Below are 130,229 nucleotides of genomic sequence, written 5' to 3' on the forward strand. Positions count from 1 at the left end.
TCTTTCTAGTTTGAAAATTGATTTCAGTGGAGTTTTAAACTTGTATTCTGTCCCGCCTACAATCTTCAGTCAGTCAGTTTCAATAATCTTGATAAAACAGATATCCGTTTGCATAACACGCTGTCTTTCAACTAATTGGTTGTTCCTTTTACCCTTTCTTTTTTACATATTGCATAGAGTTTGCGTTATTCACATGTGATTGTCAAATAGAAAAGTGACGTCACCATTTTAGCTTATTTTCTTCTTGTTTTCTTAAGCGAATGAACACAACATCCACACTAGTCAGGAAAACTATGATTTTCCTTACACTCTCCCCTGATCTCATGATCACAAACAGGACCGGGAGGTAGTATCCGTCTTTGTTGGGTACTTCTTCGAAGAGGAATGACGTGGGCCTAACTCTCATGCGTACTCTCGTCTGTAGGTTGACTTTCAATAGACACCTCATTAGTTGAGAGGCTACTAGCATCAGAATCACTGTTATGCGCATTTTTAACCCGATCACTTCTCCAATCACTTGTGTTTTGGCAGTGAGTTAGCTTAAATACCTGTGATTCGAACATGATATCTATGTAACACGTCAGCTGGTGTGGTGGAAGGTGAAACATCAACCTTTGGGGTGACGTTGTGCCAGTAGACCACCTCCAACATTGAACAATTCTCTGGCTGCAATGGTATTAACGGTCCTATGACTTCGTTCTATAATCCCAGTTTCCACTCAGTGAGTTTCCACATTGAAACCGCAGATGTATGTCTCAATTTTTTGCAAATTCTCCAAACTTTTACTGGTGAAAGCAGTGGCGTTGTCAGTCAGTATTTCCATCGATGGGCCTCGCTCAAGGACAATATTCTTCAAATTTCGAATAACAGTGGTCATATCTGTCCAATGCAGTGGCTACCATGTTGCAAATTTAGAGAGGCCACAGTCGAGGATAATTAGAAAATTCTCACCATTGCGGTGGGTTATGTCCAGTTGTTCTTCATGCTGGGTTTTCCTTATTTTCCAGTGAACAGGTGCTGGATATATTGATCAACAGGTTTTGCAGGCTTTCACAATGGATTTAGCAGTCTATTTGGAAACTTGTGAGTCAACTGACCTGACAAAATATAAAGTTTGCTTCACACCTGGATGTTCACTTTGAAGACGAATGTCAGTATTGTGGTCCTCATCCAGTTATCATACTGTTGCACAACTCCCAAACACCAGCTCTCTTCCTTTCTTGAGTAGATCCATCAATCTGTGTAATACTTTGGTGAGATTATCTACATGGTTCTGACAAGACTCCACGAGTTTTACATCGATGGTCAATCCATATTCTTTCGCCAGCGATTGCAGGATTCCTAACCCTCGCCTGATGAGCATCTCACCAATTGCTCTCATGTTCACATGTGCTTTTCCAGTTAAAGTATCAGAAATCCACCGGTGCATGCATGCTGAATCAGTGATCAAGTGTAACACAGTAACCAAGTGTAACACTGCTGAATCAGTGACCAAGTGTAACACAGTGACCAAGTGTAACACTACTGAATCAGTGACCAAGTGTAATACAGTGACCAAGTGTAACACTGTGGCTTTGAGTGCTGCGTCGAGTTCAGCTAGATTGATGTGTTGAGCATCGTTAGTTGGACATAATCAACATACATCCTCAATGACTATTCCATTCATTTTCAGTGCAACTCTTATGGCTATGCAACTTGCATCAACCCAGACTGTAATTTCTTTACCGTCCACACACCAGTCTCTTCCAACAGGATCTGCTCAAAGTTTCTGCCAATATGTGACAGAGAGACGCATTTTTAATTTAAATTCGTCTGGTGGTCAATTCTGCAGGCCTTTTGTTGTCAGTCATGATCACTCTCATTTGTGTCAACAGGTGTTCCGCATTCATTGTTTCCATCCTGGATGAAGCACATAATATATGTCTGACATGTTGTGGTAATTCAGAAATGAATGCGCACGTTAACCAACATTCAGACAATGGTCTCCCAACCCACCCGGGTCAGTCGTCACAGCTCAGCAAAAACCTCATCCACTGTCTAATCAGGGCAAAGTTGATCTGTTCTGTATCTGCTTTCTGTTTCATACTAAGTTGTCTGTAAATGGCCAGAGCTTCACCTCTCAATCTCAATGGCAGGACACACTCAACATTTTTTATAGTGCAAAATTCACACACAAGTTTCACATTTTCTATCCATTTGATAATAGACATATAAGCTGCAGCACCACTAAATTCTGGAATCAACCGGACATCAAAAATCTTGACCTCCATCGTCGAAAGGTAACATAATGCCGAAATAGCTTCTAGTTTGAAAATAGCTTCTAGTTTGAAAATTGAAATTTTAGTGGAGTCTTAAACTTGTGTTCTATCCCGCCTACAATCTTTTGAGTCAGCTTCAATGATAATACAGACATCCGTTCACATAAAACGTGGTTCCTTTCACTCCACCTTTTATACATCTTATATAATCTAATTTGCATAGAATTTCCATTATTCACTCGTAATCATCAAATACAAAAGCGATTTCAACCTTTTTTTCTTCTTATTTTCTTAAGCGAGTGAACACGACATCCAAACTAGTCCGGTAAGCTACGATTTTTCCTACAATCTTCACAACATTTCAACCATTTGCCTTTAATTCTATCTAGAGATTCTAAGTTCAATCTCTGGTGAAGGAACCAAAGAAAAATTAACTTAGACTAGATATCTCAAAAACATGGACTATAAAAAAGCTGTTCATTTCAATGGATTAAATAAATAATTCAGTTCGAAATCCATGAAAATTACCAAATATGTTAAAAGGCATTCCCTGAGTTATGATTGTTTTACAAATATACGTTTATAAAAATAGTTGATGTCTATTCTAATGGATTAAGTAAGTCTCAACGGTTATAAAAATAGAACTTTATGAGATGTCATTTGTTAGATTATAATAAGTAAAAATTGGGCAATATTCTTGTTAACAATTTGAATAATTTCTAAAACTCGTAGAAAGGAAGAAATGCATATGTTTTTTTGCTTTGATCTTAATTTATCGACGATATACACCTTCCACAGTGTTTCACGTGTTCTTTAGTCATTTTTGGATCAGTTTTTATTTGTTGAGATCTATTTGTGTAATATCATTTTAATGTCTAACAAATCAACTTTAACAAAATAGCAAGTAAAAAATATTATTAAAAATTACTTCAGACAAGATAATGATTCAGTTTGAAATTCATGAATGTTACCAAATATGATAAAAGACATCTGAAGAAAGTCAAAGAGTACAATGACAGATATTTTAAACATAACAAACCAGATGGGGACAACAACCTGAAATATATTTTTTACTTATATAAAAAAGGCACTTTGTGTGTGTGTGTGTGTGTGTGTGTGTGTGTGTGTGTGTGTGTGTGTGTGTGTGTGTGTGTGTGAGAGAGAGAGAGAGAGAGAGAGAGAGAGAGAGAAAGAGAGAGAGAGGGGAAGAGAGAGGGGGGAGAGTGAGACAGACAGGCAGAGACAGAAACAATAAGTAAGTCAAAGACCTTACTTGAAAACAAAAAAGTGAAGTAGAGGGAATATGGTGAAGAAAAAGGTGATTACACATGAATGGATAGTCTGGTGGAAGATAAATAATCCAAGCTCTATTTCCTATTTGGTTTTATCGAGCTTTTACATCTGGCTGAGATAACTTTATAAATATTAATTCTTTAATATTTATAATATACTTTAATTTTACCATCTTGGATCATTTTAGTAAATTTAATTGTAATTTTCATTTTATATAAATATATATATATATATATATATATATATATATATATATATATATATATGGGTACAAAATTTTATAACGGATTTAAATAGCATTTTTTTTCATACGTTTTTTCCCCTTCATTCAGTTCAAATAATTTTGAACTACATGTTTTGGAGATTGATTTTAGACTTTGTAGTGTTTCTTGATTAAACGTCAAAAAAAAAAAAAAAAGTCCTCAATTTTAATAATGGCATTTGCCCCAGTGCTATTTAAATCCGTTATATATATATATATATATATATATATATATATATATATATATATATATATATATATATATATATATATATATATACCATTTTTGAAGTAGTATTCTAATCTTAAAATTGTTTCTGAAAAATGTGTTAAATAAAATAAAAAATTCTCAATGACTGGTCATTATTTACATGAAATAACATTCTATGTATATATTTTATTTCTCTAACAATTATTCTCATCAATTTAACAACTTTATGAACTACATTTCACGCCCAATAAACACAGTTCAATTGATCAGATTTGTTGAAAGAAATCCCATAACAAATGAGGCTTTAACAAAAATTAAAACAAATAAAAACTATCCTTACCTTTCTTGTTGGAACTCTTCTTTATTCTGTGTGAGAAAAAAACTTCAGTGAAAGACACTTCAATCTACTAACAGTTGTTAATGCATATGTGTATGTGCATACGATTTAAAGTTTTAACAAACATGCAGATGTGCAATGGTGGTTCTGTTGTATTTCGGTTAGTGACATAATTCCCAGACTGCAATAAATATTTGAAGCCAAATTCTTAGGAAAAAAAGGCTAAAACAGCTGAATTCTAAAGTGATGCCACACTTTTTAGTGTAAAAATGGCCAAAAATAAAATTCAAATGCCACACTTTTTAAGGTTAAAAATACTAAGAATAAATTGTCTATATTGAATTTTTTAACACATAAATATTTGTACGTTACATTATTTTTTCTATATTAGTTTCATGTGTTTTTAGAGTGATGAAGCAAAGATGTTACCCATAAAATTGAAATGCTCTGAACCAGCTCCAAGCATATTTCTTTTAATATTCAGATAAACAAACTTATCATATTCTACAATTTACATATTTTAAAAAATTATATTAAATAATTTAAGAAAAAGTTGGTAAATTTGTAGAAGAGAATCTATAGAGGAATATCTTGAAAAAATTTTGAAAACAATATATATTAGAATTCAGAGTAAGGGATCAGTTTTGCTAACAGGTTAGCGATTTAAGGATACATGACCAGAATTTCTTCTGCCAAAAGAGATAAATTGTGTGTGTTAAATATAATATTTTCAAATGTTATTCTTTCTTTAAAGTCCTCCAGTATGATTTAAAATATGCAAATTATAGATAATTATTTATGTTTCTTAGCACAAATTTATTTATCTAAATATATTTCTACCCCCTCCCCCACAACCACCACAAAAATACAGTCCACAATTACAATTTCATAGTGGATGATTTTACATCACTGTTAAGAAAGCAAGAAGTTTATATTTTCAATATAGCTTAAAAATGTGTTCAAAATACTTTTCATTGATTCCGATTCCATCTGCCAATATATATATATATATATATATATATATATATATATATTAAAATTTTTAAATTATAAATCACATTACTTAATATATATATATATATATATATATATATATATATATATATATATATATATATATATATATATATATATATATATATATATATATATACGTTTTATTTTTTATTACCGCATCTTTCTGTTGAGATACATTATTGTTTCAGCTACCCGGCTGTTTTTTTTGGCCGTCCGTAGCTTCCTCAGACTTTTACAGAAATGTTCGTTATGATGGGATGAAAGAGTGAATGATGTCAGGGGAGGGGTGCGAGAAGAGCGGAAAAAAGAGGAAGGGAACAAGGGGGAAAGGTAGGAGGGGGTGCTTGGTATGTCGGTAATGTTTTAGTTTTGGAGTTTAAGGAACTTGTGGGGAAGGGTCTGGGAAGTTCATTTCTGGTGTGGCTGAGGGCATACGGATACATGGAGAGGGAAGGGGAATATGTGGGGGTAGGAGGAGGGGGGTTACTTTGAAATTCGAGTCTTAATGTTAAAGTTTTTGGCGTCTCGTTGGTGAGATGATTTCTTGATAAGTATGTCTTGACCTGTTGGGTGTTCGCTTAGGTTCGGAGGCGGGGGTGCTATGATTCGGTTTATTTATTAGGTTTTTATTTGCTGTTAATTGTTTGGAGAAGGTTAGCTAGCGGCCGCGTGCGCGAGCACACACATGCGCATATACACACATATATACTTAAAGAACACGTTCACATGTACACATACATCTCCACCCTGGCGTGCAAATATATGCATGGACACCTGCGCCGCTCACGCTTAATTTTCCTTAAGGTGCTAAATTGGGTACATGTGCGCAAGCATGGATGCGCTCATACACAGATACATACACACATCGAAATCCATACCCCCGTGGAGGCGCATACACGGGCCTATATGTGCATATTGATTCAGACATACCTGCATCCTCACGCATACATGCAAGCGCATGCGCACATACAGATACCAATACTTGTGAACACATACATCGACATATATACACAGCTGCACGCTCTCACACACGTATGTGGACAGCAGGTAGCAGACATATATACTCTCACATCCACACACATATACATAGGTACGTGCACATATACATCGGTACCCCATGTACACACGGACGCACATGTGGATGTACATGTGCGTGTATACACACACATACACACCCAGATACATAGACAGTTATTGGTATAAACATATTCGTCTACATAGATGTAAATCTGAGTTCATTTGTGGGTATATAGGTGCAATACTTTCGTTCGATGTAGACATGATTATACATAGATACGAGCATAAACTCATTCCCAGGGTCATATACATAATATTTTCATTTTCATTAGTGGGTTTTTTTTTGGTTAGATGTGGGTGCACATGGGAGCACTGGCGTACACCTCCGCATACATATACATACCCACAGATGCACGTCCCCACACGCATACATGTACACAGATATACATGCATACACGCATACACATATGCACACACATATGCTCTCGTTATATACATCTGCAAACACCTACACTCCCTTAAGCACCGATATGTGCGCACGCATATACATACAGATATATAGCGTGACATGCCGTAAATATGGGCACAGGTTTCATCCACATATACTTACATACGCATTGATAAACGCCCACGTACCTGGGATAGTGGTCCTAGGTAGCCATGTTTATAGATTTTGGGGAGGAGTTTGAGGTGGTTTATATGGGGATTGAGTGCTGTAGTTATTGTTCTAAGTTGGGGTATTTGGTTTTTTAGGGTATGATCGATCAGTTTAGGCGGAAGGCTATATTGGGGTGTCATACTCTAAGGTATGCGTCTATGCACATAAGGCATCGGTCAGTTGTACATTTCCATGCGTACTTACCTGTTCAGGTATAAATCCACATAGTTATATGTAAACAATTTCCGTGTTAAGTCATGGAGGTTGCATGTAGGGTGTGTTGGGGTTGGGCAGGAGGGAGGGGAATTGATGCCGATTATTGGGTGGTTATGTGGGATGAGGTTATGTGGTGTTTAGAGTTGGTGGTGATTGGGGGTATGTGTTATTTTGTTGGATTTATGGGGATTCCTAGGGGGAAGGGGTAAGGTGGTGTGGGGTGTGAGGGGATTGGTTAAGGGGGTTTGGTTGAGTGTATGCCATGGTAGTTGTGGTGGGTGGTTGTATTGGATATATAATTTGGGGGATTTAAGGTGGTGTTGTCTAAGGGATGTTTTAGAAAGATGTATAGTTGCTAAGGAGGTGGGATTTGTAATGCCTACAGTTTATGGTGGTTTCCTGTTTTTTGTTTAGTAATTTGTCTCTGTCTTTAAAATTGGAGATAAGGAGTTTCTCGTTTAGGCAGAGGAGACGTGGGGAGTTTAGGGATTTACATGTGCTAGATTTTCTAAGGATTTCCCATTTAATGGTTGGTGTAAGTTTGTTTTGGGTTAGATGTAGATAGTGGGTAGTTAGTGAGGTTTTGTTAGGGTGGTTAGGGTTTGTGAAGGAGCATTTATGTACTCTGAATCTATCCTTAAATGAGGTGCCGGCCAGGCCAATATAATATTTTTTGTCGTTTGGGTTTTCTTTATGTGCGATTGTGGCTTTATATACTACTTCTGTTTGTAGGCATTGTTAATTAAGTGGGCATTCCGATTTGTTGTTGCAATTGCACTTGTTCTTGTTGGTGTTGTTTGTATTTTCATCTTTGTTAAGTATTTTTCTGTTATGTTTTTTGATTACGTGCTCTAGGTTATCCGTGCAACTGTAGCTGAGTTTAATTGTGTTTTTGTTGAAGATTTTGTGTAGTACGTGGCTGGGCGGGAAGTGGTTGTTTATTAGTTGGAAGAATTTAGTGCCAAGCTTTGTTTTAACCATTGTATTGAAGGGGGGGGGTTAAACTAAATTATTTTCCTAGTTCTATTTCTCTTGTTTGAGGTATTGGGTGGATTAGGTTTAATGTAATTGAAGGTAGTGTTTGGGTGACCACTTTCCTTAAGTGCATTTTCATAGAAGGGTTGGTGTTTGTTAAAAATTTCGAGTTTGGAAGACTTAGTGCTAAGTCTTTTTTCGATAGATGTGGGGATGTGTTTAATTATATGTTTTGGGTGGTTTGATAGTGGGTGTATATAGAGTGGGTAAGTATTGTCTTTGGTGTAGGGTTCGTATGTGTTGCTTGAGAGGTTGAGAGTTACATTAAGAAAGTTGACGGTTTTTATGTTGGATTTGATGTCTAGTTTTAGGCCTATTCTGTTCATTTCTTTAGTTAAGGTTTTCTTTATTTTTTCACATTTGGGGCCATTTGAGTTTTCAACTATTATGAGGCTATCGTCTCTATATAGTCCTATGTTTTTGTTATTTATAGTGTTATATATATAGGTTTCATAGAATAGAGACCAACAAAATCAGTTGCTTCTGCTGAGTCTGCCGCTCCCATTGAGAGGTCGAATGATCCGCATTGGTTCTTCTTAGTCCATTGGGTGCCTTGGCTAATTAAGCCTGTTTGTCTGGACTTTTTTATAATGCCCATTTCGGATGGTTGTAGGTCGGAGAGTAGAGAGGCAAATTCCAAGGCTTCGTCGAACAGTTCCTTTGATATGAAAGGATAGTAGCTTTCAATATCGAACTGAATGAAGGTGGCCTTCTTTTTATTTTGGATGTTGTTGAACCATTTTATGGTGTCTTTAGCATTTATCCACTGGTTTAGTTCGTATTTGGTTTTAATTTGTAAGTTAATTCTTTTCAGTATTCTTTTGCTAATTTTTCCTATTTCGGGCTTAGTGGGGTTTATGAGTCTAGTTTGAGGTTTTACCTCGAAGTTGGGTTTGTGGTCCTTAAGCATTATGTAGGCTTCTTTGTTTGCTAGTTTTCCGACTCTGTTGCTGATGTTAAGTGTGTCAGTTATGTTTTTGCTATCTAAATTGATGTCTTTGATTAGATCTATATCCGATTTTTTATAGTTGGTGATGATGTTTTCTTTAAGCAGTTTTAGGTATTTTTGTTTTTGGATTTTGTAGAAGTTATGTGTCTTGTCAGCTTTGACATACAGTAATTTGGAGGAGTTAATGTTTTTGACTAGTTTGTCTAGGTGGTGTTGGAATGGGTTTTTTCTGTGGTGAAAGGATACTTTGTTGGTAAGTTCCGTGAGATCTGTTTTAAAGTTGTGGAGTAGGTCGATAATTGGGGCTGTATCCTTATTGGTGAATCCGTGGTAGTCCTTGTGGTTGTTCCCTTCGTCATTTCCCTTTAGAAAGAAATATGCTTTCCATCGCATCCTTTTGATTAGCTCTTCCATTCTTAGGGTGAAGTTTAACAGGTAGTTTGTTTTGCTTGTCGTTGGTATGTTTTTGAGAGACAAGTTTAAGTTCACCTTTTCCATAGCGTAGGGTAATAGTCCAAGTTTTTAGGGTATAGTGCTCAACCGGGTAGGAGCAAATATTTAGTAGAAATGGTAATTAATAAAAACTGAAGAAAGTGCTCAATACTGTTGTAGAGCAAATATGCGTTTTATTTTTTATTACCGTATCTTTCTGTTAAGTTACATTATTGTTTCAGCTACCCGGCCGTTTTTTTGGCCGTCTGTAGCTTCCTCAATCGGCCCAACACTATATATATATATATATATATATATATATATATATATATATATATATATATATATTATCACATGTGACAGTACGACTGCGACAACCATTAAATCAATGGAACAACAAACATAAACCAACACTTCCATCTACAAGATTCAACATGAACAATACTGTTGATGCGACCCAACATGGTACAACAAGTCAGAACTCACAGGAGTTTGACAAGCATTCTTCCACCGTCCCTCCCTCGACACAGAAAACGCTGGCATTGTCAGCTAAAAATAGTTGTAGCAGACCATTACAGACCACTCCGCTTGGTCGGAATAGTTCCATATAGATGTCAGCAACTCCTGCCTTACCTATGACACCATCCCCAATGATGCTGGGAGCAGCTTGGAAGCCCCAGTCTCAGTTGTCACCTGACGTCTGTAGGTGCCTCTGTGCCTCCACCTTCAAAGATCTAACAAATGGCAATGTGTTAAAAACTGCTTCTGGATCAGTGAAGACCCTGTCTAAAAGAATAATTTCTCAAGAAAAAAAATATTAACTTAGGTCACTAAAGAAGTAATTACAGAGCTTCTGAAGGATCTATATATATTTGCCGTAGAAGTTTTGCAATGTGTGTTCTGCTGCTCCCAATAGTGGAAGAGGCGACAAGATCATCGTCCAACTTGAGGTGAAAATGCTTACCCCTCAAGCTAGAATACCTGAGTAGGAAACAAACCAAAGTCTCAATCCTCGGCGTCTCCTGTTACATCAGCTTCAAACAGTTAAGAACAGTATGGGGATGTCGAAGCCATTATCCCAGTCCGTGGTCCCCATAATTGAATGGTAAAGAACTCCCAATTAACAATGTGTTTGGACTGTAACATTCCAGCCCTACTCGGTATGAGTCATGGACAATGCCAATAATTGGAGGCGCCATTCTGGCATTGTAGGCAGCTGGGGGTATATGGTAAAATGGTGCCAAAAGAGCACCCCGTAGACTGTTCCAGCTGCTCCAGTCAAAAAAGAGGCTGCCACTGTAGTACCAGCAGCTCCTTCTTCCCACCCAACGGCAGCAAAACGTTGAAGCAGCACCGGTGAAAGTAAGGGTGCAATCTCTTACAGGGTCGACCGTCGGGTTAGGGTTAGGGTTAGGGTTAGGTTATGAAAATGCACACAAAGAAGCTCCAACCTGCACCAACCATGCTATCAATATGAACAAACCTCCAGAGAAAGCTTCTGGCGCCCCTCTTATTGTCATAATCAAATTCAAAAGGGAAATATATAATCAACATAGAAAAAATGTTAACAAACTCTCCCAGGGAATCCATGAAAGAAGAGAAGTCGAAGAAAAGTAAGAACCCCTAATCCCCAACCTCAAAGTCTACAGAGGTGACCATCTCTTCTGTTCAGTCCCCACAACCCTAGTCCTCACCTGCTTCCACTGAACAGAGTACTCTCTCCCGTTTTAATCCTCTCAATCTCTTCACACTCTCAGTCCCAGGAAAGGGAAGAGCTGGGACAGTTAACTCCTGCAGACAGTAGGTCTGTATCTCCTTCTCCATTGATGAGAAATTAAAGAACTCTTAAAATCCCCTTTCCTTCCAAGGGAACAGATTTATGAGATAGAACCTCATCTTGCTGTGGCAACTAAAACTAATAAGATCCCTGCAGCTTCTGACTTGGGCTGATATCTTTATATCGATCAACCAAGGGACTGCCATGAAAGTCCCCTTACTTACAACATTCATGCGGCAACATAGATGAGGACAGAGCCAGGGTCTCCGCATATATCAATCATGTCACAATGTTTATGTCAAGCTTTTCAGACATTCACTCAAACAGCACAAGTAACAGAGGGCATTGTCAATTTCAGCAAATCCAATGAATTGGGATTGCCAGCCTGGAACAGCACGGCTGCACTGCTGGGTACTTTCAACTGGACAGATGGCCTGGTCTAGAGCCTTGGCGTGTGATTTGATTCAGGTCTCCAGCTAAGGTCAAAGTGTCTGTTAGGATTTAGCTTCAAAGTGAACTTTCCCTTAAAGATAAAGTGAAGATGGGTGCTGTATTCATATTTCCCTGATTTCATCCTTTACTGATTGGCTGCACCACCTCTACACCAGGATCACCTAAGGGTTCTTATACATCGGCTTTTTTCACTTTTATAGCAAGGTCAGAGTCCGGTCATTTGAAGACAGATCTGTAGTCAACGCATGTGTTATAGGGACTTAGTCGAATGTCAGCATATCGCGAGGGGTGATCTGCAGTTCTTCACCAAATACAGAGCAACGCTCAGACTAACAGGATCCAATGATCTTGCACGGTCTATAAAGATGCTATATAGGGATTTACTGGTAGGGGCTACTTCAGATCCACTGAGTGAGTGGCTGGGATAGTCAGAGGGGGAGATCCTCTCTCAATGGAGCTGAGTGCCAGGCTGGAGTCGCCACAATAACTCTGAGGTTTTTCTGACCTGGCGATTGGTTCAGAATGACAGGTTCTACAAGGTCAAAGCATTTGCCAGCCCATATTGTTTGTGCTGTGAAGAAAATGAAGAAGAAACGGCTGGGCAGAAGGCTTTGTGAGTTTGGGAAATATATCAATAAGGTGACAGCTTGCATCATACCTGATCGTCTGTATGTAGCATATGTAATCGAAAATGTGGATCCTTTGTAACCCAGGGAAAAACAAATGGTGTTTCTCATGATCCTAGTTATAGCTATACTTGTAATGTGGACTTCACGCGTAGAAGTAGAAAGAGGTGAATTTACTTCTGATTACAACCTGATTTTGTATTTTAAACACCAGCTTAAAATCAAAATTATATGTGATAGAAGGAAATTAACCTTTTCTCTATTTAGAAGTGTGTGAATCTATATATCTATAAAAGTGAAAGTGTCTGTCTGTGTGTGTGTCTGTGTGTCTGTCTGTGTGCATTTCCCTACACAATATAAATGTCTATTTCTGCATATGTTCTTAAAGAAATCCTCACCCAGCAGCCAAAACAATTTAATAACAACATTGACACAAAAATTTCAGCTTGAAGAGCCAGTAAATCAGTTTGTGTTGATTAATATTAGAATTTACCTAATAACAGATGCACCTTCAGTTCATGATTTTCTCGATGAAAGGACACTTTTTAGCATAAATTTCCCAACAAAGATGATGATTGGAAAAACCATTTAACTTATTTGGAAATTAGGCATAAAAGAAAATGAAAGGTTTTTAATTTTATTTTGCCTATACGACTTTCTGATTTGATTTTAATTGAAACCATTAAGATTTTAATGGATATTTTCAGTGAACTTGAATCTCTGTTCCATATACGCTATAATTGTTTCAAACTAGCGAAAAATCAGTCAAACGATTTTGTCTCTTATGCCGCATGTGTGAATTATGAGTGTGAAATATTTAATCTTCAAATGCTCACAGAAGACCAATTTAATTAATCTTCATAGCAAGTTTTCAATCACCAAATGATTCTGAAATACGTTTCCGACTGCTAGTAAAACTTGAAACTGACAAATATGTAAGAGGCTGTTGAATTTAAGAAAGGACACCATACTAGTCCAACAAGAATCCAGATCATCTGAAGTTAGTCGCATTCGTTCAAACTATAAACCTAAAAGTTTCAAAGAAAACTCCACTGTCTACATGCTAGTCTTGCGGCAAATAGCACTATGCACGCTTTTGTTCAATCAAAAACCAAAAGTGCCAGGTGTGTCCGAAATGTAGAATCCTCCAAGGAGCCAAATCTGCCGATCATCAAATTGATAGTAAATTTGCTCACAAAACTTATACAAAAATGAACCAGCAGAGAAAATCAAATTCAAGGTTCATTTCAAATCCCCCAGAAAATATATCAACGTCAGTTTAAACGAAATATCAGTTCGTTTTCAATTTGATACAGCATCTGATATCACCCTTATTTCTCGGAACACATGCACAAAAATTGTCAAACCTGATCTACTAAAAGCAAAACATATTGCCTAGAGCACATCTCTAAATGACATTCGCCTCAATGCTGAGCCGTGTGTGAAGTGGCGTTATGGCAAGGAAGAAAGGAAAAAAATATAAAAAGAACATGTGCGCAGATCGAGAATCACGTAAGAGAGAGGGACAGAAAGAGAGCATCATGTTTGAGAGGATCATGATCACAGTCGGAAGGACAGAAATCACGATCACATTCAACAGGATCACAATCATGTTAGAGACGTGGGTGACGCCACAGCCATAACATGTGGTGGGAGAATGAGGAATAAAGATATCTTCTTAAAATCTGAAACATCGATTTGAATTTCTCTCCTATTTCTTGTCTTTGTCTCATTTGCGACAGAGTCTACAATGTGTTGGGGTTTCTACATGTTAACAAGTGTGTAATTGTGTGTAACGTTACATTTCATCATGAACTTTTTTCATCCTTTCATACACACATACAATAATAATAACATTCGATAACATCTGGGAATTTTTTTAGGTAGTTTAGGTCCATAGAGTGAATGAGGTTAGGGTTAGGGTTAGTGGTGCATGAGACTAGTTTAAAGAATAGACAAAGTTGACGACCCCCGGCCCCATCCCTTCCCCACTTTGTTGGCCTTGTGCCTAATTTATTTCAGTTGATGTAATATTCTTTATGAAATACACAAATTTTACAAAAGGTAGTATCTGTTCCTATTCTGTCTTCAGTCAATGAAGAAGGGATGATGCAATTTTATTTTGGTTCCAATCCAGAGATCCCCTTTTTTGGGAAGCTGGAGTTTCCCCCGACATAAAAATCGATCTTGTGAATAACTCTGGCCTAGTTGTTAAGAAGTAATTAAATAGGAACAATGGAGAAAATTTTAAAAGTTCAGAATAGTTTGTAAAAATGTGTTAAACTACAATGAGCATTTTTCCTGCTACTTATATATTCTTGTAATGACTAATTATTTAAAAGCAGTTGTTCACTTCAAAACCAAATCGTTGTTCACGACACCCGTTTTTGAAACAAAACAAATCCAGCATACACGCTTCAAAAACTTATCTCCCTTAATGTACAATCCCTTTGTTTTATTTTAGGTGAAAAATTTGTCAGTACGTATAAAAAAATTTTAATCTGAGGATTACAGTCCTTATGGAGTCGGTCCAAGATGCTGACAACTGAAAAAGAACACTGAATCATTTCCGGAAATGGCCTAAGCCGTTTACGCTTTGGAAGCTATCTTCTTATCTTTTTTAGGAAGTTTTACAACATTTTGGGGGGAGGGGATAAAATGTTTTTAACTATAATCCTAATGTTATGGTATAATGATGATCTACCCTATGCATGATTAAATGGATTCTCCTCGGAGCAGTCTTTCTGTAACATGTTACTCTGTACTTTGCTAAATACCCTTTCTTGTAAATATATCACCGTGTTATCTTATTTATTAACAACCCTTCAAGATTACAACACTGGTGACGAGGAACATGGACTTATGTCGCACACAACACAGCCAACACAAACTAGAATTTATGTTGTGTAAAACATAATCATTACTACACCTGAAATGTTAGATCTAAAAAAAAAAACTAGGTGATATACTAAAAAAAAAATTGTTAATTACAACAATAGAGTGACAAGTCGAAGCCATTTTCCAACATCAGAAAATAGAAATGAAAAAAAAAACAAAACAATTATTCTGAAGAAGGATGAATAAGATTTTAAGTTGTAGTTTTAAAATTTACATCATGAAAGACAAAAGAAGAGAAAACATAACAAAATGTCTGTCGGCTTTTTTGTTTTCTTTATTATTTAATCAGTTTAAGTAAAAAATAATGCATGCATGAAATAGATTTTTACTTTTTGTTAATTTCAATTTAATGAATACGTATCAACGTTTTATCTGAATGTATTCAAATGAAATCACAGTAATATAATCAATATAAAATTTATATATCTACTTCATTGATTATTTTATTGGAAGTTTCACAAGCTATGTTACGAATAGATCAATATATATTTGTTTTATATAGTGTTCCTATTTACAATGCCTCTCCACGGGACAGATTTAGACACCAGGGTCGTTTTTAATGTGGAGAAAAGGAACAAAATTAAAAATTGTCTCAGTCGTGAAGGATTTCTCCTCCACTGACAGAGAACAAGAAATTGAAGTGTAGCATCTGAAGAACAGATACTACACTTTGATGGTGTTTATTTGCTCCCCCACTGAGCAAATTAGGCACAAGGCCGTTTTTAATGTGAGGTAAAAACCAGCTCCCCTAAAAGGGGTCACTCTGGTTACCAAAAATAATAATTGTTCCAGTATAGAGGGTTTCCCCTCCATTGACTGGTACAAATTATCTTAAGTGCAGTATCTGCCGGAACAGATACTACACTTTGATCTTGGCCCGAAGGCCAAGTGTTAAGTATGTGTACATGTTTATATATTTTATTCACACCAAAATAAGTAATCGAACATGAATTTTGAAACACATAAAGGGTTAAAATGTGAGATATATTTACTTTCATTTAGTTTCAGGCAAACGGGGTAAAAAGAGAATGGAACCCTTATAAAAATTCAGATAACATCGATTTTAAGAGTGGCTCATAAATGAATAAATCTACAAATTCCAGTATAATTGTGCTATTTTAAAGGTTTTTTTGTAATATAGGAACAATCAGTTGAAAATTAAAATAATTCAGATTTGTATTGAATTTAATTCATGATTCGTTAGACACTAATTAAGAAAGATTCCAAAAATTTCGATTTTTTCCTTTCAACCTCTTAAAGTTATGCCATCAGTTTTAAACATCTTTTTGAATCAAAATCAAGAAATTTTAATCAAACTTATAATAAAGAGTATACATATATATATACACTCACATGAGCTCTGTGTTTGCTTATGTGAGTATCTATTTTCTAACGAAAAATCTTCATCGTTTCCTATTTATTCTGATATTTATATATTTTTGTGTGGTACAGGGAACAGGGGTCCAGTTTTAGAAATCTGCAGTGTAGTTTTTGAATTTGGATATTATCCTGAAACTTTGATTTTCCATTCATCTTCTAAAGATTCTCAGCAAAGAAGATCTGGAAAAGGAAAAGAGGAAAAGAATTATTTTATAAAAATTATTTTATAAAAATTATTTTATAAAATACAGACCATTCATAAAAGTCCTATAACATAAGAAAAATATAATCAATGTACCATACTTTGGGGTAATTGCGCCAAGTCCGAGGTAATTGTGCCATCTAAAAAAAGTGCTCATTTGGTAACCAAACATTTTTGTCAGTTAGCACAATTACCCCTGGATTTGGCACAATTACCTCAAAGTACGGTATCTGTTATGCAATTTTTAGTATTTTCTGTCTCTGGTCAGCGAAGGAGAAGTCCATCTAAACTGATGCAATTTAAAATTTTTGTTCCAATACCGATTGCCTCTTTTTGAAGATATAGGTTTGCCTCACATTTAAAACAGATCTTGTGTCTAACTCTGTCCTCGTGGGTAGATAAGTAAATAGGCACTACATGATGAAAGTTACAGTTCTCATGTTTTCTTTTGAAGAAAAATTAAATAAAGAGGAAATGAGAACCAACATATACGTGTTATCATGTCTATTTTAGAAAAATATTTAAACATTTAAATAAAAGACAAACACGATAGAGAAGATACTATCCAAGTAGCAGTATGGACGGATAAATTAATAGCTGTAAAGTCAGGATGTCATAGTGTAGATGAACATCTATTGATCATATCAAGTTTTTGCCTCATTCTAATGTGATTTTCATCTTAAATATTTCGAAAGTACAGATATGATAACGATACTTTGATATTTGTACATCTTTATTTTATATTCATTAATTACTTATTTCCTCAGATGCATAAGCTAGATCATTTTCCAAATTCTGTCCAGTGTTAAAGAAAGAGAAATCATTAGATCTCCATGTGAAATAATTTTGGGACAGAGATACTAGATTGAGGATATGTGTTGCATGAAGAGAAATAATATCAGAATGATATGTGAAATGTGTGTTTCAAAGACAGGCTTTGATCTTCTGACCTCAGTTAATTCTTGATGGTGTACAAAACAGAAAACTGTTATTCACATTGGAAGGAAAAATTAAATTTACTGAATTAGTATATGTAGAACAGTTGAGGTAAAAGGATTTGTTGGCAGGGCTAAAATAATAAGGATGGACTTAGGAAGAGATATAAATAAAGACTTGCCCAGGAATAGGTTAGTTTGGAAGTCAATTTCTAAAATTATCTTAAATATGTTAACACCTAAAACCCACTTTCCATGATTTATTTTTTGCTAAAGACAAGTAAATTCTATGATTTCTTCTGCAAAGAATGTAATGTTTCCTCGATTAATATGAAAAAATAAAAAAAATTCAAATAATGTTGAAACAACTTGCATCATGTTTTTGATAATAAATAGTGTGCATGCGTCTTCAAAAATGATGGCATTCTTTCATTCCTTCCAAACTGATTAAAATATTAATAATATGATTAAAGCAATCACCATTTTGTTTTTAAGCAACAAAAATAATTTAGTCAATTGCTGCTGATTGATGCTTACCTTTGCTTTAATATATATTTGATTATCTCCCTTAGAGTTACAAACAAAGAAATAGCTATTCATAGAAATATTGAAACAGAAAAAATGCATATTTATTATATAAAAATAGTAATGGTAAGTCATTTTCACAAAAAAGTTTTTTTAAATTAAGTGTCCTTAGTTATTGATTTAAACATTTTATTGTATTATTTTGTTCGAATTTTTTTACATATGTCGAATTAATTTTCAATGAAGTTTATTTCTAATATAAAAATAGAATTTATGCAAATAAAAGGAAATGTTTTTTTTTTTCTTTCTTTGAAGAATGTGATGCTGGATATGAGGCAGCCAAACCAGTTGCCAACATTGCCCTGCTTTTTATTGAAACCAACCGAGAGCTCTTTTTAGTATCCTCGTTGTTCCCTCAAGTGCAATTGTCTGAATCTCTCTTGCACTTGGTTCACCAGGAATATTAGTTAAGTAGTATTTCAAGTTCCTCTTCATAAGCCCTGTGGCACCTATAATAACTGGTATAGTTGATATCTCCCTAAGATTTCAGTTTCTTTTCATATCATACATGAGACCTTGATATTTGGTCTGTTTCTCCCTTTTAGCTCTGTTCAGTCCTCCATCATTAGGGACATTCACTTCAACCAAGGTTGCCACTCTTTCTGACTTATTCCATATAACTATATCAGGTTATATAGCAGGATTTTCAAGGTGGGTGGCTGTAGGGATTATATGGTTGTAATGTATGGTATATAAGTCATTTCCAACTGTTATTTCAGGTTGATGTATCTGCATGTATGTGTTTATGTGTCTTTACGTTCATCAAAATATTCTGACAAATCTGCTTGAGTTTAGCTGAAAATTTGTTGAAAAATTAAATAAGAGATGGGGAGAGTATTTTACATTAATATAAAACTGAACCCTCTGCAAAACAATTTGATAAAATGTATGTATGTATACATGTGTTTATGTGGTTGCATGTCCACTAAAATATTGCTTGAATTTGATTAAAAATTAGTTGAAGAATCAATAAAAGTAAGGGGGAAAAACAATTTCCAAATACACCACGAGATAACACCTAGTTATTTGTATCTATTATTTCTTGTAGTATTATTTGAATTCTGCAATAGCACACTTTGTAATCCAATGGCTAGTCATGCTAATGTCAGTGAAATTTTTTATTCGATAGTAGCATCTTAAAAATTTATTATTCGATAGTAGCATCTTAAAAAACAGTAGTAGAATAATCATTCATTCCCATGATGCAATCAGTATCAAAAGTGTTCTTTATGCCAAATTTGGTGAAGATTTTACCCACAATTGCAGAACCTATATGTGTTTAATGCTTTTAGTAGTAGTAGTAGTAGTAGTAGTAGTAGTAGAACAACAACATGTTTTTGTTTCTGGACGATTCATGATGAAGTTAGTGCAATTCTGTTTTAGAACCTATAACTCATTTTCCCTGATTTTTTTTTTATTAAAGGGAAGTAAATCACATGATTTTTCCTGCAGTGAATTTGCTCATTCATTTTTCCTTCATGCACTTCAATGATGCTTTATGAAACATTTTGTGCAATTCTGTCAAGTAGTTTTAAAGCTTGTAAGTAACTAAGAAATTGACAAAGGAATGTTAAAATCAATACATAACTTCTGAAAAAATGTAATTAATTATTCTTTTGGTACACATATAAGTCATATCGTTCATATTATGATGGCATAAGCTGGGAGAACTTAATTTGACAGAAGTTCCCAGTGCAGAATCTTATGACTCTATAAGAGTGGCAGTGTCGTCCCTACATTCTCATAACGTCTGAATGAAAAAAAAATGAGAAATAATATGTTAGCTGTAATTATATGACACGTTGTCTTAGATTCAGATCAGACAATTGCACTTAAGGGAACAACGAGGACACTAAAAGAGCTCTCAGTTGGTTTCAATAAAAAGCAGGGCAATGTTAGCAGTTGGTTTGGCTGCCCCATATGCAGCGTTATAACCTTCAAAGGAAGAAAATTAAAAAAAAACAAAAAACAAAACAAAAAAAACAGTATCGTTATGGTATAACCAAATGAGGCACACGGGTGACAAAAATAATAGAAAACAATCACGAAGGGTTTATATATATATATATATATATATATATATATATATATATATATATATATATATATATATATATATATATATATATATAAAATGTTTATATTACATAATATTATTTTATCTCCCCAAAAGAATCTCCATACAATGGTCCAAGAATAAGGCGAACAAAAAAGAAGTCAGCAAAAGAAAACGATATCTTTCTCATTTTTTTTATGCCATTCAAAATGAGTACTGACCCACAACCAATATGTGAATGTCACAAGAAATTAACGCGACTGTATATTGGAGATGGAGAGGGTTTGAGTATAGGATAGGAATAATGAACACAAGATACTTAACTGTTAGAAATAAAATACGAATAAAATGTCTACATTTTCAGTTCTGAAGTTCTAAGAAACCTTGGTATATGGATGGCATGGAGAGAGAGAGAAAGAGAGAGAGAGATAGACAGACAGACAGATAGGCAGACAGACAGACAGACAGACAGACAGATAGCGAATACACTGTGACAACGGTGTGAGGGGAAACGTATGTCTAGGTTACTTCTGTTTAGGTGTTACCATTCCAGGGAGGTGGAAGGTTTCCAGCTGTCTGATAATTATAAGAGAGTGGAGGGAATGTCTACCCCCTTTCCATATTATATCCCCACCATGAGTTCTCGCTACAATATTAAGTCCATTTAAGTATTTCCAAATTAGATTCTATATCAAACATTATGATTACAATTTAAAACAAGTTATCTGTTAAGATATTTACAATTTGTTTCAGAAAAGTCTGCTAAGTTATTCATTTTATGAAATTACTGGCAGATTTTCGAGGCATTGTGGAGAAGGAACTTGCGTTTACAAAATTATAATATTTTGATTAAAAACATTACAATAAAAATAATTACAAACTTTGAAAATAAGAACAAAAATTTGGATTCACATGTAATTTACTTACCTGAGTAGAAATTTCTGGTAGAGCTTTCTGTTCAAAATTTACTTCTTTTTTTTTTTGATGCATGAAAACTATTTTCTGTAGTTTAATTTTTAGTCAAAAGGAGTCCCTAATCACTAGAATAATTTTTAGAAGGATCAACTGCTTAAGTATAGGCCCTATTTGACTGTTTGTTACATTGAATGATGCAGATTGATAATGAAGCCATAATAAAGTCAGCTATTGTGACTGCTATAATAATGACGAGATTAAGATGCACCTTCTCTTCAATGTGAAGCTGAACAACATTTTACATTTCTGATGTGTTGTTGCTGATAGTGAGTGTTAAATTGAGAGTAGTTGTTGCTGATAGAACTGGCCTACCACTATCCTTGACAAGAATGTCAAGCTGATAGGAGCCAGCGTTTTGTTGGCTGAGTTGTCTATTGAAAGCTAAGAAACCAGTGTACTGGTTGATGGTGAACATCTGTTTGTCATTGCCTCTGATTATTTGATATTTTAGAAATGCATTCTCTTGACTATCACTGTCGGCTGCCTTTATCTGTGTGATGTTCTTGTTTCTGGCATCAGGGTAATATGTGATATGTAGATTGTAAGGTTTAACACTGGGAAATGTAAAATATGGAGCATTATCATTTTTATCAGTGACCTCAACAATCACATTGACTGTGTTATTGAGAGATGGTGTTCCATTGTCTTTCACAAACACCTTGAAGTGATAAGTATGTTGAAACTCATGATCAAGAGACATAATTGCTGATAGTAATCCATTTGTGGTTATTTTGAAAGGTAAGAAGTGTTTTTTGTTATTGGTGATGAGAGAATATGTGAGTTTTCCTCCATCTCCCAAGTCTGGATCAGTGGCATTGATGTAGCCAAGAGTAATTCTCGAGTTTTGATTCTCATCAATGAAGAATTTAAATGTGTCTTTTGTAAATTGTGGCCTTACATCATTGATGTCCATCACTTGAATGGAGAATATCTTCTCAGTATACAAAAGAGGAGAGCCTTTATCTTGACAACTGATCAGAACATCATAGTGCTCTTCTTTCTCTCTGTCGAGAGGATTTTTTAGCATCAATTGATATTTTCTTATACGTAACTTCTGAAGTTGAAATTTGTTATGATAAAGATAACAAGTGACATCTCCGTTTAGTCCTCGATCTTTGTCTATGACTTCACCATAAGCAATAAAACTGCCAACATTCACGTCTTCCCTGATGGGATATCTGTTATCTATAGGAGAATGCATAAATTTCAATCGTAAGTAAGGAGGATTATTTGCTATGGTTACAACAACAACAACTAATACAATGTTGCTGAGAGGAGGTTGTCCTTGATCAGTTGCATTTATAATGAAAATATCACCTGTATATGTTCCGAATCTCTTGGTCAGAAAGATCTCACCAGTTTCTTCATTAATTCTGAAATGGTTTTTAAAACTCTGACTTGTTGGTGGGTTAAAATGATAAGAAATCTTCCCATGTTTTCCAAGGTCAGCATCATTAGCCAACACAGTAAGAATAGGAAACGTTTCATTGGGTTCATCCTTTATATAAACCCTATAAATATCTTTAGAAAATACAGGAGTATTGTCATTGACATCTATCACAGAGACAAGAATATCTAAAACACTTTGTCTGGATGGAGATCCACCATCTTTGGCAATTAATTGTAACTTGTACGTATCTTGTTTTTCTCTGTCGAGCATTTCTTTTAATACCAAGGCTAGTTTTGAAGCACCGGTAACATCTTTAGAAACCATTAATTCAAACGGTTTATCTTGACTGTTTTTTAACTCATAGCTAATCTGAGAGTTATTCTTACTGATATCTTTGTCTATGGCATTTGGTATCGACATTTTCATGCCCTTTTCCTGTCCTTCTTCAAATTCAATATTAATCTGCTTACGAGGAAATATAGGAGAATTGTCATTGATATCTTTCATGTTCACTTTAATTGTCAATATTTTGATAGAAGAAGATCCTCTATGGATCACAACATCCAGCAGTTGGAAACATTCCTTGTCACGTTTGCATATGGATTCAGCATCCAAGATTTGTGAAGTGTAGAGTTTACCAGTTTTCCGGGCGACTCGGAAGAAAATGGAGTCTTTTTGCTGAAGTAAGGTAAACCAGATGGAACTCTGGTCTTCTGGTTGAATAGATTCCATGATGTTAGAATCGGTTGCAATGTCCCCAATGTAAGTTCCCGGTCTCTTTCCTTCCTCTATTGTATATACGAAATCAGCACAAATATACATTTGACAAATAGAAAAAAGCAAAATTATTTTAAATAGAATCTTCGTTTCTGGTTTGGTTCTCGTATTAAAGTAAATCAAATCCATTTTGCTAAGTAATCAATCCACGAATGCTTTTTTTCTGAAAGTAAAAAAAAAATAAAGTTTTATAAATTAATTCTGATCAATGTTTTCAATTGAAAAGTTAAGTAGTATCAAAAATAATGATTACAGACATTTTAGATTTGCATTTATTGATGAATTACTGAAATCTATAAGTATACTAAATGTGATTTGAATCAACGTCTGTTGCCTTAAGGCTTTGTTCTACATACTTTAATAACACAAAATTCATACTAGAATATAACTTAGATATAGAAGTAAATTATGTTTTAAAAGAATCTGTTAATTGTTCTAAATAGCCACATTTTATAAGTAACTGCACAACTCCCCATTCTCTCCTTTCTGTTCACTCATTCTCTAACATTTTTAAATGTCTTTGTGAACATTTAGAGAAAGAGGCAAAATAATGAGGTTGTTTACATATCTATAAGTATGAGAAAGAACTTCTTTATATTATAATAATAATAATAATAATAATAATAATAATAATAATAATAAGAAGAAGAAGAAGAAGAAGAAGAAGAAGAAGAAGAAGAAGAATGTTGGATAGCGGGGTATCAAATTATCGATGAATAAATGTTGGTGCATCTAAACCAACAGACAGGGTATATATAAGTTGTACAATGAACAACGTTTTACTTGAACTGGACTGAAACGATGACGTGAACATATCGAGGTGTTATTTTCAGAGGAGATAACAAATACTTGCAACTGATGGGTTTTAAACGACGATAGGAGACAATGTTCTATTGATGGAGAGTTAGACAAATGTTCTTTGCTGAAGAAGAAGAAGAAGAAGAAGAAGAAGAAGAAGAAGAAGAAGAAGAAGAAGAAGAAGAAGAAGAAGAAGAAGAAGAAGAAGAAGAAGATGAGTGCATATAATAACAACAGTCTACATAATAGACAGAGTCTGTAAATATTTAAGAGTTCGATAAACATTTTACATGACAGTAACAACCGGGACGAATTCACATACCTGTTTCCTCGAAAGATGACACTACACAAAGTTATATTTCATATAACATTTATTCACACACCGTGTAACGTTTCGGAGATTACAATGCTTTGACTTCACATTTTGATCTTAACCACCGGTTTCCATGGTGTCTTCTTCCCAACTTCTCGTCTGGCTTCTCTGATTGACTTCTTCAACTGCGTTTTTTCTACTACTAACGTCCATGTATATATTAAACTATGTCTTTGTGATTACGTCATTTGCATTCCATAAAGAACCCTATCAGTCAACATCTGTATCACATATCTAGGTGTATTATCATTGTTAATGCACATTCCTTTTTCTGAAAACATTTGTTTTTATTTATCTAAAATTCCTTCTTGTTATTGTTTATAGAATCCAGTCAAGTTAAATTCCTAAAACGTCACTTAACTATATTTGTCTTCGAATTGCATATTCGGCTAATATGCAAAAAGAAGAATATAGAAGTAAAGAGAGTTATTATTTTTAGTTATACAAGAAAAATGTCTGAAAAGATATGCCACAGTTTATAAATTTGGAAAAAAAAAAAATAGTAGTAGTGAGTGTGACCAAACGGGTCATGAGTATGTCTAGTGACTTCATAATTGTATCAATTTAGAAACCATGAATAGTCATAATTGTATCAGTTTAAATTATTTTCTACATTCATGATTACTGAGAAACGATAAATAGTCTAATTTTCTTGATATATTTTATAAAATATGGTAGACATCTTTATAATTTGCTTATAGTTTGTATCTTTATCAAATTTGACAACATTTCTTCGAGGATGTATTTCTGTCATTTGCATGTTTTTGATTGTTGTCCTTATCTTGGTTGTTATCTTCACAACATTTCAATCATTTAAGGAAAACACAAAAACCAATATCCACCCAAGTTGCAAGTAGGATTGACAATTATGAAAATGGTTTCACTATACCAACTTCTAACATTTCAGTTTCTTTGTACAAACATACTATGGATCTGGAGTTCGTGGAAACCATTAAGTTACTATCAGAACTTTTCAGTCCTAATACATTACTCTTTCATGGGAGATGGAGACATTTTAATTTGGCTATGCGGGATGATGAAGATTATTTAATGTTCACTTCGGTCATAAACAAGCACTGTAACGACTTTAGACTAGCAAAATTATCGGCAGATGATTTTAAATGTCTCATTTTTTCTCAAGGGTTAGTGTCGGCAAAAAGAATGCTGAGATTAGATGGAAACTGTTAGCGAAACTTGAAAGCGAACCTAATTTCACAGACAGACAAACTCCAACAATAAGTCAGACGAAAATTTAAGAACATAACGAAACAATAATTAAATTAATTACAAACTTTTATCGGTTGCGTTTTGGCGAACGGCATAATTACTTGCTTTTCGAGGGCTAATTAAGCTGTATTTTGTACAAACAAGGTGTTTTTTTTTAAATTTAATTCAATATCTTAGGACTTTACTTTACTAATTATCTTTGAAATAGACCCAGAAAACTAATATTTATCTTTTATAGGATTTTTACAATGAATTTATTTAACTTAAAAATTTAGCTGAATTGGTTAGCTCGCCGTGAAAACATTTTTGATAACTTTTTTTTTTTTTCACGTGTACAAATATTTTTTTCCTTTAGGAAATTAACTTTAGTCTCTAATCTTTCAAATACAATGAAAAAGTAATCGGAAACCTACAAAAAATTATAATAAATTGGCTTTTAAAACTAGGTCCCCTATTTTTACCCGCCTATTTTTGCTCGTACCTATACTAAAAGTTTGTGAAAAACAAGTTACCTTTTCTTGGCCTTAGCCCGTATTTGCATTTGGTCATTTGGATTCCTTCGAAGATACACATGTGACATTAGTGGCATGTACCCTCCCCCTACGCAGTTGTATATTTAAACTCTCTTCCCACTTTTTTCCTAGGTTGCATTTCAGTGAGGATATTATTACAAAGAGTCTTAAACGTTCTCCCTCTTTTTCCAATCAATTAACTTCTATACGGCAGTTTAAATTAGTTTTAAGTCTACTTAATTTTAATTTTGAGTCATAGTGACCCTTTTAATTAGTAACTGGGGATTGTATCCCTTGATATTTTCACTACTCACTGTACTGTATTGGTCTTGTTTTGTTTGTGCTATGAGGAAGGAATTTTATGCATATACTTTGTAACCTTTGTGTGTGCATTTTTTTGTGTATAATATTTGAACGCCTGTTTTTTGTATTTTTTGGGAGTTAGTCAATATTTTGGAAAAACAAACGCTACACAATGTTGGTCACTCGTTCTTCCGGATTTCTTGTAAAGAAACGAAAGTTTTATTTAGGGAAGATAATCGTTGTTTTAGATTTATTGCGGTTGCAGAGGGAATTACCAAAACCTTACTTTATGCCCATGAAGGCCGATGTTGATGAATCATCGGTAGATAACATAACTGAGTTGTTAGGTGATCGTTCCTTGCATGAGGACGTGGACTGTTCGCTTGTAAAACCGGATTCTGTTAATGTTGTGGTATTCTCGTCCCAGGTTCGATTAATTCTCTCAAGGTTGGCAGATGGTATGGAGTGTGATTCCTTGTGCAACCCTGTGATATTCAAAACCCCTAAGGAGATGCTTGGCGAGTTATCAACTCCTAAGCTCAAATGTCCAAACTCTGAAGACTGTTTGCTACATGCTGGCAAGTTTGGCTTGAGAAATACTGCATCACAGTCTGAAGACTGTGTTGCAAATGCCACTTCAGAGGCTCTGCGTAGCCAGGCGCTAAAGTTTGATTTTTCTGGTTGGCAGTTTGCCAGTGATATTGTAAAGAAAAATGTATTGGAAGTGAGCTTCCCAGGTATCATGAATGATACCACTCGTGTCCCCAACTTGTTAAGTGTGGCCATGAATCACATGAATTTTGTGAAATTCTTGGAAGGATTTCCATGGAATGTTAGGAGTGTTTTACTCTCTAACAATGTGAGTTCGAAAACTCGCATATGTGGTTATTTACTACAATTTTGTCAGAATACTGAGAGACTTAGTCATGATGGTGACAGATAGGGTAGAAAGTTCTATATCCACCTGTCAACTTGTAGAAATCACGAGGAGAATGGTTTTTGAATAGTTACGTGAACTCAAGTTGGACTGGGGCATCCAGATTCATGTTGAGTGTAACTGTATAAAGAATCCCATGATAGATCTTGTCAAATCTGCTGACTACATGGTGTGTAGTTCAGCTTCTCCGCGTTCCTATGAGAGTGTAGGTTATGTTGTGCAGAGATCACTTGCAGAACTTTCGTTGTATGAAGTTGCCCCTTTAAGTAGAACACTTTCTGCTTTGGAATCACATGCAGGTGTTATTGTTTTTAAATGTATTTTGAAGATCTGCCTTGACGTAGCTTCCTGCAGTATTGCAAGAGTTATCGAAGTCAAGATCGATTTGCCCTGGGATGTTTCTGAGACGCTCAGGACCATCTTATACTTGGTTAGAAGTGGGTTTTCTGATGCTGAGATGTTTGTTTCAATGCTGAACACCAGAAGATTGGTTCTCTCCTTGATAGGGGTCTTACATCTCCGGATACCTGGGTGTTTCTGACACCTTTACCCAACTTTGTTTGTGTTGTTTTATGTATATAGCTAAACAAACGTTTAAAACTGTGATGACCTTGCATGATTTGTGCATGATTTGGGTTTCAGCTTTATTTAATTCCTCCAAGCATAGGATTGATTGGATTGGTCCCTCTTGTAGCACCGGTGTTGATCTCACTGGGTTCTTGTGGTTACGAGGGAGCTGAGATATTTTGGTGTTCGCCAGAGATTCTTTAAGAATGAGGAAGTTGGGTGGTAAATTGTGTGAACTTCTCATTTATACTCTTTTATATGTAAATAGTCAATTAGCTGACGGAATATTCTCTGTTCAAACTTCTGTGACTTTGCATCTGATCATTAATTTTTAAATTTGTGAATCAGGTTAGGTACTCCTCTGTAGCTCTGGTTTGCATGTATTTTGAAGGAGAGTAATTTTAAAAGACTTTAAATTGAGAAAAAAATGTACATGAGTTGTCTGCCATCAATTTGTGAGTACTTTCATTAAAATTATTGAATTTGAGTTATTATTAGGAAGTACGCCTATTTGAATTATAATACTGTATTCGTTCATTGATACAACATTATCAATATAAGAACCAGCATTTTTTTTTTGTTTTCTTTTTGCATTATATTTTGTTACTTTGGCGTTCTTTGTTTTTGTATTTAATGCCTGCAAAGGGAAAAATTTGCAACTGTAATGTAAATAAAGTCTCTTCTTCGTTTTAAAGACAAGACCTTTCTACTTTATTCTTTATCCCTCCCTTTTTTATTTCATCCTTTTATTTTTTTTTTCTGCAGGCTGTTAGTTTCGTGTCAAATTTATCTAAAAGAGGATAAATTTCCCACAATGTCGACTTCTTTCTTTGACACATTAATTTAAACACTCGTAAACTTATTACATTAACAAATAAACCTACCAACATATGGATTTGTCTTGTCTATTATTAATTTTAAGCTCCACCATACCTTTTTGAGCTTCACACATTTTGATAGGTCGACATTTAAAGAATTCTTCAATACTTTTTTTTATATTACATAGAAAAATGCGAGTCTCTGTCTCCCTCCAGTCTATTACATATATATATATATATATATATATATATATATATATAATTATTTCCACAGCCAAACAATATTGCAGCTCACAAGAGCCATGACAGTCAACAAATCGGAAGTCTAAGACTGGAGGGAGACAGAGACAGAGAGAAAAAAAAAGAACTATTTATGGGAAAAATATGCTTAATTAATTATATTTCAGCCTTTATTTATACTGCATTGGAGTACTGCGTCCTTTGAGATGAAGTGAAGCTCTGGTTTCGAATCCCGAGTTCAGATATGTCTAACTGATGAGCCCAAATGAGGGCAAAACTTTAGTCTTGGAATTCCAGTTTGTTGACTATCACGGTTCTTATGAGCTGCGACGTTGTTTGGTTGTGGAAATAATTACATAATATCTCACATTCTGAATATATATATGTGACAAAATATCTATATTTCAAATTTCAAGATGTTGTACTCTTACAGTTTATTTCTTTCAGCATGTTAAAATTGTCAATTCTATTTCGTAGTGCAGTAGTATAATTGTTTCTGTACATCTACTTGCCATTAGTATATTTTTATACTACTCCTAAGCTCTGCTCACATATTGAGCACTCACGTACATCTTGAAAAAATATATGTATATGCATATCATTATTTCAAGTAGGATTTTAATCTTAAGATTGTTTCTTAAAAATGGGTTAATTTATTAAAATTAAATTGTCAATAATTGATCATTATTTACATGAAATAACATCCTTTTATTTCTCTAACAATTATTCTTATCAGTTTGACAGCTTTATGAACTGCATTTCACATCCAATAAACAAAGTTTAATTGATCAGATTTGTTGAAGGCAATCTCATAACAAGTGAGATTTTAATAAAAGTTAAAACAAATAAAATATTTTCTTACCTTTCTTGTTGGAACTCTTCTTTACTCTGAGTTAAGAAAAACTTCAATGAAAGACACTTCAATCTATTAACAATTGTTAATGCATATGTGTATATGCATACGATTTAAAATTTTAACAAACATGCAGCCGTGCAACGGTGGTTCTGCAAATAATTCGGTTAGTGACACAATTCCCAAACTGCAATAAATGTTTGTAACCAAAAAAAAAAAAAGGTTAAACAGGCGAAATTTAAAACTAATGCGACACATTTTTAGTGTAAAAAAGGCCACAAATAAAATCCAAATTGAAAAACAAAGAATAATTGTCAGTATGTTAACCACTAAGTATTTTCATGTTATGTTTTTTTTTTACTCTATTAGTTTCAGTGATGAAGAAAAGAGGTTAGATATTAAATTGAAATTGAAAAATACGTTGCGCACTTTATCCCCAAGTATATTTTTTTATTTCAATTTTATAGAGAACTTCTTTTTTTTTAATATTCAAATAAGCACATTACATTCTACAGATTACATATTTTAAAAAATCGTATTTGAGAACTTTAAAGAATAATATTTGAATATTAAATAATTTAAAGAAAAATAGGTAAATTTGGAGATGAGAACTTATGGGGGAATATCTTTGAAAAACTTGTAAAAAAAAAAAAAAATTTAGTATTTAAAGTAAGAGAAGTAAGAGATGATTTCCACATATAAATTTAATGTAAAATGATCACTCATTTCCGAATCATTGTCTAACAGGATAGCATTTAAAGAACATGTTAAGTGCTGAGACATTATGTTGAACATAGATGGCGGCAGTAAATCAAATCAGTGAAGAATCAATGTAGTCACGATTTCGAGTGTTGAGTAATTCTTAATAACAAAGATAGTAGTAAAGAATCAATGCAGTCCTGATCTTTTTCAAGACAGAGACCGACGGCGAACTGATTGAATCCAAAATTCGACATTTTTTTTAAATAACTTTTGAAGCTTCTGATTGGTTGATTGTTATAACTGTCGTTATAAAAACGATCGTCGAAATCATTGGAGTCATACCCCCATCACAAGTCTTCTTTAGGGGAGCCTGCGGGGTTCCCACTTTTTGGCCTTGTGCCACATATTGCTGATGTGGGCAACAATTAAATATATACCCCCATCAGAAGTCTGATGGGGATGGTCTCCTAGCGGCTTCGGCTGCAGGGAGACAGGGTAGTACTCGTCAAGGATTTGTCACTTGACACTCAGCTCAACAGGTGAGGGGCCGGAAACCGACCCAGCAACTGTTGGACTGAGGTACGCCGCCTGGGTAATACCTAGGAGGTCCACCCTCCCAGGGCTTGTCACTGGGCTTTCCGGTGGAGTAAATTAATTGCTTACTGCCTGAGGCGCCCCTACCGGGGAATGCCAACAGGGTTACTCAAGCAATTGTTAAAAATTGCAGGAGTGCCCCTCCTTTAGGGGAACCTTCTGGATCCCCACTTTCCGACCTTGTGCCACATTTTGCCGAGGTGGGCAGCAAATTAATAACAACCTCTATCACTTGTCTGATGGGGAAAGTCTCCTAGCGGCTTCGGCTGCGGGGAGACAGGGTAGTGGTACTCGTCAAGGATTCGTCACTTTACACTCAGCCCGACAGGTGAGGGGCCATGAACCGGCCCAGCACCTGTCGGACTGAGGTACGCTGCCTGGGTAATACCTAAGAGGTCTACCCTCCCAGGCCTTGCCACTGGGCTTTCCGGTGGAGTAAGTTCATTGCTTACTGCCTGAGGTGCCCCTACCAGGGAATGTTGGCGTGGTTACTCAGGCAATTTTTACAATTGCAGGAGTGCCCCTCCTTTAGGGGAGCCTGCTGGTTTCCCACTTTCCGGCTTTGTGCCACATTTTGCTGAGGTGGGCAGCAAATAAATCTCTACCCTTATTATTCGTGATGGGGATGAGTCTCCTAGCGGCTTCAGCTGTAGGGAGACTGGGTAGAGTACTCATCAAGGATCCGTACTTGACACTCAGCCCAACAGGTGTGGGACCGGGAACTGGCCCAGTACCTGTCGGACTAAAATACACCGCCTGGGCATTACTCAGGAGGTCCACCCTCCCAGGCCTTGCCACCCAGCTTTTGGGTGGGGCAAGTTTATTGCTTGTTGCCTGAGGCGCCCGGACCTGGGAATGTCAACGGGGATACTCAGGCAAATTTTTAAATCCTTTAGGGGAGTTTGCTTAGATCCCCACTTTCTGACCTTGTGTCACATATTGGTGATGTGGGCGTTAATTAAATATCTACCCTCATTAAAAGTCAAAAACATTTTAACAGGACACATAACCAAAATTTCTTCTGCCAAAGGAGATAAATTGCATATTTTTTACAAGATTAAATTATTTAGATATAACATTTTCAAATATTATTCTTTCTTTAACGTCCTCCATTATGACTTTTAAAATATGTAAATTACAGATTATTATTATGTTCCTTAGAACGCATTTATTTATCTAAATATATATTTTTTAACTCCTACCCCCAACATCGAGCATATCAGACAGTCTACGATTTCAATTTCATAGGAAAGTACTTTACATTTTCACCATTAAGAAAGCAAGACAAAACCACTGTAGGAAACGCACAAGCATTTGAAAGTTAACATCTTCAATATAGCTGAAAAAATGTGTTTAAAATATTTTTCATTGATTCTTTAGTTTAGTCTCAGTAGCATTGAATGTTAGCGTAAATTTTTATCCCCATTCCACTACGGAATGAAGATAATTTCCGAAGATTTCAGCCATTGCTTTGGATACAAGTACATTTGTCTTTCCCTTATATCTTTCATTAGCTAATGTCCCCATCTCCAATACAATTTTGTACAGGAGGTCGTTTATGAATATCTGGAATAATAAAGATCCAAATATGAACCTTTGAGGTACACCCACATTAATGTTATGCTGTTGGTACATACAGCTATCAGGGATAACCTAGATTTTTCTATCATCTAAGAATTATCTGATTATATTAATTATTCATTCACTAATCACATATGATTTAATTTTCATGAGAAGACATTCATGCCAGACCTTATCAAAGATTTTGGATATATCAAGGGCAACTGCTCTAGCTTCCCTTAGCTTATCCAGTACCTAGTATATGATCTCACCTATGACTCTTAATATATTTGCAGTAGAACCAGCTTGCCTAAATCCATAATGTCAGTTAGAAAGAAGTCTAGCATTTATAAGGTGAGGGATTAGTACTTGATTAATGACTCAAACATTTTAGCAAAGAGGTTGATGGCACAATAATTGAGTCAATTCTTTCGTCAGAATTCTTGAATAGTTGTACCTGTTACGATACGCTATCAATGGATTCCCAAATTGGAATTTATTCCCAGTCAGCTGGAAAGCAGGAAAACGGAAGACAGTTCCACAGGCGCGCAGTTCTAAGAAAGAAACTTTGTCCATGGAATCTACGTTTAGGTTTAGGCACAGATAAAGAGTGGGGGGAATTATTGATAGTGTTTTCAGCTAGACGAGTGTTTCTTGTGAAAGTTTGGCGAGGGAGATCATAGATTGAAGATCAGTCGAGCACTTGCCATGAAAATAATGATAAAGCAAAGACAAACTCGCAACATCTCTTCTGTGAGAAAGAGGTTGCAGGGAAGAGAAAAGGACATCTCCCATGAGGCTACAAAGTCTATTCTGAACTCTGTTAAGACATGATAAGTCCTTTCTAGCAGCTCCTGCCCAGATGTGGCAGCAGTACTCCATCCTTGGACAAACTTGGCTCTTATATAGATAGAGAATTGCATCAGCAGTGAGATGTCTACTGGATCGATAGAAAGATCCCACCATTTTTCCAGCAACTTTGGCAACAGATTTGATGTGTGTTCCATTTCAGATCAGGAGTAAAGGTCAAGCCCAGAAGCTTGTCAAAACATGAGGCCTCCCCAAGACGAGAGCCATTCATTTCAATTGATGCCAGATGAGGATCAGAGCATTGATGATGTAAAGATAAAAGCTTGGTTTTAGATGCATTAAAAGTAACCAGCCACTCCTTTCCCCATTGTACCACATGCTCAAGATCAGAGGAGAGAGAATCAGAGAGAACTTGGTCGCTTACGGTCTTAGATGTGCTATCATAGATGGTAGTATCATCAGCATAAATGTCTATGAATGATGTAAGGATGTGATTTGGAAGATCATTAATGTAAATTAGGAAGAGAGCTGGGCCCAGGATGGAACCCTGAGGGACTCCAGCATTAATACTCTGAGCTTCTGATTTCTGCCCATCAACTACTACTCTTATGAACCTATCAGAGAGAAATGATTTGATAATTGAGAAGACATTTCCAGCTATACCATAGCTAGAGATCTTGTGAAGTAAATCTTTATGCCATACCCTATCAAAGGCTTTTGATATGTCAAGAGCAATTGCCCTAGAAAGGTTGCCTCCATCGAGAGATTCGCTAATCCTATGAGATATAACTGTGGGCACATCTGCTGTAGATCTAACAGAACGGAAACCATATTTTTTGTCACTAAGAAGGTTATTTTTGCTGAGATGGTTGATTACTTCTCTATTTAACACAGATTCCAGCAACTTACTCATAGCGCACAGGAAACTTATTGGCCTGTACTGAGAGAGAGATAACTGATCACCTGAATTCTTAAATACAGGGCATACTGATGGGATTTTCCAGGGTGATAGGAAGCAATTCTCCTTAAGACAACGTTTAAACAGTTTTGTAAGCATGGGCGCTAGTTCTGGTTGAAGTTTTTGAGTACGATAATTGGAATACCGTCAGGGCCTGTTGCTTTACTGAAATCAAGGTTTTTGATTAGCTTGGCAACATCATGTACAGATATTTGTATAGTCTCATTATATCTATTACGTTTTAAGCAATGGAAAAAGTGATTTCTATGTGCAATGGCAGCAGCACATCCTGGAGAGAACCACGGCTGGCTGTTAGGTTTTCGCTGGAACTTTTTCGAGGGTTTGAAACGATCAATACCTACAATTAACCATTCTGTCAGATACTATAGAGGACATATCCTTTTTAAACATGGAATACAGAAGTAGATCTGATATATATGTATGGAAGCTATCCCAGTTTGCCATAGAATATCGATATACTGTGCGGTGGAGAGGTACGTATGAAGACTTTTTATATTTCATTTTTATCTTAATTGACACAACACAGTGGTTGGAAGATCCAAGTGGAGACAGAACGGAAACTGAACATAGTTCAGGGCAAGTTGTGAGAAAAAGGTCTAGAAGACTTGCATACTGGCCATCAGAGTCGGGCACACGGGTGAGTTTGTGAACAATCTGGGTGAGGTCATAAGCAATGGAGAAATCGTGACAGAACCTCCCCTCATTATCGGTCTTGTTTGAGTGGGTTATGTAATATGCTGGTTGTAGGATATTACGACCAAAATGGCAAGGTTATCTAAGGTTCTTTGATTAGTACCGTCATGAAATAACCGAGAGAACAATTAAAGAAGGCAAGATAAAATAACCGGACAAAACAACAAGAGATTATATATATGTATTTATGTATACATCAATTATTTTATTGTGCAATAAAATTTAATAAACGCAAAACAAAAAATAAAATGCAATGTCCCAATGGGTCAAAACAAAGCGAAGCTAAAGAAGAAAGTTCGTAAGTTAACCAGTGTCTTTGTTTTTCTCTCATAAACAAAACATGGAACCCAATATCTAAACGGGTTAAAACAAAATGAGGCAAAAGAAGGAAGTCCGCAAGTTAACCAATGTCTCTTTTTTTCCATTTTTAAACAAAACATATAATACAATGCCTTAACAGATCAAAACAAAGCAGGACAAAAAAAAGGAAGTTCTCAAGTTAACCAATATCTCTCTTTTCTCTCTTTTTCTTTTTTTTATATTATATAAGATATTTAGTGAAACGAAAACAAATGTCTGAAGATTTGTGTTCGGCTATTCATGGAAGTGGGCAGGATTGGGATAAAAAGTGAAAGGATTAATAATCACAGAATGCTTATCTCGCAGAAAAAGTATAATCCAAATGAGATGAATGATCTGCAAAAATAAAACATTCAAGAGAAGTCATCATCCAATTCCAAGCTTTTCAGAATTTTATCTGAGGAAGCCACTTAGTCACTGACGGAACAATTCTCTCTGCACACTGGATACACATTCTATATGTGGCACAGTATTTCATTAACAAAGACTGAATGTAAGCAATTTATTTTTGCCACTGGATACTTGCTTCACTGCATGATGCATTTTCCATGCAGATTCTTGATCCAGACAATTCCTGCCATGTATGGACTAGAAACCACAGAATCAGGTACAAATGCTGCTTCTATAACCTTAACATGGATCTTATAAGTGTAGGTTACATTAGCCGGGGCAGTCGAAGTTAGCTATGTTAGCATAATATTGTGCCAATATACTGCCTCCAAGACTTAGGATTGTGTTCTTGTAGCAATGCTCTTGATTGTGTGATAGGATCTCTCAACTATTCCATTTCCTGATGGTATGTGAGCGTACCAAAATCATACGTGTGCACCCTATATCCATGCACATTCAGCAAGTCTTTCTCCTCAAAATTCTGCACCAGTTTCAGTAGCAGCTCAATTGGTGGTCCCCATTTGCCAAACACTATTTCCAACTACTTGATGGTGCTAGCAGTCAGTGCAGCAAAAGTTTCCAAATGGTAAAACAGTTGGCGCCACAGTCTATAAACGTCAAGTATAGCTGATTTCGAAAGTAGATTACATGCATTGCAATCCTGTTCCTGTTTTCTGTGACATCAAGCCTGCCAGGTTTCCAATGTACAATCAATTGATTGGCATTCTCTGCAATCTCTAACCACTGATGGCACCTCAGCTTTAGTTATTCCTGAGTTGGTTAAAGCACAGTGCTCTATTCACACTAGGGGTTTTGTTGGATCAGTGAATGATCTGTATATGAGAAACATTCCATTCTTTGAAATGGGTTTTCTGGGTTCTCTCAATGTACGAATTTCATGCAGTCAGTAAACTGATTGGCGTGATTATTATGAGATTTGACAAGCCTCACATCAATCTGCTGCTCATATATAGGGAATAACTCTTGGAGTGTTGTAAGTTGCCATTTGATCAACATTTCAGATGCTACTTTGGTGCATACTCTTGTCTGTCAGGACAATGTGTCAGCTACTCAGCGATGCACACATGCAGAGTCCGTAAATAAATAGTTTTTGCCTTCCATTGCAATGCAAGATTTACAGAACAGGAAGGAGCTTAGACAAGTTGATGTGCTTTTCTCCATATACTGATCAGTATCTTTAAAAATGTATGTTCAATAAAAAGACTCGAATAATGGCAGATACATTTCATCTGAATACAACCTGGTGATTTACTCTTAATTCGTAACCACATTGAATTTTTTTACTGTAATAGAAGTTGCATCATCACTAGCAAATTCTATACAGTTTTTAAGAGTTTGGCCCAAATCAGTTGTTTCTTAACCTATTTTATTGTGCAGTGGTTTTGATTACTGGTACAACTGACAGAAAAGCGATGTCGCGGTTTCAAATCACCGCTTCCATTTTTTTCTTTCTTTCTTCGCCCCCGCTGTTTCCCTTACCCTAAACAAAGGACGCGATCAAACACGAGTGAAACGCATGAACATATCTGGGCTTAGTGTATTCATTCACCTACCCTTTCTCTTTTCATCATCAACGTCGCTACGCACATGGGAATTTAAATATATCAACAAAACACTAATAAAAGAGGCGATTGACTTTTTAGCTTATAGATGAAATTAATTTAAATGAGAATCAACAAACTCACAATCTACTTTTGATTGCATAAATTTCGTTCTAGAATTAATTAGAGTCGTTTGTTTGTTTCATAGGAAGCGACATCACTAACATCACGCTGGCCAAATGAATACAGCTCGTTTTGGCAAAGTCAGGCAGTTATGGGGGGGGACCCCACATATAAGACCATTGCTCTTGAAGCAATCAGTTATTTGTCAATGTAGGGGAAACCCTTCATACCAATTGTCACTATCCAGCTCCCCTACTCCCCGGGGAGTTGGTCCCCATTTCCCCTTCACTCTCCACATTAAAAAACGGCCTTGTGCCTAATTTGCTCAGTGGGGAAGCAAATAAATCCAGGCAGTTTCACCGAGGGCCATTGCTTTTGTAGCAATCAGGTATTGATCCATGTAGGGGAAACCCTTCACACCAATTGGCACTATCCACATTAAAAAACGGCCTTGTGCTTAATTTGTTAAGTGAGGAAGCAAATAAATACCAGGGCCATCCATGGCCTGGGTGACAAAATCACAGTGTAGTATCTGTTCCGGCAGATGCTGCACTTAAGATAATTTGTACCAGTCAATGGAGGGGAAACCCTCTATACTGGGACAATTATTATCTTTGGTAACCAGAGTGCCCCTTTTTTGCCTACTTTAAGGGGAGCTGGTTTTTTCCTCACATTAAAAACGGCCTTGTGCCTAATTTGCTCAGTGGGGGAGCAAATAAATACCATCTGTTCCGGCAGATACTGCAATCAAAGACCGTATGTGGGGGCGACTCCACATTTAGGGCCATTGCTCTTGTAGCAATCAGTTATTGGTCCATGTAGGGGAAACCTTTCATACCAATTGTCACTATCCAGTTCCGCCTCGGAGGAGCTGGTCCCCTCCCCTTCACTCTCCACATTAAAAAACAGCCTTATGCCTAATTTGCTAAGTGGGGAAGCAAATAAATATCTGGCCGGGTGCCAGACCTGGCCCCGGGCCAAGTGTAGTATCTGGCTCAGGAGATACTGCAGTCAATAACCATATGTGGGGGAAACACCACATATAAGACCATTGGTCTTGTGGCAATCAGTTATTGGTCAGTATAAGGGAAACCCTTCATACCAATTGTCACTATCCAGCTCCCCTACTCCCCGGGGAGCTGGTTCCCATTTTACCAATTTCTCCACATTAAAAAAACGGCCTTGTGCCTAGTTTGCTCAGTGGGGAAGCAAATAAATACACAGACCCGGCCACAGGCTAAGTGTAGTATCTGCTCAATATAGGGGAAACTTTTCATACCAATCCTGTTCCCCTACTCCCTACTACTTAAAAAACTCACTTGTGCCTTATTTGCTCAGTGGGGAAGTAAATAAATACACAGATCTGTCCAGGGGCAGGAGTAGGAGGAGGCTCCTGAAATGGCGACGTTGACGCTATCAGTCACGTCAACCGAACCCACCAGTTGAAGGATTCCAGCAGCAGCAGCCGTCTCAGCAGTAATTCAAACAGCCCTTATCAGGTCTAAACAACCAGTCCTTATCAGAGCTAATATGTTTTTTCACAAATGCAATTCACTGCTGCTTGCTTCCTGAGACCCACCAGCAGCAAACTTTAACTTCCAGTCTCCAGCGATTTCCAGCTCACTCCAGCAGCTTCCTGCTCATTCACACAGCCTTTCCAACCCTTGGTGCCTCCAGCTCACTCATGCAGCTTTTCAGCTGGCTCCAGCGCCTCCAGCTCACTCCTGCAGCCTTCCAACTCGCTTGCACCTTGCTCCTCTGGCCTGCAACCTTGCTTGCTCCTCTGGCCTGCAACCTCTCTTGTACCTTGCACCTATGGTCAGCTACCTCGCTCGCATCTTGTTCCTCCGGTCTGCAACCGCACTTGCACCTCGTTTCTTAACACTGATCCTCTGTTCTCAGTGCCGTCCATTTCTTAACACTGATCCTCCGTCCTTAGTGTTGTCTATTCCATAATACTGACCCTTACGTTCTCAGTGTTGTGCGTTCTTCAACACTGACCACCTCAGTTCTCAGTGCCCACCATCCGTTCCGGATCGCCCTGACGTCCAGCTGATCATTCCAGACCCAGCAAGCAATCCTGAACAACGCTGCGTCTAGAGTACCTGTTCCAGACCTTAGCCTCCAGTGATGTGCGACCTTCCAGGCGACCAGCATCCAGATCATACGATTTTTCGCTTCCTTTGCAAATAAAAGGCGAACCCTCGTTTTTAACCAAACAACCTGTATTTGTCATTCTTCTTTGCCTTTTTGCTGTTTACCTTTTGCCTTTTTAATTGTTGGGCCGATTGTCTCAACAGCGGTTTGAATTTTCTCTTTTTTATTACAGTAAAATCTGACAAAAATTCATCTCAGTCGTTGCATCAGTAGATTCAACCACAAGAAAAACATTTTTTGTCTTTCAAATCATGCGTCAGTTCCTGTGCAGCCGAAATAAGATTCTTAACTATAGCAGTTCACTTAGTTCTACGCATGATTATATTTCATAGAAGACTTTTTTTACCATATTTCTTCACAATCTCATCAATAGAGTCAATTGAACAGATTGAAGAATAATCAAACTAAGTTTTATTTCTGCTTCCTTTTCTTGCTCAACTGATTTTCTACATATTAATTTATGAAGATAACTTTGAGAAATGTTTCTGTTTAGTGTTTTATCTTGAGTCTTTTTTGTTTTATTTTTTCATATGTTAAAATATTGTTTTATTTAGTTAAACCTGCACACAACATACAGTAAACTATGTAAAAACTGTGTGCAACATTCGATAAGCTTGCTGACAATCATCTGCAATATTTAAACATGGATATGACTTTCCCAAAAATTTATTATATTTCAGCCCACTTTTCTAACTTGGGCATTTTGAAAGGATAAGCAAGAAAAGAAAATTAATATTTATCAATCAAAGGACAGACATGATAAGTGTGTGTGTGTGGGGGGGGGGGCAGTAACCTTTGTTACTGGTAGTGGTAATTAGTTTTTTTGGGGGTTGATGGTGACAGCTGATAGTAGCGGTATTAGATAGGTCTTTTTCTTAGTAATTGTTGTTAACATTAAGTAGTGGCACTTTGACTGAGTCAGTCTGAACTGTCACATTGGTCAGCTAGTGTTCATATATATTGAAATCAATTGGCTTCAATAAGATGCTATTCTCATTGGTTAAGAATTTGTGATTTCACATCTAGGTGTGAAATCATGAAATGAATACACCCTGCTGTGATCTGATTGAAAACTATGCATTTGTGTTCCCCTACCATCGTCTACTGGGGGGGGGGTATAAAGGGAAAGAGCAGGCCAACCAAAAGTGAGTAGCTTATAACTTGTTTAAATTAAATTTTTTTTTTCAGTGTAGGGTTCAAAAATGGTATTTGACTTTTTTTTTTAATTATCTTAATTTGTATTTGATAGTAATAATCAAAATTATTTTAATTCATATAATCATTTTTTGCGTTTAATATTTTAAGTTTAATTTCTCAACTCTTACATTTATTACTTATAACTTAATCGAATTTTTTAAAATTCGTTTTTCATTTTAGTACTTTATTAATAGAAGTAAAAAATTCGTTTTAGTTTTCTTTTTTTTCATTTCAGTGAATATTGAATAATTAGCAATTGGTATCTATCTATCTATCTATCTATCTATCTACAAAAGTGAGAATGTGTATGTGTGAGGACACTTCTCAACCTATATACTCAACAAATTTTTTATCTACAAACTTGAAATTTGGTATATAGCGTATTCAGGCATGTGGAAAATATTTTAGTCAGTTTTTGTCTAGAAAAAAGGGTTGCTAAAATTAACAAATTGGTACATAGGGGGCCACCATATTTTTATGTTTTCAACAGTTTCATGACTGCACATGCGCGATTATGAAATATGACAGCGTCCTTATGTTAAGTATGAATTGGTTTGAAAACACTTTTTAAAGCTAATATCAAGCTGGCCTAATAGTTATCGTACTTGACTCACTCTCTTTAGATTTTGGTTTCAATCTCAGTTCGAGTATTTTTTTTTGCATACAAGAAATGAACTGTTTACAAAAACAATACTCTCAACCTATATACTCAATGAATTTTGATCTACGAACTTGAAATTTGGTACATAGGGTATGCAGACACGTGGAAAACGCTTTAATCAGTTTGCATTCGAAAAAAAAAAGAAGGGCTGCTAAAGGCAAAAATTGAAAATTTGGGGTGATCGGATTTTTATCTGTTTGTCAGCAGTTTCATGAATGTACATGTGTGAATGCTTGACAGATTCTTTATGTTAAGAATAAATAGGTTTGAAAACACTTTTTAAAGATCATGTGAAGCTGGCCTAATGGTTTTCGTACTTGACTTCCTGTCTTTAGATTTTGATTTCGATCTGAGCTTGAGTAAACGTTTTTTACTTACATTCAGAAAAAGCATAATACTTGCATGCACGTGTCTCAGTTTCTGCTAGTCTGACACTGTGATGTTTACTGTGTTCATGGAAATTCCACTATGATTATTTTAATTTAAAAAATAGTAAATACAATACAGTTACATTCTTAAAATAAACAAATATTAAACATTTAAACAACATTTTTTGGCCTTTTGGTTAGGAATAAAATGTAGTATCTGTTCTAATGCTGGACTTTGCCTATTCTGCCTTCGGTCAATGGAAAAGACTAGACTAAGGCAATTTTTTGGTTCCAATCCAGAGATCTCCATTTTGGAAAACTGGAATTTCCCCACATTAAAAACCGATCTTGTGTCTAACTCTGGCATAGTAGGGAGGCAACTAAATAGAAACAATAGAGAAAATTGTAAAAGTTCGGAATAGTTAACAGTAGTTTTGAAATTTAAATCTTTCAATCATGCAAAAATAAAGAAAAGAAAACACAACAAAAAGGTCTGTTAATTTTTGTTTCTTTTTTTTTAAATTTATTGTTTAATCAGCAACATGAAATAAAGTATTAACATTCTGATAAAAAGTGACTATAAAGAAAAAGTGTCCAATACAATAAGATTTTTTCTGGAATTGAGCATTTTGTCAGATTGATTTGTTTGAATCAATCCTTTAATTTGAATTGGTTCAACCAATTAAACTTTTGCTTTTTTCTCTATATATGCACAAATCTAATATAATATGCATCATGTGTGTTTATATATCCATTATGACGTATATAAAAAAGGAACGCATTGATGAAATAGATTTTTTTTACTGTTTGTTAATTTAAATTTAATAAAAATAAATATGCATTAACATTTTACTTGAATGCATATTTATGAAATCACAGTAACATAATCAATATAAAATTTATATTGTTTCAGCTTCATTAATTATTTTTCTGGAAGCTTCACAAGTTGCAAGTAAATCAATATATATTTCTCTTTATAAAACATTAAATATGTGTATATGTTTATATATTTGATTCACTCCGAAATAAGTAATCGAACATAAATTTTGAAACACAGCTCCTAGGCATAAATGGTTAAAATGCAAGATATATTTAGTTTAATACAGTTTCAGGAAAAGGGGGGTAAAAAAGGATGGAAACACTTCATATAAATTCAGACACATTCAATTTAGACATCAAGTAACAAACATTCTACAAATCTCAGTTTCTTTGTGCTATTATTATAAAGATACTGATTAAGCAAGATCCCTTGAATTTCAGTTTTCTTTAGACCTCTTAAACTTATCCCTTTAGTTTTAGCTATGTCCTAGCAGGACCCTTGAAAGGAAAAAATGTGCTGAAGCAATACTTTTTCTGGATCCCCTTTCTAACACTGGTCATATCTAGATAATTTAGTTGTACTATATTATATGTTCTGAGTAATAATTAATCTTTATAAAAGGTCTGTACATTTTATAAAGTCACATAAAAGAATCCCCATCCAAAAAAAAAACAAAAAAAAAACGATGGAAGCACTTCATAAAAATTTAGATACCTTCGATTTTTGTGAAATTTTAATTCAGGAAAATGTGTTAAAAAAACAATGGAAGCACTCATAAAAATTTAGATACTGTTATATTTGCATATCTCTCTATATTTACACGATAAACCAGAAAAGCAGCAACAACTGCGACAGCGTCAATAATGGCGACGCTGACAAAAATCCGTTCGTTGACGAAATACACATGAGCTCACTAGATTCACACAGCAACTCCAAAGCACATTTTTTTTTTCATATACACACATCAATAGAATAGCTTGCACATCACTTCAACCAAGAAAACCGCCAGATAAGGCTGCACAGCAAAAGAAAAAACCAAAATGTAAAACACAAGCACCGCAGTAAACGCAACTCAGGGAGCATATTAACACAAATAAGTATTACACAAAACATTGCAACAATTCAACACCGACGAGGTTACATTCACAACTTTTTCAGCTTTAAATTGATGTAACACATGCATACATACACCAAACAGACGATTCCCTACAACACATTAAGACACAACAAACAAACACAATTAAAATAGCAAAATGTAAGCTAATTATCAATTTGCCCTTTGTCTTCAACTAGGTCCGCGCCACCACTATAAAAACACTAGCCGTCGAGACAAAAAGTTAGTCGCCCAGACAGAGTCACAGCAAATCTACAGCATGAGATAATTATCGGCTCTGTCGGATTCCTTCCCAACGTTAAATCCATTCTCGCGCGCATCATCCTTACGAACTTTGGACACTTTGTTTATTTTTACTTTCTCATTAAGTTTAATTTTTATAAATAAACGATTGAGAAATCAATCATTTAAATTTTAAATACATATTGTATGTCTGGTTCCTTCTCGCCACCATACGCTTATTCATAATATAACAATACCTTCAATTTTTGTGAAATTTTAATTCAGGAAATGTGTTTAAAAAAACAATCGCAACACTTCATAAAAATTCAGTTCGATTTTTGTGAAATTCTAACACTGCTTATAACACATCAATTAATAAATATTCTACAAATTCTCCCATTTTAAAATTAAAATATTTCAGATTTGTATTTAATTTGATCTATTACTCATTAGAAACTAATTGGGCAAAATTCCCTGAATTGATAACTTTTTCTGAAGCTTCATCAATTTTATACATTTCCTAGAACCAAAATCATGGAGTGAATTTTCATCAAAATTAAGTGCATACATATATTATAAATACATGCAGACCCTGTTTTTGCTTATGTGAGTGTATATTTTCTAACAAAAAACGTCTTCATAGTTTACTATTTAAGCAGATATTTACTTTTTGATATCCTTTTGTTCGGTGCAGGTGACATGGGTCTAGTTTTAGAAATCTGCACTGTGGTTCTTGAATTTGGATATAATTCTAAAACTTTATTTTTTCGTCCATATTTTAAGATTTTCAGGCAAGAAGGTCTGAAAAAAAGAGGAAATTATTTTATTAAAATTATTTTTTAAAAATACTGATCATTCATAAAGTCCCATAACTTAAAAGGATATATAATCAATGCTATATTGTTATATATTAACAGGAGAAGTAGAAAGATTAGATAAAGAGGAAATGAGAAATCAACATATACACAAAAGACAAAATATTTGAATAAGAAATATGAACAAAAAACGGTTAATAAAATACGAACACAATTGAGAAGATACTAAATTCAGAGCTGTAGAGTCCAGAGGAAGGATGTGATAGTATAGATCAAGGGTCGGAAACCTATGGCCTGTGGACTGTATCTGGCTCGCAAAAATATTTTGACCAGTCTGCGAGTCTGATTGCCAATGTCTCTTTTTTAACATTAGAGACAAGGATTTCGAATTCAACAGAAGAATTGCTGCTATCTTCCTTTGAATCACGTAATAGAATTTGAATACTTATGACCACAAAAGCACGATCAAAACCCAGTCATCCTCCCATCTCTCCATGAAATATAAAAAGAAACATAAAACACAAACTGAGAGTCGATTTATCCAGCTGACTGGAGACAGCTTCAAAGGAACACTGTTAACTCAGTAAGCTTTTCACTTCGATTTTTTTTTTTTTACAAAGCAGTCACTACTTATCAAGGCTCGGAGGACACTCGAGGATAAGGATCAATAAGTGTACAGTAGTCAATGGGAAAATGTCATAGTAATTGTTAGTAGTGGGAATTGGGTAAATTGGATTACTTAAGGGGTGGCTCAACAAGAACTTGTTTACGTTGGACTTGAAGACAACCATATTGCAGTCAGTTGGAAAGCAGGAAGAGAGTTCCACAGGGGTGCAGTTCTAAGAAAAAAGCTTTTTTCATGGAAACTATGTTTAAATCTAGACACAGATAAAGAGTGGGGGAAATTATTGATAGTGATTTCAGCTAGATGAGTGTTTTTTTTTTTTTGTGATGTTACAGGAAAAAGAGCTGTCTCCAGGAAAACCTGTAAATAAGAAGAACATTAGATAAGTGGAAAATGAGATTAGTATAAGCTGATACTCGAACCTTGTAAGCAAGGCTCAGAAATAGATTTAGAAATTGGAATGTTAGAATTTAGCTATTGTTAAATTCTATTATAAAATAGTTAGATATTGTTTGTATTGTAAAAAGAATTTGATTGTTCGTTCTTTTACAAAACTGAATATTAAAAATGTCAGCTAAAAAGAATGAACAATACAAATTAAAAATATATTGTAAAAAAATAGGTTAGGTTAAAAAATAAGTTAGGTGAGAATTCTTTGTTGTTTGAAAGTGTATTTGGTCACGTTTTGAAACTACACATCTGACGTCATAGCAAAAAGGGAATTCTCAATATAGGAGCTAGTATTTGTCAGATCAAGACGGTCGGACAGTAAAGTTTGAACAGTCAGCAGAGTCGGGCGGAAAGAGCTGACATGGTCAGAGGAAGGTCCCCTTAGAGGTGAAGGGGTAGAAGTTTAACCACGTAGAACCAATGTGAATTCCTGACGTCAAATCATTCAACCGGCCCAATGAAATAAAGAATCGTCATCGATTTTTGTAACTGTTTTTTTTTGTGTTTTTTTTTACAAGGGTGTCACCACTTATCAAGGCCCAGAGGCCACTCAAGGATAAGGGTTAATAGGTATACATTAGTCATTGTGATTTTAGCATAGTAAACAGTGGGAATTTTGAAACTTGGATTACTTAGGGGGACGATTCAATTAGAACTTGTTCACATTGGACTTTTTTTTTTTTTTTCATAGGTATCAACTCATTATCAAGGTCAAAGAGGCAACTCAAGGATAAGGGTTAAAGAGTGTATAGTAGAAATTGGACAATATAATAATCATTAGTAATGAAAATTTGTTAAATTTGATAACTTATATGGAACGGCTCATCAAGAACTTATTTACGTTAGACTTGAAGACAACCATATTGTAGTCAGCCGGAAAGCAGGAAAACGGAAGACAATTCCACAGGCGTGCAGTTCTAATAAAAAAGCTTTGTTCATGGAATCTACGTTTAGGTTTAGGCACAGATAAAGAGTGGGGGGAATTATTGATAGTGTTTACAGCTAGACGAGTGTTTCTTGTGAAAGTTTGGCGAGGGGGGACCATAGATTGAAGCTCAGTCGAACACTTTCCATGAAAATAACGATATAGCAGAGACAAACTCGCAACATCTCTTCTGTGAGATAGAGGTTGCAAGGAAGAGAAAAGGACATCTCCTACGAGGCTACGAAGTCTATTTTGAACTCTATCAAGGCAGGACAAGTCCTTTCTAGCAGCTCCTGCCCAGATGTGGCAACAGTATTCCATCCTTGGACGTACCTGGCTCTTATATAGATAGAGAATTGCATCAGCAGTGAGATATCTACTGGATGTCTTCGTGTCGTCATTCAACAACTGAATGGTAAATGTGTTTTGTCTATCACCGTCTACAATGATCTTTGTATAACCCCTCTCCACCATAAGTAATGATGCTCCCCTCTGATGTAAAAGAACAATAATGAATTCCCATCTCTCTCCTCTCACTCTGTTATAAATGTTTCCCTCGGTATTGTCATCATCGTTATCGTGTTATGAGTCCCCCATTAAACATGTCTCTTAATATGTCCCTGCTACACAACAGTGAAAGTTTGGCAAGGAGGAACCATAGATTGAAGCTCAGACTAGTACTTGCCATGAAAATAACAATAAAGCAGAGACAAGCTCACAACGTCTCTTCTGTGGGAAAGAGGTTGCAGGGAAGAGAAAAGTGCACCCCCCCACTAGGTTACGAAATTCATTTTGAACTCTGTCAAGGCAGAATAAGGTGCTTCTAGCAGCTCCTGCCCAGATGTGGCAACAGTACTCTATCTTTGGATGTACTTGGCTTTTATACAGATAGAGAATTGCATCAGCAGTGAGATATCTACTGGAGCGATAGAACGATTTCACCATTTTTTCAGCAGCCTTGGCAACAGATTTGATGTACGTGTTACATCTCGGATCAGGAGTAAAGGTCAGATCTAGAAGCTTGTCAAAATATGGAGGCTCCCCAAGACGAGAGCCATTCATTTTAATGGATGCAAGACAGGGATCAGAGCGTTGATGATGGAAAGATAGAAGCGTGGTTTTAGATTCATTAAAATTAACAGCCACCTCTTTCCCCATTGATCAAGATCAGAGGAGAGAGAATCAGAGAGAACTTGGTCGTTTATGACCCTTAAAGTGTTGTTATAGATGGTAGTGTCGCCAACATAAATATCTATGAATTATCTTGGAATGTGATTTGGAAGATCATTGATGTAGATCAGGAAAAGATTGGGCTCAGGATGGACCCCTGAGGGACTCCAGCATTAAGGGAACTTCTGATTTCTGCCCATCAACAACTACTCTTATGAACCTATCAGAGAGAAATGATTTAATAATTGAAAAGACATTTCCAGCTATACCGTAACTGGAGATTTTGCAGAGTAGATCCCTATGCCATACCCTATCAAAGACCTTGGATATGTCAAGGGCAATCAACCTAGAAAGGAGACTTTCATCAAGAGATTTGCTAACTCTATGAGATATAACTGTAAACACGTCTGCTGTAGATCTAGCAGAACGGAAACCACATTGCATATCACTGAGAAGGTTATTTTTGCTGAGGTAGTTGACTACTGCTCTATTTAACACAGATTCCAGCAACTTACTCATGACGCACAGGAGACTTATTGGTTTGTATTGAGAGGGAGATGACCGATCACCTAAATTTTTAAATACGGGACATATTGATGAGGTTTTCCAGGGTGTTGGGAAGCAATTCTCCTTAAGACAATGCTTAAACAGCTTTGTAAGTATCGAAGCTAGTTCTGGTTGAAGCTTTTTGAGCACTATAATAGACACAGGAGGAAACAGTTGGTAGCCTGATCGCACTGGGTAAAAATTAGCTGCAAAGTTTTTGGTAAAATGCTTAGCTTTTCTGATGCTGTTGAGATTATCTCAGGTCCATTGATGATGGTTGGAATAGAGCACACAATTCTATTCAGGACTGTTTGTTATTTGCCAAAATTGGGTGAACCAAGCTGCTGCTCAGCTACTTTGGACTTGACAGACTAAGCATACATTTCTCTTGCATTCTTTATTACTCTTTTACAATGGTTACAGGCAGTCCTGAAGGCTGCTTAAGTCTCAGTACATCTATTATATTGAAAATAATGGAAATAGTGATTTCTGTTCACAATGGCAGCAGCACATTCTGGAGAGAACCATTGTTGGCTGTTAGTTTTTTGCTGGAATGTTTTGGAGGGTATGAAGCAGTCTATACCTACAATTAACCATTCCGTTATGTCTGATACTATGGAGGACACATTCTTTTTAAACATGGAATGCAGAGGTAGATATGATAAAAATGTATGAAAGTTATCCCAGTCAGTCATAGAGCATCAATATACTATACAATGGAGAGGTATGTCAAAGGACTTATTACATTTTGTCTTTATCTTAACTGAGACAACCGAGTGGTCAGAAGATCCCAATGGGGATAGAATGGGAGATGAATATAGCTCAGGGCAAGTTGTGAGAAAAAGGTCTAAGAGACTTGCATACTGACAATGGGCATGTGGGTAGGTTTGTGAACAATCGGAGTTAGGTCATAAGCAATAGAGAAATCGTGACAGAACCTTCCCTCATCATCTGTTTTGTTTTAATGGGCTAACCATTCCACATTGTGAACATTGAAGTCTCCACAGACGTGAATGTTAGCTGATGGATGAGCAGACAGGATGTGGTCAATTTTATCAGATATTCTCTTAAAAATAGTAACTCTGCTTTTATGGGGGCGATAGAGTACAAATATAAACGCAGTGGTGTGAGCAAGTGCAATCTGAAAGCACATATAGTGCAATTTAGGGTCTTTCCTGAAGATGCCCCTACCACATAGAAAACCATCTCTAATGTAGGCACGTATTTCTTGCTCATGTCAATCTTGGAGGTCAGATTTGGATGTTAAATTAGAATGTATCATGAATGTGTGGATGTTACCACATGTGTACGTCCGTAAATGTATATACTTGTAACTATTTGTATTGATATGTATGTGCATGTGTGTTTCGTTTTTATTTGTGCGTGTGATTACTTTGTGGTACAATTTTCAATAACAGTTTCAAGCATACGTTTCATAATTTCATCCATTTCACTTTGGTTGATTTTTTTTTTCACTTTAAAGTATTTTGATGTTTCTTGTTAAATACTAATTTTTGTTAGGTGTTTTTTTTTTTACTTTTAGATTTTCTTGTGTTTTTCTGATTATTCAATGTTTATTTTAATTATGATTTCAAACATTTAGGTTGTCAGGGGTCTGCAGATGTAATTTTCATTATTTTTTTATTAGTTATTTTCGTCTAACACGATTTGACCTGTTGTGTCCAATGAGTTGTTGATTCTTTGTGTAGATGAACATCTGTCAAAGAGTATACATATATTATACACACCTGAACATTATGTTTGCTTATGTGAGTGTATATTTTTTAAGGAAAACGTCTTCATAGTTTACTATTTATGTTAATATTTATAAACCTTTTTGTGGGGACAGGGATCGAGATTTAGAAATTTACAGTGTAGTTCTTGGATTTTGAAACTTTGTTTTTCCAACGATCTTCTAAAGATTATCAGGTAAGAAGATTTGTAAAAAGAAAATAAAAAAAGAAAAAATATACTTTATGAAAATTATTTTACAGAATGATATATGAAATATGGGTCTTAAAATATTTTAAAACTTATAAGTCATTTTTTCTGATTTTTCGATAAAAATCGGTAAATTTCATGATTTCTCCTACAGAGAATTTACTCTTTCATGTTTCCTTGGTGCATTTCACGGATTCTTTATACTTGTGCAATTATGTCAAGTAGTTTTAGAGCCTGAAAGTAACTAAGAAACTGACAAAGGTATGTTTAATTAAAATAAAGATTTAATCAAATTAACGTATAAGTTCTTAAAGAATGTAATAAAATAAGAGTATTCTTTCAGCATACATATACGTCTTAGCGTCCATATTAAGTCCATTTAAATATTTTTTTTTTTTTTTTTTTTTTTTTTACAAAGGCATCACCACATTATCAAGGCCCAGAGGCCACTCAAGGATAAGGGTTAAAGAGTGTACAGTAGAAGTTGGTCAATATAGTAATCATTAGTAATGAAAATTTGGTAAATTTAATAACTTATATGGAACGGCTCATCAAGAACTTATTTACTTTAGACTTGAACAAAACCATATTGTAGTCAGCCGGAAAGCAGGAAAACGGAAGACAATTCCACAGGCGTGCAGTTCTAAGAAAGAAGCTTTGTTCATGGAATCTACGTTTAGGTTTAGGCACAGATAAAGAGTGGGGGAAATTATTGATAGTGTTTACAGCTAGACGAGTGTTTCTTGTGAAAGTTTGGCGAGGGGGGACCATAGATTGAAGCTCAGTTGAACACTTTCCATGAAAATAACGATACATCAGAGACAAACTCACAACATCTCTTCTGTGAGATAGAGGTTGCAAGGAGGAGAAAAGGACATCTCCTACGAGGCTACGAAGTCTATTTTGAACTCTATCAAGGCAGGACAAGTTCTTTCTAGCAGCTCCTGCCCAGATGTGGCAACAGTATTCCATCCTTGGACGTACCTGGCTCTTATATAGATAGAGAATAGCATCAGCAGTGAGATATCTACTGGATCGATAGAAAGATCCCACCATTTTTCCAGCGGCCTTGGCAACAGATTTGATATACGTGTTCCATTTAAGATCAGGAGTAATGGTCAAGCCCAGAAGCTTGTCAAAACTTGAGGCCTCCTGAAGACGAGAGCCATTCATTTCAATTGATGACAAATGTGGATTAGAATGTTGATGATGTAAAGAGAGAAGCTTGGTTTTAGATGCATTAAAAGTAACCAGCCACTCCTTTCCCCATTGTACTACGTGCTCAAGATCAGAGGAGAGAGAATTGGAGAGAACTTGCTCGTTTACTGTCTTAGATGTGGTACCATAAATGGTAGTGTCGTCAGCATAAATGTCTACAAATGATGTAAGGATATGATTTGGAAGATCATTAATGTAGATCAGGAAAAGAGTTGGGCCCAGGATGGATCCCTGAGGGACACCGGCATTAATATTGTGAGCTTCTGATTTTTGCAAATTAAGTTCTATGTCGAATAGTATAGCAAAAATTGAAAACAAATTGTCTCTAAAGATGTTTGCAATCTATTTAAGAAAACTCTTGTAAGTTATATATTTTGTGAAATTTCTGAAAAAAAACAACATATTGTATTCATAAAGTTCTAATATTGTGGTTAACATTTATGATAATTATAAACTTTGAAAATAAGAAAAATGTGGATTCATATGTAATTTACTTACCCGACTAGAAATTTCTGGTGGAGTGCTTTGTTCAAAATTCAGTTCTCTTTTTGATGCAGCAAAATAAATATTTCTGTTCTTAGTTTACTTTTTAGTCAATAGGTAAAGATGAGCAAGAAGTGGTCCCTGTTCACCAGCATATTTATTTAGAAGGATCAAGTGCTTGAGCTGAGACAACATTTGACTGATTTTTACATCTAATGATGCAGATTGATAATGAAGCCATAATGAAGACAGCTATTATAATTCCCATGACTGTAATAATAATGATAAGATTAAGATGCACCTTCTCTTTAGTGTGAAGCTGAACAACATTTAACATTTCTGATGTGTTCTTGCAGATAGTTAGTGTTAAATTGAGAGTAGTTGTTGCTGATAGAACTGGCCTACCACTATCCTTGACAAGAATGTCAAGCTGATAGGAGCCAGCATTTCGTTGGCTGAGTTGTCTATTGAAAGTTAATAAACCAGTGTACTTTGTGATGGTGAACATCTGTTTGTCATTGCCTCTGATTATTTGATATTTTAGAAATGCATTCTCTTGACTATCACTGTCGGCTGCCTTTATCTGTGTGATGGTCTTGTTTCTGGCATCAGGGTAATATGTGACATGTAGATTGTAAGGTTTAACACAGGGAAATGTAAAATATGGAGCATTATCATTTTTATCAGTGACCTCAACAATCACATTGACTGTGTTATTGAGAGATGGTGTTCCATTGTCTTTCACAGACACCTTGAAGTGATAAGTATGTTGAAACTCATGATCAAGAGACATAATTGCTGATAGTAATCCATTTGTGGTTATTTTGAAAGGTAAGAAGTGTTTATTGTTATTGGTGATGAGAGAATATGTGAGTTTTCCTCCATCTCCCAAGTCTGGATCAGTGGCATTGATGTAGCCAAGAGTGATTCTTGAGTTTTGATTCTCATCAATGAAGAATTTAAATGTGTCTTTTGTAAATTGTGGCCTCACATCATTGATGTCCATCACTTGAATGGAGAATTTGCTGTTACTATGAAGAGGAGGAGAGCCTTTATCTTGACAACTGATCACAACATCATAGTGCTCTTCTTTCTCTCTGTTAACATAATTTTTCAGAGTTACTTTATATTTATTTACACTTAAATTCTGAAGTTGAAATTTATTATGATGAAGATGACAAGTGACTTCTCCATTTTGTCCTTCATCATTGTCTGTGACTTTTAAATAAGCAATAAAATTGCCCAGTCGAGCTCTTTCAGAAATATAGCATGTGTTTTTTGTTGATGAGATACAATTTAAATAAATTGTTGGTGGATTGTTCTTTTGACTGATTAAATGTACTTGAACCATTGCAATTGAACTCAATGGTGGACTACCTCCATCTTTGGCTTTCACGTATAAATCATATTGGAGGTTTTGGAGAAGAATGAATCTTTGATGTAAATAAAGATTGCCATCCTTACTTAATCTAAAATGGGATTTGGCCATTTCAGATGTTTTGGAACTAAAATGGTAACTGACTTTTCCATTTTTGTCTAAATCCAAATCTTTTGCAGATAAAACAATAATTGGCAATGTTTCACTTGGTTCATTCTTGATGGAAATATTATAGACTTTATGAGAAAAAACAGGAGCATTATCATTAACATCTGTGACTGTAATATGAACATTTAATGTGCTTTCCTTTGGAGGAGATCCACCATCTTTGGCACTCACCTGGATCAAATAAGAATCTTTTGTTTCTCTGTCAAGCTTTTCTTTTAAATTTATTTCTAATTTTGATGTCCCATCTACATTTTTTGAGACAACTAATGAGAATGGCTCATCTTTGTATTTTTTTAGTTCATAGAAAATCTGTGAATTAATTTCGCCTACATCTTTGTCAATGGCATTTGGAATCAAAATCTTTTTTCCTGGGACGAAATTTTCATTAAATTCAATATTAATTTGTTTATTTGAGAATTCAGGTTGATGATCGTTAATATCAATTATATTTACTTTGATTTCTAATATTTTAATGGTAGAAGCTGCTTTTTGAACAGCCACATCCACGATTTGGAAACATTCTTTATTATATTTACAAAGTTCTTCTGCATCAAGAGTTTCTGCAGTGTAGAGTTTGCCAGTTTGTTTTGAGACGTAAAAAAGTTGAGGACTACCTGGCATTCCTTTTTGGAGTTGACTGAACCTCACTTGATTCCAATCCGGAGTTGAGACTGTGTTCAAAATGTTGGTGTCAGCAGCGATGTTTCCAAGATAAGTGCCAGCATATTTACCTTCTTCCACATTGTATGTTAAGTCAAAGGTAAAACATTTTTGAACAATGCAAAGCAGCAAACAAATTATCATTGGTATTTGAACTCCAGAATAAAGTTTAGCACAAAACATTCTGTATCAGTTTTGGAGAAATAAATCTGAAAACATAAAAAATATTTGAATATTATTATTATGCATTATTGGATATAAACATTTTATATCAGTTATCAAATAAATATTAGATTTTCATATGCAGCTAAATTATAATAAATAATTATATATGGAAAGACTAGATGATTAAATGGTTCTACAATTATTTGTTTTCTAAATTTAATAATCAATTTTATTGTGGTTTGATTTCTAAATTGCTAATAGAAGATGTGTTAAACTGAAGGCGGTAAAATGTAGAAAAAAGAATATAGATTGACTGCAAGAAAATCCCTCAAGCATGGATATTAGAATGCCTGAGAATGTGCAAAAATACCAGACAAGATTATTAATTTACATGAAGACTTGAGCAGACAATTGAGGGAAAATACATAACAGAGATAATGTATTTATTCCAAGGAAATTCCTTATCATTACTACGGTTTATGATAGCCATTCCCCTTAACAACATACTAAGAAAGTGCCAAGTTGGATACAAGTTCACTAATACAGATGAAAGACACATTACCTAATGTACATGGACGACTTGAAACTTTTTGCAAGAAACAAATAGGAACTGGAGACGCTAATAAACAAAACCAGAATCTTCAGCCGGGATATCCAAATGAAATTTGGAAAAGTGTCCACTGCTGGTTATAAGAATGGGGAAACTGGAGGCAACGGAATGGAGATGAGGGCACTAGGTGAAGATGACGCCTACAAATATTTCGGAGTTTTGAAAGCATACAGCATCAAGGCAACAAGAAAATTAGAAAGGAATACCTCAGAAGAACAAGAAATAGTAGAAACCTAATAAAAGGTATAAACACATGAGCAGTGTCACTAGTAAGATATTCCAAATCGTTTATAAGGTGGACCAAAAAAGAACTGAAGCATCTCAACCAGGAATCTTATGACCATGCACAATGTACTGCACTCAATGGATAATGCTTACCGACTCTACATGAATAGAAAAAAACAGGGGAAGAGGACTAGTTAATGACACGGAAAAAGAATGAGTAAAATACATAATGCAGAAAGAATAATTATTGCAGCAAGAGACTTAAAAAATCAACAAAACAGAAACCAGAGAGGCAAGGGATAAGACGAGAAAAGAAAAATAGGAAAAGAAACAACTTCACAGATGATTCATAAGGATGACAAAAGATGAGACTAATGAAAACACTTGGGCATCGCTACGAAAAGGAAATCTAAATAGGGAAACTGAATCCCTAATAACAGCAGCACAAGATAACAGATTGTTTGCCTTCATGCCGAGCATCATCGAGCTATCAAGGAAATCTTTGTTTAACATGTTGATGTGCCACTATTCTTACTGAGAGTATAAACGGAAAGAAAGGACAAAGCAAACCAAGGAAGGAGACAATATGTTAACAAGTCAACTGGATTTACGAAATATATATTTAAAACAATTGTCAACAATACACAGATCAGGTCAGTGAGAAAAATAACAATGGATAACAAAGAAAAAAATTAATAAAAAGAAAAGAGAAACAAAATTAATGCACCAACGTATTCATTTAACAAGCCTTCGACAGGTACTACAATTTCATCTTTCTGGCTTTTCTCGTTAGTCATGTCCCATGTATATAGCAGTCATCACTGTAGAGAGATATTAATGGAAATCTGTCTGCTTCCTAGCAATAAAATAATCATGCCGGTTTTAATTTAGTCTTTCTTTTTCTGGAGTATTTTATCAGCTGGATTGAACGCATCCAAATCTTTCTTGTGTCAACTGGTAATTTCTTGGCAATTTCTTTTACAGTGTCTGGGGAATATCTTTACTACTCATGAGTTAACTAAGGCGATTCTCCATCCTTGATTTCTTCTCTATCACAGCTCTTGGTTTCCGAGTTACTTTTTCTTTCTGGATGTTTCATGAATCTTCAACATATCTTGAAAATTCTTTCATCTGACCATCTTTGGACAACTGATCTCGTTTACACAGGAAAGTAGCTTGGCCCTCTCATCTGCGACACAACTGCACTCTACTTGAATTCCAAATTGATTGCAAAAACTCCTCTAAATACCGTCGTGCAGCTTCTTTTATTCATCAAGGCTTGCCACATCAGTCCTTACTGGAAGATAATTTGTCAACTGTCTTTGCCAGACTGGTTGCAGAGCAACCATATTTTCAAGGACAAATCATTATTCTCACTTCTCGGTTCTTAGCCAGGGTCAAATGGATTGACCTTTGGGTCGACATTTTTCCTCAACAATTGAGAATTATTGCAAATTGATATTTTCTCATCGCTTGAAAACTAATCTTAACAAAAACATTGTTTTCCGATTTCCGTTTTTTTTTTTTTGTGTTCAATCTTGATATCTATTAATGAATGTATAGCTAATGTAATCAGGGCTTATAGGAATTATAGTAACACTTAGCTGATGGTTCCAGTCTCACCGATGAAGTACTGAGGCTCTACTCAACTTATAGCATTACACAGTACACTGGGAATCATGCAAACAACTGAGTACTCAGACAAATGATATAAGCACCAATTGACAGCAATACTTGAAAACGAAAATCACAAAATCCTATGGGACATAGACATGCAAACAGATAACGCTATCCAAGCATGGAAACCAGATGTAAAAATTGTTCACAAGAAGGTAAATTCCTGTCAAATCGTAAACTTTTCCCGTTCCAGTAGATCATAGAAAGAATATCAAGGAGACAGAGAAGACAAATACACAGAACTGGCCAACGAGCTGAAAAGAATATGGAAAATGAAGAAATTCAAGATAACACCAATAATAGTAGGAGCATTAGGAACAATTCCAAAAAAACTGTGGAAAAGAATAGGAGAGACTAGAATTAGAGGGATGACTGAGAAGATACAACAGATAATAATTATAAAAACGGCTAAAATATAAAGAAAACCCTTGAATGCAGAAACTAATACACATGAGCTACAAATGCAAACCAGAACTATAGAAACTATAACAGAAGTAAAGGAAAAAAGATAGAGAAATACCATATAGAACAAAGAAAACTGAAACTGTATAATTGTAAGTTACCCCACCCCCCACCCCCACACACACACTCCAAAAAAAGTGTGATGGAAAAGCTGAGGAGAGGAAGCATTAACTAGACCGCCACTGGATGAGTATGAAGAGAACTGGGACCTTATGGAAGCTTATTATTGCTACTCAAATTCCAGGGAAGGTCAATGGTTTTTGCCAGTAAGAGATCTATGGTAAACGGCTGCTGTGATAACGCATATTCATTTGCAAATGTTATTGAAAGAATTGAAATAATAATAATAATAATGCGTGAAATAATAATAAGAAGATGAAAAATACAGAAATATTAACATTCACAGGCAATATGAACTGGAACAAATATGTTGAGGACATTGTGAAGGTTGCTGCAAAGAAGGTTGGTTCCTTCTATCAAGCTAGAAGACTTACACCTGAGAATATTTACATAAACATAGGGCAAGCAATTTAATTGTCTTTTGCTGAAAAGTTGGTTTCCAAGGGGTCAAAGCTCAAAAGATTTTACCTTTGCGGTCTCTAGCAAACTATTAAGCCAATTTTGGGTCTAAACATTTGAAATTTTACATGAAGGGTATTCGGACAAGCAGCAAGCTTTTTAATCGGTTTTGAGGCGGAAATGTGACTGTTAAGGAGTCAAAGTTCAACGATTTGACCTTTGAGAACTCTACCAAACTCCTTCGCCAATTTTTGGTCTAAACACTTGAAATTTTATATATAAGTTACTTGGACATAGATCCAACTTTATAATTTGAGTTGAGCACAAAACAGACAATGTTAAGGGGTCAAGATTGGGGTCAAAGTTCAAAAAAATTTGATCTCAGTAGTCTCTAACAAATAACTCAGTCAATTTTTAGTCTGAACATTTGAAATTTTATATAAAAGGTATTAAGACATAGGGCAAGCTTTTTAATCGTTTTTTTTTTTCTGAAAATTTGCTTCCAAGGGGTCAAAGTTCAAAAGATTTTACCTTTGCAGTCTCTAGCAAACTACTCAGCCAATTTTAGGTCTAAACATTTGAAATTTTACATAATGGGTATTCAAACATGCAGCAAGCTTTTTAATCAGTTTTGAGGCGAAAATTTGACTGCCAAAAGGTCAAACTTTCCAGAGTTGACTTTTGCAGACTCTACTAAACTCCTCTACCAATTTTGGGTCTAAACACTTGAAATTTTTTATGTAGGTTACTTGGACATGGGTTAAAAATTCTAATTTAATTTGAGCTTAAAACAATAAATGTTAAGGGGTCAAAGCTAAAAAAAAACTTTGACGTCTGCGGTCTCTACCAACTTTTCTCTATTACCATAGGAGGAAAACTATTATATAGAAAGGCATTACTGTACATATTTACACTTTTTAATATATACATATGCACATAAAGTAATGAACAGTACATAGGGCCCGATCAAAAACTGCTAGTCTATATATATCTATAAAAGTGTCTGTGTGTGTACATTTCCACACGCAATAACTCTGTCAATTTTAAGCCTACAGACTCGAAATTTGATATACAGGATATTGAGATGTGGGAAAATCGATATGATTTGTTTTCGGGCAGAAATTTTGCAATTAAGGGGTCAACGTTCAACTATTTGACCTTTGAGAACTCTACCAAACTCCTCCTACAATTTTGGGTCTAAACACTTGAAATTTTAGATATAGATTCCTTGGACATGGATCTAACTTAATACCTTGAGTTGAGCCCTAAACAATAAATTTTAAGGGTTCATAATAAAGGTCAAAGTTTAAAAAAATTGACCGTTTTTTTTTTTTTTGCTCAGCATACACCTCAAAACAACCGGGCAACGCCGGGCACCCATACTAGTATATCTATAAAAGTGAAGTTGTGTGTGTGTGTGTGTGTGTGTGTGTGTGTGTATGTGTGTGTATACATTTCTCTAGCAAACTACTTTGTCAATTTTGCAGTCTATACACTCGAGATTTGACATATTGAGATTTGGGAAACTCTTTTTAATCAGTTTTCGGCCAGAAATTTGACTGATAAGGGGTCAAAGTTCAACGATTTGATTTTTGAAAACTCTACCAAACTCCTCCGCCAATTTCTGGTCTAAACACTTGAAATTTTAGATGACGGTTCCTTGGACATGGATGAAACTTTTTAATTTTATTCGAGCCCAAAACAATGAATGTTAAGGGTAAAAATTGAAGTCAAAATTTAAAAAAAAATTTGACCTCTGCGATCTCTACAAAATTACTGAGACAATTTTTGGTCTAAACATTTGAAATTTTACATAAAAGGTATTTACACATAAGGAAAGTTATGAACAGTACATAGGGCCCGAGCAAAGCCGGGCTAAACTGCTAGTATTTTATAAAATACTAGCAAAGATACCCGTGCTTCGCACGGAGCTTTGTTGCGCACTCGGGTACCAAAATCTGTGGGCACCTTTCCAGTAAGTTGATGTTGTAAGAGCAACGATTGCATAAGGTGATTAACATTTTAACTACCTCTTGTAGTGACTGAAATTCAATCAGGAACTTCACAAAACATTTTCATCAAAAAGGAAGGTTACTTGATGTTACATAGTAAATTTTTCATTGAAGTAATTTTCAACTCTTGCTTAAATTTTATCTTGCACATTCAATACTAAAAACTTACCACAATCAGATCATGTCAGTTTTTCCTCATATCCATTTCTCGAACTTTTCACTGAAGAGCCTCAGGGTAAACTACATTTCTGCTGCTTTGATTTGGAGCCAGAATGTAGAGTTTTTCTGAACTTCCTGTCCGGCTGATGGAGACGTAGAACATACCGTGACTGAAGCAGTCTGATGTCAAGTCTACGCCAATGGTGTTAAATGTCTGACCTTGACTTTTGTTTATGCTCATTGCAAAACACACCTTCACAGGAAATTGGAGTCTCCGGAATTTAAATGGAAGTTCTGAGTCCGATGGAACTAAGGGGATCCTTGGCAGTAGAACGGTTTCGCCTTTGTAGGGACCACAGGAAATGGTGGCCTCAAGTACATTGGTGTGCAATCTGGTGATAACACATCTGGTTCCGTTTGTTGTTTTTGGCGGTTCCAAGGATCGAAGAATCATGATTGGCGATCCAATTTTGAGATTTAAAATGTGTGGAGGCATTCCAGATATCTCCAAAGAGTTTAAAAACTCCACAGGGTAGTGAACAGCTTCATATTCATTAGTAGCCGAATCAACTGACTTGTATTGCTTTGTGTCTCCTGGAAATTCATCCATTATTGAATTGTTCAAATGATTCACATTGCTGTTTAATGGCGAAATAATAGCCCTCTCAGCAAGCCAATCCGGTGATTTTCCATTGTTTTGCAGGTCTGGGTACACTTTGTCTTTCAGTTGCTTCTGATTACCGACACATTTACCAAGCGCAGTTGGAATCTTAATTGTGTCAGGTGAAGAAGTGATAGGAAACTGACCATTACCGATTTGGAGAAGCAATTTTGAGAAGTCTGCTGCAGCTGTGTTATCAGAGATATAGGCTCTCATATTAGTAGTCAGTCTCTTCACTATAACGTGCCTCCAGAGATAGGATTGTTTCAAACTTGCATTGACAATGTTAGCCCTTGTGCCATTTTTAACCACTGGGAGGATTTGACGGAAATCACCGCAAAATAAGGTTGGAATGCCACCCATGGGATTCTTGTTTCCTGTGATGTCTTGCAGTGTTCGGTCAATTGCTTCATAAGCACTCTTGTGCGTCATTGGGGCTTCGTCTACAATGATTGCAAAGGTGTCTCTAATTACATTTGCCAAGGCTGAGTTACCAGTAATTTTGCAAACTGGCTGATCCATTCGATGAGTATCCAAGGGTACTTTAAAAGTGCTGTGAAGAGTGCGGCCACCTTGTAGTAGAGTAGCAGCAATGCCACTGAATGCTGTTGCAAGCACAATCTTTCTCATGGATCTAATCTTTGCAAGGATCAAATTGATTACAAAAGTCTTGCCCGTACCACCTGGAGCATCAAGAAACATCATGTTTTTGTTCATTTCACCTTGTGCTTCCAACATTGCCATGAATGAATTGTAAACTTCTCTTTGAGAATCGGTCAGTTTTTCTTGCATATTTTCTGCTTGTAGGGAAAGTTCTTCAAGATTATAAGTAACTTCATGTTGATACTCTCTCGCGAGTCTTTCATCTCTCCCTTGCGTTGGTGCAGGTAATACATAGCTTGCCAATGGTTGACCGCACATAAGGAGAACTTTTTCTTCAATTAGACAAAGAGTTTTATTGTAGATGTCCTCATTAAAATCTGCTTCTGGATTGTTAACTTCTTGCCTGTATCTGTGAAGAATGTCTTCAGATATTACATCACGAAAAGCCATCCAGATCTCAAGAGGATTTCTTGGCTCACAGGCTGTTAAAATTATCACAAATAGGCTTCGCAAATTTGAAGGTGATTGAGTGGCACTTGCCTCTCCTACTGCTTGATGCAAGTGATGGTCATTTTCTAGAAGGCCTCGAGCAAGGCACGCTGCTCTGTATGTTTCAAACACCTGACCATTGTATGCTCGCAAATTTTGAAATGAAGTTGGACCAGCAACCTCATTGAGCAACAGGCGTAAGAAATAACACTCCCCTGCTTTTGGACTAATCGTGTAGATTCTCCCAATGCATGGTGCCTTCCATACATCATCATTTTCAGTACCTTCAACTTGTACCCCACGCATTCTTCTCATCCATTTCTTTGTCGATTTGTTCCAAGTGTAAAACTCAGGGACTTCTGCGTATTTGAGACCCCTTGCAAAGTCATCCTCATGGCAGAGTTGAAAAAATGCTGTCAAAGTTGTGGCAGGCGGTGGACCTTGGGCTCGTTCCAGAGCAGTATCAGCTGAGAACATGACACGCTGCCCATTTTCAAGATGAACAGAAAGTTGTACAATTGGGGGGAAATGTTCATAGATGGGATGTTCCAATATCCTCCAGGCCGCCTCTGAACTGCCGACATACCTTGCATTCTGGAACTGCTGGATCTCATCCACAATGTGACTTTGTACTTGGCCTTGTTGGTTAGCTGCTCCATCAGTTCTTTGTAGTTCAAACACTGCTTGATCACATCCTTTATTCACGTATTTGAGGACATATTTGATGCTTTGGATCGAGCTGCAAATTTCTACGTTAATGTGAGAGTTGAACTGCTGAAGGAGGACTTTGTTGTACGGAACAATCCACTGGTTTGTTATTTCTTGATTAACATACCGACCATTTCTCTTCATCCTTATTGTACCAGTCTGGCCTCCATCTTCTGGTTTTCTTCGCCTGTACTTGGGGTAAGAGTCTTGGCCTTGCTCGGTACACTGAAGAAATTCTTTTGGGTATTTTTTGGAACATTTGTTGTCAATCATACATGGACAATTTGGATTAAATGGTCCACAAGGTCCATGCACCATATGTGCCATCACTTTAGCATGAAGATCAGGATCTTCCTCTTTGTCAGGGATCTCTGCAGATATGCAGAGATCCATTTTTTCTGGTAGAAGTTTGTCCTCTGGGGCCTGCCAGGTGAGGATGTGTGCATGCGGCAGTCCTCTTTTTTGATATTCAATACTGTACAGGAAAGCCCTCAGCCTGCCAAATCCTCCCTTTTTAATAAATTCAAGTAACTTTTTTAGCTTCTGCCTGAAAACCCTGGCAACAATATCTGGACGATCCTGAGGGTCTTGCCCTTGAAGACAATTTTCTGTAATTTCTGTCCACTTTGGATTTGTTGTGAACGTGATGAAGAGGTCGGCTCGGCCCATTCGCCGAACATATGCCATGGCATCACTTTGACGCTCAAACATGTATCGAGGGCCTCCTGTATAAGTTGCCGGAAGTACAACTCGTTGACCAAACTGTTCTGAATTCCCATCCTCCCTAAGAATTGAATCTCTCAAGTTGCTATAATTGTCAGCTCTCAGGGTCTGTTGCTCACGCCTCAGGAACTGTAAACGTTCTGTTTCAATCTTGCAGTACACATCCACCAGCCATTGTTGAAATAGCCTTCGGTACCAGAGAAAATAGTTTCCAGGCCGAGTCATTAAATGGTACGAATAAAATTGCTGTTGGGTAACTTTTCGCCCATTGGATGCCTTCATGTAGATGTTGTAAGATGGAGAACCATAGGGGTACATTAACGGGTACATTAAAGTATCGTAGAGGGGATGTAGTTCGGAGATCCATTTTAATGTATCATTTCTAAAACGCAAGACAATATCCCGGTTAGCTGTTGGTTCATTCTCCATTAATATTCCAATCTCATACGTTGTTGTTGGAGCATTGAATCGCCGTGGATGCTCTTCTTGCGGCCTTCGGTCTTCCCTTATGACAACTTTATGTTCTACCAAGTGTTCTTCTTCAATCCTCTCCTTTGTTGTTTTCAGCTGACAAATAAAGCTGTTGTTCTCATGTAAAAATTCAGTCAGACTTTGGAGAATGTCTCTATTGAGTCTACTGTCACGTCCCCGATTATGTAGTTCCTCTTCCAGACTATCCAAGAAGTAGACTTGAATAAACTTTGCTGTTTCATCTTCAGGTGGTAAAAGACTCCCAATCTGGTGGCAAACCTGGCCTCGAATTCTAAAAGAAGGATTCCACCCATGTACTGCCGCAATTTTGTGACCAAATGATGTCATTGCAAAACAATTGTTATAACAGCGTAGATTTTGCAGAAAATCTTTAGAGATGGGACCATTGCCGGAGAGCAAATCTTGAAGCAACTGAGGCAGTGGTGGAAAGCTATCAAGCACAACTTTGCCAGAAGAACAACAACAACCAGGGGTTTCTCCTTTAAATTTTACAGCTGAGCAATGTTGACATACTTTGTCCATTTTTCCTATATCAGCTGTAGTGAGAGAGTCATTTTTGTTGTAGAGCAATCCTTTTCTATTGCAGTGTTCTATTTCATGGTGTCTCAAAGCAGTCATTCGTTGTCTAGCTGCCTCGTTTTCTGTCAATTGCTGGGGCAAAGTCATACTCTCTCTCCATGCAGCCTCTCGTTGTTGCCCTTGGTATAGGCGAAAGCTTCGTTGGGTTTCCGATTCATTCTGATGTCGTTGAGCCACTCTCAACTGACCTTGTGTACGTCTACTTACCTCATATAATTCATTCGATCGTAATATTGCTTCTCTTTCCAGTGCATATCTTTGCCTTTCTTGAATTTCATCTTGTGATGAATTTAACCGCCTTACAGCATGTCTAGTTCTGTCAGCTTCACGTTGGGTTTCTCTTTCCAAATCTGACAGTCTTGCTCTCCTTTCTCTTTGACGTATCCTGTTAAGTTCTAGACGTCTTTCTCTATCTGAATTGTTTTCATTGGAGCGAATTGCAGCAACTCTTAGTCTATTAGCTTCCAATCTTTCCATTCTTTCTTCCTCACTTTCGTTTCTACTTCGTTTGGGTGGCATAATTTCGGTTTTAAACGGAAGCGTAAAGGAAATGTATACTAACTGAAATGGACGAACTATAAATAATATTTCTGAATAGTACAATTATAAACAATTATATTGTACCTATTTACTATGCCTCCCCACGGGACAGAGTTAGACACCAGGGTCGTTTTTTAACGTGGAGAAAAGGTACAAAAATAAAAATTGTCTCAGTCGTGAAGGATTTCTCCTCCACCGAAAGAGAACAAGAAAATGAAGTGCAGCATCTGAAGAACAGATACTACACTTTGATCTTGACCAAAAGGAATGAATAAAAGCGACCTACGTGTGACTCATTACTTCCGGGTGTAAACGTCACAATCTAAAAGTAATAATTAAAAAAAAAAAGTAAATGTAAAATAAATGTAATACCAACTTAGGTTAACTAAGTAAACAGTACAATTAAAACAGTTCTATTAAAACAAATAATTACTAAGATCTAGGTAATTGTTAGTCTCATTGTTATGGTTTTAAAGAAAAAAATGTGTAAAAAAAGTTCTGCTTTTGTGAGTACGTGTATTTCTTTTAAATTACATAACCTTTTTATTTTATTAATTATATCTCTTTTAAATTTATATATTTTGTTAGTAAACTGGAATAAATTCAGTTGAATAAAACCTTGTTCGTGTTCTTTACGTTAAACTCATATTTTTATAAAAGGTTCATCCGGTTTAAAGAAAGCGCTAAGTTTAAATAAGACTGGAAATAACTAATTCAATATATAAATAGAAAAATGAAATAAATATAAGCTTTAAGTCTTAAGACAGTAATAATCAAAATGTAATAAATTATTTGTAGTTCAAATCTATGATAAGACAGGCTTTCGAAATAGGCTCGACCAGAAAGATTAAATTGGAACGAAATTATAATCTCCGTGCCATTTTCAAAACAACCCCACAAAAGTAACGATATCCTGCAGTTGGTTAAATGACAATGGTTGTAAGAAAAATGTAAAAGAAAATGCGCTTATCTGTTTATTTTGACCTGTTTTATTTAATTAAAAAAACATTGGCTATAACTGGAAGAGAGCGTTATGTTTTGGGGGTTGTTTAAAAAATAGAATGGAAATAAAGTTAGTTCCGTTTTAATTGTCTTTAATTGCGGCAAGCGCTAACAAAATCGAAAAATCACTGTTTACATTCGAAATGTTAACTTTTATAGGTTTACAGGTTTGCTGACAAGGCTGGGGGTGTTTAATACAATTATTTCACTAAATTGATTTTTTTTCATTTAAAAATAAAATTATTTCTTTTTTAATAAAGTTTTATTTTAAAATATTTGTTTTTGTTTATTTATATAAAATTACGATAGTTGAATTGTATTCTTTCAATTATATTGACAAGTAAAATATAAAAGATTAAAACGGAACGAAATTGAAATTTCCATTACATTTTCAATACAATCCCAAAACATAAAGCTTTCCTCGACAATGAATTGTTTTGATAATATACGTAAAGTGAAATAAATCGAATATAAAATTAAATGAAAATATATTAAATAATTAAATGTTAAATAGATTTTGTAAATAGTACAGTTGAAATGATTAGAATATTTCCAATATGTAATAAGGTCGAGGTAATTAGTTAAAGAGATTTAATATAATGTGATATGCAAATGAGCATAAGTCATTCGATATGGGGGTGGTTTGTAGACTAGTATATAAAGAAATTAGGCAAAGATTCTTATGTCTCCTATAACAGAAACATCCTAAAATGGGTTCTAATGTTTCTCTACCAGGAGAGATCTACCCTCTAACCTCCTTTATATTTCGTTGATGATGGAGAGCTGTACACACAGACAGAAACGCACGAACCCTATTACTTTATAAAAATATAGATGGTAGTCATCTTTATAATTTGCTTATAGTTGGCATCTTTATCAAATTTGACAACATTTCTTTGAGAATGTATTTCTGTTATTAGCATGTTTTTGATTTTTGTCCTTATCTTGGTTGTTTTTATCTTCATAACATTCAACCATTTTAGTTACTGGCCATCTTCAGGTGCCTTTAATTCTATCTAGAGATTGTACGTTCAATCCTTGGCGAAGGACCTACAGAAAAATTTATTTTGACCAGATATTTTAAAAACATGGACTATAAAAATAAGATGTTTATTCCAATGGATTAAATAAATTATTCAGGTTGAAATTCATTAAAATTACCAAATATAAGGCACTCCTAGGGTTACGATCGCTTTATAAATATACGTTTACAAAATAGAAGTTAATGGGATCCTATTTGTTAGTAAAAATTGGGCAATGTTCTTGTCAATAAGTATTGTTGATATATATATATATATATAAATTTGAATAATTTAAAACTAATAAAACCGTTAAAAAGCGATAAAATGCATATTTTTTTGTTTTGATCTTAAATTTTTAGGAGATATATGAGTGTTGAAAGACATTGTTTCATACATTTTTTTAATCAGATTTTAGTTATTTGTTTGGTTGGTATGATTTGGGGGGTGTTAAACGGTATCATTTTATACCTGATGCCGTTTTAAACGTCTAACAGATTGACTTTAACAAAAACGTAACTAAAAATGTTATGAAAAAATGTCGTTTAAGGAAGGCGTATCTTGCCAAAAATTTAAGATAAAAACTCGCCATGTATTGTTTTCTGTTTTATTATTTTCCAATAATTCCTCTTTCTATAATTAGTGTTGCATATTTTAATAGATTCTGATTTATTGGAAGACATCAGATTAAATCTCTAAAAACAATCATTTTTAAAATAACCATTTATTTATTAGAATTATTAGAATTAATAAAAACAAATATTTTTTTTTTGTAACATTCATCTTTTTTTTATTGACATAAAAATGTGTAAGAGTGTAAACTACTAAAATGAACTTTTTAAAAATCCTATTTAAAAAATAATTAAATTATCAAATGAAATCCGCCAGAATGCATTTCTGCTTCTTCATAAACAAGTCAACCGCTTTAATTTTTGTTTACATTTTAAGAAAAAAATAAAATGAATTACTTTGTGACCCTTTGAAATTTCAAAAGAATTTGAAGGCATTTATGGCCTCCAGGTTTTTATGAAAGAGGATTAGAGGTGGGAAAAGATGCCATATTGAGGCCACAACAAAGAGTACATGAAATGAACAACGTTGGAAGTGTGTAGATTCGTACTCCATATAATGAAAGACAGACGAATATTGAAGGCTGAAAACCGACTTTATTTACTACCAACAATTTGTATTAGGAGTGGCAAAGTGTTCGTAGGATGGAATGTGATTTAACGAAGAATGGATTGTCCCATGTTCTCACACATTTAAAGTATCGAATTGAATGTCGTCTTTTTGAGCGATTCCTTGTGTTTTAAAAGATTGAAAGTTTTAGAAGATATTTGCATCCAATAATTTTATGATATAAAAGAGTAAAACAACATTATTTCCATCAAAATTAGTTTTTTAAATATTTTGGAAAAGAATAACAAAAAAAAAAAAACAAACAAAAAAAAACGACATGAGTGAAAAGCGTGAAACGAAAATGAACGTAAAAGATACTGCTATAGAGAGACACGACCTCCTCACTTTTTTTAACTACGATACATTAAAAGAGTATATATAAAAGGGGAAAAAGGATCATAATACTGTAGGGTCTAATAATGTGATGTTATAAAATGTAAAAATAAGAGAAAAGATAAATAGTTGTATGGGAGAAGGTGAACTAAGGATTTACTTTTCAATTCTAGGTCTTCATATTGACATATACACACACACACACACACGCACGCACACACACACACACACACATATATTTAATATCTATGTGTGTGTGTGTGTGTGTGTGTGTGTGTGTGTGTGTAACGGTATGACAATATACCCTGGCAAGTTTCCTAGTTATATATATATATATATATATATATATATATATATATATATATATATATATATATATATATATATATATATATATATATATATATATATATATATATAAGAGCAAATAGTTAATAAAACATGTTAAAAAACACTTTGAAAAAGAGTTAAAAACATATTTAATCTGAAAAAGAAACACTTAATAAGTGGATAATCCTTAATCCGCTGAGTTTCGAAGAAATACTTTCCTTCCCATCAGAGGGTGAGAATTAGCAAAATGAGAAATCGGATTTTGCATACAAAAGTATTTGATGAAACTGCAAGTAAGCCAAAAATCTTACTTGATAACAAAAAGTGAAGCAGAGGGAATATGGTGAAGAAAAAGATAATTTCACGGGGATCGATAGTCTGGTGAAAAGTAAAGTATCCAATGACGGTAAAGTCCAAAAATGTAAGTCCAAGAAAGTTAATTTAATTTTCCATTCGCACAAGTAAAATCCAAGGAAATCGCGTGATTGGAAGATAATAATCCAAAAGACCGAAATCGGTGGATTAATTCACAAATATGTACAAGGAAAAGGGGGGAAAAATTCCAATAATATTAATAAAAGAAAAATAAGATATGCGTTTAACACGGCTGCCGAGATATATATATATATATATATATATATATATATATATATATATATATATATATATAGTCATCCACATACAGTAGTGTTTCGTTGTATCACAGCTCATAAGCGCGGCTAGACCAGCACCTTTCTCTAGCCAGAGATTAAACTTTTTTTTCTTTTTTTTTAGAAGGTGGTCACCACTTATCAAGGCCCGGAAGCCACTCGGGGATAAGAGTTATTGTAAGTACAGTACATTAGTGTGGATATTTAATAAAGTATCTACTTAAGGGGCCGGTTCATCAGGAATTTGTTTACGTTGGACTTGAAGACATCCAACTTGTAGTCAGGTGGGAAGCAGGCAGACGGAAGAGAGTTCCACAGGCGTGCAATTCTAAGAAAGAAGCTTTGTTCATGGAATCTACGTTTTGATTTAGGCATAGATAAAGAGTGGGGAAAGTTTTTGACAGTGGATTCAGCTAGACTGGTGTTTTTCGTAAAAGATTGGCGAGGGGGGACCAGAGATTGGAGTTCAGACGAGCACCTGCCATGGAAATAACGATAAAACAAAGATAGGCTTGCAACGTCTCTTCTGTGGGAGAGAGGTTGCAGGGAAGAGAAAAGGGCATTCCCCACTAAGCCACAAAGTCTATTTTGTACTCTGTCAAGGCAGGATAGGCTGTTTTTAGCAGCTCCTGGCCAGATATGGCAGCAGTATTCCATCTTTGGACGTACTTGGCTTTTATATAGATAGAGAATTGCATCAGTAGTGGGATATCTTTTGGAGTGGTAAAAGGATCCCACCATTGGCAAGATTAGGAATGGAGGCCAAGCCCAGAAGCTTGTCAAAACATGGGGCTTCTCCTAGACGAGAGCCATCCATTTCAATTGATGCCAGATGGGGATCAGAGCGTTGATGATGTAAAGATAGGAGTTTGGTTTTAGATGCATTAAAGGTAACCAGCCACGTCTTCCCCCACTGAACCACTCGTTCGAGATCAGAGGAGAGAGAATCAGAGAGAGCTTCGTCATTTACGGCCTTTGATTTGTTGCCGTAGATGGTCGTGTCATCAGCACAGATGTCAACGAATGATTTATGTGTTTAGGGATCGCGAACAATCTGAGTGAGGTCATAAGCAATGGCAAAATCATGACAGAACCTCCCCTCATCGTCCATCTTATTTGAGTGGGTCAGCCATTCCACGTTATGGACATTGAAGTCACCACAGATGTGGATGTTAGCCGAGGAATGTGCAGACAGGATGTGGTCTATTTTCTCAGATATGCTCTTAAAGATAGTAACTCCGCTGTTGTGGGGGCCGATAGAGGGCAAATCTAAATGCAGTGGTGTAAGCAAGTTCAACCCGGAAGCACATATAAGGTAAATTAGGATCTTCTCTAGAGATATCTCTGCCACATGGGAAGCCATCTTTAATGTAGGCACATATTCCATGCCCATGGTGTCAGATTTAGATGTTAAGTTAGAGTATCCGTTAATTATGAACTCATCTAGGGAAGTGGTCGGCCCTATTCCAGTTTCGCTAAGAAAACTTACAATCATCGAGTTGATAGTCGGCAGTTCTAATCTCTGGCCCATGGGATTGGTGTCCGCAAACCATCTCCTCAAATATCCATTTAAATAGACACTCACCCACCGCTTTTACAGTGCTCGAGCTGCTTGTTTATTTACAAACAAAAAACAGTAAGCCTCACAATGCCAATTAAGCAGCGGGTGAGATACATTTGCGACAGTGCTCTACTTAAATGGGGGGGGGGTTAGATATAGTCATCCATATAGTACTGTTTCGCTGTATCACAGCTCATCAGTGCGGCTAGATCAGCACCTTTCCTTACGTGTGTGTGTGTGTGTGTGTGTGTGTGTGTGTGTGTGTGTGTGTGTGTGTGTGTGTGTGTGTGTGTGTGTGTGTGTGTGTGTGTGTGGCAGTATGAAAATATACCCTGGCAAGTTTCTTAATATATATATTATGTGCATCATGTATCTACTATATATATACACCATATATCTATTGTGTATATATATATATATATATATATATATATATATATATATATATATATATATATATATATATATGATGAGAATAAGGAAAATAGTATTCCAACGAGATAGAGAAAAAACAAATCCTACACTCTTCACAACGTTATGACTTTTTTGAATTTCCAACGACTTTTTCGTTCTGAACGTTGATGGACATATAACTTGGTTTGTTCCTTTTTTATCTCTCTCTCTATATATGTATATATCTCTCGCTCTATATGTATATATCTCTCTCTATATACATATGTATATATCTCTCTCTCTATATGTATATATGCATATACCCACAAATGTTTCTGTGTATCTTATGAGTAGGGCTATGACGAGAGAATATTCTTTTCATTATTTTGGCTCTCCAATATATATTAGTTAATATCTTATATGTTTCTATATAGAGTGATGTGGTTCTTGATTGATTAACTGTGTCTAACTGTGTCAGATATATACTCGAGAATCAAAACAATGAAAAGAATAATCTCTTGTCATAGCCCTACTTATGAGTATATTTTCATAGTACTACTAAGATCTACTAATGCATTGATCATTATCAAAGTAAATCTTATATATATATATATATATATATATATATATATATATATATATATATATATATATATATATTAGTCCTCGAGCGACAGTTACAATTTAAAAACATTATCTTTCATCTAGCAATTAATGATATAGATATAAAATTTTCAATGATTTTTTTTTAAGTGCGACAGAATGTACATTACATAAAATAAATCCAAGGTAATTTTTTGATTCAATTTAAATTAAATTTTTATACCTGTGTAAAATTTATAAAAGTTCACTTTGAAGATAAATAAATTTCAAATTGAATCTTGTACCTTTATTTTTAAAGCCTATAGTAAAAACATTTTGTTTAACAATTTTCATGCCTTGGATGAAATGCTTTTCTAACGTATATATATATATATATCTATATTTTTATAAAGTAATAGGGTTCGTGTGTTTCTGTCTGTGTGTACAGCTCTCCATCATCAACGAAATATAAAGGAGGTAAGACGGTAGATCTCTCCTGGTAGAGAAACATTAGAACCCATTTTAGGATGTTTCTGTTATAGGAGACATAAGAATATATGCCTAATTTCTTTATATACTAGTCTACAAACCACCCCCATATCGAATGACTTATGCTCATTTGCATATCACATTATATTAAATCTCTTTAACTAATTACCTCGACCTTATTACATATTGGAAATATTCTAATCATTTCAACTGTACTATTTACAAAATCTATTTAACATTTAATTATTTAATATATTTTCATTTAATTTTATATTCGATTTATTTCACTTTACGTATATTATCAAAACAATTCATTGGCGAGCAAAGCTTTATGTTTTGGGATTGTATTGAAAATGTAATGGAAATTTCAATTTCGTTCCGTTTTAATCTTTTATATTTTACTTGCCAATATTATTGAAAGAATACAATTCAACTATCGTAATTTTATATAAATAAACAAAAACAAATATTTTAAAATAAAACTTTATTAAAAAAGAAATAATTTTATTTTTAAATGAAAAAAATCAATTTAGTAAAATAATTGTATTAAACACCCCCAGCCTTGTCAGCAAACCTGTAAACCTATAAAAGTTAACATTTCGAATGTAAACAGTGATTTTTCGATTTTCTTAGCGCTTGCCGCAATTAAAGACAATTAAAACGGAACTAACTTTATTTCCATTCTATTTTTTAAACAACCCCCAAAACATAACGCTCTCTTCCAGTTATAGCCAATTTTTTTTTAATTAAATAAAACAGGTCAAAATAAACAGATAAGCGCATTTTCTTTTACATTTTTCTTACAACCAACGTTGTCATTTTAACCAACTGCAGGATATCGTTACTTTTGTGGGGTTGTTTTGAAAATGGCACGGAGATTATAATTTCGTTCCAATTTAATATTTCTGGTCGAGCCTATTTCGAAAGCCTGTCTTATCATAGATTTGAACTACAAATAATTTATTACATTTTGATTATTACTATCTTAAGACTTAAAGCTTATATTTATTTCATTTTTCTATTTATATATTGAATTAGTTATTTCCAGTCTTATTTAAACTTAGTGCTTTCTTTAAACCGGATGAACCTTTTATAAAAATATGAGTTTAACGTAAAGAACACGAACAAGGTTTTATTCAACTGAATTTCTTCCAGTTTACTAACAAAATATATAAATTTAAAAGAGATATAAATAATAAAATAAAAAGGTTATGTAATTTAAAAGAAATACACGTACTCACAAAAGCAGAACTTTTTTTACACATTTTTTTCTTTAAAACCATAACAATGAGACTAACAATTACCTAGATCTTAGTAATTATTTGTTTTAATAGAACTGTTTTAATTGTACTGTTTACTTAGTTAACCTAAGTTGGTATTACATTTATTTTACATTTACTTTTTTTTTTTTAATTATTACTTTTAGACTGTGACGTTTACACCCGGAAGTAATGAGTCACACGTAGGTCGCTTTTATTCATTCCTTTTGGTCAAGATCAAAGTGTAGTATCTGTTCTTCAGATGCTGCACTTCATTTTCTTGTTCTCTTTCGGTGGAGGAGAAATCCTTCACGACTGAGACAATTTTTATTTTTGTACCTTTTCTCCACGTTAAAAAACGACCCTGGTGTCTAACTCTGTCCCGTGGGGAGGCATAGTAAATAGGTACAATATAATTGTTTATAATTGTACTATTCAGAAATATTATTTATAGTTCGTCCATTTCAGTTAGTATACATTTCCTTTACGCTTAATTAATTTACAATCATTAATATCGTTAAACAATTCCGTTTAAAACCGAAATTATGCCACCCAAACGAAGTAGAAACGAAAGTGAGGAAGAAAGAATGGAAAGATTGGAAGCTAATAGACTAAGAGTTGCTGCAGTTCGCTCCAATGAAAACAATTCAGATAGAGAAAGACGTCTAGAACTTAACAGGATACGTAAAAGAGAAAGGAGAGCAAGACTGTCAGATTTGGAAAGAGAAACCCAACGTGAAGCTGACAGAACTAGACATGCTGTAAGGCGGTTAAATTCATCACAAGATGAAATTCAAGAAAGGCAAAGATATGCACTGGAAAGAGAAGCAATATTACGATCGAATGAATTATATGAGGTAAGTAGACGTACGCAAGGTCAGTTAAGAGTGGCTCAACGACATCAGAATGAATCGGAAACCCAACTAAGCTTTCGCCTATACCAAGGGCAACAACGAGAGGCTGCATGGAGAGAGAGTATGACTTTGCCCCAGCAATTGACAGAAAACGAGGCAGCTAGACAACGAATGACTGCTTTGAGACACCATGAAATAGAACACTGCAATAGAAAAGGATTGCTCTACAACAAAAATGACTCTCTCACTACAGCTGATATAGGAAAAATGGACAAAGTATGTCAACATTGCTCAGCTGTAAAATTTAAAGGAGAAACCCCTGGTTGTTGTTGTTCTTCTGGCAAAGTTGTGCTTGATAGCTTTCCACCACTGCCTCAGTTGCTTCAAGATTTGCTCTCCGGCAATGGTCCCATCTCTAAAGATTTTCTGCAAAATCTACGCAGTTATAACAATTGTTTTGCAATGACATCATTTGGTCACAAAATTGTGGCAGTACATGGGTGGAATCCTTCTTTTAGAATTCGAGGCCAGGTTTGCCACCAGATTGGGAGTCTTTTACCACCTGAAGATGAAACAGCAAAGTTTATTCAAGTCTACTTCTTGGATAGTCTGGAAGAGGAACTACATAATCAGGGACGTGACAGTAGACTCAATAGAGACATTCTCCAAAGTCTGACTGAATTTTTACATGAGAACAACAGCTTTATTTGTCAGCTGAAAACAACAAAGGAGAGGATTGAAGAAGAACACTTGGTAGAACATAAAGTTGTCATAAGGGAAGACCGAAGGCCGCAAGAAGAGCATCCACGGCGATTCAATGCTCCAACAACAACGTATGAGATTGGAATATTAATGGAGAATGAACCAACAGCTAACCGGGATATTGTCTTGCGTTTTAGAAATGATACATTAAAATGGATCTCCGAACTACATCCCCTCTACGATACTTTAATGTACCCGTTAATGTACCCCTATGGTTCTCCATCTTACAACATCTACATGAAGGCATCCAATGGGCGAAAAGTTACCCAACAGCAATTTTATTCGTACCATTTAATGACTCGGCCTGGAAACTATTTTCTCTGGTACCAAAGGCTATTTCAACAATGGCTGGTGGATGTGTACTGCAAGATTGAAACAGAACGTTTACAGTTCCTGAGGCGTGAGCAACAGACCCTGAGAGCTGACAATTATAGCAACTTGAGAGATTCAATTCTTAGGGAGGATGGGAATCCAGAACAGTTTGGTCAACGAGTTGTTCTTCCGGCAACTTATACAGGAGGCCCTCGATACATGTTTGAGCATCAAAGTGATGCCATGGCATATGTTCGGCGAATGGGCCGAGCCGACCTCTTCATCACGTTCACAACAAATCCAAAGTGGACAGAAATTACAGAAAATTGTCTTCAAGGGCAAGACCCTCAGGATCGTCCAGATATTGTTGCCAGGGTTTTCAGGCAGAAGCTAAAAAAGTTACTTGAATTTATTAAAAAGGGAGGATTTGGCAGGTTGAGGGCTTTCCTGTACAGTATTGAATATCAAAAAAGAGGACTGCCGCATGCACACATCCTCACCTGGCAGGCCCCAGAGGACAAACTTCTACCAGAAAAAATGGATCTCTGCATATCTGCAGAGATCCCTGACAAAGAGGAAGATCCTGATCTTCATGCTAAAGTGATGGCACATATGGTGCATGGACCTTGTGGACCATTTAATCCAAATTGTCCATGTACGATTGACAACAAATGTTCCAAAAAATACCCAAAAGAATTTCTTCAGTGTACCGAGCAAGGCCAAGACTCTTACCCCAAGTACAGGCGAAGAAAACCAGAAGATGGAAGCCAGACTGGTACAATAAGGATGAAGAGAAATGGTCGGTATGTTAATCAAGAAATAACAAACCAGTGGATTGTTCCGTACAACAAGGTCCTCCTTCAGCAGTTCAACGCTCACATTAACGTAGAAATTTGCAGCTCGATCCAAAGCATCAAATATGTCCTCAAATACGTGAATAAAGGATGTGATCAAGCAGTGTTTGAACTACAAAGAACTGATGGAGCAGCTAACCAACAAGGCCAAGTACAAAGTCACATTGTGGATGAGATCCAGCAGTTCCAGAATGCAAGGTATGTCGGCAGTTCAGAGGCGGCCTGAAGGATATTGGAACATCCCATCCATGAACATTTCCCCCCAATTGTACAACTTTCTGTTCATCTTGAAAATGGGCAGAATGTCATGTTCTCAGCTGATACTGCTCTGGAACGAGCCCAAGGTCCACCGCCTGCCACAACTTTGACACCATTTTTTCAACTCTGCCATGAGGATGACTTTGCAAGGGGTCTCAAATACGTAGAAGTCCCTGAGTTTTACACTTGGAACAAATCGACAAAGAAATGGATGAGAAGAATGCGTGGGGTACAAGTTGAAGGTGCTGAAAATGATGATGTATGGAAGGCACCATGCATTAGTCCAAAAGCAGGGGAGTGTTATTTCTTACGCCTGTTGCTCAATGAGGTTGCTGGTCCAACTTCATTTCAAAATTTGTGAGCATACAATGGTCAGGTGTTTGAAACATACAGAGCAGCGTGCCTTGCTCGAGGCCTTCTAGAAAATGACCATCACTTGCATCAAGCAGTAGGAGAGGCAAGTGCCACTCAATCACCTTCAAATTTGCGAAGCCTATTTGTGATAATTTTAACAGCCTGTGAGCCAAGAAATCCTCTTGAGATCTGGATGGCTTTTCGTGATGTAATATCTGAAGACATTCTTCACAGATACAGGCAAGAAGTTAACAATCCAGAAGCAGATTTTAATGAGGACATCTACAATAAAACTCTTTGTCTAATTGAAGAAAAAGTTCTCCTTATGTGCGGTCAACCATTGGCAAGCTATGGATTACCTGCACCAACGCAAGGGAGAGATGAAAGACTCGCGAGAGAGTATCAACGTGAAGTTACTTATAATCTTGAAGAACTTTCCCTACAAGCAAAAAATATGCAAGAAAAACTGACCGATTCTCAGAGAGAAGTTTACAATTCATTCATGGCAATGTTGGAAGCACAAGGTGAAATGAACAAAAACATGATGTTTCTTGATGCTCCAGGTGGTACGGGCAAGACTTTTGTAATCAATTTGATCCTTGCAAAGATTAGATCCATGAGAAAGATTGTGCTTGCAACAGCATCCAGTGGCATTGCTGCTACTCTACTACAAGGTGGCCGCACTCTTCACAGCACTTTTAAAGTACCCTTGGATACTCATCGAATGGATCAGCCAGTTTGCAAAATTACTGGTAACTCAGCCTTGGCAAATGTAATTAGAGACACCTCTGCAATCATTGTAGACGAAGCTCCAATGACGCACAAGAGTGCTTATGAAGCAATTGACCGAACACTGCAAGACATCACAGGAAACAAGAATCCCATGGGTGGCATTCCAACCTTATTTTGCGGTGATTTCCGTCAAATCCTCCCAGTGGTTAAAAATCGCACAAGGGCTAACATTGTCAATGCAAGTTTGAAACAATCCTATCTCTGGAGGCACGTTATAGTGAAGAGACTGACTACTAATATGAGAGCCTATATCTCTAACACAGCTACAGCAGACTTCTCAAAATTGCTTCTCCAAATCGGTAATGGTCAGTTTCCTATCACTTCTTCACCTGACACAATTAAGATTCCAACTGCGCTTGGTAAATGTGTCGGTAATCAGAAGCAACTGAAAGACAAAGTGTACCCAGACCTGCAAAACAATGGAAAATCACCGGATTGGCTTGCTGAGAGGGCTATTATTTCGCCATTAAACAGCAATGTGAATCATTTGAACAATTCAATAATGAATGAATTTCCAGGAGACACAAAGCAATACAAGTCAGTTGATTCGGCTACTAATGAATATGAAGCTGTTCACTACCCTGTGGAGTTTTTAAACTCTTTGGAGATATCTGGAATGCCTCCACACATTTTAAATCTCAAAATTGGATCGCCAATCATGATTCTTCGATCCTTGGAACCGCCAAAAACAACAAACGGAACCAGATGTGTTATCACCAGATTGCACACCAATGTACTTGAGGCCACCATTTCCTGTGGTCCCTACAAAGGCGAAACTGTTCTACTGCCAAGGATCCCCTTAGTTCCATCGGACTCAGAACTTCCATTTAAATTCCGGAGACTCCAATTTCCTGTGAAGGTGTGTTTTGCAATGAGCATAAACAAAAGTCAAGGTCAGACATTTAACACCATTGGCGTAGACTTGACATCAGACTGCTTCAGTCACGGTATGTTCTACGTCTCCATCAGCCGGACAGGAAGTTCAGAAAAACTCTACATTCTGGCTCCAAATCAAAGCAGCAGAAATGTAGTTTACCCTGAGGCTCTTCAGTGAAAAGTTCGAGAAATGGATATGAGGAAAAACTGACATGATCTGATTGTGGTAAGTTTTTAGTATTGAATGTGCAAGATAAAATTTAAGCAAGAGTTGAAAATTACTTCAATGAAAAATTTACTATGTAACATCAAGTAACCTTCCTTTTTGATGAAAATGTTTTGTGAAGTTCCTGATTGAATTTCAGTCACTACAAGAGGTAGTTAAAATGTTAATCACCTTATGCAATCGTTGCTCTTACAACATCAACTTACTGGAAAGGTGCCCACAGATTTTGGTACCCGAGTGCGCAACAAAGCTCCGTGCGAAGCACGGGTATCTTTGCTAGTATATATATATATATATATATATATATATATATATATATATATATATATATATATATATGTTCAGGTTTGAGGTGTTCAAAGATACACAGAAACGTTTGTGAGTATATGCATATATATATATATAGAGAGAGAGAGATAAAAAAAAACAAATCATCACTTTTTATTGAGCAATATATATATATATATATATATATATATATATATATATATATAGCATTTTTTGAGGTAGGATTTTAATCTTAAGATTGTTTCTTAAAAATGGGTTAATTTATTAAAATTAAATTGTCAATAATTGATCATTATTTACATGAAATAACATCCTTTTATTTCTCTAACAATTATTCTTATCAGTTTGACAGCTTTATGAACTGCATTTCACATCCAATAAACAAAGTTCAATTGATCAGATTTGTTGAAGGAAATCTCATAACAAGTGAGATTTTAATAAAAATTAAAACAAATTAAAACTTTCCTTACCTTTGTTATTGGAACTATTCTTTACTCTGCGTGAGGAAAAACTTCAATGAAAGACACTTCAATCTATTAAGAGTTGTTAATGCATATGTGTATGTGCATATGATTAAAAGTTTTAAAAAACATGCAGACGTGCAATGGCGGTTCTGTTAGTAGTTTGGTTAGTAACACAATTCCCAAACTGCAATAAATATTTGAAGCAAAATTTTTGAGGAAAAAAAAGAGAGAAAAGGTCAAATTTAATCTCAACAAACATGCAGAATTGTTATGGCTGTTCTGTTAGTATTTCGATTAGTATGTCTAGCGGAATTGTTGCTAATTTTGTGTTTTTTTCTGCTATATCTAGAGGTTTTGTTTGGAATCTAGCAAGTAATATTTTGATATAGCGATTATTTTTTTTCCTGTTGATTTTTTTTTTATCACCCGGATCCTGCAATTTCAAATGTCATTTAACCTATTTACTGTATTCATTTCACTTTTGAGTCATTATATAAGACTATTTTTAAAGCATCCTTCCATGTATTTACATGTATATGTAAATCAAAATGGCTGGAAATTTTCATCAACTGGTTATGCAAGATAAATACTTAAAATCAAAAGAAAAATAAAAGAAATCAACGAAATTCAGAAAAGAAATTACTATTTGCAAACAAAAATAAATAAATACAAAAAAATAAATAACCCAGAAATCTACAAAAATCACACAACAAATTAATACAGTTGATTAATTAGCTTTGTAACCGCTTGACATAACTAGTTGATAAAATTTGGCAGAAATTTTGTCAGCTGACCACTTAAATATGACCAATTAAAAGCAATAGTTTAGTGAATTTTTTTTTTTTACAATTAGTGATCTATCTCGTTTGTGGGTCGATAGTGTACAAAGAATATTGTTCTGTCAGTGAGCACACTCAGTTTCTATTAATGCAATACCAGGTCAGACGAAAGATGTGCATCCAGCGTGCAGGAAGAATTGATGATGTATTGAAGGTCAAGCAATAAATACTCTTCAGAGAGTGATGCACCTGACAAGACATTAAGTGACATGTATGATGAAAGCGCCATAGAAGAGGCACCTGAGACCATACCATTAAGACAGAGCACCTTTTCCACATTGCAATTTATGTGATGTTGAGATTATGGACGAGTGTGATGAGCATGCATGGAAGCGCCCCAGAACGGTGTGTGCATGCTTTCACTGAACATTCCTTTATTTGATGAGTGATATAAGGACGAGACAAATAGTTCATCAGTGGCTTTTAGGTCGCTCTTAGTCCATGTTTATATTGGTGCTACTGATTGAATGTGTGTCAGTGTTATTGTCCGACTTCGTATCAGCATTGGCTGTTGTGTGCATGTTGTTGATCATGCTACGTTAAAAAGATATGTCAGTTGATTTAAGTAAACGTATCGAGGTTGTATTGAGTGAGTTCTCTTGCGCCTTGTTTTCTTTTTCTTTTTTTTTTTTTTGACACATATCCAGGAATTATGTAATGGTAAGAATAACAAAAATGACACAAACATAGAATAAATAAAATAAAATGACAACATACTTCAAAAAGGTTCATTGGGAAACCATCAGTGATCACATCACAAATGCCCTATGGAGTATCTTTTCCTTACCTGCTGATCAATGTGAAAATGAGACAACTGAATGGTTCAAAGTAGGAGCTGAAGTACATGTTCCCACATGGAAGTGCTGTAGTAAGCCCCACCCTCCCCAATGATTCACCTCAATCTATGCAGCTGCCGTTGTGCAAAAGCAGTATGCATTCTTTCAATTCATCCATGATAAGTCAAGTACAAAAATTTTTTAAAAATCATAGATGCTAGAAATCACAGACAATTGAAATCATGCTAGAAACAAATTGGGTCGGAAAAGTGAGGAACTTTAAATTGCAAGGGATAAGAGGGCCAATCAAATTACAAGAAATTTGTTGCTAAGAGGAAACGAGGACTCTGGAGATCATAAAGTAAAAATAAAAGAAAAGAGTGAGTCAGTTGGAACTGAGAAACGGAAGAGATCAAGAAAAGGAGTCCTTGCAGACACATCAAAGTACCTTTTTTTACTATGAAAAAAAAGGAGAAAAAACATATATTACAAAGGAGAAAGCCCCTAATTCCATTTCTGACCATGCTAAACTTAAGGTACCTATCTAAATCATTACACCCCCTCCGACTAAAAAAACAGGACAGTTTCCATACCAAATTCGTCAACTTCAAGGAAAGTTTAGTTTAATCCTTAGAAGTTTAACCTCACAAGTTCAACAAAAAAAGAAATAACTATTCTGTAATTCGACTAACCGGTCAATTAAATTCAAGTTAATTCCACGTAGAAATGACAAAGATTTATTTCTGTGTTTGTGATTTTCTCTTTGACAAGTTCGTATCATTTAAAAAAAAAAAAAAAAGAAAGAAAAATCTCTGGTCTTTTTTCTTTCATTAATAAATGGATATTACTATGTCATTTTCCTTTAAGTTTTCTTGTCTTTACGTTTTTATTTTGTTGTACCATTTTTTGCTGTGCAAGGAAGATGAAGTATCTTCCTTACCTGTGAGCATCAACTCAAGTCATATTTATGTGTCCCCCCACGAGAACAAACGGATAACGGAGCATATAACATTGGTGTCAGAAAATATAAACTTTTCTTAAAAGAGAAGTGAACACAGAATTGATATACAATAATAGAAGTACAGACCTGCCACATTCAAAACTCTTAAACAACACGCGCGCGCAAAGCAAAAAAAAAAAAAACAAACAAAAAGTGATTCCATTAATTAAATCTTGTCAGCAATGGATTATTCAGGATTTCCAACAGACAATTTTTGAGCCATATTAGAGACCAAAAGGTCACAATATTCAAATTCAAACAAGAGCCGTCACATACATCAGATGTCATAATTCGGTAACTGATGAAGGAACTAAACAATATGTTAATAGCTATGAGATCGTCAACTCCATCAGGACCGCAGCTTCAGCAGATTATAGTTTGCTCCGAAGGCAGCAATCTCTACATGACTGTATGCGAGGAATATTACTCATTTCAGCTAAGTGTTAATATGACCGAATTCATAACAGATTTAAATAAGGCATATGCCATTCGTGTGAGACCAGAGTGAGAAGCTTATTTCAAATTGGGGGAAGAATTCATGAAAGTGGCAATACAGTTAATAAATGAGAGGATGTGACCTACAGCGTAATGAGGGTGAAAGACTAAGTGATTTTGCAGGCAGGTTGGAGTGTGCAATCAGAGAGGCAGCAGTTCATATCAAGGACAAGAATAGAAACAAAAAACAGGCCGAAATGTCAACGGATTCAGTCTTTTCTTTAATGGGCCCCATGTTGATGAGTGGAAAGGTGAAAATGTGGACACTAAACATTTTCACACATATATATATATATATTATTCCTCAATTGGAATTATTTTATTTTGAGATGAGCATTTTTATGTTAATTTTTTATTTTTATTTCGGACTATTAGTCTCATCTTTATTAGTTGTTGTTTGTTTGTTTTTTTTTATTGGTTCACAACGTTTCGGCCAACTTCCTCTGGCCTTCGTCAGGTGGTAACCGCGACGGATAGGAACTTCGAATCTCCTAACTGCATTCTCAGCCATCACTGCCATCCGTAGTTGTCGTCGTCTCACCACATTTTTGACCAATTACCTCTGGCACGCTTTGGGTGGGATTGAAACCGCTATCTTCAGACAATGTTCATCTGGAACCGTAGAGATTCAATGTCTCTATCAACTGCGCCACGGATGGCAGTGATGGCTGAGAATGCAGTTAGGAGATTCGAAGTTCCTATCCGTCGCGGTTACCACCTGACGAAGGCCAGAGGAAGTTGGCCGAAACGTTGTGAACCAATAAAAAAAAAACAAACAAGCAACAACTAATAAAGATGAGACTAATAGTCCGAAATAAAAATAAAAAATTAACATTTTCACACATGTAGTAAAAACTAGGGATAGACACTACACAGCTGAGGATATTACAAATGAGGCACAAAAGTACTTAGAGGCATTCAATTGAACTCGTCTTCAGAGACAAAACTGGTAGTGTACGTCTCACAAGGTTACATAGTCCTAAAAGCCTCCATGAAACCCAGACACAAACGTGGCACAGAGATAGCCGAAACCTGAAGAAGGCTATTCAGACTTATTAAAAAACAGGAATATCCTCTGAACAGAATGAGAGATATATATCAGCAAGAATATCTCAAACAGACAGTACAATACATCACCATGAAAAATTAATGGACCTCCAAACAGGAGTAGATATGTGACCTTTCTGGGTCACTAGCAACAGATGTGAACCCTCAGCGATCCCTAAATAGGGATCCCTTGTCACATACGCAGAGAATTTTTCGCAAGATCTCTCGATGCAGTAGGATTCGTTGAAAGATTTGGTCAGAGTCGATTTCACCTTCGGGTTGATATGCTGCTGTCACACTGGAAGTGAATAGATTTTCATGCACGCGAAAGACATATCTATTCTACTTGGTTAATTCAAGTTAAATAAACACAATATGATATAAATTTATATACAATTGTTCAGTTGTTGATTTTTGACAAAACACAGATTTAATTACTCTCAGTTTTGTGTTGGTGAGGTTGAGAAGAGAGGGGTGGCAACAACTCTTCGATTAGGATTAGATTCGCTCAGAACTCAGCTCCAACTACTGATTTCGGTGTGTAGATTCGCTCACGTGCGGAGGTATCGGGGTAGGGTAGGTTTCTCCCCAGACCAATCGCCAATAAGTACATCTTTCCAGAGAAATTCCTGATTCCCTGCATGCATCTGTGAATCTGTGAACGCTCTCAGTTGTGTTTCTCATGATCATGGTATGTTAACCCCGCGACCCCTCATCTGGCATTGTGCCCAGAGACCAACCGTCCATGAGTTGGGGCTCGCTGGCATCGGAAACGAAGTTATATTTCGTTAAGTCTCCCAAAGTGACATTAAATTGTCACTTTCACCAAACAATCAGATTTATCTGTCAGTTTCATAAAAAAAAAAAAAATTCATAACTTAACTCTTCCTTTCAACAGGGTCGGCCGCTGCTGCCCGGACATACAATAATACTTAACAAATAACACAAGCATAGGTGCCCGGCATTTTCCAGAGTTTTGGGAGTCCCAACCTCCCCAAATGGGAAGCCACACCGCTCCCCGAGACGGTCACATCACAGATACATGTGAACATCTCAGGCCCACACTACCATAATAAGAGATTATTAGCAGGGAGCCACATGCCCTTACACAGAAGAGAAGGATTTTTGGCATGGCGTGAATGAGGAGTGATGCTACAATCCATCCCTATGATTTATAAAGATCATCACAAATGCAATATTCAGCAGGAAAAATAACCACGCTCTCCAGTCACAAAAATATCAGTTAAAGGTCATTCAATCTCAGCGATAGCAATGATCGACTCAGTAGTCACCTTATCCCAGGAGAGTTAAAGAGATACATGAGTGCAACATCAGTAGACATAGGAAGTATACATGTGAATGCAGAAATTTTATGCAACATCATAGTGAGCGAGAAGATCTATGAGTTTCAAGGAAATAAGAGTTTCCATCATCTCAGTTTGATATCCCTTTTGTTATTTGGACAGAACACTTTAAACCACATATCAAAAAAGAAACATATCATTAACAGTGTGGAGAATAGTATAGCATTCACCCACATAACAGATGTAGGGGAGGTACACACAAGTCTGCATTAAACACTGACAAGGCAGAAGAAATAACCCACCAGTATATTGCTATAGGCTCTGTAATCAGAACAGTAGCAAACTTTAAACACATACTAAGCACAGTTTTGAAAGACCAGGATCCTTACCCAATACTCCTGATGGACAAACTTTTTCACAAAACAGAAGAAGGGAATAAATATTTTGCTCGTTTAGACCTGAAGTGGATACTGACAAATCTTCACTTGGGGCAATCAATGTTTCCAGTACACCCACCTTGCATTATCTCAGCAGGCCACGTGTTCTTGTGATATGCAGCTGAAGCACTTGATACAATTAACACAAGAGAAAATTTATCATCATACATTGACGGCAACCTGATGAATATATAATAGCAATGAGACAGCTGTTTGTAGCATTTAAGGTGAACAGGTTAGAACTGAATCTAGAAAAATGCATCTTTATGGTAAAGTAAAGCCAAATTTTGGGGTCAGATCATTGACTCAAATGGATTCAGAGTTAATGAATGAATCAAGGCGATTTATGAGATGAAGCCTCCCAACCCCAACAAAGAAACTGAGGAGTCTGAAAGAATATTTGGTCTGGATGAGACAATTCTTAGAAACTAAGCTGTATGGATCAATAAGCACTGATATCTTCTCTGATTCATGCATTAAACAGTCAAATTCATCTGGACAGATGACGCTCACCATGCATTTGAAAAAATAAAGAAGCAACTCTCATTTCCACATGTCATATCATTCTCAGACTTCTCAAGTATGTTTACCTAAACGACAGATGCCAGCGATACAGCATGAAGTACAATATTGATGAAAGAAGCACATGAAAATCGTTGTTGCTGCATCGCACACATTTAATCAACCGTGGAAAGGAACTGCCAACCATAAAATGGCTGATCTTAAACTATTTCCTGCAGTTGCACATTAACAATTTTCATGGACCACAGATCCCTTATATACTTGGACCAAAAGGAGTTTAATAAAATACCGTAGTGGATTTAGAAAATGACGCCCTGAGGTTAGTCATGCTGAAAAACCATTTGTCTGGCTACGCCTTTCAACTGGTAAGGCACCTCTCTGTATCTGAAGAGAATTATCGTATATCAACCAACATTCTCACATCAGAATTTCTGAATAAGGAGCATATTGTGGATTCGGTCTTTTCATGTATATTGGTCACAGTAATCAATGGGATAGTATCGTAGTAATCATTAGCATTGGAGATTTGATAAAGTGTCATACCTAAGGGGGCGGTTCATCAGGAATTTGTTTATATTGGACTTGAAGACATCCAAGTTGTAGTCAGGTGGGAAACAGGCAAACAGAAGAGAGTTCCACAGTGTTTATCATGAAAGATTGGCGAGGAGGGACCAGAGATTGGAGCTCAGACGAGCACTTACCATGGAAATAACGATAAAACAAAGACAGGCTTGCAATGTCTCTCCTGTGAGAAAGAGGTTGCAGGGAAGAAAAAAGGGCATTCCCCACTAAGCCACAAAATCTATTTTGTACTATGTCAAGGTAGGATAGGCTGTTTTTAGTAGCTCCTGCCCAGATGCGGCAGCAGTACTCCATCCTTGGACGTACTTGGCTTTTATACAGATAGAGAACCGCATCAGTAGTGAGATATCTTCTGGAGCGGTAGAAGGATCCCACCATCTTCCCAGCGACCTTGGCAACAGATTTGATATACGCGTTTCATTTCAGATCAGGAATAAAGGTCAAACCCAGAAGCTTGTCAAAACATGGAGCCTCCCCAAGACGAGAGCCATCCATTTCAATTGATGCCAGATGAGGATCAGAGCATTGATGATGTAAAGTTAGGAACTTGGTTTTGGATGCATTAAAAGTAACTACCCACCTCTTCCCCCACTGTACCACACACTCAAGATCAGAGGAGAGAGAATCAGAGAGAACTTTGTCATTTACAACTTTTGATGTGTTACCATAGATGGTCGTGTCATCAGCATAGATGTCAACAAATGATTTAAGTATATGTTTTGGGAGATCATTAATGTAGATCAAGAAGAGAGTTGGGCCCAGAATGGACCCCTGAGGGACTCCAGCATTAATACTGAGGGCCTCTGATTTCTGCCCATCAACCACTACTCTTATGAGCCTATCAGTGAGAGATTATTTAATAATTGAGAAAAAATTTCCAGTGATACCGTAGCTGGAGATCTTGTGAAGTAGGCCCTTATGCCATACCTTATCGAAGGCCTTGTATATGTCAGGAGCAACTATCCAAGAAAGGAAGTCTTTTTCGAGAGAATCACTAATTTTATGAGATATAACCGTTAGCACATCTGCTGTAGATCTCGTAGAACGGAAACCATATTGCATGTCACTAAGAAGGTTATTTCTGCTGAAGTGGTTGACTACTTCTCTATTTAATATGGATTCCAGCAGCTTACTCATGACAAACAGGAGACTTATTGGTCTGTACTGAGAGTGAGATGACTTATCATCTGAATCTTAAATACAAGGCATACTGATGAGGTTTTCAAGGGTGTTGGAAAGCACTTCTTAAGGCAACGCTTAAACAGATTTGTAAGTATGGGGACAAGTTCTGGTTGAAGCTTTTTCAACACTATAATTGGAATGCCGTTAAGGCCAGTTGCTTTACTGAAATCAAGATACTTGATTAGCTTGGCAACCTCATGCACAGATATTTGTATATTGCATAGCATGTTGTCTGTTAAGGAGAAAATATGGGGAGTTGATGGCCTTGGTCGCATCGAGTAGAATTAGCTGCAAAGTTCTTGGCAAATAGTTTGGCCTTGTCTGATGCTGACGAGATGACCTCAGGTCCATTGATGATGATTGGGATAGAACGCACACTTCTGTTCAAGATCCTGTTTGCTATTTGCCAGAACTGGTGGGAACCAAGCCGCTGCTCAGCTACTTTGGATTTAACACATTGAGCTGAGCATATAGCTCTCTTGCATTTTTTATTACTCTTTTACGGTGGTTGCTGGCAGTCCTGAAAGCAGCTTCAGTCTCAGTGCATCTATTATGTTGGTAGCTATGGAAAAAGTGATTTCTGTGCACGATGGCAGCAGCATATTCAGGGGAGAAACATGGCTGGCTGTTAGGTTTTTGTTGGAATTTTGGGATGGTATGAATCGGTCTATGCCTACAATTAATCATTTGGTCAGGTCTGATACTATAGAGGACACAACCTTTTTAAACATGGAATGCAGAGGTAGGTCAGATATGAATGTACGGAAACTGTCCCAGTCAGCCATAGAGTATCGATATACAGTACGGTGGAGAGGTATGTCTGAAGACTTATTACATTTAATTTTTATCTTAACTGATACAACCAAGTGGTTTCCCAGAGGAGACAGAACGAAACATGAACATAGTTCAGGGGAAGTTGTGAGAAAAAGTTCTAGAAGGCTTGCATGCTGACCAGTAGTATCAGGCACACAGGTGGGTTCGTGAACAATCTGAGTGAGGTCATAAGCAATGGCAAAATCATGACAGAACCTCCCCTCGTCATCTGTCTTATTTGAGTGGGTCAGCCATTCCACATTATGGACATTGAAGTCACCGCAAATGTGAATGTTAGCCGAAGGATGAGCAGACAGGATGTGGTCAATTTTCTCAGATATACTCTTAAAGATAGTAACTCCGCTGTTGTGGGGGTGATAGAGGACAAATATAAATGCAGTGCAACCCGGAAGCACATATAAGGTAAATTAGGGTCTTTTCTGAAGGTATCCCTACCACATGGAAAGCCATCTTTAATGTAGGCACATATTCCATGCCCATGGCGATCTTGGGGGTCAGATTTAGATGTTAAGTTAGAGTATCCTATAAGTATGAACTCATCTAGGGAAATGGTCGGCCCTATGCCAGTTTCACTTAGGAAGAATATGTCCAGTTTTGTCTCCTGCGATTGGGTTTCAACCTCTGGAAGGTTGGAATGTAGACCCCTGACAATGTAGTAGGGGTCTATGTTAGAGGATGGGGTTCTAGGTTTATTTGTGTTTTTTTTTCTGGAGATATTTGATGTTGAGGTTTTGGGATTTGTGGAACAGGTCGACAGACTTGGTAAGAGCAGGACAGAGAGGGAAAGTAAGAGAGAAAAAGACAGGAAATCTTTTTTTTTGTAGCACATGATAAGGTAAAGCCGTAACAATTACCCACCAGGAACTACTGCATGGTCCAGAATCCATTCACCAAATGGCAATACAGCATCCCTAGTACTTTGCACCTGCTGATAGGACAGCCTCCTTAGTGGTTAATCCAAGGTTCGGATCCCTGACTATCAGGTGGGTAACGTCAGCCCAGATGAAATGTTTACCTCCAGCACCCTTACTAGTGACATGGCCACAAGGATAGACATAGAAACAAAAAAATTTCCGACATCTCAGGCTACTGTTCACAAAGTACTACCGACCTGGAGAGCAGCTTTTTCTTCACCCTTTGTCAGAAAAATCACTGATTGGAAATGAGGACTGAGAGACAAAAAGGAGAAGTGAGAGTTACTGGAGCTGCCGATAACACATCCACAGTGCATTATATACTCTCCATTAAAAAAAAAGAAAAGGTAAGAGAGACTTATCAATATTTACTTGCTCCATTCCCAGTTTAAGACGATATTTGAAAAAAATCTCCCCTCCCATATTTATGCGTGGATATTTTTGGATTTATCTACCTTGAGTTAAAATGTTTGAGCATTCTAGCTTTACCTTATAATTTTCTCAATTAGGAAGTTGGGTTATTTTGTATTAATTTAGATTTGAAGAACTCGTTTAAAAAACTGGTTAAGAGTAATACCGTTTGGGTTACGTATTAAGTTTAGACTAGTTAAAAATAATGCATACTGCAGAGAAAAAAAAAGCCGCATTTTTCTGAGTTTATATAATAGTGCAGTTTTAATTTGGAAAATTCTCGTTTTCAGGGGTGATTTTTCTTTTCTTTTTTTTTTTTCGTTTTAAATATAAGAAAACAGTATTGGTTAATAATAGTATATTTGACAAAAAAGATTAAAAAAAAAAAACCCTACAAGATAAGTACAGTTAAATGTTCAGAGTTTAAGTCAATGCTGAAATAAGAAAAAAAAAATGTTAGCAAAACACAAATGTTAGCGATTTTAGGATAGTAGATTTCAAAAGTTATGGATAGAAAAATTGCTTAACTTAGCTTTTGGTCCGGGGAAGTTTGACCCTGTCTTCCTGAGTTCATAACGTAGAAGAGTGAAAGACTAGCTGACCTAACTGATTTCATGCCGGTACTTAAAGGATATGTTGGGGGGGGGGAAATCTTGGTGGGTTCTGTATTTTTATTTATTTCTTTTAATTCAACAATGCTTTTATTTTTGGCTTTATCTAACTCACGCCAGAATGTTCGAGCGATTCTATTGTACCAGAGACATTGACAATGCCCAGTTCACATGAGTCAATCATACACAGCAAAACACTAATGCATGTAAGAATGTTATACGAGGATTTCTTGCATTTGAAATTGACAGTGTTGCTGACAGCTTATGTGAGCAAATCAACAGAACAGTCACTAAGCTTAATCAAAGCATTTCATAATGGAAAATTGGACAGAGTTCAACATAGGACCACAGAACCAGCATCTTCATGAAGCACATCAACCAATTCTATCTGGAGCTTGGCACAGCTGTATTCATAAGTGATAGCAATAAGGCACTCAAGCTAGTGGTATTGTATAGAATGAGTAGCGCATATTTAGACCAGGCACACAACTGCATGAATTATCCACGAATATCATGCATGAATGACCATTTGAATGATTTCTGGTAGAAATTCAAAAACAGAGATAAACAAGCATATGTTGAATCGTGTATGACCTATGCAAAGGACAGGAACTACAGTCATCACACTCACACACATCTTAGCCACTGTAAGAGGGGAAAAGACAATTTTGAAGTGATATACACAGATTGTATGCAAATGCCATCATCCACACGCAAGTTATACATCCTAACAATACCTGACAGCTCCAGTCGCCACCTAACAGCAACACCAGGTGCAAGAGACTGCACACTAGATGTAAAAAGAAACTTATACGGTTTTTTCTTCTTCACAGGAAGATTTCTAGTGTCATATAGTCTGACCATAGCACACACTTCACCAGTTAGACATGCATATTTTTTTGTGAACTGACTTCAATCAAGGAAGAGTTACACTGCCAATTGGGGCCACAAAGTTCAGGGTACATGAAGAGGCAGCACTCCACCCTCAAGAATGTATTATTCATGTTATGTAAAGACCGAGGTTGCGAATAGACAGACATTCAGAATCAGTTGTATCTTCGAAGAATGTCAGTCTGCAGTGCAACGAGAGGCTTCCTTCATCATGTTATATTAGGCAGAGACCAAAACATAGGATCTAACAGAGACATTATGGCAAATATTCCTTCGGAATATTAGGCAGACACCAAAACATAGGATTTTCACAGATAAACAACAGAGACATTACGGCAAATACTCCCACTATCTATAGAATGCAGATAAATGCTTTACTAAAACAAGTACACAATAGAGTGGCACTTGCAAGCAATGAGACTGACTAGAAATATGACATTTGTCTAAGCAACCTATGTTTCAATGATCCCATACAGGCTGACAACAAGATCTTACTACATCGGCAAAGGTCTCCAATAGCACATGATTCTTATCCAGCTCTTTGTTCTCTCATAATTTTTGTGTTTATGGATCTATTCGATCTGTAATAAGAATCAATGAAATGTATTTTGAACACATTTTCAACTAAATTGAAAATGTTAACTCTTAAATGTTTGCACGTTTTCTATATTAGTTTTGTCTTGTTTTCTTAACGGTGAGGATGCTAAGTCATTCCCAATGAAATTGAAACCGCAGGCTCTTTAATATGATTTTTTTTTGGGGGGGGGGCAGTTAAAAATATATATCTACTATCATAGAAAAGGAACGTTGTGTGTGTGTGTGTGTGTGTGTGTGTGTGTGTGTGTGTGTGTGTGTGTGTGTGTGTGCGTGTGTGTGTGTTAGTTCCCTATGGCTCGGAAACGGCTGGACCGATTTTCTTTAAATTTCACATGAAGGTAATTGATGGGTTTGGGAGTGTTCTTAAATAGGTTTTCTATCGGAATGTGTCTGATGAATTTCAAAAATCGATAATCAGAAAAATCTGATTAAAGAAGGAAGTCCGATTTTGATCAAAGTTAATACTTTTATACAACCTAACATCACAAATGATAAGTTTTATCACCGCATAAGTAGAAAAGACCAGCATATAAAATATGCTGTGGATTCTTTTATAAGAAAGGGTGTATTCAAAATAAAATATTTCTTTTTAGAGCACGATTGAATCATGTTACTTGACTTTTGAACGCCTAACTTTAATTCAAGTGATTATGTAAAAATAATTGGATAAAATTAACAGTTGGTTCTTTGATAAGACAGGGGCGCACTCGAAATGAATGCTTCCTTTTAGAGCACAATTAAACCATGATACTTGACTTTTGTATTTTAAATTTTAAGTGAAGCCATTATTTACAGATAATTTTATAAAATCAACGGTAGATTCTCTACAGTGCTATAAAGACATGTATTGTTGGCTAAGTCATTGTGGCGAGGCATGTAAAGTTTCCTCCTGGTGAACTGCGGTGGGATCCCAACTATAACAGACAATCAATCGATTTGATTAAAAAAATGTGTGATTCACCAATTTTGATGACAGTATGGAAAGGTGGGAAATTTGTTAATCCTCATTAAATTCCGGACATTGCCTGGTCTCCCTACTTGTATTAAGATAAATAATTCGTGCTAAGAAAAAAAAAATATTACATTTTTTTTTTTTAAATCGTAATGGTGTATCTTAAAGAGAGTAATATTTGAAAATGTTTTATTTAAATAATTTAATTTTTGAATTGAAAGCTTTTTGGTTTCAGAAGAAAAGAAAAAATCTTGTTAAAAAAAATGGCAGTCCTCAATAAGAGTAGCTTGGAATTGTAAATCCAAGATGAAAACAAAGAATAGGATTTTCTGTTGGGTAGTCCATCTTTACAAGTGTCGGATTGTAAAAGTCTGCAGACGGAGAGCAAATTCCTCCTCGTGTTGGACACAAAAAGTCATGTGAGAGAATGTTGAAATATTCAATAGTTTTATGGAGCAATTCTAGTTTCTAATTGTTTGCTAAAAAAATGTGGCCTCATTTGATTGGTTAGTTCCTGTCGCCAGTGTCTATAAGTAGAACCTTCCAACTTTCTTTAATCATAACCTTTCCCTATATCAAAAATATTCCAACATTGCAACATTAATCTTATAAAAAAATACACAATTTATCTCCTTTGGAAGAAGAAATTGTGGTTATATATTAAAATGCTCTTCTGATAGAGAATAGCTCGGAACTGAGTGATCATTTTACACTATATTTATACGTGAGTTGATCTCCTACTCTAAATTCTTAAATTATCATATTTTTTTTACAAGTTTTTCAAGATATTCCTCCGTATGTTCTCATCTACAAATTTTCTCTTAACTTATTTAATGTTCAAATATTATCTATCTATTAATACGATAGCGTGTGTGTTCTTTTGTGTGTCACGCTTATATCTGGGTCGTTTAATTGTTATGTTCTTCTATTTCTTCTCATAAATAATTTTATCAGGAATTCTTTATAAGTTTTGGTTTCGGTTTCGACTATAGCTGATGGCACTTAAATCATCTATTTTTTTATAAATAATTTTATCACGAATTCTTTAAAAGTTTTGGTTTCAGTTTCGATTATTGCTGATGGATGAAGGAACTCAAGTTATACATATATATACATTTTTTTTTTTTTTTTCATAAGTTTTTATTTCGGTTTCGATTCAAGCTAATGCACCAAAGTCATATGGATATATATTTTTATTTTTGAAATTGCAACTTTATAAGATATAAAAATCGATAGAACATTAACTCTATAATAATATATACAAAATCTGAAGAAATTAAAATATCATATTTAAGCGCACTTTACGACCGGGCTTTACCGGGCATTTGTGCTAGCTTAGATAAATACTTTTGCAGTTTTAACAAAAAAAGCTTCAATAATATCAGAGCGTCTCCATTAACACTGAACATCTACAGAATGCCAACATCAATATATTACATGTGAATGAGTCCCCTGTGGAATTTCCACGGGTCCCGCTAGTCTATATATTAATATGATAGCGTGTGTATTCTTTTGTGTGTCGTTTCATTGTTCTGACCTTCAATTTCTTGTAATAAATAATTTTACCAAGAATTTTTATAAGTTTTTGTTTCGGTTTCAATTATAGTTGATGGCACTCAAGTCATCTATTTTTTTTTTAATAAATAATTTTACTAAGTATTTTTCATAAGTTTTGGTTTTGGTTTCGATTATAGCTGAAAGAAATTAACATATTATATATATATATATATATCCACAGAATGCCAACATCAACATATGAAAAAGTCTGTTGTGGAATTTCCACAGCTCCCGCTAGTTAAAATATTATTCTTTTAAGTTCTTTGGTATGATTTTTAAAAATATGTAAACTGTAGAACATAATAAATTTAATTATCTGTACATTAAAAAAAAATCGTTACCTATAAAATTGAAACCAAAAAATATTCGGGGAGGGGGCAAAGCCTATTTTTTTAATTTTAATTTCATATGTAACGTCTTTGCTTCATCATTTCTAAGAAGACATGAAACTAATAGAGGAAAAAACGTAACATGCAAATATTTGGGGGTTAGCATATAGTAAATTTTTCTTTAATGTTCATTTGGATTTTATTTGTGGCCTTTTTTACACCCAAAAAGTGTGGCATCAGTTTGGAATTTGGCAATTTTAGCCTTTTTTTCGAAAAAAAAAATTGCCTTCCAAAATTTATTGCAGTTTGGAAATCGTATCACTAACCGAAATACTAACAGAACCACTATTGTACGTCTGCATGTTTGTTAAAACTTTAAATCGTATGCACATATGCATTAACAACTGTTAATAGATTGAAGTGTCTTTACTCTTTCATTGGAATTTTTCCTCACTCAGAGTAAAGAAGAGTTCCAACAAGAAAGGTAAGGAAAGTTCATTGAAAATTTATTTTTTTAATTTCCAGAAATTAGGATTAGAAGTCTACTTCGAAAACTGCTTTGTACACGCACACACACACACACACACACACACACACACACACACACACACCTATAAATTTGGATGTTTTTGTGTATTGGTATTCATATTAAAAACACTTTTTCTATATATTTTTTGTTTGCTTGCCTCCCCACGAGGGCAGAGTTGGACACAAGGTCGTTTTTTGATGTGTGTTGGGGAGGGGGACCAGCTCCCCTAAAAGGGGCACTCTGGATAGTAACAAAAATAAAAAATGTACCAGTCATGAAGGATTTCTCCTCTACTGAAAAAAATCAAGTGCAGCATCAGACAGATACTACACTTTTTCTGTTCAATTTATTTAAAAAGGAAATACAAGTTTGTTATATACAACTCGTTGAATTGCCTTGATCTGCAAAAGATCTAGCTAATTTGCATCTTCTTTTAAACATTTATTTTAATTAATTCTCTAATAGTTTTTTCGGTTTCCTGATGGGATGATTATCTTTAGTTAACTATTATGTGTAATTATATCCATGCAGATATTCTACATCATTTATAATTGCGTAATATCTGCATAAAAAACTTATAGTAAACACAAACCTCTTTCTGTATATATTTATGTATGTATATATATTTTTGTTTCAAAAAATGTTGCCTACCAAACTCCTCATTAGAATGGGACAGAACCCACAGTATTATTACTTCCTTTCCCTTTGAAATATAATTATTCAAATATCCTAAGTAATATAGTTTAAAAATGTGTACTATTATGGGGGCGTGTTACTCCAGGAGTTTTTTACTTTCAATTTTGTTTTTTTCTTCATTTTTTTAAACTATGCCGTTTTTTTTAAAAATTATTTTCCAATGTATTTTTTTCTTTTTATGTGTAATTTTAAAAGTTAAAAATAAAGATAGGGAGACATAGTTTTGAAAGCCGATTTATCATATTTGTTTTTTTAGGTTTCCGATTACTTTTTGCTTGTATTTGAAAGATTAAATTAAATTAAAGTTAATTTCCCAAAGGAAAAAACATATTTGTACACGTGAAAAAAAGAGTTATGAAAAATGTTTTCATGACGAACTAACTAATTCAGATAAATTCTGAAGTTAAATAAATTCATTGTAAAAATCCTTTAAAAATAAATATTACTTTTCTGGGTCTATTTCAAAGATAATTTGTGAAGTATAGTACTAAGATATTGAATAAAATTTAAAACAAAAAAACAAAAAAAAAAACACCTTCTTTGTACAAAGAATAGCTTAGTTAGCCCCCCCCCCAAAAAAAAAGCGAGGGATTCTGCCCTTCACAAAGACGCAACAAATGGAAGTTTTGTAAACATGGATTATACGGAAGCTCAAAATCTTAGACAGAGGTAGGGGTGCTGATTTTCTTTTTTTCCCCAGACGTGCATCTGTACATTCCTATCCTAAACATTTGTATAATTTTTACCATTTTTTTTATTTAATTATTTTTCTATGTTCCTTTTTTTAATTGAATTTTTTATTTTTCAAGATTATGTAAAAATTATGTTACACAGAAAGTTTCACATTCATGCAAGCAAGGAAAATATTAGAATCTTATATATGAAAATTATGCGAAACCTGTAATTTAAAAAAAAAGTAGAAATACTTTTTGCAAAAAAAAAAAAAAATACTTTTTGTTTTATGTGAAAATATTCACTAAACAATGCTTAATTCAATGATAATATCGGTAGTTCGAGAAATTAATTTTTTTTTCGAGTTATATCGAATTCATTAATATAGACTTTAGGGGCTTTTTTTTCGTAATGTTCCTGTAAAAATTAATTTTTTTTTCAATTGTTATAATTTACAATGTTTTATTTTCATAAAAAAGCAAAAATAAATTCATACATACTTTGTTATGACTGAAAACCATAACTTTAGTAAAGGTATTTTTTTTAACCGAAATAATGCATTTCCACTAAGATTTAAATAAAAATAATGGGTTCGTTATATTCCATGATCATTATTTGATAAATACTGAAATTTTCATTAAAATGGGTTAATTTCCTGATTTTTGGTGAATTTTAAGTAAAGGGAGGGGTCAAAATGTTTATACATTTTGAGCATCGGCATTCATTTTGCACATACTTAATTTTATTTGATGATTTGTTTTTTTAATTGGATTTTTAAAAAGTTCATTTCAGTAATTTACATTCATACATATTTTTATTTTTACAAATAAAAGTTTAATGTTAAAAAAATTGTATGAAATGATACCGTTTAACATCGTACAAATAGACAGTGTAAGAAATACTGCAGAAATAAGCAAGCTTCTCATTGGTCGGTTTGACCGCCCATGATTTTGTTTGAACCTATCAGATTGCTTGTTATTACTAACTGCCGAGGGTATTCTTGGCACCAAATTTATCTTTTTAGCCTGGCAGTTTCAACAAAGACAACAGGTTGAGATAGATGTACGAAATTCACTCGAGGCTTGTGGTCTCAAAATCATTTTGTCTCATTGAGACGTTTTAATGCTCTAATATGGGGCGAAATGCTATCATTTGCAAACACCAATGCCGTTATATTAATTGCACACTGTTATGCGCTGTGAACTAATTGACTTTCATCATTACAATATCTAATGCCTCTCAGAGAAGAAATTAAGGTCTACATTTTAACCTGTCATTTGTCCGTCATTCGGATAGTTATCTACAGTGACCTCCATGAGGACTACTGGACAAGCAGTATCCATGTTGGAAGGCATCAGTTAACTCATCGACCTGATGCAGCTTTTCTTTGTCAGCAGAGTTTTGTATCCAGCATTACGTGAAGATGAACTATTACCTTTTCCATGTGTTACCGACCCAGTCGCAGATAGCTAAAGATGGCACATCTTTTGCAATTTGGATCTTTTTACTTTAATAAAATTTACATTGAAGTTTAAAAGGTGAGCCTGTGGTAATTTCTTATTGGTTTTCTTTCATTCTGCCAAGAGCAAAACCGCTGTGAAAGAATATCTCACAACAGCGACAAAAAAAAAAACAAAAAACAAAAAAACTGACTAAACAATGTCTTTCAACAGTGAGGAAATCATATATCACCGAAAAATTTAAAATCAAAGCAAATACATATGCATTTTATTGCTTTCTAACTGTTTTATTTATTTTAAATTATTCACATTTTTATATATATATCAACAATGTTTATTAACAAAAACATTGCCCAATTTTTATAATCTAACAAATAACATCCCATCAACTTCTGACTTTTTAAACGTTGAGATTTACTTAATCCATTGGTGTTATGGCTCCGAATTAGCGACAATAAAAACAGAACAACAGTGTAAGTCAAGACGTGTATTAATAAAAGACAAACAAAGGGTTACAAAATAAAAAGAGTGTTTTGCCTTCCACCGAGCAAACAAGGTTAACTCAGGAACTTCAAGCCTTTCTGGGATCGTTAAGAGTTCCGGTATATATGGACGGTAATTGAGTCCATTCAGAGTGTGGCTCCCCACTACACCCACCTCTCCCAAGCTGGTTTCTCCAGGTTTTAAATCAATATTTTTCTTTTTGGGCCAGACCAGCAAGGGGTGTGCACTTTTTCTTTCTGCCAGAGCGTCTTGGTTCTGGCATGACTTGTGGAGGTTCTATGTCAAAAACGTCATATACTGTCTCGATTGCCTCTACGTCTTTCTGTGGTGGTTCTGCTTGATCCTCAGGAGTGCATTTCCTTATTTGGTTCAGGTGGCTTTTATGTTCGAATTTTGGGCCCTAAATCATATATGTAACATCGTCAATTCTTTGTGAGATCATGCCTTGTTCCCAATGGGAAACGTTCTTGAAATGCTTAAAATAGACTTTATTAACAAGGTTGTTGGCATGGTAAAGGTTCTGTGTTGCATTGCATGCTTGGGCAGCAGTTTATCCAATTCAAACTAAATAGATTTTAAAATTTTTATAACATACGCCTTTAACTTTATAATAATCCCGTTTAAATTTACTGAAAAAAAATATGTTCTCAATAAAATCAATTTTATTTCCAATCACGGTACATGCTAACTTTAGAGGGTTTTTTTCAAATGCAGTTTGTTAAGTTTTCGCCATGACAGATCGGATCCAGTGTCCAGCTGTAATTTCATGGTTTTGTTAATTATCTTTGCGTAAATTCTCGTCAGTCTTTTCGTAAATATTGTTTGCCTGACTATTTTTTTTTAATTTTCTGACCAAGTTTGCCGCAGTTTTGATATTTTTTCGAAATGGGCAGAACTTTTCCCAATGCATTTTGTCGCATCTGTTATATAGTCTACAGGGTAATTTTCTTTGTTTCTTAAAAGTCAGTTCGTTTTTAACCTGTAGTTTGCCATTTTCATTTTGCTTTTTATGGAAATAACCCTTTGTTTTATACTGAGATTGGACGAATTTTTTTTTCTCTTTTCTGGAGGCGTCACTTAATTTTGTGAACACTTCTTCCAGGCTGGATAAAGGATAGTGGAAGTCTTCTAATGACCAGTTCAGTCCAGTTGAGAAGTTGGCACAAATGCGGATTTCCCCAACTTTTGTTTTTTACATAGTCTGCTGGTGCAGCCCACTCACTATATTCAATTTTAGACAGTATACCGGTATTTTCCAATCTGTCAAGTTCCTGATTTATCCTGCTCAGGGAGGCGAAAGAGACGTTGTGTTTTTTTGTTTTTCAAACTGGTTGTGTGTCCAGTTTTAATTTAAAATCCACGACCATTTTTGTACACCTCTCATAACCAGAAGTGAATACATCTGGGGATTCTTCTTTAAAGCTAGTTATTAGCTTCTTAGTTTCTGCTGCACAGACTTCTATTTTTTTTTTTTACAAAATGTAAAGATAGATAAGTCCCAAAGGTTAAACCCATCCATCCAATCAGAGCCGAACAGGTTTTCACTATTTTTTAATACATATATTTTGAGCTTTTAGTTTTCCCAGTGGCGTTTGTGATTAATTCACGTTCCAAATTAATTTTTGCCGTTCTATGGGTTCTTAACATGGTAGGTTTTCGTAATTTCTTCCACGTTTTGAAGTTTAATATTGTAAGATCCGATCCACTGTCTAACTGAAATTTAATATCCATGCTGAGAGTTTTGACCATTACATATTTATGTAGGTTTTCTTCTAAGGTGTCTCGGGTTATGGTTTGACGCACTCAGCTTTTGTTCTAATTTTTCCTGCAGGGAGAGCTTTTATGTCCCATTTTATTACATATAAGACATTTCCTTGCAAAGTAGGAGCAATCTTTGACTTGGTGTTTACCACCACATCTGAAACAAGGGGTCACAGTGCTTTTGGTTTTTCAGACTTTTGAGGGTAATTTTGTGTGTAACGTCTTGTATTCTAGGTCAGCGCTTTTTCTTGGTTATTTTTTTTATATTTGTGATGCCCGCTTTGGTATTTCTTGCATTTCTTTTTTTTTTATTTACACTTTTTGACAATCCACAGTCAATTTTTGCAGTGTCAAGTTCGGTTCATTTTCTAACTTCGTTGGAACTCTGCGCCTGATTTTCGCATCTTTTCCTGAGGTTAAACCTTGTGCAAAAACAAGGCATTTAAAATTGTCTGCTGTTGATTCCAACAACTTGAAATCATCGCAATGTTTATTGACTACCACTGCATACGTGGCAAAGCCGTCATTCTTGTCTTTGGTCATGTTTAAACATCTCCATCTCTTATGAAAAGAGACGTTCTGAGGGAGAACAGTTCTGTTAGCAGATTTACCATCTGGTTGAACAAGAACTCTGCGGTTTTCCGTGTCAAGATGAAGTCCACGAATTTGTCGTGTTTCAAGCTTACATAGTAGCAGTCGGGTCTTCTTCTGGTCAGATCAGTTACTGCAGTTGATATAGAAAAAGTCTTCACATCTCCTGAAATAAGCTACAAATGATTTTTCATCTTCTTGGTACTTGAAATTATCTATTGTGGACCATACTGGAAAAGCTGAATCAATTTCTGTGTGCGTGTTACTCTTCAAAATTTGTGTCAGTAGATCCTCTGTCCGTTGTTGGTGCTCGGACCAATATGTTTGATGTTCCATTGATTCTTTGGCCCATTGTTTCTGTAATTCAACTTGTTTTCCTCTAGGCTTTTGTTGATGGTGTGCCATCATTTCCTGTTTTTCTTCCCATTTCTCCAGTCAGTCCTTTGCATCTTTTTTTGTTCAAATTGCAATTTTTTTAGCTGAGCTAAAGCTGACCTTAGCTTCTCCATCTTGTCTGGTTGGTTAGTTCAAAGAAAGAAAAAGAAATGTACAGATTTAGTCCTCTTTTTTTTTATCTCGTCTGTTAGGAAAGAGAATTTTGTATTTCGCCTCTTTTTTTTCTTCTTTTTGCAAATACCAGACGGAAAACAATGATTATTTCCACATTAGTTGAAACAGTTGGGAAAATATGTTTCAAAATTAAAAATTTGTTGCACTTAACAATTTTAAGACGTTTGAGTTTTTTCTTTGGACAAAAAAGAAAGCAGAGCTATTCAATTCGTTTAGTGTAAAAAAAAAAAAAAAAAAATCCACAAAGAGAACAATTAACAATAAAAAAAAAGAAATTATGCAAAAATAATAGAGTAAAGATTTTTTTTTTTTAGTCATGCAGAGAGAAAAACAGTGACAGATTTTACTTAGTTTTTTCATCTCACTTATCCAGTTCTGAATTTTTTTTTTGGGGGGGGGATTGGGTTTTACCTAGTTCATTTTTTTTAAGACAATTAACAGAGTTGTCATTTTTTCCTTCGGGATTACAGTGAGAAAAAATTCTTCCTCGAATCCACGTATTGCCAGTGTTATGGGAACACGGGTTTATTAAATTCCTTTTATCGCCAGTGTTATGAGAACACTGGTTTATAGCTGCTGGACTGGTAATGAATTAAGGTTGCGGCGTGCATGCATTTCTCTAATCCTGCTGTCACAGCTCTCGATTAGCCACAATGAAAACAGAACAACGGTGTAAGTCAAGACATGTATTTAATAAAAGACAAAGATTACAGAATAAAAAAGTGTTTGCATTCCACCGAACAAGCAAGGTTAACTCCAGAACTAGAGCCCTACTTGGGATCGTTAAGAATTTCAGTATATATAGATGGTGGTTGTCAATTCATAGGGTGGTTCCCCACAACAATTGGAATAGACAGCTTTATTTTATAGTTCATGTTTTTGAAATATTTGGTTTAAGTACATTTTTCTTCAGTTCCTTCACCAGGGATTGAACTTACAACCTCTAGATAGAATTAAAGCACTTGAAAATGGTCAGTAAGTAACTCGATTGAAATTTTGTGAAGATAAAAACAATCAAGATAAGGACAACAATCAAAAACATGTAAATGAGATTATTCATGGTTTTTCAGCAATACTTATTCTTGTGTGTGTGTGTGTGTGTGTGTGTGTGTGTGTGTGTGTGTGTGTGTGTGTGTGTGCGTAAATAGACATTATTTTGCCATATTTGATGGCCCATTGAGAAAGGAGTCACTTTTTCTCTAAATGTTCTCAAAGATTTTTTTTTAATATATAAAAATAATTGCATCAACATAGAATGAGAAAGTCTAAAGATACTAGTAAGAGAAAGAGAGAGAGAGAGGGAAGAAGAAGAAGAAGAAGAAGAGAGGAGAGACTTCTTCAAGTTGTTATAAAATGTGATTATTTAGAATAATTAAAACATTCTTTTCCAAAAAATAACTCAATCCTAGATCTAATGTATATTTTAGCATATACAGTAGTATCCAAAAGTTAAGGAACGGTCGATCATTTTTTTTTAATGACTTCTAACTTTATCTATGAAAATGGAAAAACAATTTTTTGGTGAATTTTTCAATGTTTAATAATGGTAGTTAAATAAAAAAATATTTTTTTTATTTTTGATTTTGAATACATATTATTTTTTTTACATATAAACTTAATTAAATTACAGGCGTCCAAAAGTTAAGGAACGCGGAAAATTAATACAAACTTTAGCAATTTTAATAACGACTTAACAAAATGTCGACTACAAATATTTGAAAAAAGCTACCTATACAAGAAAAGCAGCTTATTTGCGACTATTATGATGAAAAAAAACGTCCACAGGGGAGATTGCTAAAATACTGAAAAGGTCTAAAAGCATTGTTTTTCGGGTTCGGGTTGAAAATAGTCAAAAAGGTTTACCATTGACTGAAAAGAAAAAAAATCGGGCTGACCCCGAATAACAACTAAGAGGAAGAAAAGAAAAATCACTCGATCATCTTGTTCTGATCGCTTTAAAACTGCAGCTTCAATATCCCAGAATCTTACATCCGAAACTGGACACAAAAATTTCCGACAAACGGTCTCACGAAGATTAAACGAAGTTGGATTATTTACAAGAGGTCCATGCTAAAAGCCTTTAATTTCTATTAAAATAGAAAGGCCAGATCGTTATTTGCGAAAAAAAATTTGTTTTGAGAAAAAAAAATGGGAAAAGTTAATTTTAGTGATGAATCTAAATTCAATCTTTTCGGATCAGACAAAAGACCACATGTCAGAAGAAAAAAAGGAGAAAGATTTTCCTCTAAGTGCGTTAAAAGTGCAGTAAAATTTGGAGGGGCAGCATAATGGTATGGGGCATGATATCTTCAAAAGGAACTGACCCCTTGTCAGGATTCTTGGAAAAGTTTATGCCCAAATGTACAGAGAATTGATTAGAGAACATGTGGTTCCTAATCTTTCTGAGTCTGATATCCTTATGCAAGACAACGCACCGTGCCATAAAGCAAAAATAGTTTTTAGAAGAGCTAAATAGATCCAATATTTGCGTTATGGATTGGCCAGCTCAGAGTCCCGACCTGAATCGAATTGAAAATGTTTGGAAAATTATTGGTAATAAGATCACAGAAAAAAATGCAAAAAAACTTGATGTTTTATGGAAATGTATAAAAAAATCCTGGAATAATATCTTACCTATGTGAACGATTGTTTCTGTCTTGCAGCAAAAGATGCCATAATGTGATTGAAAACAAGGGGCTTTTCACTAAATACTGAAATGATTCTTTATTTTTGTATTAATAATTTCCCCCGTTCCTTAACTTTTAGACGCCTGTAATTTAATTAAACTTATTTATATGTAAAAAACTAATATGTATTCAAAATAAAAAATTAAAAAAAACTATTATTTATTTAACAACCATTATTAAACATTGGAAAATTCACAAAAAATTTTTTTTCCTTCTTCATAGATAAAGTTAGAAGTCGTTCAAAAATAATTCCTTAGCTTTTGGACACTACTATATTTTGTATTATTAAAGTATATAGAAAAAGCCTTAGGGCAACAGACGTTGATTAAATCACATTTAGTATACTAATAGATTTTAGTAATTCATCAATAAGTGCAAATCTGTTATTACTTAACTTTTCAATTCAATCATGAATTAGAATTAATTTATAAAAACTTTAAAAAATTTTACTTTCAGAAAAAAATCATTTGTGGATTGATTATTTGGCAAAATGGATTTGATTTACTTTAATACAAGAACCAAACCAGAAACGAAGATTCTATTTAAAATAATTTTTCTTTTTTCTTTTTATCAAATGTACATTTGTGCTGATCTCGTATATACAATAGAGGAAGAAAAGAATATGGCCACTTACATTGGGGACATTTCAACCGATTCTAACATCATGGAATCTATTCAACCAGAAGACCAGAGTTCCATCTGGTTTACCTTACTTCAGCAAAAAGACTCCATATTCTTTCGAGTCGCCCGGAAAACTGGTAAACTCTACACTTCACAAATCTTGGATGCTGAATTCTTATGCAAACGTGACAAGGAATGTTTCCAGCTGCTGGATGCTGTGATCCATACAGGATATTCTTCTATCAAAATATTGACAATTAAAGTGAACATAAAAGATATCAATGACAATTCTATATTTCCTCATAAGCAGATTAATATCGACTTTGAAGCAGGACAGGAAAAGGGCATGAAAATGTCGATACCAAATGCCATAGACAAAGGTATCAGTAAGAATAACTCTCAGATTAGCTATAAGTTAAAAAAACAGTCAAGATAAACCGTTTGAATTAATGGTTTCTAAAGATATTACCGGTGCTTCAAAACTAGCCTTGGTATTAAAAGAAATGCTCGACAGAGAAAAACAAGATACGTACAAGTTACAATTAATTGCCAAAGATGGTGGATCTCCATCCAGACAAAGTGTTTTAGATATTCTTGTCTCTGTGATAGATGTCAATGACAATGCTCCTGTATTTGCTAAAAATATTTATTGGGTTAATATAACAAATGAACCAAATGAAACGTTTCCTATTTTTACTGTGTTGGCTAATGATGCTGACCTTGGAAATAATGGGACTATTTCTTATCATTTTGACATAAATACGAATTTTCAAGACCATTTAAGAATTAATGAAGAAACCAGGGAGATCTTCCTGACCAACACATTAGATTCAGGTGGTAGGTTAACTGTAGAGGCTAATGATAAAGGACAACCTCCTTTCGGCACCATAGCAATTGTTATTGTTGATGTAATAAATACCCCCCCCCTTACATAAGATTACATTTTCTGGATCCTCCTATAAATAACATATATCCTATCCCGGAAGACATGCCTGTTGGCAGTATGATTGCTTATGTTAGAATCATAGACATTAATCGAGGACCAAATGTAGTTGTGACTTGTTATCTTCATCATGAGAAATTCCGGCTTCAACAGAATACAAAGTGACTTTGAAAAATCCTCTTGACAGAGAGAAAGAAGAACACCATGGTGTTGTGATCAGTTGTCAAGATAAAGGCTCTCCTCCTCTTCATAGTAACAGCAAATTCTCCATTTAAGTGATGGACATCAATGATGTAAGGCCACAATTTACAAAAGACACATTTAAATTCTTCATTGATGAGAATCAAAACTCGAGAATTACTCTTGGCTACATCAATGCCACTGATCCAGACATGGGAGATGGAGGAAAACTCACATATTCTCTCATTACCAATAACAACAAACACTTCTTACCTTTCAAAATAACCACAAATGGATTACTATCAGCAATTATGTCTCTTGATCATGAGTTTCAACATACTTATCACTTCAAGGTGTTTGTGAAAGACAATGGAACACCATCTCTCAATAACACAGTCAATGTGATTGTTGAGGTCACTGATAAAAATGATAATGCTCCATATTTTACATTTCCCAGTGTTAAACCTTACAATCTACATGTCACATATTACCCTGATGCCAGAAACAAGAACATCACACAGATAAAGGCAGCCGACAGTGATAGTCAAGAGAATGCATTTCTAAAATATCAAATAATCAGAGGTAATGACAAACAGATGTTCACCATCAACCAGTACACTGGTTTCTTAGCTTTCAATAGACAACTCAGCCAACAAAATGCTGGCTCCTATCAGCTTGACATTCTTGTCAAGGATAGTGGTAGGCCAGTTCAATCAGTAACAACTACTCTCTTTTTAACACTCACTATCAGCAACAACACATCAGAAATGTTAAATGTTGTTCAGCTTCACAATGAAGAGAAGGTGCATCTTAATCTCGTCACTATTATTACAGTCATAGCAGTCACACTAGCTGTCTTCATTACAGCTTCATTATCAATCTGCATCATTCGATGTAATGGTCAGTCAAATGTGGCCTATGCCCAAGCACTTGATCCTTCCAATAGATAGGCAATTAAAAGAATCGTTTTGGCATTGGAAAATAGGCACCAATTTTTCTGATTCCAATACCCCAAATTTGTTGATTTTTCTGATTCCCGATTCTCGATTCTGATTCTGCTTAATCGTCCCAACACTAGCAATGATAAAACTTCTTGAATGCAATTGTGATGTTAGGCTGTATAAGTATTAACTTTGGTCAAAATTGTACTTCCTTCTTTAATCAGATTTTTTCGATTATCAACTTTTGATACTTTTTAGAGGCATTCCAATACAAAACCTATCTAAGAATACCCCTATATGCATCAAGTTCATGTGTGACATTTCAAGACAATTGATCCAGTCGTTTCCGAGTCCATACGGAACTCTCTCTCACACACAAAAAAAATGTCTTTTATATATAAGTAGAGATTGTCAGTTTCTTAGTTAGTCACAGGTTTAAAACTTATATATTTGTAGTAAAATCTAGTACATGGATAACCAGGTAGATGAGAGTACTTTCTCTCACACTCGCTCTGGTTCACTCAGTCACTCACTCTGTGTCTACACTGCCTTGCTCCGTAATCCAGTAACTTTATCATTTTTTTATTATTTAAAATATTTAACAAAATTTTTCTTATTATTTAATTGGAATTCATTATTGAGATGAGTATTATTTATTAATTTTTTTTATTATTAATTTTATTGTGAACTATTATCCTCATCTTTTTCTTAGTTGTTTCTTCGGGGCCTTTGGCGCATTTGATAGAGACATTGAATCTCTACGGTTCCAGGTGAGAATTGTCTGAAGATAGTGGTTTCAATCTTACCCAAAGCCGTCCAGAGGCTTACTTGGCTAAAAAGGTAGTGAGACGGCAACAACTACGGAAGGCAGTAATTACAGTGAGTTGCTATCCCGTCACGGTTACCATCTGACGAAGGCCAGACGAATAGTTGGCCGAAACGTCGTGAAACAACTAAAAAAAAGATGAGGATAATAGTCTGCAATAAAATTAAAAAAAAAAAAAAATTTCTTACTTAATATTCTTTTATATATCCTTGGGCAATGCTAAGAAACAAGTCCTGCTAGTTAATGAATATAAAATAAAGATGTACAAGTATTAAGGTAGTGTCCTCATATCTGTACTTTCAAAATATTTGACATGAAAATTGTAAAATGCCTAATTGATATTTAGAATGAGGTAAAAACTTAGTAGGTTTTCAAAGTGTTCATCTACAGCCCCAACTCCAAAGCTCTTGATTTACCTCACACCCACCTACTTGGATAGTATCTTCTCAATCGTGTTTTTATGTTATTAAACGTTTTTTTTTATTCATGTTTTTTCGGAAATATTTCTATAATAGATTTGATAACACATATTATGTCGGTTTCCCATTTTCTCTTTATTTAATTTTTCTCCTTTCCCTGTTAAGATATAATAATATAGCATTGATTATATATCCTTTAAGTTATATGATTTTATGAATGGCCTGTATTTTCATAAAATAATTTTGATAAAATAATTTACTTTTTATTTTTCAGATCTTCTTGTCTGAGAATCTTTAGAAGATGGATGGAAAAACGAAGTTTCAAGATCTTACTCAAATCCAATAAGAACAATCTTTTAAAGATTGAAAGTTCAATCCTCAGTACGGACGATACTCAGAATATAATTGTGAATTACTTAGGACTTCTATCCGGTCATAGCTGATGGAATAAGAGTTTGCTATCCTAGGGATTACATAAAGTTTCATTCAGAATTTGGTGCAGATTCCCGCATTCGACAAGACACACCTGAAGAAGATCGGAGGTTACATCGGCCAACACATTGTGTGAATGACACTCAAAATGAGAACAGTAGTCTGAATAATGCAAATTATTATCAATCCTCATAACCAAAAATTCCAAAACATAAAATAAACATTGTTTTATCATATAACACAATATTGCTGCTGCTGAATAAAAACAGTATTTGTGTCATCCAATCAAAATCGTTGTAACAAATCAGACAGTTAACCGTTTATGTACCCATTAGTTATGTCGTTCTTTTACTTTCCTCATCCTGGTTTTTGAAAGAAGGGTACTGGTATAGTTCTTGACACAAGCTAAAACTGACCTTTTGTCAGTATCTTCCGGTTGTTTATGTGAATAGCCGGAAGCTGTCGAATCAAAACAACCTAGTGTCAAAATCAAAACGACAAAAAAAAAAAAAAGAATGAAACATTTAAAGCAAGAAAAAAATTTATCTGTGCCACACAAAAGTATATAAATATCAACATTAATAGTAAGAAATTCTAAGAAATGTCTAAAAATGAAGGCGTAAATTTGAGAGGTCTAAGAAAAAAAATTAAAATTAAGGGAATCTTGCTTCATTAGTGTATAATAAGTTATGGATAAAATTAAATGCACATCTGAAATATTTTAATTCAAATAATTTTAATGGGAGTTTTTTTCTCACATTATTCATCTTAAAAACCCTTTAAAATATTCCAAAGAAACTGAAATTTTTTGAATATTTATTAACCGATGTATAATACCTACTTTTAAAATTTCACAAAAATTGAAAGTATCTGTATTTTAATGAAGTATTTCCGTCCTCTTTTTATCTCCTTCGTTTGAAACTATATTAAACTAAATATATCCCACATTTTAACCACTTGTGCCTAGCAGTTTTGTTTCAAAATACATGTGCGATTTCTTATCTAAGGAATGAATCATATACGCACACATATATAATCATATACACATACCTAACTTTATATAAACATAAATATATATTAATCTACCCTTAACATAGCTTGTGAAGCTTCCATGAAAATAGTTAATGAAGTTGAAACAATGCAAATTTTATATCGAGTATTTTACTATGCTTTCATTTGAATGCATTCAAATAAAATGCTAATGCATATATATTAAAATAAAAGGTAAAAAACAAAATCTACTTTATGCATGCGTTCTTTTCTTTTATATACATCAAAATGGAATATATAAACACATACATGATAGAATATATGTGTGCATATATAACGAATATGTCAAAAGTTAAATTTACTGAACCAATCCAAATTAAAGGACTAATTCAAACAAATCAGTCTTACTGTTAATAATTTATGTCATGTTCTTGATTAAATAATAATGAAAAGAAAAAATGTTGAAAAACCTTTGTATTTTGTTTTGTTTCCTTTTTTTTTTCTTTTTTCTTCTTCTCCTGGTTAAATGATTTCAAAACCACAATTTAAAACCTTTTTTGTCCTACTCCAGAACAAATTCTTTTTTCTTGCGTTCTTATTTTCTGATGTATTCTATATTTTTGTTAAAAATTTTTTCACGAAAACCACCTAAGTTGTGTTTAAAAATACAACATTGCTGTTGTAGTAATGATTATGGTGTATTCGACATAAGTACTAGTTCTATTTGTCAATGTTGTATGCGACATAAATCCAGATTATATTGGTTTTACAACACCACATGTACAACATAATCCACGATTATATTGGTCTGAATAAGTTTAAGTTTCTCGTCACCAGTGTTGTGACCTTGAAGGCCCCATAATAAATAAGACAACACGGTGGTATATGTAGAGAATGGGGACGACTGATGAGACAGGTCGGAAAAAGTGGAACACCAGTTGTCATGCTGTGATATAAATTGGGCCCTAGTCTTAGTAAACTTTTTAAAGCCCACTTTTCATGGTGCTGCGAACAGGATTAATTTTTACAGAATTATTTTCTTATTGACATTTGAACAGGATAACATGATGGCGAACATTACTTGCAAATAATCATCAGTTGATAAATTTACAGAAAGAAAACAACAAGCTTCACGCTGGCAGAGAAAATGTGTCAAACCGGCCCCACACTAAAAAATGGACAGACCTATGATCGAGGATGGTTACACTGACAGGGACTGAGTATTGTTCAAAAACAAATGTGCAGTTTAACTGACCCTGTGGAAATACGCAATGAGTTAATAACGGCTTGCTCAAATGAAGAACATCTGAGCTCCAATCTATGGTCCCTCCTCGCTAAACTTTTATGAAAAACACTCATCTAGTTGAAACCACTATCAATAATTTCCCCCATTCTTTATCTGTGCATAAACCTAAACGTAGATTCTATGAATAAAGCTTCTTTCTTAGAACTGCACGCCTGTGGAACTCTGTTCCGTTTACCTGCTTTCCAGCTGACTACAATGTGGTTATCTTCAAGTCCAGATTTCCACTACTAACGATTACTACGATATTATCCCATTGACTATGCTACACTTGTTAATCCTTATCCTCGAGTGGCTTCCAGGCCTCGATAGTGGAGACTATAAAAAAACCTGTCGAACCCATACTAGCATAGAAACGGACGTTAAACTTTGCTGTTGTTGTTGTTTTTTTGTTGTTGTTGATGATGATGATGATGATGATGATGATGACGACAACAACACTTCCTCATTTCACTATTATGTCATCGTTTCGTGTACTCATACGTATGGTCTTTTGTCTACTGTTTCTTTGAAATGGATCTAGTAACTGAACGCTTCATCATTTGGTTTCTATGCGTTCTTCACTCAACCTCCACATATTTTTTTCTGAGGATAAACTTTCTTCTGAATGAAATTGCAAATAACCGGTTTGTGTTGTGTCACACATTCTTCACCAGCTCTATTACTTTCATATAACTCCAAAAAAAATCTGTGCTTTTTCCTAACCAGCAGATAATCTACTTGAACCAGATTGATATTTAATAAGATGATTTTTATGGAATATGATGATGATAATGATTTGCTAATATATGGTTGCTTATTATTTCTACATGATTTTAAATAAAAAGTCTATAGTAAATGCAAAATTTAATAACTCAGTAAACGAGTTGCATCATATAATTTCTTTTTCGCTGATATTAATAATAAAAGTTAATAATAATTCTTTTTCAGTGTATTTAATATTTCTTTTTTTTTTGTAGTGCTAATGTGATGTAATCAATCATTGGGGAGCTTTAGAATCCCCCAGAGGGCTTAGGAGGAGTCGAATAACTATGCTGAGATAGCTAATTGTTCCCGGGTGATGCCAGATACCCCGAGGATTTAAAATAGAGAATATAAATATATATATTTTATTTCATATCAAAATAGATACTGTTTGAAACCAGAGAAATATATTTTGCAGCTAAAGTTGATGACAGGAAACTTGAAGCATAACATTGTTTGGCCTTGGTGAACTCAGTCCGATATCAGAACTGACATCTGACCTTAGGGGGTCGTGAGAATTAGTATGTCTGTAGAACTCAGATCCCAGATTTGGGAATTGCACACACGCAAAAACCTGGAGCTTGTCGATTTTGTGGCGAAATCTTATTGGCTGGAGAAACTTCCGCCCCATCCACATACCTCACTATATATACGACTGTCATGCGAAAATTAGTCAGAAGAACAAAAGAGAGTTTTGAGAGATTGCTTTTTGATTTCAGAGAGAACAGATCGTATAGCGACCGCCGTTCCCTGAGGATGCGACCGTTCCTCCTTCCCCTCATCCCCCTGTCTGTGAAGAGATTTGAGACTTTGAAAAACTTACTAAGAACTGAATAATATTTGTAAAAACATTTCTACATAAGTTGTGAAATTAATTCTCTAGACTAGAGTCTCACGAGTTTGTTTTTCTTCCTGCCTGCAGCTTCGATATTCGCTTTCAGCATACAGGATTCAATGTAACAACCCTCAGAGAAAGACTAGACGTTACAAGCTGAGATTTCCAGATAAACAGGGTCCTAGCCAGCTTCATCAGAAAAGGTGTTACACTAAGACTACACCTTATTATGTGTTATTATCTGCTGTTGAATGATGTATTTTTTCTTTCTCTTCGCCGTTAATAAGGCACACGGTTGAGAGAGAGGGGAAAGGTATATGAATTGCATTTTTTGGGAACAGTTGTCTCCCTTCAATCATTTTTTAATAACGGCTTCTTGTATAGTGAAATCTTTGTCTTCATTGTTGTACTTTATGCCTTCTTATTGGGAGGGGGTTAGCGGTTGGCAAGGTTTATGCTGTATTGTCTTCTGCAAGCCCCCCCCCTTGTACAGTTTCAGTTGGCACGGTTGAATTTTAGTAAGATAAATTTGAATGTCCTTGCCATTAGAAATTCTTTATTTGCCCCTCTATATTGGCGGGGAGGATGTCGCTCAATTTGTGATAACTTTTCCCTGGTCTGTTTTAAGAATTTATTTCCTTTTTTCTCCCCACTCATTATTGATCTTTCGATTTTGGACCACCAAGATAGCTATGAAAGAAATGGTATCCAAAATCGAAGCTAAATAATACTTTGCGGTGGTTAGTTGAAAAAAACGCCAAAAGTGTTTCACCCAATTTGAGTATTCGAAGATTAATACAAGGATATCTGATTTAGATGTTTTGATCGATGGTCTGGTATTAAAATCTCCCATTGAGGAAAGAGATAGGCTGTGCCATGAATCAGCACAGTTTGTGTCTGACATGAGAAATAAACAATGTGATTTGAAGTCTGTCATAGGAGATTTTAGTTTAAAACAACCTACGGCTCTACCGACGAGAATGGATTTGGAATGTCCTATATTCAGTGGTTCTCCCTCATCGGATAAATTTGATTTTTGCAGCTTTTTTAAGAGATTCGAATTTTGTTCATCAAAGATGAGTAAAACAGACAAGCTTCTTCTATTAAAATATAAATTATTGGGCAAGGCATTTGACCTTATTTCTAACCTTGACATAAGCCCTGAAGATTACGATCAGGCATTGTCGTGCTTAAAAGAGAAATTCCTTAATCCTTCCTTGATTAAAAATAGAAGTTTTGAGGAAATTATTCCTCAGCCAGAACGTGCTACTTCATTAACGGACGTCATAGCTATTCTTGAGCATGGCAATCCAGACTCCTGCGAAATGGATAAGTCATTTGGCACGGATTTCTTTTTAGAGAATTCTATGTCTGGAGCTATAATAGCACATATTTTATTTGCGAAATTGCCAGACAGTGTACGTAAAGAAATAATGAACAGAACTAATGAACGTTTTTCTTCACTTGCCTCTATAATGTCACATAGTTCTGACAATGTGGAAATTTTGATGGCGGCTCCATTTGGTGCCACAAGGCGGGAAAATAGCCCATCTAAAATAACGGCTTCTTATTCATTACACAGTAGGTCCAATATGGCGACCAAGTCTTTATTTAAATTTGTTAATATTAAGAAGGATATAAATACCTTCAAAATGCTCGCTAATATTAGCAAAACTAATAAAACTTGCAAATTATACAAAGATACAGACCACTCTTTTAAGGACTGTCCCAAATATTTGAATTTTGATGCTAAATATCAAAGGGTCAAGGGATTAAAATTATGTGTCAGGTGTCTCGGTGGGCACTCCAAAATTAATTGCAAGGGCATTAAGGGTTTCCTTGTCCTTGCACTGTTTGTGGACTAAAGAACCGCTATTCTATTATGTGTCCTAAAAATCTCAAATCCTTTGAGGGGCATACCTCTTTAATGAAACAGGGAAATTGTATTTTTCCTGTAATTAAAATCTCGATGAGATTAAAGGGTCATCCTGTTTATTTCTACTGCCTGTTAGACACGGCAGTCAGAGGTCGTTCTTTTCACGGCAGTTTTAAATTAATTAAGTCTCAGAAAAAAATTAAAGTCAGGGACAGTTGAAATGCCAGTAAACACTCTTATTTGGTGTAATTCTTTGAAACTTAAAGAAGTTGAAGTCTCCCTTTAATTGGGATATCAAAGACCCTTTCTATTTGCTGCTTTATTTGAAACTGCCTCATATGAAACTGAAATTTGCTGCTTTATTTGAAATGCTGCATCATATGAAACTGAAATTTCACATGGATAGGTTCGACGAAATCACGTCAAAATTGACTGATGAGGGTTTCTGTCTTTGTCCAGGATACTCTGAATTAAATGGCTCTGTTATTCATGTATAATAATATTTACGGAATAATAAGTTTTGGGGGCAATTCAACAGATAAATAACCTCTGTTTAATTAAATGCTTTGAAGGTACTGCTTGGAAGATTTTCAAGTACAAAATTTCCCTTCACTGAAGAGTCCAATTTTTTTCATTTTAATACAAATGATAAGGAAGAGTTACCGACCTTTGATAAAGTAGTAAATGCTCTCCCTTCTTGCAACTCTTATCTGATTGATAGCGTGTTGAATCCTACTGTTACTTATGGGGATGCACTACACCCGTTCTTTAACGAATCTTAAGTAGAGCATGGAATCAAGAAGTTTTTCCTCCTCAGATTCCATTGGAATTGATGAGAAAAATAAGTTATCTTCCTGTGATGCAGAGAAAATAAATAATTTTAAAGAGTCTATCGTCCTCAGGGACGGAAAATATTATATTGATCTGCCGTGGGACTCTGAGAAATTTTCTAAAGTAGAGTCTAATAATGTGCCCTCTCTGGAAATAATGCAGAGGGTGGCAGACTCCTTAAATAATAAGGGTATGTATGATGACTATCTGCAAGTTTTCATAGAATATGAAGCCTACGGAATAATTGAATCCTTCTCGATTCCACTCGGGACATACAAGAATTACATTTGGATACCTCACAGACATATTATTAAGAAGGGTCTGGGGGTAACAACAAAGATCTGCCCTGTTTTCAACTGTGTGTAAAAACATAAAGGGGTTACTTCAATTGATGACGCAGTATCATTTTAACAGCTCAACTATTAGACCTATTACTAGCCTTCAGAAAAAAACAATTATGTTCTTCTAGGCGATTTACGTAAGGCCTTTCTACAGATTCGTCTGAAATCTATTCAAGATAAGAATAGATTTTGTTTTTGTCTTAATGTTTTTGTCGGGCAATAAATTGTACACCTTCAGATGCAATACTATTATATATGGCTTTAATGCCAGTCCTTTTATTTTGAGTTATATTCTCACATTCCATGCTGAAACATATAACGCTAATTTGGCTTCTTATACTATTTCCAGCAAGTTTTATGCTGACAATTTGATCACCACTAGTTTTGATCGTGATTCCTTGCTTTCAGTTTATAGTAATGTCCATGACATGTTAAGCGAAATAGGGTTCTAGCTTCGGTCCTGCAATTCCAATTGCGTTAACTTGCGAAGTAAAATGTTGGAAGATGATTCTATTACATCTCCACTTCCAAGCCTAACCCTAACCCTAACCCTAACCCTAACCCACTTCCCACCCATGAAAAGGTGTTGGCTTACCAATACTCTCCACTTCATGATTCTTTTAAACTTACTCCATCATCTATAAATGTGGATGTCAAAACTAAACGTGGGATATTATCGCAGATTTCAAATGTATACAACCCATTGTCATTGTTTCTCCTTGTTATTATTTATATTTATTATTATTCAGGGGAAGATTTTAGTCAGTAAATTGTGGAAAAATAATTTATCTTGGGATCAGTGGATCCCTGAAAGTTTTCTTATCTTGTGGCAACTGCATGCCAAAGAATGAAATAATTATGGGATTTTGAGTTCTCCAGATGCGTATTCCTGGAGGACTCCCCAGTTGAAATCATTTGTTTGCTTACAGATTTTCTTTATATGTCAAACAAGAGACTCAGTGTTCCTTGATATTCGCCAAAGTCAAAATGATTTCCATTAAAGGGAAATCACTCCTTACATTGGAATTGATGACCATATACCTAGCCCTCAAATTTATTCCTCAAATTTTGCAGGCCCTAATGCCTATTGTCACAAGAAAACAGGACATAATGCAGAAGTGTCCATTCCCCGCCTCTCTCCTTAAATTTTATTTTAAATATCTGTCAGACATCCCCATTCCACCTCATTGTTATCGAGACATTTGGCAACGAAATATTCATGCATAAATCCATGAAAGGAAGCGAGTTAGACACCCCCATTCCCATGCCCCACGGAGTCATTCGTCAAGACACGTGCCAAGGCTATGATGAGAAGTCATCCAGGCATCTCACCCCCCCCCGCCCCAAATGAAGCAGCGTGAGGGAAAAAGAAGAAAGGAAAAAACTTTTGGCAAGAATGACGTGCCGGGCACAAAAAACATTAGTCCAGCAAAAGACATGAAACCGATCACATCACAAAACGAACATCAAGAAAAGGTGTGATTAACACCAGCAAATATGATTCGCCTGGTAAATTGGAAGCTCACTCAATTTCAGTCTCAATCCCTGGAGCCGAAAAGGAAGATGTAAAGAAGATGTGATTAACACCAGCGGCATGATTTGTACAGTGAAATGATAGCCTGCTCAATGAATCTTATATCTTGAGTCGAAGAGGGAATATGTCAAAAACTACGAATACACCTTGGCTCAGATATGTGGGAATGATATGCATCCCCGATTGGGGGAGACCCAGCAAACCGGCTTGTCAAATCGTCCTAACGTCAGTGGTTGGTAAGAAATAAGCAAGAAAGAAAAACAAAGGAAGACGAACATTGAAAAGCATCAAATCGCACGTCAGCAATGCGAAACTGACTCATACCATAAACATCAAAATACAGACTTTTCTCAGATACTTGATCATCGATTGGATGCAATGTCCTCACAGCTAAGTATTTTGCACTATCGTCTCACCCCCCCTTACTTCATAAATATTGACTTGCTGAACTGAATTGTTTCTTTTATTATTTTGAATATTTTCTGTTGCCTCATATGACTTGACCATTGTTTCATATAGAAAAAAAAAGAAAGTAACAAAAAAGAAGGAAAGAAAAGAGGCTATGTTTGTGCTAAATTCTTTTATACTTGTTTATTCTATTAATTTTGTTGCAATATTTTTGATTCATAATGGGGTATGATCCTACACAGTCGGGCGATTCTATTTATAAACGATGCTGCTAGGAACTGACGAATCGAATTAATTCACGTTCTGCTACCAACCAATCAGAAACCAGAATTGCTCCATAAATATTAAACCTTTTGTGTAGCAATTTCGCATATTTTTTCTGTCTTGACACGGTAAGAATCTTTTGCTCTGTGGAACTGCCTATTGCAAACCAGTCACCTCTCAAGACTTGTTTAGAACTACGAACCAACGGAAACTGTTCTGAAACTAAACATGGCTTACACTTCTAGAAATTTTGTTTAATATAAGCTTATTTCAGTTAGTTCTTAAAATTCAAATGTATGTGGACTGTTCAAAAAAAAAAAAAATGAAATCTATTACTAACAGTGTCTTGTTGATTCCACTATATAAACTCATACATAAATATGGGAGAGGAAGGTATCTTCAAATAATATCTTTAATTTCAAATTAGAGCTATGGACGTATATGAAGTAAATATTAATAAGTCCCTTTAATCCTTGTATTTGTTTTAATGGAGAGTAGACAATGCATTGTGGGTGTGTTATTGACAATTCTCATTACTCTCGTTTCTCCTTATTTGTCCCTCAGTCCTCATTTTTTCAATGAGCGATTTTTCTGACAAAGGGAGAAGAAAAAGCTGTTTACTAGGTTGGCAGTATTTTGTGTGAACAGTTGCCAGAGATGTTGGAAATTCTGTTTCTTTGTCTATCCTTGTGGGCATGTCACTAGTAAGGGTTCTGGAGGTAAATGTTTCAACTGGGCTGATGTTATCCACCTGATAGTCAGGGACCCAAACTAAGGAGGTTGTCCTATCAGCAGGTGCAAAGTACTAGGGATGCTGTATTGCCATTTGGTGAATGGATTCTGGATCATGTAGTAGCTTCTGGTGGGGCCTCTCAATGCCATATTAGTGGGTAATTGTTACAGCTTTACCTTATCATGCGCTACAAAAAAAATTCTTTGTTTCTTTTTCTCTTACTTTCCCTCTCTGCCCTGCTCTAAGCATATATGTCGACCTATTCCACAAATCCAAAATCCCAATCATGGAAGGTTTCCAGAAACAATACTCGATCAACCCCAGATCTCCAACTTCCAACGTAGACCTCCACTACCATGTCTCCTTCTCCAACATCAGGGGTCTGCATTCCAACCTTCCAGAGGTTCAAACTCTATTACAGGAGACTAAACCTGACCTATTATTCCTAAGTGAGACTGGCATTGGATCGACTACTTCCCTAGATGAGTTTGTAATCAAAGGATACTCTGATTTAACCTCTAAACCCAACCCCCAAGAGCACCATGGGCATGGAGTATGTGCCTACATTAAAGATGATTTTCCATGTGGTAGGGACATCCCCAGAGAAGATCCTAATTTACCCTATAGGGGCTTCCGGGTTACAATTGCTCACACTATCGTGCTCATATTTGCACTCTATTGCCCCCAAAACAGCAGAGTTACTATCTTTATAAACATATCTGAGAAAATTGACCACATCCTGTCTGCATACCCCTAAGCAAACATTCACATTTGTGGAGACTTCAATGTTCACAATATGGAATGGTTAACCCACTCAAACAAGACTAATGACGAGGGGAGGTTCTGTCATGATTTCTCCATTGCTTATAACCTCACTCAGATTGTTCATGAACCCACCCGTGTCCCCGACACTGACAGCCAGTATGCAAGTCTCCTAGACATTTTTCTCATAACTTGCCCTGAGCTATGTTCATCTTCTGTTCTGTCTCTACTGGGATCTTCTGTTGTATCAGTTAAGATAAATATGAAATGTAATAGGTCCTCAGATGTACCTCTCCATCGATATGCCATGGCTGACTGGGATAGCTTCCGCACATTTATATCAGATCTACCTCTGTGTTCCATGTTTAAAAACGATGTGTCCTTTATAGTATCAGACCTGATAGAATGGTAGATATAGACCGTTTCATACCCTTAAAAAAGTTCTAGCAAAAACTTAACAGCCAGCCGGTGTTCTCCCCAGAATGTGCTGTTGCCATTGCACACAGAAATCACTTTTTCCATTGCTTCCAATGTAATCAACATAATGGATGTACTGAGACTAAAGCCACCTTCAGGTCTGCTAGCAACCTCTGTAAAAAAGGAATAAAGAATGCAAGAGAGTTGTATGCTCAGTCCGTCAAGTCCAAAGCAGCTGAGCAGTGGTTAGGGTCCTATTAGTTTTAGCAAATAGCAAACAGAATCCTAAACAGAAGTGTGTGCTCTATCCCAACTATCATCAATGGACCTGAGGTAATCTCGTCAGCATTAGACAAAGCCAAACTCTTTGCCAAGATCTTTGCAGCTAATTCTATCCTTTATGACCAAGGCTGCTAACCCCCAGTATTTCCTTGTGTATCTGAAAACACGCTATGCAACATACAAATATCTGTACGTTATGTTGCCAAGCTAATCAAAAACCTTGATTCCAGTAAAGCAACTGGCCCTGACAGTATTCCATTTATAGTGCTCAAAAAGCTTCAACCAGAACTAGCGCCCATACAAAGTTATTTAAGTGTTGTCTTAAGGAGGAATGTTTCCCAACACTTTGGAAAATCTCATCAGTATGCCCTGTATTTAAGAATTCAGGTGATCGTTCATCTCCCTCTCAGTACAGACCAATAAATCTCCTGTGCATCATGAGTAAGCTGCTGGAATCTGTGTTATATACAGAAGTAGTCAACCATCTCAGTAAAAACAACCTTATTAGTGTCGTGCAATATGGCAATATGGTTTCTGTTCTGCTAGATCTACAGCAGATGTGCTTACAGTTATATCTCATAGGATTAGCGAATCTCTCGATGAAGGCTTCCTCGCTAGGGCAATTGCTTTCGACATATTAAAGGTCTTTGATAAGGTATGGCATAAAGATCTACTTCGTAAGATCTCCAGCTATGGTATAGCTGGAAATGTCTTCTCAATTATTAAATAATTTCTCTCTGATAGGTTCATAAGAATAGTGGTTGATGGGCAGAAATCAGAAGCTCTCAGTATTAATGCTGGAGTCCCTCTAGGGTCCATCCTGGGCCCAACTCTCTTCCTGATCTACATTAATGATCTTCCTTACATCATTCGTAGACATTTATGCTGAGGACACTACAATTTATTGTAGCACATCAAAGACCATAAACAACTAAGTTCTCTCTGATTGTCTCTCCTCTGATCTTGAGCCTGCGGTACAATGAGGAAAGAGGTGTCTGGTTACTTTTAATGCATCTAAAACCAAACTTCTATGTCTACACCATCTATGATGTGATGCCAATCTGGCATCGGTTGGAATGAATGGCTCTTGTCTTTGAGAGGCTTCATGTTTTGACAAGCTTCTGGGCTTGACCTTTATTGCTGCCCTGAAATGAAACACGTATATCAAATCCATTGTTAAGGTTGCTGGAAAAATGGTGGCATCTTTCTACCGCTCCAGTAGATATCTCACCCCTGATGCAATTCTCTACCTATATAAAAACCAGGTACGGCCAACGATCGAGTACTGTTGCCACATCTGGACAGAAGCTGCTAGAAGCATCTTATCCTGCCTTGACAGAGCTCAAAATAGACTTCGTAGCCCAGTGGGGATGCCATTTTCTCTTCTCTGGGACCTCTTTCCCACAGAAGAGACGTTGCAAGCCTATCTCTGCTTTATCATTATTTTCATGGCAAGTGCTCAGCTGAGCTTCAATCTATGATCCCCTCGCCAAACTTCCACAAAAAACACTCATCTAGCCAAAACCACTATCAATAATTTCCTATACTCTTTATCTGTGCCTAAACCTAAATGTAGATTCCATGAATAAAGCTTCTTTCTTAGAACTGCACACCTGTGGAACTTTGTTCCGTTTTCCTGCTTTCCAGCTGACTACAATCTGATTGTCTTCAACTCCAACGTAAACAAATTCTTGATGAACTGTCCCCCTAAGTAATCCAATTTACAAAATTCCCACTACTTATGTTTACTACGCTTTAATCACATTAACCCTTATCCTCGAGTGGCCTCTGAGCCTTGGTAAGTGGTTATTCTTACTGTAAAAAAACAAAACAAAATGTTTTCTTTATCATTGCCCTCCACCCCTTTTTTGACCTGTTGGACACTGTATGCATGATTTCTTTTATTAATTTTTAAAAACATTTTTTTTTACTATTATTTTGTTTGTTTGTTTGTTGAATTTTAAGGTACAATAAAATGGCATGTGTATAATATTATATACATATATGGCCGTGTTGTTATGTTATTTCATTGTCTGGTATTTCATCAACCATGAATCTTATAAGAATATTCCATGACGGAATTACAGTCCTGAACCTGGGTAAAGTACTACTTGGTCATGATAATTCTACGGCTGTCATGTACATTTTTTTTTCATACGTTTCAGGGATAAATTCCCTTTTGGGATTTTCTAACCAGGATGTACCGTCACACTATCAATATCCATGCCCTGTCATGGGTTTTAAATGGAAGGGCTCAAAAAAGAGAAATTTTGTGTAAAACCATATATCGGATATAAATAAATCCTTGGAGGAGATTAACCTCAAATTTGGGGTGCTCCCTAAATTTAAATACATGCCTTTGCCGGGTAATCCAGTGAATCTATTAACTAGAGACATTACTACCTCTAAGTTTACACATGTGTTCAATTTCTGGGCTTATGGACCAGATTGGCTAAACCAAGATAGTATCAACTGGCCCATCTCTCCTTTACCCTGCCTTTATGGCAACAACAGAAAAATCGTTTCCTGCATGTTCTCAGATAGGTCAATTCGGGCAAGAACATCTTTCCTTTAAAAATATCTGATTTAATTGCATTATCTAATGCAATTAATGTCTTAGAAAAGGTTTGAAGATTCGGTGATAAATTATGGCACTGAAATAATGACTCCTATAAAAGAGCTAAATTGTTGCTTTTTTCTTGTATGCAAAGCGCAGTTTTTCCCTTTGAATTAGATTATCTAAAACAATCTTCAAATAAGGTTACCCCTTCAAGGGTAACTGCCCTAAGCTTATTCCTAGATAAGGATGGTCTGATGCAGACCAGAGGACGCATTTAGAATTCCAAAGTTCTTCCCTCCAAGGTGAAATTCCCTATTCTGTTAGGAAAGAATCAACACTTAACCAAACTGGTCATTAATGAAGCACACTTGATTTTCTGTCATATGGGGATAAATTCAATTCTCAGCAAGTTAAGATTATCTGGTTTTTGGATCTCTCAGGGGAGACAAGCGATGAAGACATTTTTCCACAGTTGTATTATATGCAAGAGAATCAATTCTTTACCCTGCAAGGTCCCATCGGGGTCTCAGCTGCCCTCTGATAGGGTAAATTTTTGTCCACCCCTTCAAACAGGTGGGTGTGGATTTTAGTGGACATTCTTTTATTAATTGCAATGAACGAGGTGTAAAAATGTACGTTCTGTTGTTCACACATATGAGCTTGTGTGCTATCCATCTGGAACTTTTGCCACACATTCATTCCTGTTAGCCTTTATCAGTTTCACCAATTTATATTTTGTACCTACTCATGTGTTTTCCGATAACGTCAAGTCATTCTTAGCGTTGGGCATAATATTATCAGACATATTCGCCTCCGACGACTTTAAAGAACACTTTAAGTTTACTTTGATTAATCACCTTACCATTCCACTTTATTCAGCTTAGCAAGGGGAAGGGCATGGGAAAAGCTAATTAAAACTGTTAAACAGTGTTTGACAAAATTGTTGGGTAGAAGAAAGGTTGACTATTATGAATTCCTAACCACTCTGTCAGATGTGCAAAAGGCTGTAAATGATAGGCTGCTCACGTTTATATCAGCATCAGATGATATTCTGACCCCTAATCATTTTCTGCAAATGGGCTATCACCCCTGCTTGCTAATAAATAATTACAGTTCTGAGGAGTTGTGTCTTCACCCTACCAACAGAATGGTGCTTCTACATTCCCTTGAGCTAAGGGACAAATTTATTAATGAATACAAAAGCATCTGGTATAACAACTTTTTTCTGTAGGCAAGGTTGTTTATCTTCGAATAACTCTCGACCTTATTGGAGTTTAGGTAAAATACTTAGACTGATCGTCGGCAGTGATGATAAAGTTCGCTCAGTTTGTGTTTTAAGGAACGTGTGTGAGCAAATCCACTTACTATAGCATATTTATCCCTTGAAAGTAAAAGGTGATTCTGAATCTGCGCCAGCAGAATTTACAGAAGAAAGGGGACTCTTCTTTTGCCCTGCATGTTCAGTCGCTAATGACAGATCAACACCCATGGTGTACTGTGACTCGTGTGATAATTGGTATCATTTTAGTTGCGTCGATGTTAATCAGTAGGACACCATGGGGGAGTGGGCTTGTCCGAATTGTATGAATAAAGTGTCACAATAAAATTCAATTTTCATGCTGTTTTATTCTAATTCCGTTTTATTATTGTTTCTGGCTAAATATGGCAGCCTTCTCAATTAAAAAAAAAAGATTATAAAGGGAGATAATTTAAAAGAAAATAGTTTCTTGCTAATTAGTGGCAGAATCAATTTGGATTTCTCTTGTATCAATATACTTCATTCCTTTATTCCTTTTCTTCCTAAGTGAAGTAGCTAAAATACACAATGGCAATTGGGTCTAACCTCAAGTCTATTGATTATGAAAAGGGCTCTGGCTTCTTTAAAAAAATATTTTTCCCTTTTTCCTTTCCCTGATAATAGTGAGGGTAATATTGTTCGAATAAAGTATCTCATTGAATCTTATAATCAGTAATTGTAGTTAATTGATTTAAGATGTAGTCACTTTCTTTCTTGTGATTAATTACTGATCAAGACAATCTAAATTTTTTTTTGTATAAAATCACTCAGTGGCAGGCACACACATATTTTAATTCGATAATAAGAAATTAAGTATATTAAAGTCCCTTGAGACAACCCTTGTTACTTGTCTCTCATTGACAGTTTTTAAATTCATTCATTGTATTGAAAATACAATAATGATCAATTAACTATATTAACGTTAAGTCACTTGGGACAACCTCTGTTACCTGTCTTAATGGCAGTTTTAAATTTCTGTATATTTTAATAAAAAAGTAATGAATAACCATTACTTTTTTCCTCCTTTCCTTGGCAGTGTGTTAGAAATTTGACAATTACATTGTATTTGTTTTGGACCAATCAAATCAGTCGATTGAGTGTTTTGCTTTCACATTTTTTTTGTATTGCAGGCCTTTTCTTTTCAGTTTCAAGTCAGCCGTAGAAGAAGGATGTTTGAAACTCATCCACTGCATGAGGCATTAATGGAGCGTCCAACTTTCGTCTCTTTTAGACTTTTATTTCAAGCCTAAATAATTAGGTTCATTAATTATTATTTAAGTCCGCTAGAGACTTTTGTAGGTCTGAATTGCCGACCTGATATCAAGGACTTTTCTTGCATGAACATTAATTATGAACTCCTGCAATATCTTCTTAGTATGAGGACTGAATCTTTTTACATCAGAAGGCATCATATCGACCCTTTCAAACAGCAGCAAACTCATATGTTCGAAGACAGATAAACCAACTACTAGTTCCTGTTGAAGATGAAAGACTATCACTTTTAAAGGTTGTTAAAGGCTCTGTTTACAAAGGCAAAAACGGAATTCCTTTTTGCAACCGAGGATCTAATAAAATTTGTATTTAATTTGAAAGGTAGGCCTGGTTGTGTTTGTTTTATTTTGCCACTGTCTTGGAGCAAAAAGCAGTCGAGATAAAATATCTAACACCATTTTTTTTAAAACTTAATTTCTAATATTTTATCAATTACTTTCAATTTTTAAGGGCGCATGTGCAATTAAAAAAAAAAGATTAAAACGGAATGAAATTTAAATTTTCGTTCCATTTTTAAAACAGCAAAAATCCAGCGTTCTCCACAAGGTTTACAACAACGACCCCGGTGTCTAACTCTGTCCCGTGGGGAGGCATAGTAAATAGGTACAACAACAACAACAACAACAGCAGCAGCAGCAACAACAACAACAACAACAACAAGAACAAGAACAAGAACAATAATAATAATAATAATAATAATAATAATAATAATAATTAAAAAAAAAAAAAAAACACGACTCATTTACCTATACATTTATCCTAAGTCCAACTTGATAATAAGTAAAGAAAAATATATCATATACTTATTAGTTCTGGCAAAAAAAAAAAAAAAAAAAAGAAAAAGAAAAAAACCTACATGTGAGAAAAGTAATATTTATTGCCAAATAGTTTGTTAAAATAGGCATTTTAACCTACGGATTTATTTGGTTGAAAACATATCGATTCAAAATCATTTATAACAATATCTCCTTCAAGAATAGTCACAAAATGTGTTTTCAATCGATATTTATTCAATAATGGACCAATTTTCCTACTTAGCAAAAATGGACGAGTTTTCCCGGGGTGGGGGGCAGTTTTACGGCACCAATATTTTTATATCTATAATTTTTCCTAATAAGAATTAAACACTACAAAAAAATGGTTGTGGTCATATAAGTAAAGAGGGGTTTTTATTTTTATTATTATTATTATTATTATTATTATTATTATTATTATTTATATATTTATTTTTAATTTTATATTATTTTATTTATTAATTATTTTTTGAAGTTGTACTACATATGCGTATTTGTGAAAGGGATAAAATTACCATGATTCAAAGTGTTTTTAGTGTGAAATTCAGACCAAATTGACTCACATGACATTTTACAACTGAATTTGAAAAATACAAAATATTAAATACAGAATAACCCCCACATTAACGATTTTAACGATTATTTTAATAAAATATGATTTAAAAAGTAATTGATTGAAGCATTAAAAAAACTTAACATGGGAATAATTATATTATTATTGATCGCTCACCATTATTTAAATGTAGATGACGTCACTGTTTTCAAAGACACATTTTAATTCTTTATATTAGTACATTCTATTCGTAAAAAAGTCCATTTCATTTGTTTTATTTTTAATGAAAATGTAAACAGTTTCTTGTTATTTATTTGGTTCGTGAAAGAAAATAAAAGCGCAACTACTTTAATATGATTTATTTTTCGTCCGTCAATGATTAATAAAATAAAAAGTAAAATAGGAGGAGGCGTATTTTATTTAATGCAAGGGAGATAAATCTAGTTTATCTAAGAATTTGTCTTTCATATTCTTAATGTTTGCTAGATTCTGAATCTGAGAATCTATGAGTATAATTAGAGTCAATGGCGGACATATTCTCACGCCCACCCCTCCACTTTTTTTTTTTTTTTTACTTCTGATTGTTATCGTTTAAGAGGACTAAAACACTCTGACACAAATAGAGAGGTAAATAAAAATAAATTGCCTTAGACTAATTTTTCAACCGTATTTCCTTTTTGCTTTTATGTCACCGATAATAACGCTTGTCGTTTGACGTTTATCAAACACAATTTTGAAAAATATTCGTGTTTTAGACAACAGAACGAAGAGGTAGTAAAAAAAAAAAAAAAAAAATACAATAAATGAATATTACCAAAGGCAGTAAACGTTACTTTGCAACCTCACTTAGTGGTTGTATATTTAATTTTTGACCCACTTTTTATTTTTCGTTCTGTTGTTTATCTAAAGACATACCTAAAAATTTGTTTGTTCAATTTTTAGGCTACACGTTCGACTTTAGGGAAGTTTATTATAAACAGCAAAATAATTCTTTTTTAGGAATTTAGAAGAATCATAGCGGGACCTCTAATTTCTAAAGTAATTCATAAATAAAATGAGAATTTGGTATTCAATCCATAAACAATAATCTGCAGATTTAAACTAAAATAACAATAATAAAACGTGTGGCGAAAAATCATCGGGAATACAAACTCGGTGTGGAGTTTATTTTACGTTAAACAACTTCCATACTTGGCTTTTCTAAAAATGAACAAATCAATTAGTCTGAAAAGTGCTAATGCAGAGAATGATCCGCGCTATTTTTTTAAAATCGTACTTCCACGTTTAATTAAAGTTTTATATGTTTTTTGGCACTGGTACAGTTTAGTCAAGACATTAAAAAAATGAAAATATCGAAAAAAGGTTATATTGTACGTATCCGTTTTGGGCTGAAGATCTCCGAAAAAAAAAAAAAATTGGGTTTGTATTACTGTACACATAAATTCGAAAAAGTTGTCAAAAAACAAATATATAACAAATAAATGTTATCAAAGGCAAGATAAGTTACTTTTCTACCTAACTGGATATGCTTTCAGTGTTTTTATTTAATGTAACATGTTCATTCAGCTCGAAAAACATACTGTGTTTACCGATATATTGGAAAATTCAAAATGGCGCTCGACTCTCTCTTTAACACGGTAAGTTTGGGAAAAGGTGCTTTAAATATAAAACTAGACAAAATACTGTTAGAAACTCGCTCAATATATATTACCCTGACATATATTCGGTGTTTATTTTAATAGTATTTTCTCTAGTTTATTATTTATAACACCTTTTCCCGAACTTACCGTGTTAAAGAGAGAGTCGGGCGCCATTTGAATTTTCCAATACATCGGTAAACAATGTATGTTTTTTTTTTAAACATGTTACATTGAATAAAAACACGAAAAATATATCCAGTTTGGTAGAAAAGTAACTTATCTTGCTTTTGATAACATTTATTTGTTATATATTTGTTTTTTTGACAACTTTTTTGAATCTATGTGTACAGTAATACAAACCCAAAAATTTCATTTAATTTGATCGAGTAGTTTTTTTTTTTTTTTTTTTTTTTTTTTTCTACAGCGGAAAAACACGTTCTTATGAGAGCGTGTGGAAGTCAGCCATTACTAAAGCTGAACAACTCGCCGCCACGGGCAGATAACTCCATGTAAAGTGCCGACACTCCCTCCCTCCATCTCTAATTCTAGTTTTTCTTCCTAAAAATCGAACCTTTTGCTCGGTATTATAACAAATTGTTTTTTCGCTGTAGAAAAACTACTTGATGAAATTAAGTGAATTTTTTTCGGAGAACTTCGTTCCATAACGGATACGAGCAATATAACCTTTTTTCGATATTTTCATTTTTTAATATATATGCGTGCGCGTGTGTGTGTGTGTGTGTGTGTTTTAACATGTTTTATTAACTATTTGCTCTTTATATATATATATATATATATATATATATATATATATATATATATATATATATATATATATATATATATATATATATATATAGCAATTACGCTCCATAGGATTTTCCATGTTTTATGTAAATATATAGTTGTAGTATTATTAGATAAAAGTAGAAAAAAATTAAAAAAAAAAATTTCTATTTGTGATTTTTACTTTATCCCCCCCCCCCGCAAACAAAAAAGAAAAATGGATAGACTTAGGAAAAAATGTCAAGGGACACAAAAATCCATATTTTCATCATATTTGGTTTTGATATTTATTTATAAAAAAAAAATGTGTGGATTTTAAATGAGCTTTACCTTTCTAAATTCTTAGTGACTGTAATTTATGTTTGGCAAGGCTCCA

At 35.2% G+C, this 130,229-nt stretch overlaps 3 protein-coding genes and 1 long non-coding RNA gene across 4 annotated transcripts in view; 1 reads left to right on the forward strand and 3 right to left on the reverse strand.

The window, feature by feature from the left end:
• LOC145242960 (protocadherin alpha-3-like) overlaps nt 1–4,539 on the reverse strand; it is an 8,555-nt gene extending 4,016 nt beyond the window's left edge. Inside the window, exon 1 of the mRNA XM_080106072.1 lies at nt 4,365–4,539. The gene's annotated coding sequence lies outside the window, so the exon portion shown is untranslated. The remainder of the gene's footprint in view (nt 1–4,364) is intronic.
• An 11,154-nt stretch (nt 4,540–15,693) lies between these two features.
• On the reverse strand, nt 15,694–30,564 carry LOC145242961 (protocadherin gamma-A10-like). Its single transcript, XM_080106073.1, has 3 exons — nt 30,377–30,564; nt 21,525–23,902; nt 15,694–16,999 (listed from the first exon to the last, which is right to left on the reverse strand). Exon 2 carries the CDS (start codon nt 23,866–23,868, stop codon nt 21,811–21,813), a length of 2,058 nt encoding a protein of 685 aa, XP_079962199.1. The 5' UTR covers nt 23,869–23,902; nt 30,377–30,564; the 3' UTR covers nt 15,694–16,999; nt 21,525–21,810.
• A 12,450-nt stretch (nt 30,565–43,014) lies between these two features.
• LOC145242959 (protocadherin-19-like) lies at nt 43,015–80,815 on the reverse strand. Its single transcript, XM_080106071.1, has 3 exons — nt 80,526–80,815; nt 52,868–55,267; nt 43,015–45,480 (listed from the first exon to the last, which is right to left on the reverse strand). Exon 2 carries the CDS (start codon nt 55,239–55,241, stop codon nt 53,010–53,012), a length of 2,232 nt encoding a protein of 743 aa, XP_079962197.1. The 5' UTR covers nt 55,242–55,267; nt 80,526–80,815; the 3' UTR covers nt 43,015–45,480; nt 52,868–53,009.
• A 15,299-nt stretch (nt 80,816–96,114) lies between these two features.
• On the forward strand, nt 96,115–111,090 carry LOC145242971 (uncharacterized). The gene is made up of 2 exons (XR_013862830.1): nt 96,115–96,283; nt 109,474–111,090. It is a non-coding gene; the product is annotated as an uncharacterized LOC145242971 (long non-coding RNA).
• Nucleotides 111,091–130,229: the final 19,139 nt, after the last annotated feature.

Source organism: Euprymna scolopes, chromosome 21, assembly GCF_053919585.1.
Source record: "Euprymna scolopes isolate OS-2025 chromosome 21, ASM5391958v1, whole genome shotgun sequence".
Taxonomy (NCBI): domain Eukaryota; kingdom Metazoa; phylum Mollusca; class Cephalopoda; order Sepiida; family Sepiolidae; genus Euprymna; species Euprymna scolopes.

What these genes read in the sequence shown, in the direction of transcription:
- LOC145242961 (XM_080106073.1), bottom strand. Translation starts at nt 23,868, where the DNA reads ATGGATTTGATTTACTTTAATACGAGAACCAAACCAGAAACGAAGATT.
- LOC145242959 (XM_080106071.1), bottom strand. Translation starts at nt 55,241, where the DNA reads ATGTTTTGTGCTAAACTTTATTCTGGAGTTCAAATACCAATGATAATT.